At 40.5% G+C, this 144,179-nt stretch overlaps 7 protein-coding genes across 8 annotated transcripts in view; 4 read left to right on the top strand and 3 right to left on the bottom strand.

The window, feature by feature from the left end:
• Positions 1 to 8,019, top strand: part of glra2 (glycine receptor, alpha 2) — a 10,281-nt gene extending 2,262 nt beyond the window's left edge. The window contains exons 3-9 of one of the 2 annotated variants that reach the window (XM_085375210.1): positions 697 to 764; positions 1,942 to 2,165; positions 3,282 to 3,364; positions 3,458 to 3,595; positions 3,690 to 3,904; positions 5,833 to 5,982; positions 7,738 to 8,019. In XM_085375210.1, the coding sequence (XP_085231336.1) occupies positions 697 to 764; positions 1,942 to 2,165; positions 3,282 to 3,364; positions 3,458 to 3,595; positions 3,690 to 3,904; positions 5,833 to 5,982; positions 7,738 to 8,019 (1,160 nt within the window). Of the gene's footprint in view, positions 1 to 553; positions 622 to 696; positions 765 to 1,941; positions 2,166 to 3,281; positions 3,365 to 3,457; positions 3,596 to 3,689; positions 3,905 to 5,832; positions 5,983 to 7,737 lie in introns of both variants that reach the window. The other variant, XM_085375211.1, reaches the window with a different exon arrangement.
• Positions 8,020 to 19,186: 11,167 nt separating this feature from the next.
• On the bottom strand, positions 19,187 to 26,060 carry fancb (FA complementation group B). The gene is made up of 8 exons (XM_085374888.1): positions 25,149 to 26,060; positions 24,902 to 25,048; positions 24,552 to 24,641; positions 22,631 to 22,759; positions 21,846 to 22,018; positions 20,610 to 21,040; positions 20,290 to 20,530; positions 19,187 to 19,622 (listed from the first exon to the last, which is right to left on the bottom strand). Exons 1-8 carry the CDS (start codon positions 26,058 to 26,060, stop codon positions 19,187 to 19,189), a joined length of 2,559 nt encoding a protein of 852 aa, XP_085231014.1.
• A 360-nt stretch (positions 26,061 to 26,420) lies between these two features.
• On the top strand, positions 26,421 to 42,609 carry mospd2 (motile sperm domain containing 2). Its single transcript, XM_085374160.1, has 15 exons — positions 26,421 to 26,605; positions 26,722 to 26,779; positions 27,165 to 27,320; positions 28,189 to 28,275; positions 28,426 to 28,580; positions 29,844 to 29,904; positions 29,991 to 30,029; positions 30,119 to 30,243; positions 30,898 to 31,071; positions 34,903 to 35,021; positions 39,794 to 39,887; positions 40,044 to 40,140; positions 40,728 to 40,848; positions 41,397 to 41,499; positions 42,136 to 42,609. The coding sequence occupies exons 1-15, from the start codon at positions 26,573 to 26,575 to the stop codon at positions 42,286 to 42,288; spliced, it is 1,575 nt and encodes a 524-aa protein (XP_085230286.1). The 5' UTR covers positions 26,421 to 26,572; the 3' UTR covers positions 42,289 to 42,609.
• Positions 42,610 to 45,852: 3,243 nt separating this feature from the next.
• Positions 45,853 to 51,483, bottom strand: LOC146616134 (ankyrin repeat and SOCS box protein 9-like). The gene is made up of 7 exons (XM_085374627.1): positions 51,346 to 51,483; positions 51,123 to 51,202; positions 50,805 to 50,912; positions 50,204 to 50,354; positions 49,923 to 50,057; positions 46,144 to 46,335; positions 45,853 to 46,043 (listed from the first exon to the last, which is right to left on the bottom strand). Exons 1-7 carry the CDS (start codon positions 51,425 to 51,427, stop codon positions 45,853 to 45,855), a joined length of 939 nt encoding a protein of 312 aa, XP_085230753.1. The 5' UTR covers positions 51,428 to 51,483.
• Positions 51,484 to 54,892: 3,409 nt separating this feature from the next.
• Positions 54,893 to 63,964, top strand: gpr143 (G protein-coupled receptor 143). The gene is made up of 9 exons (XM_085374745.1): positions 54,893 to 55,148; positions 57,356 to 57,465; positions 57,774 to 57,868; positions 58,269 to 58,361; positions 58,689 to 58,798; positions 58,893 to 59,001; positions 60,730 to 60,847; positions 60,934 to 61,189; positions 63,861 to 63,964. The coding sequence occupies exons 1-9, from the start codon at positions 54,893 to 54,895 to the stop codon at positions 63,962 to 63,964; spliced, it is 1,251 nt and encodes a 416-aa protein (XP_085230871.1).
• Positions 63,965 to 64,562: 598 nt separating this feature from the next.
• On the bottom strand, positions 64,563 to 86,869 carry tbl1x (transducin beta like 1 X-linked). Its single transcript, XM_085374072.1, has 15 exons — positions 86,549 to 86,869; positions 71,179 to 71,283; positions 70,601 to 70,746; positions 70,081 to 70,300; positions 69,389 to 69,521; positions 69,082 to 69,223; positions 68,915 to 68,978; positions 68,669 to 68,766; positions 68,168 to 68,228; positions 67,931 to 68,052; positions 67,771 to 67,845; positions 67,549 to 67,676; positions 66,955 to 67,120; positions 66,770 to 66,871; positions 64,563 to 66,616 (listed from the first exon to the last, which is right to left on the bottom strand). The coding sequence occupies exons 2-15, from the start codon at positions 71,234 to 71,236 to the stop codon at positions 66,590 to 66,592; spliced, it is 1,542 nt and encodes a 513-aa protein (XP_085230198.1). The 5' UTR covers positions 71,237 to 71,283; positions 86,549 to 86,869; the 3' UTR covers positions 64,563 to 66,589.
• Positions 86,870 to 98,035: 11,166 nt separating this feature from the next.
• anos1 (anosmin 1) lies at positions 98,036 to 137,395 on the top strand. The gene is made up of 14 exons (XM_085374483.1): positions 98,036 to 98,227; positions 103,740 to 103,787; positions 119,050 to 119,112; positions 119,411 to 119,633; positions 124,773 to 124,957; positions 125,270 to 125,399; positions 127,425 to 127,630; positions 129,004 to 129,148; positions 131,005 to 131,151; positions 133,572 to 133,660; positions 134,771 to 134,942; positions 135,215 to 135,435; positions 136,065 to 136,206; positions 137,337 to 137,395. Exons 1-14 carry the CDS (start codon positions 98,036 to 98,038, stop codon positions 137,393 to 137,395), a joined length of 2,022 nt encoding a protein of 673 aa, XP_085230609.1.
• Positions 137,396 to 144,179: the final 6,784 nt, after the last annotated feature.

Raw genomic sequence — 144,179 nt, 5'->3', positions numbered from 1 at the left:
AGTAAAAAGAAAGGGAATATCAGTGACAATCCCAGCTTCATCATCCAAATCAAAATTCGTCACATAAAATAATCACATTTCTGAAGCCAAAACCAGTTATTTTGCGATTTTGTTTATACTGAAACAACTCTTAGTTAATAGAGTACTTAACATTACATTTTGTGGGGATTTCTAATTGATTATTCAGCCAAAGGTACTTTTGTGTTTGTGTGCATGCTCCTATCTGCATGTGCATGTCTCCTCTTGTGTTGTGTAAACACAAGAAAAATGTGTTTACAGCACGACAACCTTGAAAGATTGCCTACATTATCCTACAAGACATCACTGCATCATTATAACATTAAGCTGACACAGTGATGCCTTTACTAATTAATAGATTTTTCCTGCCCCGAAGCTCCCTCAAAAACAAAAGTTCAAAACACCGTTTGTTCTGTGAATGCATATTTTCCGTTTTCCTGTCAAAATATCTTCCCCACCTGAAACCCAGTCATCCTTTATAATACGTATGGTTTAAGGCTTTTTCCTGTCATGTCATTGTCATTCCATTTCACAGGTCCCCCTGTAAACGTTACATGCAATATTTTTATCAACAGTTTCGGCTCTGTCACAGAGACAACTATGGTGAGTTCCTCTGGTATTTGGTTGATTTTTGTCCTGTACAATGTGTCAATATGTTATCTATTCCTCAACCTGCAGGTCCACCAGTTAATGTTACCTGCAACATATTTATCAACAGCTTTGGTTCTATAGCAGAAACTACAATGGTGAGTTGAGCGTTGTGTTTGGACATGTTTTAAAGCCCTGACCTCTCCTATGGAGATACGACTGAATCATCCTGTTTTTACTTAGCCTTGCTGACCTTTTTTAAAACATCCTTCCATGCCATGTCTTCCTATTCATTAAATAAGATTTAGTTCTTTGCCATCAAAAAGTTTATTGGCGGGCTATCCAGTCAAATATTGGTTTCTGCTCCCATGAGTCTGGTTTTACTATTTCATACAACAAATCCTGACAAGTCACTTAAGCAGAGCCAATAATTAACAGTGGGGGGCTGGGGCTTTCAAACAAACTGATGTGCAATGCATGAGGTGTGAAGGCATCCAGCCCCTGAAGGGTAAAAATATAAAACCTGCAGGGTTGCACTGAAACTAATCAGGATCAAATCGTAATGAGTGATAATAACTACTTAGATCATAAATGGAAAATGATAATTTGTGCAGGAGGTGGAACATGTACGGTTGCCAGGAAATTACACAGTATTAAGACGGGCATGCAGATATTTGGAACCGCCAATATGCTGATAAAATGTCAAGCAACATAAGGGCTTCTCATCATCGTGACATATCAATTACATTGAGCTGTGTGACACTCAGTCTACTGCTAACTGTGCTGTCAGATGCCTCCTCTTCAGGCTCTGCATCTGATAAACACCTCATTTAGCTTCTCTTGCATAATTTTGAATAAGAAAGGTTATGGTGAGGTCAGTGGCTTGTGAATGCAGCTTGCAACAATACGTAGTCATGAAAGTTGCCATGAGAACAAATGTATGATAATTAAGATTAATTTTGATGGTATTGCTGAATGATATAAATTTTGCACATTTGTCACTCATTTTCCTTTTATTACTTTTCATGGATTATTACTGATGTTACAGGATTGCTTTCGATCCTTCTGCATTGCAATAAAAGTTTTAAAAAATGATCATCAAAACACACTGGAAGCACCAAAAACATTCATTACTGTCTGGTCTAAAGATGCATTTCATTTATGATTTGTGTATTAGAAAATAAATACAAAATTTCCTGTATTTACCTTGTCAAAAAGAAGGTTATGTAATATTAAAAACTGATACCAGTGATTGACATTTTTCCATCAGCATGCATTCTCATAACCCGAATCGCTGCGCTGCAAAATATGCAAAGCCGCCTGTCATCTCCGCAGGATTACAGAGTGAACATCTTCCTGCGGCAGAAGTGGAATGACCCTCGGCTGGCGTACAGTAAATACCCAGATTCCTCCCTTGACCTGGACCCATCTATGCTGGACTCCATATGGAAGCCTGACCTCTTCTTCGCCAACGAGAAAGGAGCCAACTTCCATGATGTCACCACAGACAACAAGCTGCTGAGGATCTTCAAGGATGGGACTGTCCTCTACAGCATCAGGTGTAGTACTTCACAGGTTTTTAAAGACAATTTTAAAAGGCTGAAGAACTGCACTAGAGCATCATTATTTGAAAATGTTTTAATAATTATTATTTTTTTGATATTGGGACAAAAAAGTTTCTGGACATTTTTTCACCACCAATGTTCTCTAAAGGGACAAAATGAGGAAAATAACTGGTAGATTAGGAAGCGGCAATAATAACTTGCCTTTTACACAGTTTGATATTAGTGTAGCTGAAGCAGAAATCTCTGCTGAATGCTCAGATTACCGCAGGACATGTTCACTTACTGCCTTTCTTACACTTTCTCTTAAACATCAAAGACTGTCAATCTGCAGCATGCAATTTGAAACAGATTTTTATCTCACTGTGATCATTTCTTTGAAACTGTATAATTTTCTGAACCGCAGCACATTCCCATGTGCAATACGACTGCAAGAGGACAAGTAAATCTCAGGGGCGCTGGTGAAAATCTAAAGTAAAGCCCAAACTTAGAGCTGAGAAGGAAGGGGGTATTTTTCTCCATGCTGGTCTTCTATTAAATATGAAAAGATGTTTGAAAACTTAGGATCCATACCACCACAAGTACAGGCCAAAAAGGGGAAAAAAAACTTGTAAAATGTGTTGCATTTTATTACAATACAAAAGCCACATGCAACATCCAATTTTCTCTGCAGCGATGCGATATAAAGCAGATCAATTCTGAGTCCATTTAGAAAGCGGCTCAACTCTGAGTGGTGCTCAGGTGTTAAGGTATCGCGGGCCAAGAAGAAAAATGAAAGGTGGTTAGCTGCAGTCTCCATTCATGAGAGAAATGACAGAGTGAGCAGACTGTGGACCACGATGCATCACAGAAACAATAAGTTGCAGTAATGAAAGTGTAATAGGAACCTGCTGAAGGGTATCCTACATGATATGTTGGAGGTTATGACACAGGAGAAAGAGCAGCCAATACCTGATACAACTAAAAAAAAGTACCAACTGTAATCTAATTTTTCAAGATTTTTTTCAATACGCATGTCGAGCTGCTAGTTTGAGTGTTAATAAGCCTTCTTTTGACATCAAATAACACTGTTGTTTGTTACATTTTACATTGTGACCTTGTGTCATGTTACAGGTTGACTCTCATTCTATCGTGCCCGATGGATCTGAAGAACTTTCCAATGGACGTCCAAACTTGTACGATGCAACTGGAAAGTTGTAAGTGCTGATCTTTTTATATTCCAGATTTTTGCTACACTTTCTAAAATGAGAATCTACTTACTAAATTCACCCGTTCTTCTCTGGCTCTAGTTGGATACACCATGAATGACTTGGTGTTTGAGTGGCTGGAGAACGGTGCAGTACAGGTGTCGGAGGGACTCACCCTGCCTCAGTTTATCATGAGGGATGAGAAGGAGTTGGGCTACTGTACCAAACACTACAACACCGGTCAGCATTTATGTCTATGTTTCAAACAGCTGACATTTCTCCCAGGTTGATGGCTGAATTGCATTTTTAAATATGTTTTCTTGTTGATGAACAGGGAAGTTTACCTGTATTGAAGTTAAATTCCACCTGGAGCGCCAAATGGGCTACTACCTGATCCAGATGTACATTCCTTCTCTCCTCATTGTCATCCTCTCATGGGTGTCTTTTTGGATTAATATGGATGCTGCTCCAGCCAGAGTGGCGCTGGGAATCACCACTGTGCTTACCATGACCACCCAAAGCTCTGGGTCCAGGGCTTCTCTTCCAAAGGTAAAACCTTTGTTTGTTTTCCTCCAGCAGATAAGCACAAGCCTTGTATGTGGCAAAAACATATGAAGCTTGAGTCCTAGGTTTTGTTAGATATTTCTCATAAGCGTCTCACGTTGAACCATGTTCCCACAGATGTCTTTGCTGTTTATAGTAATTTGTACAACTCACCTGATCTGGTCTGAAAAGACTTGTGATTAGCCAAAGTGTTTCATGTCATATCACAGGGTAAATTTTCTAAAGCAAGAACGGAGAGCACACAGGAAGTAACCTAAGAGATTAATATTTCTTTTAAAAGTGAAAGTTTGTTATGGATATGCAAGTTAAATATATGTCTGCTGGCAAGATTGTCTCCAGGTGCTCCGACTTTTTCCCACAGTCCAAAGACATGCTTGTTAAGTTAATTGGATGTATGTCTCTCTGGGTGAGCCCTGTGATAGACTCGAGGCCCTCCCTCTGACTCTATGACAGCCTGGACAGGTTTCAGCCGCTCAGCTAGGAGAGCGGAGGATGGACAATGCAGTCAGTATGAAGTCAAATAGCAGTTTAAATATTAAATATCAAATGTTGTTATTTAAGACTGATCGCTGGTACATAAATCCACTTCTGAGTTTTTACATTTTTTGTATGTTTACATCCATTATGTAATTATATTGTTTGAGTGGTTGTCATAAATATTTATCATTTGAATTAATGCAATCAAGGAAAAAATAGATTTTATAACCATAACTGTAATTGGCATTTGAATAAATTCTGTCTGACACTGCTAGAAAGCATTCATGGTTTATTAAAAAGATAGTAGGTCCCTGCAGTTTTAATGTAGCTGTAGGCACCTAGAATCCCAGCTGTACCTTGAAACAAAAGCAACCAGTGGATCAAACAGATTTTACTATTTCTTCTTTAGGCAGTCAGTGCAATGAGCTGAAAATGGGTGCTGCTCCTTTAGTGTGAGACTCAGGCATCAACATTTCACACAGAGGATGGATTTATAACTCAAAAATAAACACTGAACCAATTGAGAGAACAAACAAAGCAAATCAAAGCGTTCTCCACAGTGGACTGTTTAAACTACAGCTCAGAGCTGTTGTGAAAGCCACTGTAATACATCAGAGAATAAGATACTCTATTTTTGTGTTTTTGTAGAAGCACAGCTGGGCCTGATACAGTTCACAATATGTAACATTTTTGTCATAAACTGTGGTCATTTCAAGGCGTAACAAAAAAAATTGTATCAAGTGTTAAAGGTACTGCAGAAACAACACGAGTCAGATAATGATCAGTCACACATCAGTCTGCACATGAGCACTAAAAGGCCTCAGCCCTGTCAGAGATTCTCATATGAAAGACACGTATGCTGATGAATATTTAAAGGCAAGCCTTTGACAGCCTCAGTGCACGGACAACAATTCAATATGCCTTAAGGGCCCTCTAGAACCAAAGATGTTTCTCCACATGCTAATCAGCTGTCATGAAAGGATGGGGTCACACTGATGAGCAGAAAAAGGTTTCAGCCTCATCTTCACTTTCTCAAAAGAACCAGATCAAAGTCAGGGAACTACAGGTACAAAGTAATGCCACAGTTCTCTTTCTTTTAGCGGTTGAGACATTAATTATTTGCTACTGTTAAAGCCACGCAATCACTGACACTGCTGGCAGCTCTGACACACTTGTTAGCAAACATTATCTGTAATTACAGCTATTTATAGGTCACAATTAACTGAAGGAGCAAAATAAAAGGAAAAACACAGAAAGTGGCTGTGGAACAACTGATAGACAACAACACATAGGACTCAAGTTTAATATTAATAAAAGAGAAATACAAAAATTAAATAGCGTTCTCAGCTAAAGGCTACATTCACACTTTATTTTAACTGTTAGCCAATGCTGTCAGCTTGAAGAATCTAACAAAAAACATCTGTTTTCTCTCCCAGGTCTCCTATGTGAAAGCCATTGATATCTGGATGGCTGTGTGTCTGCTCTTTGTATTTGCTGCATTGCTCGAATATGCTGGGGTTAATTTTGTCTCCAGGCAACAGAAAGAGTTCCTTCGCCTGAGGCGAAGACAAAGAAGGAATCACAAGGTAGGCTTTCGAAGTCTTCACATGGTTGCTCTTCAAACTTTTTAGCCACATTAGCAGCTTGTCTCTGGGAACCCAGTGACAGGTGGGGCCCACAAGCCATTGAACTCCTAGTGCCGTTCCCAAGATGGGATAAATAGGAAGGGTTGTGTTAGGAAAGGCATCTGATGTAAAACCTTTGCCAAATCAAACATGCTGATTATCATAGCTAAGATGGTTTGGACGTGGGCAGAGGAGGGATAGTGGATATATTGGGCAAAAGGTGTTGAATATGGGGCTGTCAGGCAGGAGGAAAAAATGATGACTACAGGGAAGACTGATGGATGTAGTGGTGTGAGAGGTGCCAGTGATATGGTGAGATGAAGGCGGATGATCTGCTGTGGCAACCCCTAAAGGAAGAAACCAGAACAAGAACAAGAAGATGAAGAAGAAGTAGTGTGTCTCTGAGGATGAGCATCAATAATACCTCTTTGGTCTGAAACAAAATTTCTCATTAACTATTGGATGGATTGCTTTAAATTTTGTAAAACATTTGTATGGCTCAGAGCATGAATCACAGTAGATCAGGTATGTAAAGTCTCACGCCCTTTTTTTGTTTAAGATGCCAAAAGTCAAAATTTTCACTCATATTTCAAAATTTACCAAGTGAATTACTTTAGAATTTGGTATAAAGCTCATGAGTCCAGAAAGATGCAGCCTAACTATAATGTGCTCGAACCAAGGGCAGACTCCAATGCAGGAATCGGACAGCGCTCTGGATAAAAGTCTATAAATCTTGTTTTAATGGGCAGAGCAGGGGTCATACACAGGCAGACTGTCCATGAGAAAGGGGGCAGGCAGTAGGCTCAGTCGGAAAAATAGTCCCAGAATAAAATCAGCCAAACTCCAGGGATTTAACACTCATGGTGATCGGCAGGCAGGAAGCATGAGGTCATATAAAGTCAGTCAATAAAACACTGGTTTTATTTGGACTGTATGACAAAAAGGGAAAAAACTTCAAAAGGAAAGGAGAAATGATATTTCAGAGTCTATGTAGGTCATCATACTGTTGACTGTGGCCACCGTGATACTGGCCTTTGTGATTTCAGATGTGATGGATGAATTTCTACCAAATTTTGTCCAAAGAGCTGGATGAATTGTCAGTGTGAGTCAGTTTAGTTTTACATCACAAAAAGCACATATTCTAACTACAAGTATGTGGCAATTACCATCTTTCAGCTGTTGATTTGAATGACAATCTTTTAAATGGAGAAAAAGGAAGTCTCATGTGCAACCCAGGAGGAACTGCTATAGTTCCTCCAGAATAAAAGAATACAACATAATAATAATGGTCTTGTTTTGTTATCCCAGTACCTGCAAAACTGCTGACTTCCTATTAGCTCTAACTCTATTTGCTATCATAGCCATAGAAACTTGTCAGGGGCGCTGAACACATGCACCTTTATTGCTGTTTGTCTGAATTAAGATTCACCCCCCTGTGACCCTGTATTGAATAAGCAGAAGGAAATAAATGGATGGATGGATTAAGATTCATCTCCCGAAGCAATCTCTGTAAATGTTTTTTCGCCACTGTGCATCAGGTTATCTTGGGAGTTTATTTTAAATTAATTTGAAAGTGCAATATCTCATGATTAATGTTCATGTTCATGTGGGTTTGTTGAAAAACCTTCAGTCATTACAAAGTAAAGCCTAACATCTGAGCTGCAGGCTTTTAAAAAGCTCTAGCAAACTCATCCACATGTGCATGTCACTTTTCAGGATGACGATCTGCGTGAAGGCCGCTTTAATTTTGCCGGCTACAACATGAGCCAATGTCTGCCAACAAAGGATGGCTCAGCTGTTAAAAATGCTGTTCCAGCTCCCAACCCTCAACAATCAGCCTCAAAGGACATAGACACCATGAGGAAAAAGTTTGTGGACAGAGCCAAGAGGATCGACACGATCTCACGGGCCGCTTTTCCTCTGGCTTTCCTCATCTTCAATGTCTTCTACTGGGTTACCTACAAGATCATCCGGCATGAGGACATCCATAAAAAGTAAAGACTTTGCCGTCGGCTGAGAACATATATTTTACATTTCTCAGATTGAGAAATGCTTAGAAAGCACAGGGAGATGAGAGGGTAAACTGTGCATTGAGAGGCACCATTGTGGTAATGGTGGTGTTCTTTCAGGGATAACGTACAATATTTATGAATCGTACAGTAATGTTCATGATTTGATAATGTGAACAGTTGTTCAGACACAGATGCTTTATTTGTTCTTGTACTGCTGCAAAATATTTTCTGAAGATTATAGAGAAAAGGTCTTAGCTCAAGACTCACTAACATGCTGGAGAAGATGGACCAAAATGATTTTGAATTGATTCAGCCTTGAGGTCTACAACCAAGAAACAGAGGAACATTCCATGAATCCGTAACTCTAAGGTAACTCTAAGGTAGCTCTGTCAAGCCCTCAAGACGTTTTGCAAATTTTCTTACCGAGGTAGCATAGGACTGTTTTATAATGGACTTCTGTCATAGAACTTCCACCCTATTTATACAAAACATAGCTCTCACATAGCATTACATAACTTTTGGGGCCAGGGACCTCTAAAAAATATGTTTCAAGAAGCCCTTAACAATCATAACACCACATTAGCTGATGTGGTAGAATCGCTGGATGATGTTGAATAACTCAGTTTCTTAATGCTTGTCTGCTACTTAGATGGCTAACAAGCCAAGCTAAACAGCACCCCGTCCTTTTTTTACACAGTTGTCACACTTACATGTTTCAGATCAATATTATTAGACAAAGACAATATGAATAAATACACAATGTATTTTTCAAATGCTGATTTCATTTATTAAGGAAAAATAGCTACTCAAAACTTTGCGATGATAGCCAAAACCTGATGACTGGTTGTTCCAGCCTTGGCAGTAAGAACTACAGTCAAGAGTTTGAGATAATTATTTGAGCCATTCAGATTTTAGACATGCTGGTGTGTTTCAAATCATTGTTCTGCTGCATAACCTGCTGAAAATGATGGCTGGGCATTCTCCTTTAGGATATTCTGGTACAGAATTCATGGTTCCATTAATTACAATGAGTCATCCAGATCCTAAAACAGCAAAGGAGCCTCAGACCATGACACTACCACCACCATGCTTGACCGTGGGGATAATGTTGTTTTTATGAAATGCTGTGTTAATTTTATGTCAATATGTAACACAACAAAAAACCCTTCAATGAGTAAATAACTTGGTTTTTTGTTGTGTTACATATTGACATAAAACTAACACAGCATTTCATAAAAACAACATTATCCCAACAGTCAAGCATGGTGGTGGTAGTGTCATGGTCTGAGGCTCCTTTGCTGTTTTAGGATCTGGATGACTCATTGTAATTAATGGAACCATGAATTGGTTTCTCATCCGTTTCTTTATATTGTGGCATGAGTGTCAAGTAGTCAACTTCACCTGGTCAGGCGAAGTTGACTAGTTAATGGGATTTATTGATTCTGCAGGTCTCACAGTAATTAGGCCTGAGTGTAGCCAACTAAACTGAACTTCAGTCATTACATCTCTTATATTAGTCCATGTTTTATCCTTTGAATCCCCTCTTGGATTTGCCATTAAATTGGAAAAGGAGACACAACAGTGTCAGAATGAGGCTCTCTGTGTTGTTTTCCAAAAATATGTGGTTAATCACAGTTAATTCATGATTTAACATGGGGGACAATTACTTTTTCACACAGGGATAAGTACGTTTGGTGAGCTTTTTTTCCCTTAACAAATGAAATAATCATTTAAAAATAAAATTTTGTGTTTTCTCAGGTTATTTTTTTCTAACACTAACATTTTATTTGATGATCTGAAATATTCAAGTGTGACAAATATGCAAATAAAGAAATAAATAAGGAGTAAGAAATCAGAAAGGGGACTTTCTCACAGCACTGTAAGTGGTTTCACATAAGATTGATATCATCTGTCATAATCATTCCAGAGTTTCTATTGGCCCAAATATAACATGGGGTGCACCCAATTTAGTGCTGCAAATGATTCCAATCCCTTTTAAATGATAGAAAACAATCTGTCTTTAGCTCATAATTTCGCCCTTGTGGATCCCCTGGCTTTACTTTGAGAACCACTGTTTCGAACTATACGAGCAGAGCACCAAACTAAGCAGCAGTAAATGTCTCAGGCATAGGTATGAATAAATCAGATGAAAATCTGGAATCGGGAATTGGGTTCTGCATTTTTACTAAATCCTGAGGCCTTAGATGTCAACAATTTGGTCGGATAAAGTGCTACGCTTCTCTGTTTTCCCCTTTTGGGCGGTCTATCACAGCTGAACGCAGCCTTTGAGCTTTTCTACCAGTGGCCAGACATCCAAAGGTACTTAACAATGTTTCCTTTTTCTCTAAGTGAATTATAAATATTCGGAAATGATGTCACCTTTTTGTTGATGTCTTTAACTTTGCTTTTCATTCTTGTGCAGTTTATTTAGCAAAATATCATATATCTCACATGAAAAAGGTATAATGGCTTATTTTGAGCAAGTGTATAGGTAAGCCCACAAACTGTGAACATGCACTATGTTGCTAAATGTTATCACACGCCCGTATTCACGTGAATTATTTTAAATTCCAGGGTTAATACCCCCAGGTATGTAAGGTATAGTTTTAGAATTTGAGCTATGTTTTTGTAGATTTAGACAAATAAAATATTTATTGTAATGGGAAAAAGTTATGTTTGTTATAAAATAATATCTTTCTGTATACTTCCGCTGTGGACTGTTTCCCTTCACTTGTTTGTTGCTGGCTGATGATATTTGTTTGTAGATGGACTGAAAAGTGAAGGACAGATCTGCATAACAGTAATGGTACAAAGCAGCTAATGACCCTTGCACTCCTTATATACTGTGGTGACAAACTCTTTTCTTGAATGCTATTCATGAAAAAAGGTTATTTATTGGTCTGTACATCAATAAAATTGACCGTGCACCATATTTACTTTATTTCTGCGTCTCCTGTCATTTATAAATAAGTGACCAGTCCTCTGAATTGACATTTTCATCCATTTGTTGATGAGAGTATAGTTTGCATTGCTTTCTTCTACAACAATAAAAGATGGATGCCTTAAAAAAAAAACGGCACAAACACGCAAAAATACTTTTTTGTGCTCGGTTGCAGATCTAAGAAAATGAAAACACTGCCACTTCTCTTTGCCAAGCTGATAAGTCAGGGTGATGACACATGGCATGGATCACTGGGTGGCCTGAGGTGACATAGATATGATCTGACAGTAGGTTTCCATTAATGCATGATAATGGACTTCACACTGTAATACAGAGATTCCATCAGCTGGTGCGTGCCTACTAGCTGAAGGGAAAATACTGGCACGGCTCCAGAGGCATAAAACGGCAATTATATACCTAAATGTATTTATTGTTTACAAACAAATATGTCCGTTAGATGGTTTACACCTGTTGTTACAGCATTTGTGCTCAAACAAATGCAACCACTACCCTAGTCCTATATGTACAGATGGATATACAGTCGTGAAGGTTTTGTGTATCAGGACAAAAAAAAATGAAAAAAACCCAACTATCTTGTATTTCCCAGGTTTAAGATTATTAAAACACCACCTCAGATAAGCACTGCGATTATTTATTTTAAAAAAACTGAGAGAAAATGGAGAAGCACTGGGGTTCAGGAGGTTATAGAACCCTTTTCAGCAGCAACTCGAAGTATTAATTTGGGGAAATTTTGGTTTACTCTTTTTTACAAAATTGCTTCAGTTCATTGAGGTTTGTGGCCACTAAATTATGCACTACGCTCTTAATGTGCTGCCACAGCATTTCAATCATGTTGAGGTCTGGGCTTAGACTGGGCCATTGTGGCACATTGATTCTTTTTCATTTAGGCATTCTTTTGTTGGTTTGCCGCCATGCTCAGGATTATTCTCCTATTGTATGACGCAGCTTCAGCCAAGCTGTACCTGTCAAACAGATGGCCTCATTTTGACTCTAGAATACTTTGCTACATAGAGGAGTTCATAGTGGACACACTGATCCAGGTGCTGTGGCTGTAAACCAGCCGAAATTAGCACTTTTCCACCACTGTGCTTTACAGCTGGTATGAGGTGTTTCTGCTGATATGCTGTGTTTGGTTATCGCCAAACTTGGCACTGTGCATTATTGTCTGAGATGCAGCTCTTGTGTTTGTTGCAATCTCTCTCTCATTGTATGATCTGACCTTGCAGTTAGCTGGGATGTCCACTCCTGCGATGATTGGCAACTTTCCACTTTCGCGCAATAGAATAACAGACAGAATAACAGACATAAATTGCCTAGAAAATGTTTCATAAACCTCCTCCGATTGATGGGCAGCATCAACTCTTTCTCTAGGTTCATTGCTCGTGTTCCTCCTCATTGGCATTGGTATCTTTCTTCCATGTTAACACACATCTAAATGTTCCAGACCAGCAAACTGCCAAAAAATCTGCTTTTATAGATGTGCTCACACTTACTGATGATCAGTCTGCTACTTACCCTCTTAAATTAAATGGAACAGTAAGCATGTACTGTAATTTTTCACACAGTTTCTGGATTTTGTCTTAAGTTTTATTAAATAAAAAAAGACAGTATGATATGACATGTTGTTATTCATCTGATGTTGTGGTTACTGTGGTTATTTAAAAAATATGCTCTGTTATGCAAAACTTTACAAGTAAAAATGTGTGCACACTCTTTTTCACAAGAGCATACTAATATATTAGGTGTCCAATAATGTTAGTAATTGCCATTCTGTTGACAGCGCTAGCATCCATTCAACCCTGTTTTTTATTTAGTGCAGAATACATGGGCTGTGGTGGGTTTATTGAGAAGGTCACATGAATCATCCAACTGCTTTTTAGTGCTTAAAACACAGGGATTATAAACTAATCAGCGATACTAATCCGCACTTGGAAACACCAGCCATTACACTGCCAGAGCTCTACACCACTGCCCAGTGTTACTGCTGTTTGAATATGCAAGGATGAAACAGCCCTCGTGCGATCAAGTTCAGTAGAACGATTTATGAAAGAAAAATTATTTGAAGCTTATAATTTATAAGAGGAAAGAACTTTCCATCATCCGCAAGGTTTACTGAGGCTGGTTTGTGAGGTCTGAGAGGCATTACATGAAGGTTGCCATAGTAACTGCACCGGTGTTGATATGGCCACTTAGAGGAAAGCAGGAAATTAATGAACTTAAGAACACTTGTGCCTGGTTTCACCAATGGTGCCTCTTAAGCCTGGATATAAATACTGCATTAAATCACAAACACAATTTCTACTATATTCTGGTAAGGCGGAATGAGTTTCAGGGTTTCTTCAGAGGATTATGCTTACATGATGCTCAGATTACACTTAAACTACAAACAGGGATGGTTTTGTGAAGACTTTGTTGCATATGCGGTGTCCACTATTTTAAATGCGAAATTGGATCAATGGGAGATGTGACAAACTGCTATTGATCTGTAGTCTTTTCTCTCCAGTGTGTATGAACTGACACTGCAAACTGTTTCTATAAAAAAATAATAACATGACATCAACTATATTCCTTTCAATTGCTTATCTTAGGGAAACATAGTATTGAACAAAAAGCTAACAAAAAGTGGCCAGATGATGTTCACATGATATAAATTCAGTATTATTCCTCTCTTTAGCATCATTTAATGTTTTTATGCAGAAAGAGATATAAGAAAGAGACGAAAAGGAAAATCTACAGCATTGTGACTATGTTTATTTAATCAGTTTTATTACTGTAAACTGGCCATGATAGTCACCCCTGGTGGACCATTCTAAAGCATGAAAACCCTATAAAGACTGTAATATTAGGCCTAAGGGCTTAACAACAATGGGCCTGCTATGTCAGCAATTTGTATGCAAAAGGTGCAACCTCAACAAATACTGTTAACTGCAACTGGTTTTAGAAATCTCTAATTATCTGTGGTGAGATGTTCCAAAAAAAGACTGTTTGTAGGTTAAATATTTTAAATATGGAAACAATAAATGCAAATGTTGCTAACTCATGAGAATTCTCCCTCTTTGAAATTGAGTGTCATTTCACATGGGAGCTCACTGGATACAGAATGATATAGCCTGTCTGTGTGTGTGTGTGTGTGTGCACGATGCATTATGTTGTAGATAATCAATGCCCTTCCATACCGTTTGGCTGATCAAGTGAGTTCCAGAATCTACCAGAGAAAAAGCCCTGTGACCCCGGATCAATAAGTCGACTGCAAACATAAAATCAGTGCCTTCGACGGACCAATCGGAGTCTGCGCTGCGGGACTGTTTTGATCACGCGGACTGGGAAATGTTTCACGTGGCCGCCAGAGACATTGATGAATACACAGACTCAGTCTGTGGATTTATCAGGAAATGCGTGGAAGATGTCGTCCCATCCAGAACAGTCAAATCCTTCCCAAATCAAAAACCCTGGATTAACGGAGATGTTCGCGCGGCACTCGCGGCACGGAACACCGCCTTTGCCTCCGCGAACACATCGGACTACAAACACGCACATTACCAACTCCGGAAGACGATCAAAGCAGCCAAACGTGAGTACAGGGACAGGGTGGAGCAACAGTTTGACAACCCTCGGAGTATGTGGCAGGGACTAAACACGATCACAGACTTTAGAGGGAAAACCAGCACACCGCAGACCACGGCCTCTCTGTGTGAGGATCTAAACGTATTCTACGCTAGATTCGACACAGCGAACACCATGAGACCGGACAGTGTGCGCACCGCGGATGACGTCAGTGCGCACACTGTGTCTGAGGAGGATGTGCGGAAGTGCTTCAGGAAGGTGAACGCACGCAAAGCTACTGGTCCGGACGGGATTCCCGGCCGCGTCCTCAGGTCATGCGCGGCTCAGCTGGCTGGAGTGTTCACGCACATCTTCAACCTTTCCCTCTCTCTGTCTGTAGTCCCAGCCTGCTTCAAAATGGCCACCATCGTCCCTGTACCCAAATCCTCCACCATCTCCTCATTGAACGACTGGCGACCTGTAGCCCTGACCCCCATCGTAAGCAAATGCTTCGAGAAGCTGGTCAGGGACTTCATCTGCTCTGCACTACCCGACTCACTGGACCCTCTACAGTTTGCATACCGCCACAACAGGTCCACTGATGATGCCATAGCCCTGACACTACACACTGCCCTGTCACACCTGGAGAAGAGAGACACGTATGTGAGGATGCTGTTTGTAGATTACAGCTCAGCATTCAATACCATCGTTCCCTCGAAGCTGGACAGGAAACTGCAGGATCTAGGACTGAGCAGCTCCCTCTGCAGCTGGATCCTTAGCTTCCTGTCTGACAGACGCCAGGTGGTCAGACTGGGCAGCATCACCTCATCCCCCATCACACTGAACACTGGTGCTCCACAGGGGTGTGTACTGAGCCCTCTCCTGTACTCACTCTACACCTACGACTGCACAGCCACTAACAGCTCCAACATCATTGTGAAGTTTGCGGACGACACTACAGTGGTGGGTCTTATCACCAACGGTGATGAGACGGCTTACAGGGAGGAGGTCAGCGCCCTGACCCACTGGTGTCAAGACAACCATCTCACCCTCAACGTCGCAAAGACAAAGGAGTTGATAGTGGACTTCCGGAGGTGCAGAGAAGTACACACCCCCATCACCATCAACGGCGCTGCTGTGGAGAGAGTGAGCAGCTTCCGGTTCCTTGGTGTACATCTGGCTGAGGATCTTACGTGGTCAGTACACACAAACAAAACAGTGAAGAAGGCGCAGCAGCGCCTCTTCTTTCTCAGGAGACTGAAAAGATTCGGCATGAGCCCCCGCATCCTCAGGACCTTCTATCACTGTGCCATTGAGAGCATCCTCACTGGATGCATCACCACCTGGTATGGCAACAGCACCGCCTACAACTGCAAAGCTCTCCAGCGAGTAGTGCGGTGCTCTGAACGGATAATTGGAGGTGAGCTTCCCTCCCTCCAAGACATCTACAGGAAGCGCTGCCTGAGGAAAGCGGGGAGGATCATCAAGGACTCCAGTCACCCCAGCCATAAACTGTTCAGACTGCTTCCATCAGGAAGGAGGTTCTGCAGCATCCGGTCCCGTACCAGCAGACTGAGAGACAGCTTTTTCCATCAGGCCATCAGACTGCTGAACACGTCATAGACACCTCAGCTTCACTACTGGAACTTCAACATTATGCACTCCACACTGTATATAAATGCCACTTGTTTTGCACATATTCAACTCTGTATATTTTATATATTTTATTATTATTATTATTATTATTATTTTTTTTTTTTTTACTATTTAATTTGTAAAAATGTGTACACACACACACACACACACACACACACACATCCAGAAATGCATATACTATTATATATTGTACATATATTTATTAGTTTCAGGTTGGCCATTCTTGTATTTTGCTCGTTTGTGTTGTTGTGTTTGCACATCTCTGTTGCTTGTGGGGCTCGCACACAAGAATTTCACTCGCATGTGCTGTGCCAGTGTGCCTGCACATGTGATGTGACAATAAAAGTGATTTGATTTGATTTGATTTGATTTGATTTGATTTCGTCTCAGAGGGCCAGTATAAGCATGGTTAAAAGCATCATTCATCATGGGGATCACGTCAGCTGTAATTCAGATGTAAACAAATGGCATATCCTTATTTGTTATATATAGTTGTGGCAGATATAAACTCACCTGAGCTTAATAATGCTTTCCAGTGCAACGGTATCTTTATGTTATTGCTTATTATTATCCACAAAAATACTTTCAAAATTCAGATTTTAAAAAAATGTGCTGACTTTGAGCGCAGAGTGTAAAACATTTAAATAGGATTACAAAGATTAGATATGGAATCAAGCATGAAAATTATTCTAATTAGATAGCAAAATGATGGCATTTCAATTCCAAGTAACGTTCAAAAAAAAAAAAAAAAAAAAAAGAAAGAAAAAGGTTAATTTTCTTAATTAATTTTGGTAGAAACTGGCTTCCACGCTAAAATCGCTGTAGGTGGGAGGCGTCGGCACAGGTGTCAGATAATGTAGGAATCTGTTCGTTATCAATTTGTCTGCAAATTGCCTCAAGATGGGTCGCATACATTTTGTTTTCCCCTTGCCTGATAAGTTTGATAACAGCAGAAAATTTTCTGATTAAGGTGAGGAGGAGGAGGAGGAGGAGGCCAGAAACCCTGCAGAGGTCCTGTACCACTCACAGTAAATAGAATTTAACAGGAAATAATAGGACGACAAACCATGTTTTTTATTTGTGTGGCAGCACTCAGGGCTCTAAGGGAATACCAAAACAATTGAATTTTCCTTTCCACATGTGGATCCGTTTCCCTCCAGCCATTTACTGGTGTTATTTACTGTAGAGGATTCAAAGTTTTTCTTCGGGGCTAGAAGTGACAGAGGTGTTTATATCACAGACAAAAGGGGATGGGCTTCCTTCTGTATGTGAGAGACTACGTGCCGGTGTGTATGATCAGCCTGCATAGCAGCTGAAGTTCAAGGATTATTTTGTACCATAAAATAACAAAATAAAGGATTTTCAATTAACAATTCATTAGCTCACAGCAGTCTTACCATCAAATGGTAGGACATAAAGAATCCCTCATAATCTGAATCTTTTAAATGTGATACATTATGCTTGTCCTTATTTTCTGTATACTGTGCTTACAGTGGTTAAACCTTTTTAAAAAGCTAAACGCTCAGACTCTTTTCTCTCTCTCTCTGTATGATGTTAAAGATAGAGGGAAGCTCTTAATATTATAATTTAAGGCACAAGCTCACATAATGGCTTGAAGGGGAGAGTTGCCTTATAAAGAAATGTCCAGTATAAGACAGTTTAACTCCTCTCTGGAGGGGAGAGGGAGGGGAAACAGGAAACAGGAGGACAAAGGAGGGGGGAACAACTAAGCTGTAGTGCCTCTTCACCTCACTGTACAATACCTTGTGCAATACTTTTTGTAAATAGTCAACAGTGCAATAGACTCAATACTTGAAATGTGCAATTCACTTGTATTTTTATTTTTTATTCCTATTTATTCTATTTATCCCCTTTGTATATTTTATTTATAATTGTCTCTGTATTTATATATATGTGTGTGTGTGTGTGTGTGTGTGTGTGTGTGTGTGTGTGTGTGTGTGTGTGTGTGTGTGTGTATATATATATATATAACAATTCTGTAACTGTAACTTCGGTCGTTGCTGTGCTTTTTTTTGGAAGTCGAATTTCCCAGAGGAACCCACCCGAGGGATTAATAAAGTTCTATCTTATCTTATCTTATCTTATCTTATCTTAAACAAGCATTATTGCGAACTGTGAATCCTGCCAATCTCGTCTGGTTACAAAAATGTTCACAATAGGCCCACTTTAAGTAATTATGTTCCCATTCTGTGACAATGAATCCTGCGGTAGCATTTAACGCGATGAAGCAGAGAAAATAAAGGTGTAAAAAAAAAAAAAAAGTACTACATACAGATGGAGTAGCTCCCAGAACAAACTAAATTAAATTCCACTGGGAGGAAATAACCTCTTGCCCTCCCTTTTAGCCAACGCTACTATTCAAGCTGTCACAAGCCTTAAGTATCGAGCCGTTTTGAGTACGATTTGATGTTTACTTGAATGAATGGCATCGTAACTACAGCACTGACAGGCTGTGCAGCATCGCAGCAGAAACATCTTCCAAGGACTTCTTTTTCTTTACATCCTTACGCATCAAAAATAACCGAACCATGAGGGGAAAGTACCACTAAAAGCTTTCAGTCAACTATGTGAGGAGAAACAGTGAGGAGAAGCATAAAGCGTCGCAAAACCATCATGTGGTGTCTTTATTCATAACACAAACTGTTTCTGACTCCTGGATGAAAGTGATCTCTGTCTAGCATGTGGCTGCAGGCAGCAACAGACATAAAAGGGCATTTTTGAACACATTAGTCTAAAAGGACATAAATAGAAAAATAAATTAAACAGAGGGCTGCATCATAAAGGTGTCATTTTAAGAATCCCACATGGTCCAATTGAAATGGGCTGAGGCTTTTATCAATAGACACTAGAAAGGCATAAATACAAAGAGGCTGTGCAGAGCGGCTAGGTTCTCATTTGTGGTAAAATGTATCTTTTTAGTCATTACACCAGACACAATAAAGAAATAAAGAGCTACTTAGAGGTGGGATTTTTAACCATGAAAACCACTGCAGCACATTAGTGGAGAAAACTGAATGTCTAAGAGTGCTGCCAAATCCCCATTAAGTTGGATTTTCGACATGCTTTGGATCAGCCTACGATACTGCCCCACATCCACCAGGGGGCTCAACTTCATATTGCTCCTCTCCAAGTCCCTCTGGCACATCGCTCTACACTTCTGGAGCCCCTCTACAGAACCTGCATCAGGGGTTTCTTTATATCCAAAGCACTTCTCCTTTAGCTTCTCTTCATCTTCTTCGCAGAGTAGTAATGAGGCATACTCTCTGAGAGACACCAGCTCTTTTTCCAGCGCTAAGGCAAACATTTTAGATGCACCCTTACCTCCAGCACCTTTGAGAGGCTGGATGGAACAGGACTCGGGGAGGTACGCCAGCAGAGAGTCCAAGAACTGGAACATCTGTAACTGGCTGCATGTGAACAAAAAAAAAAAAGGTGACATTTCACAAGTTATTACATAATTCATGTCACAATACATTTAAAGAAGTTAAGTTTGTTGAAATCTTTTTTTGTCATTTGTCAGCTGATTCACAACCAGCTGCTAGTTCAGAGTTTATTTTGGGGATTTGTAATTTTAAGTGCTCTGCTCTCCAGAGAATCTTAATCTCTTTGATATTCAGTGGTATATCATGCTGACATACATCTTAGTCAACTTCAAAGCTATTTCAGCTTTGAATCTGTTAATATAAATTGAGCAGTGGAGGCTTCTACTCGTAGAACTATGCTTTCTTTTTCTTTAAATAAAATTTAATACATCACGACAATCCCTAGTAGAAGTGGCTCAGTGCACTGAGCAGTGATATTACAGGTTGTAATATCTAGCTTTGGATAACTAGAAAAGAAAATATAAGGAATAGCAGAATAGAAAGACTAAATGTAATAGCATAGGACAGATCCTTGTGGGTAACAGATGTTCTTTCTTCTTGTTTGTTTATTTGGTCCATGCGGTACCCTTAAATTCTAAGATTTACAAGAAATACTCCTTTCAATCTCCAAATTGATAATTCAATTGTAACTATACATCTCAGAAGTCAGAAATACAGCCTTACTGGTATCAGCCATCAGAAACTTATTTACCTGGAATGGACATGCAGCTCTCCCTGGAAAGGGGTTATCTGATGCCAGTTCAGCAGCATGAGAGCAGATGGTCCTGAAGAATTTAATAGTAGATACTGAGGGCTCACTTCTATCTTCTTACAACCCACTCTTTTTTGAATCCAGCCATTTATGTCACCTAAGCTGTATTCAGGAGAGTCTATATGGAAGACCCAGTGATCCAGCACAGTTAAAAGACTCAGGAAGTCCTCTCTAACCTCATCTGGAGAAAATAACAAAACAATTGTTAACATCTACATGTCAGGAGTAAAATCACAAGTCGCACACCTTTGTGCTTTTACCTGCTATGAGTTGGGGAGTTTTAAGCAGCTCGGTGTGCAAATTGTTCTGAATGTCTAAAGCAACTTGGCCACAGTGCAACACAACTGGTCTTTGGTTGCTCATGAAGGAAAAAGCATCTGGTGTCTGAATGTAATGGAGCATGACATGGCACTTGACACGGCCAGAGTTCAACAGAGGTGTCAGCTTGGTCACCGCAGTCACAGCCACTCTGCATGCGTTGAGATCATTGGTGCTGATGGCGTTGTGCTGCTTGCTTTTTTTGGCTGGGGGCTCTGGGAATGTGGAGGCAGAGAAGGAAGAGGAGGAGGATGATGATGGCGAGGAGCAGGCCGCAGGGAGCCAGAACACTTGGCTCTGGGTCTGGATGACTGCGGGCCTTGAGCACTGGCCCGTGTCTGTCAGGATGGATAAGCTCACATTGGTCACTGGTCTGGAACAAAAATAGCACATCACTAACAATCAGATATCACACAGATAGTGGCTATTCAGAGTGGAAATTGATATAACAGTAAAGACGATGTGTGCGTGTGTCTGTGAATTGAATGTGCGACTGCTTGTGAATTGATTATTTCCAGGCAGTGAAATTACATCAGCTGTACAAGTACACCAATCAAAACAGCAATGTGTGGGACTTAAATGGCACCTGAGACCGTCATGAAAGTAGCTTTCCTTCACATGTTCTCAAATGAAAAATCGGTAACAGGTGGATGGAGGAATCTGATAGCTTTTTGTTCCCACATAAGGAGGTTGGAAAGATATTAAAAACTTGTTGCCATGGTGACCACCTAGTCACCCTGTATCTGCCTTGTAGTGAGGGGCAATCAAAGAGGCAAAAAAAGGATCTCTATCCAGTTAGTGCTGATTATGTTTAGAGTTTCTTACTGATTTAATCGAGCGCAAAGTAATGTGATTTATTCCACATTATTTCACAGCAAACAGCAACTGTTTAAGTTCAGATAAATCTAATCAGACAGCAATGATACCGTCTGACAGCTGGACTGTGGTTCTTGTCACTTGATTAAAGCACAGAATGCCATGTTGTTTGTTGTTGCCTCTGTCTTCACCCTACACTCATGGATCCACTCAACCACACGAACAGATTATGAGTGACAAGGTATCAAGCAGATTAAGATTTCAGAGGCGTCACTACTAAATGTTTAGATAATGCGTTTCAGAACCTTGGACCTTTGTCCATCAAATAATTTTTAAAAATGTAACAAAGAAATCATGTTTACGCTGATCTGTCAGTAGTTAGTATCACTCCCACAACCATTCGGCCCTCAGTGGTGCGATGCCACAGCTTGTCAATTCGAGGTTTTGAAGACACCGCTGGGATGTCGTGAATCTTGTCATCCAAGGCCTCGTTCTTTGACTCATCATCAGAGTCCCACAGAGCAATAAGCCCTTCCTAGACGGAAAGTGCAAAGACTATAATCAGCAATGACAAGTGTGTGACAGCACTGACAGCAATAGCACTTTATGTCAGACGTTTCAATTTGAACAACAGGCATTTAGGCACAGACACAGTGGACTTTATGAATGTTATTTAAAAAGCAGACTTCAGATGCAATGATGCAGGTAAAAGAAAAAAAAAAGGATGTAAAGTATTTGAAAATTTTCTTTGAAAAACATTTATTTTGGGGAATACACTGCATTTGTTGTGGGTGTTTGTTCGATTTAAGAGGCCAACAGTTTGTTCACTTCAACTTCCTGGAGATCATATTAAAAGAGAGGGGGAGAGAGAGGGAGAGAAAGGGAGAGCGAGAGACAGATTTTGTGTTATAAGCTTCATGTTATGGACGCACAGTGTGAGCACTCAGGTCGCATCGGGCCGTATAATGTGAGACCCTGCATCGTGACTTACAAACTTCTAACCCCTGCGATTTAATCGTACAGTTTGAGCAGGAGCTGAATAACGTGACTGAAAAAAATTGCACAGTGTATGCCGAGCTTAAGTTTAACAATTTACTCTCTCAATACACTTCAACAAAGCATGCATGATGTGTTGTTACTGTAGTACCTGCTCATGCTGTGTGAGAACAGGCTCTCTTTCTGAGACCACATCAGTAAGGGCTTTGACCGACTGCCGTAGAACGCTTTCCTTCACTGTCACTTCTCTCTGAAGCTCTTGAAGCACAGTCAATCCACTCTAAATTACAAATCATATCTGATTGACAGGGCACATTATAAATTTAACACACAGTGAGTAACTTAAATTAGGTTCACGAGGGGTCAACATCTCATACAAATACCATCATCAGGTCTTTAATTATGCAGCAAATGTGACTGCCAGTATGGATTAAATCAAATTAGCATCACAATAAACTGTGTGTAAAAAATATTTTTCCAATTTTGATATAAAAGGACGACAAATTAAAGGAAAACCCTGAACCCTTGACCCCTACAGTGACGAGATCTTGCTGCTCTGTTTTGCTATAAGGGCATTTTGCTGACACAGCTTGAGTCCAATAGTCCCTTTGGAGGGAAAGACTGCTGAAAATCAATACAATCAGTACAAAGTGGGAGTGGTCACTTCCAGGGTGACAAGACCTCCATCCACAGGGCCTGAGGGTTCACTGAACAGTTCATTAATAATGAAAAATGATCTGAATCATATGACATGGCTCTTGCAAACACAGTGGGATTAGCATGTGAAATAGCACTCTGAACCGCCATTATGAAAGTCACCAATACATTTTTAAAGAATGGTATGTATATGCCTTCAGTAAAGTTTCAGAGAATTGAAGAATCAATGCATTGGTGCAATGCAGCTGTTCTGATGGCAGATGAACCTAACCCCTTATTAAGAGGCTTTATGTTGATTTTTTTCCTTTAATTTGTCACTGCTACTTTGCTAGATAACAAATGCATATAGAAATACATCCAAGTGTTACAAACCATTAGACAACATTGACTTATCACACAACACATCAGAAGTAACTCAGATGAAAAAAAATAAAAAAAATAATGCTGTAACCATCATTTTCGTATGGTTAAACTAAAACATAAAGTCTTCCATTCATCAATTTGCTCATTTTCTTAAACAGTTATCCAATTCAGAGTTATGTATTGCTGGAGCCTATCCCAACTGTCACTGGGTGTGAAGACAGATAGATCAGCAGTCCATCACAGGGCTAACACATGATAGAGACAGACAACCATTCTCACTAGGATTCACACAAACATCTAATTTAGAATCACCAATTGACCTACAATGCATGTCACTGGCCTTGAGAGGACCCATGCAGGCACAGTGAGAACAAGCAGACTCTATACATAAAGGCGGGAGCCAGCAACTGGTTTCAAACCCAGGATTTTCTTGCTGTGAAGCGCCATTGTTAGTCACTGCACCACTGTGTGACCCCTGAAGGCAATCTATTACATACATAAACCATATGGAAAAAAGTACTGGGCCATCTACACATTACACCTACAGGAGCTGCTCGGTCTTTGAAACCCATGCCATGAAGCTCCCGGTGCACAGCGTTTATACTGGTGTTAATGCCAGAGGAGGTGTAGAGCTCTGAAGTTTTTGAGTCAGCAAATTTTAGCAATAGGCGACCCCACTAAATGTTTCCACGTTGCAATACATTTTGCAATACAGTTAGCTCTTATAGCTTATTGTAGAATATCTACTAGGGAAGAGATTTCACAAATTGACCTATTGCAATGGTGGCATCCTATAACAGTACCCTGCTCACATTCTATGAGGCCTTTAGAACCACCCCTTATTCACCCACATGTTTGTAAAGGGAGACTGCATGGCTGAGTTCTTGATTTCATACACAAGTGAAATCAGTTGCAATGAAAAACCCTGAATTCAAAAATTAAGAGGCCAATTTGACCCAATACTTTGGACCATATAATGTATGACCATTAGCCCAAAAAATATTACTGCAGTGCTTCTACACCTACTCTATTAATGTGTTATAAAGACTCACCTGCAGTCTTGATTCCAAAGCTTTAAGTGTAAGGAGATAGTTCTCTGGTGGAGGAGGGGATGTCTTTGGTGCTTCAGTGTCCTGGCCATGCTGAAACATGTATTTTCAGTTAGACATACTTAAAAAAAATCCTAAAACTCCTAAACTAAAAACTCCTGTAAACTAAAACATTAAGTCTTCCATTCATTCATTACATTTTTTAAACGCTTATCCAATCAAAAGTTGTGTGTTGCTGGTGCCTATCCATCACAGATAGATCGGCTTGTCACATTTGCCCCCCACGCCCCCGAAAGGGAAATTGGTGGAAATAGGAAGAAGAACATCACTCATAAGAAGAAAAATATGCTTACAGAAAATGAAACACCACAAAGGTCAGTGATGAGGAATTCTTCCAATGCTATAACTCGATCCTTAAAAACCAGCAGCATCTGGTCTGTTCCACACCCCAGGAAGTCATCCACATGGATGGAGGTGACACTTGACCAGAGGGCAGCTATCTGGAGAAGATGGTTTAACAAAGTAGACTTTATTAAAACTTTTAAAGCACAATGAGGGGTAGACAAGAGACTTGGACTGTAAAAAGATCATGAAACCTACCTGAAAAGTTTCCTTCCATATGGTGCAAACATGCCCCTCACAAAAGGATACAGCAAACAGAGAACCATATCTTCCTGTGTTAACTACCTGAATATTTTCAGGTTGCTCAAAGGGTAACTGACAAACATCTTTTACTACTCCATTCTCAAAATAAACAAGTTGCCGATTAGATGTTGCTGCAACTACATCACATTTAAGCACACCATCCACTCTGTCAGCCGCAACCACCAAGATGCACTGTGTGATGCTAATGTATAGATGAGGTAAAATCACACTGCCATCAAACACTTGTCCATCTTCAACAAAATAGCCAAGGGTTTGGCTAGTGGACTCTTCTGGAAGCTTTTGCAGTCCGAGAACAAACACCTGTCCTTTATGGAGAGGGAGTTCACCTACAACACAGTGGGAGAAATGAATGGGAACCTGTCTCACTCCTTCTGCCTGCGGGGATGTATAAAGGACACCACCTTCATGCCTCCACAACACAGTTGGACCCTGGAGAATATACACAGCCCCCTTCATTTGATAAGGGAGTTTAAACTCCACACAGGGCTCCAGTCGGTTTGAAGAGCTCAGTGTGAGAAGACTGTACTGAAAACTGCTTCTTTTCTCACTCTTCTTTATCACTAAAACACATGGCGCCGTGGCTCTCTTCTGAGCGTCCGTGACGCTTTTACATTTCACAATATCCACATGAGCTAATCTTTTCCTGCTGATGACAGCCGCTCCGTCAGCTGCCTTCAGAAACGTGTTCCCTTCCCGTTCAAATGAAAGACTGCAGAATATTAACTCGCTTCCTTCGTTGTCATTTGTGCCCGGAGCCCGTTTGCAGTTAAATGAGATAGTCTTTCCACAGTGGGAGAGCCGATGGGGATTTCGATACAAATCTTCCGAGAGCACACTCTCCATCATGCAGCAGAGAAGGGTCCGTTTCCGCCTTCTGAGACCTTTAGTCTACGTTAATGTAAACTTCGAAACTGTCACTTTCATTACGGTGGTGTTACAAGTTTAAATACACGCTAATTTTACTTGTGTCAACTTTTGTTTACACCGAGGTCACACTCGAAGTAGCGCGCCAACGGTCTCTGAACGCTTCCTGTCAGACGAAATGCATTGTGGGTGAGAGTTGTAAGCGAAACAGCCATGCACCGACACGGAAGTTGAAATGTGTCGCTACCTGGAACATTTATCTAAACAGACTTGTTGTAGGAGTAGTTAGGCTTTTAACAGGTCTTAGACACAATTCAACACTCCCTCGGTTACGAACAAAGAGCCACGCGAAGAGGTGTGGCTAAACCGGTAGAGCCAACATGGCAACGACAGGGCGTCAGTTTCCCAGTTAGTTCGCACTGATTCATACAAACAACAGTCAGCTAACTCGCTTTCAGTACACGGAACTGCCAAAGACCAGTGGACAGCTCAACATGGCTGAAGTTGAGCCACACGAAGGAGAGCAGGTATCGCTGATAACCGTTATTTATTTATTTATTTATTTTTGATCACTTATTGTCATAAATGACTATACGATTAAAGCCAAAGACGACTCTAACCTGAACCAACTCTGTTTTGACAGGACCTTGAAAAGAAAATCGAAGAGACAAGGCAGAGATTCAACAATGAGTTGCTCCAAGGTAGCACAGTTATTGCGGGCAAGCTGGCAATAACATATCTTGCTTTTGAATGCATTTTGGTTGCTGTCATCTAGCTTGCATACATTCAGATATTGTACATTAAATAGTTAACTGTTACTTTACGCCCTGTTGCTTAAACGTTGACCCGAATACCCAGAGCCCAGATAAGCGTTAGCTCTTTACTGCCCCGAGTAGCAGTTTAGTTTTTAGACTAATTTTAGGCTAAGCCGTCACACCATGGCCTCCTGGGGGCTTTATTTGAGTTTGCGGCACAATGTGGACATTGTGGGTCTATGAGAATTTTAAATGGGAAAGTTTAAGTCTTTGAAATTGAAACCGATTTTGAAGTTGTCATGTGATTCAGTCTGCGTGTAAATGTTTGCAGATTCAACAGAGAAGTATGACCCCAGGGACGTGGAAAGGCTTCAGACAGATGACAGTCTGGTGGAGGGCTACCTGACATGGAGGATCTATAATGTTGATGATGCCTTGAAAATGATTGATGAAAGTCTTCATTGGAGAAAAGAGTATGGGGTAAATGGTAAGGTGCTGATATGATATGCAATATGTCACAGTATAACAATGTAACCTCACTGTTGTTAATGCTTACAATTTATAGTTTCAATACTAGGAAAATATTCGATTCCCAGTGCTACATGCATATTATATTTGAGCCCCAAAAATCATAAGCCCTTCCTAAAAGTGAAAATATTGACATTACCATTTTGAGATGTCTATAAGCCCGCAGTACAAACCGCTGCTTGTCTTTGTGCTTCCCTGGCATTAGTTCAGACAGAACATCATTGTTTGGGAAACGCCAGTTTCTCCACACACCCAAGAACAATCCCCACTGTTTCTTGTGAGGAACTTTTCAGAGTAACTGTCTGTTTTTTAAATAGCAAATTCTATTTGTCAACAGTTGTTTTTAGAAAGTTTCCTTCAGTAAAGTCTACAAGGTATTCAAGGACTTCGCCTTTTTTTTTTTTTTTTAAGGGGGGGCTGGGGTGAATTTATATCCATTAACAGAAAATTTGCTATTTTCCATCAATTTTGGAAGTTTTAGAAAGACCTACTTTTGGGAATCTAGGTCCCTTAATAGCAAGACTTCATAATACTCTTAAAATGTGGCAAATTAGTGACCTTCTTTAAAGGACCATGCAGTGATTCAGAAATTTAGCACAGTATATTTCATACACTTTATGCTGTTTTATTTGTTAATAACTAGGGTAACACAAAATAATCAAATTAAAGATTTTCTGCACCTTGAGGCAAAGAAATTAAAGGCAGCAGTAGTCTAAAAGATACAAGACAGATTCTTCCCTTTGCCTAAAATGTCATGTTGCATATTGTGATTCTTTGAATGAGAGCACTGGATAACAATGTAATGAGTGTCCTCATGTGTGTTTCAGACATTAATGAGAGCACTATTCCCAGATGGATGTTCGAAACTGGGGCTGTCTACCTCCATGGCTACGACAAAGAGGGCAACAAACTCTGTATGCACTTGCTCTATTAAAAGAGATTCTTCAGCTCAGCCTTTATTTGTTAGAAACTTTATCTTTCCCACTAAAAATGTTTGATCCCAATTTGAGAGAAAAAAATACAAATGAAATATGATAACTTAAAATTTGTTTCCTGTGTTTTAGTCTGGTTTAAGGTAAAGCTGCATGTCAAGGATGCAAAGACTGTCATAGACAAGAAAAAGTATGTTGCCTTTTGGCTGGAGAGGTATGCAAAGAAGGAACCTGGGATGCCTCTAACCGTTGTGTTTGACATGACGGACTCTGGCCTCAGCAATGTAGTAAGTCCATAAAGTTATTTTTAAGAGGAAGTCTTTTGTGTTTAAATAATTTACAGTTCGTGCTCTAGTCTAATCCAGGTCTTCAAAACTCACATTATGTTTTCAGTCTTTTCCTCTAAGGTATAAGTCTGTTGCTTTCCTGTTACTGTCACTGCAATGTTGTTTACCTTCCTCATACTTCTTGCTTCTTGAGCTGTGGACTTGCAGGGGCTGATACTCCTCAATGGTATTACACGTTAGAGATTAAAGTAACCTTTAAATCCTGATGGTCAGCTCGAGCGGGCCGTCTAATCCTTAGGCTCGCTGTGTCACAGGCATTGGCTCCTTGATGGAGGGCTCTGTCAGCGAGTTTATTTCATTGGCTTGGCTCTCTCCTAGAAAAATTGCTCAATTAAAGACGAATAAACCAACACAAACAAGGCAAAAAGAATATATAGCTATGCAGCTCCTGTATAAAATGAGTAGATTAGATGATCAGTTTGGAAAGCAGCTTTATTGAGGCCCGTTGAACCACAGTATGAGCCAGCGCAAAGCTAGCCAGTATGATCTCATTATGGGTTGGGAGTGAATTTCCTGCATAGCAATGAGGCTTCTAGCCAATTGTAAAGCTGAGCCGCGATATAGGGGTTATTACTATTGACGTATTTGCTGTTTGTCTGATAATTTAAATTATCATAAAACAATGAGGTTAAGATTTTTCATATTTATCTAAAATTGTTTAAAACGTGACTGAACATTTGACTTGGAGATTAAAATTTGTGCCTGTCTAAGGGGCTTTAATCAGAAGCCCTTTTATTATTTATGTTGAGAAAATGCACTGTAATCTGAGCCATTTGGGAGCTCTTTTTACGTAACTTGATTTTAGCAGGATTGCAGGATTGTGTAATTAAGGCATTGTGTAATGATAAAAGTTGAGGGTTAAATGTGCGTGTTACCATTAAGTAATGGCAAAATGGCATAAAAAAGCTAGATGGAAAAGATTCAATTTTTGTGAAAAAAAATATTGCCGTTCAGAAATGGAGAAAAAACGTGCTTAAGACTTTCTCTGACAATGGTTGACAGAGGCTGAGCAGGGGATCACTCAGAAGGGGAGCATGCAATGAATTTCCATATAATATTAAGTGGGTCGCTTCAGATGTAGAGGCTGTTAAGAGAGGGAAAAAAAATTTCCCCAGCAAAAGGGGTTTGTTGATGCATATTTTATTTTTTAAGCCTTTTGTGTGGTATTAATCACAAATTTCTTTCTTCCACTTTGTGTTTCAGGACATGGAGTTTGTGAAGTACATCATTAATTGCTTCAAAGTATATTATCCAAAGTTTTTATGTAAGTTACAAAAGTCATGTAAGTCATCTGGATCTTTTGAAACATTATTCTTACTAACTTGTTCCTTTTTTTTTTAATCATTTCAGCCAAAATGATAATAGTGGATATGCCTTGGATTCTGAATGGTAAGACTGTGGCTTCCAAATTTCAAGCAGTCCTTACTAGTTTTTACGATTCTGACGTCTCAACAATAAAACATTTGTGTCTGCTACAGCTGCGTGGAAGATTGTGAAGTCGTGGTTGGGTCCAGAGGCAATCAGCAAACTTAGGTTTGCATCCAAATCTGAGGTCCAGACATACATAGGCCCCGAGTACTTGCCACCTCACATGGGTGGAACGGTATGTTATGGCTTTTTAAAATGGTTTTAAATTATGCGTTAATTAGTTTAACAAAAGATGCATTAGCAATGGAATGGTCAATACTCCAGTGGGATTATAGTGTGATAAATATTAAAAACTGGGGTAGGCCACATGGTTTGGGTGTGATTTAGCAAAAGAAAATCCATAATAATCTTTCAGCAGGTTGTAATTCAAGTCGTCTGAGAGGGAATTAGAGTCTTCTACCCCCTCTGGGCTCTGATTTTAGGCTTTAGAAAATCTAACATGTGATGGGAAACTTCACGAGTCACAAGTCCTTTTCAGAGCAGATCAGGTGAATGCTACCATTTTGTATAGAATCTAAAAAGACCTATTAGAAAGTAACAGTGGAACATGTTAAGTGGACCATGATGTAGAAGATTAGGATTCAAATGCAGTGTGAAGTGTTAAGGTCAACACTGGGTTAAATGTTGTTGTTTTTCCCTTCTGTATCTGCATTAGTTTTCTTGCCAGTGATGAAGAAATCTAACTTTTTTAAATATTAAACACAAGTTTAGTTACTTTGCTTCTTTGTTTACATAACCAAAATCATATTTACTGATTAATCTGTTAGAAAAAGTGTTACTCTTTAATAACCATGCATGTGGTGACCTAACCTATTTGGCTATGTTCTAGGATTCCTTCAAGTATAGTTACCCACCTCTTCCTGACGATGACTTCCAAACACCCATCTGTGACAACGGGCCCATTGTTAGTGATGATGACAGGGAGAGCAAAGAAGGTGACTTGGATGTTAAAGATGCCCTTGAGTCCAGCTTCACTTCAGATGTTGTAGTAAAGCCCAAAAAGGTACATTTTCTTTTCATTTTAGTTATTAATATACTTTTTTTAACAAAGGAAAAAAAATAGTGGATAAAAATAATTTCAACTTTGTACACAATTTAATTACACAACAGTATAAAGTAAAACTGCTCCCTGGGTGTTGTGCAAGTCTGTACTTTGGCACTCAACACTTAGTATATGTGTAGTTAGTTTGATCGCATCTGATTGCCTATAAATAAATGTGATCTTTAATGCTGATGCTAATATAATTGGCAGGATTAGTGTTTCTGTTGTTATTAGAGTAGCTGCTCTCAAGTTCAATTCAATTGAATTTTATTTACAGTGCCAAATCCCAACAACAGTCGCCTCAAGGTGCTTTATATTGTAAGATAGCCCCTACAATAATACGTACGCGATGTCAGCTGAGACTGAGTTCTGAACATTTTTTAGATTTGGGTAGTGAAGCATTCTGCTTCTAGGGAGATTAGGTGAGGTTTGGTCACTGATTATTTCATCCTGTGCCTTCTTTCACTCAGTTTCTTTAAACTGCACACAAGGTAACAACATGTAATTGGGTTCCTTTCCAGCAGGTAATGGTTCTGATTTTTGTAAACATTGAGCTGCTACCTATTGCCTCTGTGAAGGTGACTTGTAATGTAATTGGCAGCAGGCATATCCAAAGCTCTTGCATCACAGATGGACCACTCAAACTCAAACTCAGCAGTCTTTGTCAACCACACAAGGAACTAAAAGATTGTTGAGTTTGTTGCTTAAGCCACTCCATGCTGGAACTGGATTCCTTCTCCCTGGCAGGATGGAGCACCATCGCTGAAATGCCCCAAAGACTGAATGTGTTGGAGCCCTCATCACCTCCCTCTCCCTCTTGTACAGCACCTTTTGCAAATGAGTGTTAAGTCCACCCTTCCAAGTCAACCTTGCTTATTTTCAAGTGAGCAGCATGCAAAAAGTGCCTGGCTGGAAGAAGATGGGATGTTATCAAAGGGATTACTTTAGCATATACTCATTATCTGAAAGCGCCTGTTAAAGAAAGTTGCACTTACATTGTATTAGTGTGTTTTAATAAATACCACACTGGTTTAGATTTTCAGAGCTGGGATATACACATCAGACAGTCATTTCCAGTCACAAGTTTGATGCTTTTTAATGTCCTTAGTGTAACAAGTGAGATCACCTCAAACTCTCAGCCATTGTTTTGACTAGAGATGCCTAAACTTCACATAATCAAAACGTGCACAGATCCCATGAATTGCGTAATGTTATTTCCCAAACGTTGGTATTGTACTGCAGGCCTCTGAGGTGGCCGGTTTCATATCAAAACATTTGCGTCAGCTCTGTGGAAAAGTTGAAGATATTTTTGAGGCTTGCCTGACAAAGTAAAGTTACACAATCACTCTGAGATGACACTTTACACACACAGAGGAAATATCTGAATATGGCTTCTTAGGTGTTGTGAATATTCAGGGTGAGAGAGTAGTGGTTCCACTTTGACAGGTAATTTGTTGTAATGGTAATTAAAAATTCATGTAAGCTGTTGTTAAGCATAATTTTGACACTCGCCTAAGGTTGCAGACCCCATTAGAAATTAAGTCTGCAAACGTTATTCACCATCACTCCCTTTTGAGCCTCGGGCATCTTTATTCAAGGTTTGCATATTATCCACAGCACCTGCATAATAACCACTTAGCACTTATTTTTGTGTTGCTTTATTATCCTGTTGGAAAAAGACCAAATTGGGTAGATAAAGGAAGCACAATAGAATAAAAGCAAAGCACTTGAATGGGATCAGAAGTGGACAATGTTAAGATGAGAGCTTGTGCATCAGCAGGTTGCTCAGTAGGGTTCATCATGTTTTCAATTCTGCTACACCTGATTTCTGGTAGTCCATACTATGAGTGAATCACTGTGTTTTTACAGTTGGAAACTCTTGGAATTTCAAGCCCGTCTGAGCGCATTCCTTAGTGCTTGTGCAGACGTTTCTGCTCCTCAACCATCTTGTGTCACTATACAAGACTGTTCCTCCATCAGCACCATGCACCTCAACCTGCATTCTTCTGGATACCAGTAATCACTAGCACAACTTTTTGGCCTCAGAAAGCTAATTGAGTTTCTTTCTGTTTTGAAACAAGGGCTGGATGTGGTAAGGAAGTGTAGGATTTCGCCTACACAAGGAGCTCAATGTCCGGAAGATTTCTGCAGGCTGGAAAGGCAGGTGTACTCACGTGGGTCGAATTATTGTGAGTGCACCTCCCTCACAGTCTCCTGATGTCATCACCACCCCTGGACATGTTCATCCCTTGACCTGTCCTGGACCTTACATTTCGATTTGACCCTCCGTTTGAAAGCATAACATTTCTGACCTTGTTATCAAGGCATGTCAGCTTAATAATGAGAAGCTTATCATTTGCACTATGTCCTGTAAACGCCGAACCAAGTGGGACAGTCATTTCACAGTTTAATTAGCTGTGGAGAAAGCGTAGCACACTCACTGCTGATCATTAGCAGTTTCACATTATTTGTATCTTCTCAGTTGAAAAAACTGCCAAGGTAATTACTGTTATATTACAGTAGACCAACTTATTAACCCATAGCACTAAATCTTTAATCCTGCCTGCCTTTGAGGCAGCTTTTCACAAAAGCCGTCTGTGTCTTGTCCTCTAACACTATCTCTTTTTAAGTTTGTTATTTAGCATTGCTAATCACACAGAGAATCTTATTTTGTGCCTTGATATGAACTGTTTCACCAAAAAACACTCCGATCAGCTCTTACTTTATTATATTTGTCAGTCCCTTCTGTGCCTTACAAAATGTGTAGAAATCACATATTTCTGTAATTTTAGTTTAATTCCTTGTACCCAGCTATGGCAGTGTATTCCTTTTAAATGTAATTTTCAAAATTAATTACCTTTTGTTTCTTTTTAACAAGTAATGAGATTTTGTATGAGTATGGATCTAGTAGAAATAATGCCAATGATATTATCACTAAAATAACTGTTAAACACTATCTGTATGAGACAGTAAAACATTTCACTTTTTAATTCAAACTTGATTATGTTTTACATTTTTCTACTCGCATTTCATTTTGTTAAGCTTGCTCTTTAAATGGATAAATAAATTGAGACATTTCATCAGCGGTTGATGTCTTCATTCTGGCAGTTGCATGATGGTCAGCCATGAAATTAAGCTCCCTTCCTCTCTGAGTCACAGAAAATACTGTCACGTGTAGAGTCTGCTCACTTTTGCCCCTGCCCACCTTCCTTTCCCCCCTCGATTCCTCACCTGCTGTGCTTGCTGCACAAACTGTTTTACACACCATGAAACATCCATTTCCCGAACTGACCTACTTTAAAATAACTACCATTTATGCAGCCATTTTGAAACGTCTATCCTGTCAGCTGGTGTGTGGTCTTGAGATTTGTGTGAATAATTTGGGTCGAAGTTTAAGCAATTTGCTGACGTTATGAGCTGTATATGAGTCATCTTGTGACTCCTCAGTTACTTTGGTTTGTTTTGTTTTGTCAGAAGTCACAAGTTTGTGGATCACTTTTGGTTCCTCATCTTCATGGACATGCTAATTGTGGTTGTGTGTTCCCTCTGGAGGCTAAGTGGAACGACGGTCAGGGATCATCATAGGAATTTCCCATGCAAAATTATATTAAGTTGCGTTATCTGAGCATTTAAAAAAAACTATTCATCAATGCCAGTACATGAATCCAATGACGGCTTTCTCTGTATGAATGCCAAAGGTCACACATTTCATTTTTAGGGGAAAAAAAACAGATAATGGTCACATGACAAAAATTGTGTGTCTCTCTAATCAAATGCTTTTTGTTCTTTCAGGTAAATTTTCTGGAACAAAGTTTGAGGTCAGAGGACAACGATAAAGGAGATGCAAGCGCCAGGACCAAAGGTGCCAGGAAGCCGCTGACCACCTTCAAAGGTTCTCTGTTAGATGTTAGGTAGGTTATAGCTCATCAAGATTGCATTAGTTTGGACACCTAAATTTAAGGTGGTGGTGGTCAGAGGGCCCGGTGGCGCCAGTGTCCGGCAGCCTCGCCTCTGTCAGTGCGCCCCAGGGCAGCTGTGGCTACAATGTAGCTTGCCATCGCCAGTGTGTGAATGTGTGTGTGAATCGGTGAATGACTGAATGTAGTGTAAAGCGCTTTGGGGTCCTTAGGGACTAGAAAAGCGTTATACAAATGCAGGCCATTTACCATTTAAGAGTTCCCATAACTTTGTCACAGGCAGGCGACATCTGCTGTTTTTTCCCTTTGTATTCTAATACTACACTGTTCAAGACCATACAACATGTGAGATAAAACCCCAACAAGACGACCCCTTATGAGCAGCCACTTGGCTTTTGCGCTTATACTACAACTGCCATGCTCTGCTGCTGCTTTTCGTCCCTCACTCTCCCTCTGCGTGATGCGCACATGATCACTGGTGCGCTCATTTGGGTGCGCTTGGTTCTTGCCTCTAGACATCCTGAGGCCGAGTCAGCAGGGAATTTGCACAACGCCCATCTCTCTTTGCGAAGAACCAACAGAAGTCACCCATCATGCTTGTATTCAGGTTTCCATGATATTGTTCGTTCAAAATGTTTTCACACGCTCAAAGCCAAATTTGGTAGAAAAAAGTCGATATGAACATGTAGAAAGTGTATTTTCAGTGGCAATATAGCACCTGCTTTCAGATTAGGAATCACCAAATAAAATTCGTTAAAATACAGGTAACAGAATCCCAGTAGCTAAGTGCTTGCTGAGCAGTGTAATAGTAATGACAGAACAATTGCAGCCATTTAGTTGTAGATCATTTCATGTTCAAACTAGCTTTTTGCAAACACACCTTAAGGGAGTAACCATGAAGTCTTGCAGACTGACAAGTAACTGATGGGTTGGAAAGCTTTTTGAATGTCACTCTGCATCATCAGTGTTGTGGACTACATGGCGAGATCATATTCAGGGAACAGCCATCGGGTCATGCAGCACTGTAATGCTTTTTATGTGTTTACATTTACTGAATGTATCACACAAAGCTCATGGGAAAAACCTAACATAGAACTAATATTCTATGTTCTAATATTTTTATTAAAAAATGATGTGCCTCAGCAGCTCCTCCTTTCTTTGGTACCCTAATGAAGATCACCTGTCAGACAGGCCTTTAGAGCCCTGCAGCGCTTCCTTTTTCTCTTTTGATGAATAATACCATAATTATTGGTATTATGTCTTGGAGGGGGTTACTACTATGGGAATTCCACTATCAGCTACTTTTAAATGGACCTAATGAACTACTAAATTTCATTGAGTAGGATACTGTCCAGCAATGGAGCATCCCCACATTCATGTGCTAATAGGCATTCCTGTTTCCATGGTTAACATTTCTGCAGAAATACAGTCCCGATCAAAAGTTTAAGACCACTTGAAAAATGGCAAGAAATCATGTTTTGCATGGTTGGATCTTAAGTAGCGCTTCAAAATGCAACAACAGTGTTGTCCTGTTGAAAAACCCAGTTGTTACCACACAGATGAGGGCCCTCAGTCATGAGGGATGCTCTCTGCAAAATCTGTGCATAGCCAGCGGCCGTTTGACGCCCCTGCACCTCCTGAAGCTCTATCCATTATGGCGTCCACTCCACTGTGGCACGCAGAAAAAAATCTCAGGTGGGATCTGCTGATCAGTAACTGCTGATCAGTAACGTTGGAAGCCATCAGGACCATCAAGGTACATTATTGCCAATTGGGTCCTCCGGCTCAGTCCTAGTGAAATTTTTTGGGGTCTTCCTGACTTTTTTTGTTCCATAACTCTCAGGATCATTAAAGAAATTCCAAATGACTGTTTTACTGCATCCCACCTCAGCAGCGGTGGCGCACTGCGAGAGACCCTGCTTATGCAGTTCAGCAGCCCGACCTGTTCAAAAAGGGAATGAGTTTTTGCTTTTGCCATCAGAACGTCATGACAGTGTGACTCCCCGACAGAAAATGACAATGAATCCACATTTTTGCACAGATTTGGCCTTTTAAAGGCATGTGGTCCTAAACTTAAGTGTTGTTTTCAATAAATTGGATGCTCAAAAAATGTTTTGTCTCACTCATATTTCTTCTGGTTGCATGTTGAAGCTCTACTTGGAACCTTGTTCAGATCCAACCATGCAAAATAGCATTTTTTTTGTCATTTTTCAAGTGGTCTTAAACTTGATCAGGACTATATATATACATATACATATATTGCTTTTGCAGATTCCTTCCCTTTGTTACGGTAATACTAGATATATTTTTTGTAATTTTGTAAATCATGCTAAATTCCCACCTCTGCTATCACAAACTCCACACCACACCAGAGTATACCAATATGGACCAATATTAATTCTATTTGTTTACTCTGGACCACGATTCAATTGCAGTTTCACACAAGCTAAACTAAAAATATACTAGCTTTAGAAATGAACCTCACCCTAAACAAACACGTAAAACATTCTTGGGGTCTGATCTGCACCTAGCATACTCTGCTTCTCTGCAGGTGCACCCAGCCTAGTTGTTTAAGCTGCTTCAGAATTTGCTTGGCCTTCTTCCCTGCAGCCTGAAAAAAAAACTGCACTAACCGGGCAAACATGCCAGAATCAGTTTTAACTGCAAACAGCAAAGGTTGGCTGTGAATGCATCAGTCTAGCTGATGTGGACCTGGGTTGAATACACAGACCAGCCAGCTTCTTTGTTCTGCAACGACAACTCTATTGTGTTTGGGAGACCTAAAGCCAGAAGTGTTATCTGGTCACCAAAAGGTAACTGGTTTGATGTTCTACACAGTTTACATGGGTTCATCTATGAGTCTGTCCCATGTTTCCAATATTTCTGCCAATTCCCTTTGGGTAAGACATGCCAAAGCTTGTTCAGGACCCTTACATCAAGGAAGATTTGCTGTAATATACGTGTAACTAGGTATAACCAGTTGACTCGCACGTCTATGTCTTGAAGAGCCATATGCAAAAAGATTAACTGCATCTGAAGTCATTATTGATGTTTTGTACCTTTATAGCTCAACTGATCTGTTCAAACAGAGGCAGGAATTAAGGATGCTGACAGTCAATTGCTCATTGACTAGAGATGAATTGGTGTTATGCTAATTAGTAAGAAACACTGGCAAATGATCAATTATCTTCAAGAAAGGTGTGCTAGTCCCCCTCCTACACATTGTCAAACAGAACATATATTTTAATTGAACCTTCATTAAATTGCAAATTGATTGCTGAGTTCAGAAGATATGCATTTCAGTATGGAGTACAACAATCCCATAATGATCTGGTTGTTTCGTGGGTAAATATTTTGCGTATATAATGTGTACTCTTCATGTACTCTTCATTTTCATGAATAATGTCTGTTGATTTCTGTGTTTACAAAGCTAAAGCTTTGATGTGAGGATTTTGACAGCTCTGGGCTGTGAATTATACTGATAAACAGATTAAAATGAGCCTTAAATGCAATTATGTTTGGGAGTTGTGTTAGCCTTCATTCGAGACTGGGGGCTTTAGGAGAGAGTAGGGGTCTTTGATCTTGTGTTTGCCAGAGGTTTGCAGAGCCCAAAGACTCACTTTGAGATCAAGCATGCTTTACTCTTTTTTTTTTTTCTCTTTTTTTTTTCTTTTTCCCTACCATAAGGGACATGGAAAAGGAAAAAAAGGGAAAAAAATCTTTGTTCTTAGCGGTCTTAGTTCATAAAACAGCCAAGCTGCATCATTGAGAAGCTTTATACATGCATAGCAGATAATATGATCCCGCTGTAATAAGTATGCAATGTGCACCAAGGCCAAATTCATCAAATCGCATGCTGCATGTATATATATATATCACCAAGTTAGACTGTGTGAGCTAACGACAAGCAAAGCATACGTGACCCCTTACAGGTTTCCTATGGCTCGTTCCTTCCTTTGCAACGTTATACAAATCTCACTAAATCAAATGCTAGAAGGGATTCATTTTATTTCATATTTTTTAATCCAAGTCATAATATCAGGAGGTCTCCCTCTAGTAAGATGGACAGCTTGATTCCGGATACTAAGTTAGATTGCTTTATTTTAAATATATTTTCCTGTAGCAGTAACATCAGTGTTCTTGATTTTGTAGCTTGCCATCACCAGTGTGTGAATGTGTGTGTGAATGGGTGGATGACAGGTTGTGTAAAGCGCTTTGGGGTCCTTAGGGACTAGAAAAAAGCGCTATACAAATACAGGCCATTTACCATTTGATATTCTGGTACACAACAGACTTTGGAAAAACAACCCATGCTGAAGTCTCCTCCTTATAACTTACAAAACAGCCGGATTTTGCCCTGCAGCTAAGCTTGTTGAACAAGTCATAAAACTTTCAAAAGGGCTGTAGCAGAGCGCCGGTAACATAACTTGTTTAGGTTGGCTAAAGAGGACAGTAAACAAGTAAAGGTTGGTTTAGATGTACCATGCTCGTTCAGTACCACAGTGTTCTGTTATTATGTTTCCTTTTTTAATTCAATGATAAAATTGTTAACAATTAATTACAGTGAATTAAAGAAGCAGATTCTTCATTCAGTTAAATAAAATCCTGGAAAAGGTAATTTGTTAGAGGTTTCCATTGTCAAAACATTTGGCTACATTTTTAATAAAAAAGAATAAAATTGTGTCTCAGGTTTCCACCTATGTAGCAGTCTAATGTAGTTCCTGCTACACTCTGAGGTTTTTTTTACTCTTTATCTCTCTGTTCAGCCCTGCAGAGGAGCTCAGCTTTGGTTCTGGAGAGACTGAAAAGAAAAGCTTAATTATCCTGAACAATGTGGTCAAAAATCAGGTGGCCTTTAAGGTGAGTCTGAAAGCGTGTGGCACTTGCTACAGTTAATTCATGCACCAGTTCCCTTTGATCTCACAGTTCACAGACTAACTATTGCGTTTATGTATTCAATAAATTGAGGAGACAGAAAAAAAAGCATTGTTAAATGTTCCTCTAATGTCTTCACAGGTGCGGACCACGGCGCCCGACAAGTATAGAGTGAAGCCGAGCAGCAGCTGCTGTGAGCCAGGAGCTTCAGTAGACATAGTTGTGTCACTGCATGGAGGTATTGCACTTAAGCTCTGCACTCTTCTCACAGCAGATGTTTCTAAATGCTGAACCTCAGAATAATCAAGAGGTTCAGTGTATTACCTTCCTAAAGTGCAGGAAGCCACTTTCTCCTGCCTGACATGCATATTTCAAGACTGATAAAAGAATCATCTCTACAAAACAAACCATCAGACAACTGACAGTGCTGCGTGAGTTGAAACAGCTTGTGCCCTTCAAGCACCGAAATGTCAGCTGTAGGTTATGATGTGCTGAACATAGCTCGCTCAGAGGAACCAGTGCAGCTTATTTTGGGTTACTTTTTTTCCCAGCTTTTATGCTGTGGTGGGGGGGGGGGGGTTTTCTTCTCCCCAAAACTGTCACATCTAACACTGGCTTCTGTGAACATAGTCCTTCTGTTTCTGTGTCTGAACCAAATCAGTCAGCTGCACTAGTTTTGTTGTTGATTTTAAGAGCAATTTAAAAAAAATTTTTGCATTTTCTGAAACAAAAATCGAATTATTCAGTTTTCAACAGCTGTCTCGGTGAGTTGTGCTTACGTTAATGTTTTTGTTTTTTTGTTTTTCTCTGCCTGATTTTGTGCAGGTTCTCAGGCCTCTCCACAGGACAGGTTTCTGATTATGGCTGCAGAGATGGAAAATGCTGGATCACAAGATCTTTCACAGTTCTGGAAAGAAGTACCGAAAACCAAAATCATGGAACACAGGTCTGCAGTGACGTGTTGGCCACACATAATGCCAAGCTTTTACTTTGGCATGCCTCCCAAGTATATTTGGCAGCTTATTTTAGATTCTGTGCTCGTTTAATTCGCTGAGAGAAAGAAGAAATCCTTGTCTGACTTATTTTTTTCTAGTTAATTCACAACTAACCTGCTAGTCCCAGCCCTTCCTGTCTCATTTTCACTACCAGCTGTTTCACTTGCCAGTTTGCTAATGTAACAGCCTCAATATCATTCAGCTGCTTCCCTAAAGTGGATCCTATCCCAAAGGTGGTGGAAGTGGAACTCCACCTACTTACACTGCAGCTGGATATCAGCTTTGAGCTGTAGGGCCAGTTAAGTTGAAAACTAGTTTGTGTGCTATTGTGACGAGCTCAAAAAGGGTATAGCGCAGAACAAGGATTACAGCTGCTAACTGAAGTCTAAAATGATGGAAATAAATGAAGATGGACTATGTTTCTGCCACACAGTACTCCTGTGGACCAATGATTGCATCCTCCTGATATCCTACACTAATTAGATTGTCTTTCCTACAGATTGCGCTGTCATGTTCTGGAGAGTGCTAAACCAGCAATTAAATCTTTTAAGGATAACCCAATGGAGACAATGCCAATCGAGCAGCAGGAGTTAAATATAGCGGTGAGTTTTGGTGTAAAAAATAAATAAATACAGAAATCTTGGTCAGTTTTTAGACTTTTCAGACTCTGGCTCCATTGGTAACCATCTAATGAATATACATCCCTGTCACATGGCAATCAACAGTATCTTTCAAGTTTAACGTGGGAAAATGTTAACTGTTAGTTTGCTAACAGTGCCTGTATTTTGTTGGCATTTCTTGGTCTTTGGTCGCCACATGTCTACCTGTGTGTACACCACTTAAGCAACAGACACTCATCCATCCATCCATTTATTCAGTTCAGCACAGACTGGAGTAGGATGAAAAGTTGGGTAAATCCACTACAGGTCTCCAGTTCATCACACAAATGACTAACACAGAGAGACAGACAACTATTCATGCTACATTCATACCTACAGCAAATTTAGAATCACCCTTAACATGCATGCTCTTGGACTATGGGAGGAAGTTGGAATCCCCACGCAGACACATGGAGAACATGCTGACTTCATTTTCTAAAATTTTTCTGTCAGCAAAGAGAGGTTCTTACCGTAACAGTTAGCTGTTCCTGTTTTCCCTGCACACATGTTTCCACGACCTGTTTGAAAAACACTTTAGAAGCATAAACGAGGTCATTCAACCAGTTTTTGTCTCACCAGCTAATGCGAGTCACAGCCTGCACCTCACGGCTGGAGCAGAAGCTGGACAACACCCTGTGGTTGCAGAAGGTTCTCATTGTGTTGGTGGTAGTCCTCGTGATGCTAAACCTGCTGTGTCTCCACCTGCTGGGAACAGCTCAGCAGCCATCTTGATGTGCAACGGCACCCCATCAGCTGTTTCTGTAAATTCCTGATACACAGTTCCAGCGGGGCCGCGTTTGAACTTCCTGATTGGCGGTCATCTGATGTTTTCCCGCCCTTTCCACAAGCTGCTATCATGGAGAGTCAGCAGGGCTGACTTTAGGACATGTGAGTTGTTGTGGAGTAAGACTAAATGAAGAGATTCTCTTTTTCTGACACAGTCAGATTCAATGATGTGACATCAGTTCCTTGGTGTTTTTTTGTTGGTTTTTTTTGTTTTTGCTTTTTAATATTGCTCATGGAAAAATGTAATTTACTCAAATTAATTGCAACAGTCACAATATGTAGAAAGTATTAGTTATTTTTTCAAACACGTTGTATAATTTTTTACATGATATAAATATAAACAAAATAAACACCTTTGGTCACCTTATCTAATTTCATTTGACATCAAAAGGCTTTTGTCTTTGTGATCAGTTCAGGTAAAAATAAGAGGAAAAAAATGAACTTGTGGAGTTCAAAACGCCAGCATTTGATCAAATATAGATGTTTTGGCTACTTAGCAGCCTTGTTTTGCATAAATATTCAAGCTCCCGAGCACCCTCATTAGTACAGAGGTGCTTAATTGAAAACATCGCAACATATGACCTCACTAAACTTCTCCACACTCCGAGCAAGGAGCCACAAGAGATCTCTGTCTACACTATCTCCTCAATTTGTTTTAATTACCCCAACACTGAACTAAACTAAAATTACCAAAGCAATTACTGGCGAGTGCAAGGACACGGCACAAACCACTTGTAGCTTAGTGGGAAGCGCTGATATCTATAACAAGATCCAGCTCGGAGCAATCAGGATGTGAGCCGCGGCGCGAGGAGTGATCGCGGTTTGCTTATTAGATGTGTGCACATAAGGGCTGCCTGGCTTTAAAAACTTGCAGTTTGTTCACAGTCAGTGGTAGCTGCTTACATTTTAGGGGTGATTAGAATTCTTCATGCATTAATGAGTAAACTAATCCTGCTTTCATTATGAACACTGGGCAGCTTTCACATGCCACAAAATATTTATTTATTTATTTTGTTTCCCTGCACATGGCATCGTGTTTTGTCATCTCTAGCTTTTAATATTTTAGAGGTAACTCTAAATATGCTGTCTTTCTTTAAGTGAAAGCTTCGTGTATGCGCTTTCTAGAAGGTATAGGATAGCTTTAAGTGAATGTGCATTGGATGTAAAACTTGCATCCTTGCTAGGAAGTGCATTCTGCACTATTTGGGTAAAAAGTGCCAATGCACTTTAAAAAAAAATGGATAAAGGTTAATGGAGTGTGTGCCTCTAGAGGGGAAAAAAGTAAAAGCTTTGGTATCACACATAGCTTGGTTGATTTTTGGAGTGCATCTGAGTGCCATGCAGCACGTGACTGAACTCTGAAATATTTCAGAAGAATAGCAGAGAGTCCAAAAACAGCCAGGATGACTGGAGTGGGAAATTATTCAAGTGGTCATATGACGGTGATTCCCAGACAGACTTGCCTCATCTGATTTTCGAGATATCACTAATTGCAAGCTGTGGATATTGTACGTCTTTTTTTTCCAGCAGCTGCAGAAGACAGAAACTCCTCCGTAGCATTGATTTCACATTAAAGATCAGGTAAATCGAAACTCGGTGTGCGTGCGTGTGTTCCTGGCCCCGGGCGCTAATGCAGTGTTTGAGGGGGTGACGATTTAGTTCAGGCGCCGTATTGGAACAGAGGGATCAATGGGGAGTTAACGAGTGCCGCATTCAACAAGAAGGCTGTGGGTGAATTGAATAAAATCATGTTGATGTCCAGAGGTGAAGGAGCAGCACATTCTGCTCCTTCATCATCTGTAAATGACCTGTTGAAATCAATGATTTTGATACAGTGGCATTACTCATTTCCAATAAAAATGACAGATGCATAAAATGCATCCATATCCCAGTCATATTGTCTGCTTTAGTCATTTCTTGCTTTTTACTTCTAGTATAAGCCTCTTTTCTGCTCTGGCTCCTGTTCTGTTGTATGTATTGATTAAATATGGGTCAAGGGTCAGTGAGTGCTTACTTGGTAGGTTGTTGACAAGCTTACAGGCTGCTAGGACTAAGCATTACAAAGTAATGCCTTGCTCAAAGTTCCTGGTTATAGGACATTCTTGAATAAAACTATGGGCGTTTCTGCATTGGAACAAATGTTTACTGTGAAACCAGCAGCTTATTGTCAATACTGGATTTGGGGAATGGAGATAAGTTCATCTTCTTTTTTTCCTTCTTTCAGTTCCTCCCTTTAGGGGTCTCCACAGCAGGTCATTTGCCTCCATCTCACCCTATCTTCCCCCGTCACACCAACTCTGCATGTCTTCTCTCACCACATCTATGAATCTTCTTTATGCTGTTTTTTCCCCTCCTGCCTTCCAGCTCCATCTTCAGCACCCTTTTTTCAGTATATCTATTTCCCCTCCTGTCTAATTCCAAACTGAGCTGTTCCTTTGATATAACCCTGTCCCTCTGGGTTACTCCCAATCAAAATCTTCAGCTCTGCTACCTCCTGTCTTTTTGTCAGCACCACTATCTCCAAACCATACATCATAGCAGGTCTCACTACCATCTTGTAAATGTTCACTTTCACTCTTGCTGCTTCCTTTCTGTCACAAATCACCCTTGACACTCGTCTCCACCCTCCCTGCAGTCTCTTTTTCACCACACTCGTGCACTGTCGGTTATTTTGAAAGGTTGACCCCAGGTATTTAAACTCGTCTACCTCCACTGCCTCTACTCATTGCATCTTAAGGGAATAGCCATAAGTGGTGACCTTTAAGAAAAAGTCATTGCATTGTGTACAGTGTTGTTCTATCTTGATGCTCTTGTTCCCTCATAGAGCAACACAAGAAAAACAGAATCTTGCATCTTTACTATAGCATCTATAAAGGGCCCAGTTTTTTAGTCAGGTACAAAGAAGAGTATTGATTGTGTTTATGTAAAAATAGGCTTTACTGAAATGATGACATAAGATTAATTCACATGATAAACAGAGGAAGTTCACTTTTTTCTGGGCTCGGGTATTTTAGTTTTATCCATTGTGCTTCTAATTATGTTGTTTTTCTGTTCAAATGTACTCTTTAAGAGTGCAACAGCTTTTTCAGTAAGTCATTAGTAAGATATCTTAACACTAGAATATTTGTCTTAAACTTGAGTAATAAAAAAGGTATGAACAGGAATCATTGCATTCAGTAGTGCGTTTTTATTTGCCTTACTATTAAGAGCAACACATTTCTAAGTGAAACATAAAATATCTATGAACAAAAACTTAAAGGAGTAAAAAACAAAGAGTTTTTTTAGTAGCCTAACGTCTGGTAGCTTGTGCGCATCATCCACCTGTATTAAACATCAAGACTAATTGATGTCTTTCCCATCCAGCCTCCCTTCCTGAGGGAAGCAACAAAGATATAGGATATCTTTCACTGAAAGTAATTCCGACATTGTGGTTCATCATCAACCAGGAGCACGGACGTTGTTGCCACCATGTAAGATTATACAAGTCTGCCCCCTATTGACCAAAAACTTTTAAGACTCAAAATCTGAGGTTGCAGGGTTGAGGAATTTCAGCGCATTAAGATCTCCCCTTGGGTCTGATTGGTAGAGCAGATACTCTATCAGTTCTGTGGGTAACTGAAGGTCACAAATCGCACCCAGCCTCTTGTTGCCCACAGCTTTCCTGATGTGTAGTCGGCACAGCTGCATTAGAGGAGACACTCCTGGGGACACTCAGGGGAGAAGCATGAGCCGTTATAGATGGTTAGTTTCTTGCTGCGCCACCAGCCCAGTGCAAAGTCTTGAGTGCAAAGTCTCGACTACCTCCTGCTTGTTTCAGAAGTCTCTCTGTAAGGCTGTTGGGCGGAGCGAGGTCCAGTGGCTGCCTGCCCTCTGAGTTCCTAAGGAAGAGATCCGCCCCATGTTCAAGCAGGACGGATGTCAACTCAGGGCTGGACTGACGGGCGGCCATGTGCAGAGGCGAGTCCCCAGACACGCTGCTGTTCACATTTGCACCTGAAGAAAAGAAAAGGCCAAATATGATGTCCCCACATTACATGAAATAAAGCTTTTGTTGTGGTTCAGGTAAAGGTTTTCTTTGTTAGAACAGTTGAACAACCCAAGTCAGGAAAAAACTGCTGTATTTTAATTTACAAGAATAAGGACAAGGAGTCCTGCAAAAGATGCTAAGAGTCTCCAAGCCTGGGATTACATGAAAAAACACAAAACCTGAAGCCACAAGAGGACTGTGGTTTCTTAGCGCAACATGCAAGGTAGCTTGTGAAAGTACATGCAAATATACAGAGTAGATCTACTGTCTTAAAAGCCATGTTGGTACAAGAAATATTGATATGATTTGGGTTTGTTTACCGCACACTGAGGTTTGAAGTACTGATGATATTTTTGCAAGACATCTTCACTTTAGTGCCTGAAACCTTTGCGCAGCACCATAGCATGGCACATATTTCCATGTTATATACCTTTCTTGTTATTAAAATCCAGCCTCTACATTACCTGTACTGCTATTGTGTGTAATGTTTATGATATTACAAGAGTTTCTAAAGTAGCCCCTGCAGCTAGCCTCCACCAAACAGGTCTAATAAGATAATTAATTCTCTGCTCTATAAACCCAATCTTCAACCCCTACTAATGCTGGCTCATGTGATGTTGTGTGTAGGGGTTTATCTAATTTTCCACAGCTCTGTCTGCAGCCACAAAGGGTTTTATACGCAAGTTTTTGTACGCTTCTCTCAATAAAATATTGAACACTAGACTTGCACTCTGAATATCGCACAATGGAGCACCACTGTTGATTTTGACTGTGTAATTATTGCTGGGGATTTTAACATTCATGTGGACAACCCTCAGGACAAAGGGACTAAAGACCTGAGTAACACTCTGGGCAACTTTGGGCTGACTCAGCATGTAACAGAGGCCACACATAATAGAGGACACACTCTTGACCTACTGATCTCCAAAGGCCTGAGCATTTCAAAGGTTACTGTGTCTGATGTGGGCCTGTCTGATCATTACTGTGTTTTCTTTGAAAGTAAAATCTCAGCCCACACAAATATATCAACAACAGTGATCACAAAACGGTGTATAACTGAACACAGTAGTGCAATTTTTAACCAGGTCTTCCCATTAACACCTGACCTGCCCAGAGGGTCAGTCAATGAGCTCGTCAATAGCTTCAATGCTAACATGTTAAATGTAATGGACACTATTGCTCCCATTAAGGTGAAGGTTATCTCTGGAAGGAAAAAGTCTCCATGGAGAAACTCCACACTGGTGAAAAATGAAAAAAGAGAGTGTAGGAAAGCTGAGCGCAGATGGAGAAAAACAAACCTCCAGGTTCATTATGACATTTATAAAGAGAAACTTCACAATTATAATTTACAACTGAGGAATGCAAGGAGGTCCTACTTCTCTGACATCATCACTAAAAACAGCCATAATGCTCGGGTCTTATTTTCTACAGTTGACAGGCTAACAAACCCTCCTCTGTCAGTGGCAGCTGAACTTCATTCGACCATGGCCTGCAATGACTTTGCCAAATTCTTCACTGAAAAAATCCAAAAAATTAGACAAGCAATTGGTACATCAACAGCAGATCCAGGATATGTACTGTGTCCACCAAAAAACTGTTTAAACACCATGAAACAGTTTCAACCTATTAACAGCAAAGACCTGGAGGACATCTTAGGTCAACTGAACTCCTCCTCCTGCTGTTTAGATGTCCTGCCAACAAGTTTTTTCAAAAAGGTCTCAAAGACTTTAGAGTCAGACCTGTTACAGATCGTCAACTTTTCTTTATTATCAGGTGTGTTTCCAGAATCACTAAAAACTGCTGTAATCAAACCTATACTGAAAAAGGACAATCTTGACAAGACACAAATGAACAACTACAGGCCGATCTCAAATCTCCCGTTTTTAAGTAAGATCATTGAAAAAGCAGTTTCCCAACAGCTCAGTTACTTCTTAAAACAGAATAATTGCTACGATGCCTTCCAGTCAGGTTTTAGACAGAACCACAGCACTGAAACCGCTCTGACCAAAGTGTTTAATGACATATGTCTGAATACAGACAGTGGAAAAATGTCAGTCCTAGTTTTACTGGATCTCAGTGCAGCATTTGATACAGTTGACCACAACATATTACTCAAACGACTGGAGAACTGGACAGGTCTTTCAGGAACTGTACTAAACTGGTTCAAAACATACGTAGAAAACAGGAAATACTTTGTATCAATAGGTAACTTCACATCTGAGCAGACAAGTATCACATGTGGAGTTCCCCAAGGTTCCATCTTGGGACCCCTTCTGTTTAACATCTACATGCTCCCACTGGCACAGATTATAAACAACAACAAAATAAACTATCACAGCTATGCAGATGACACACAAATATATATCACAATGTCACCAGGAGACCGAGGCCCTGTACAGGCTCTTGGTAAATGCATTGAGGAAATCAATGACTGGTTGTGCCACAATTTTCTCCAGCTAAACAAAAACAAAACTGAGGTAATAGTCTTTGGCGCCAAAGAAAAACGATTACAGGTCACCAGAGAACTTCAATCTATACATCTAAAAACCACAAACCAGGCGAGAAATTTGGGTGTAGTGATGGATGCAGACCTAAACTTAGAAAAACACATTAAGACAATAACAAAGTCAGCTTACTATCACCTCAAGAATATATCAAGGATAAAAGATCTGATGTCTCAACAGGACCTGGAAAAACTAGTCCATGCATTCATCTTTAGTAGGCTTGATTACTGTAACAGCATCTTTACAGGTCTACCTAAAAAATCAGTCAGACAACTACAGCTCATTCAGAACTCTGCTGCTCGAGTCCTCACTAAGACCAAAAAAGTGGACCACATCAGTCCAGCTCTGAGGTCCTTACACTGGCTGCCTGTCCGTCAGAGGATAGACTTTAAAGTTCTGATGCTGGCCTATAAAGCTCTGAATGGTTTAGGACCAAAATACATCAATGACCTCCTGACCCAGTATGAACCATCCAGATCCCTCAGGTCATCTGGATCCGGTCTTTTATCAGTTCCCAGAGTCAGAACCAGACACGGAGAAGCTGCATTCAGCTTTTATGCTCCTTATATCTGGAACAAACTCCCAGAAAGCCTCAGATCAGCTGAAACACTCAGTTTATTTAAATCCAGGTTGAAGACTCACCTGTTCTCAGCTGCATTTGAATAAAGCACCAAATCCACACTTTAAGCTTAAATTTCAAAACTTACATTTAACTACTGATTTTATCTACTGTTCTGATTTTATCTGTTTTGATTTTATATACTGTTGTTTGTTTGTTTGTTTGTTAATTAGTTAGTTAGTTTATTTGCTTGTTTTATTCAATTTTAAATCATGCTTTTTATTTGTTCTTGTTTCTAATGTCTCTGTAAAGCACTTTGAATCACCTTGTTGTTGAATTGTGCTATACAAATAAACTTGCCTTGCCTTGCCTTGCCTTGCCACTCTCTTTTTGCCATTGAAAAGGTCTCAAAGTCTTCCACCAACTGATAAGATATTGGAAGAATGGATATTCTTTTAGCAATAAAAGTTCAAATGAGAAGCTTTCTTACCCAGCTGCAATAGTTTCCTCACGGTGCTCAGATGCTGATTGGAGCAGGCAATCTGGAGAGGGGTTCCTAACTCGTCAACATGCTGATCCACATCTGCTCCGTACTGAACAAGAGGTTCAATGCACTCAGGATGACCTAGGGAGAGGAAACAGAAATCACCACAATGATAAGAAATGTTCTTGAAAGGTTCTGCTGTAAAAATCTGCTTTTGCCTGCCATTCAAGAGATTTTGGGACTTCTGCCAGGATAGATTTTTCACATATCTGAGTCTGACCTCGAACCTTTTGTTGCAGCTATATGAATTGGAGAACTGGACTGGCTGGTCCCCAGGGAAGCAGCTCCATGTTGAAGAAGCAGCGATACACAGGTCACGTGCCCCTGAGCACATGCTTCTGTCAGGGCAGTTTTTCCATCCACAGTTGAGCTGTTTACCTGATGCATGGCGATATAGCAATAAGGTTAACAATGAATAAAAAAAATCACTAAAAATATTTACACATGTTTTGGTTTGTTTAGTTACGTATTCTTACTGTCTTAGAAGGACTGTGACTACATAATTTCTTCAGGGATCATTAAAAATTTCTGACTCTGATTCTCATTCTGATAACGGTGGTTGGACAAATTTGGCTTTATATCAGCTGATGTTTGTTTGTTAATGAGTTATTGTCCATGCACGACCGTGGCTGTGTATTCGGTTAAAATCTTACTGCAGTCTCCCATCAATAAGTTAATATTGGCAATAATTGACATGGTTGTTTTGGGAACGAACTGTGAGTCTCTTTCAAGCAAAAACTGACAGCATACCGTCTTAAATTTGAGATTCTCATGAATTCAGCCAAAAACCACAAATAAACCAACACCACATGATGATGCTTTACTGACATTTGCACCGTTTTCCATCAGAAGCTTGGCACAAGCCGTGTGACCTTGTGTACACGCCCCATGAAGGGGTGAGGCCATATCCAGAGTGTTCAGATTTACACATGCACCCTGTGAACAAAACACAGCACATGTAGAGTCATTGAGGTAGATGCACATGGCAACTTTTGGAAAGCAAGCTGCCATATGAGGACACAGTCGCCTTATTAAAGGTTTCACATCATAGTGAGAAACACATGGTTATTTAACATCTAATATTATGGGAAGGCAACTTTTTTTTCCCCTTTTAGCACAACTTACAATATTCAGTTAAAACTCTACCTGATCAATGAGCTTTTGCAGGGTGAGGAGACGTCCGTTAAAGGCTGCTTCGTGAATTGGAGACCAGTCTGATTCAACATCTTTGTGCAGACAAATAAAATAGTTATTTAACTTAGAAACCTACCTGCATAGGTACATGAATACATTAGAAGACCGGATGAAAGTCTCTGCATAAAGCAGTAAATAGAGCCCAGCTGCAGTGTGAGCTTGCACTGTTACTCACCACTCATCAAAGGGTTTGAGAAACAAACAGTTCCACTTTGACATGTAGGGTCTCGCGGAGTGTTTTTCTGTCCAGCAGACATAACTCACAGTGTGGGTTCAAAAGCTCCTCTGTGGCCCGGTTGTCTTTCGCCACAGCCTTTGGAACCTAAACTGAACTGTGTCCAACTAGGAGTTAAATATATTTTGTCCTCATTTGTTTTTGTTTTGATCTTTTTCAGTAGATATGTGACTGACCTTGGTTCTGTCAGTGTTATTTCCTGTCACACAAAGTGTTTGCCATTCAGGAAGCAGGCTAGTTTCAAGCAGCAGTTTTAGTCTCAGCCAATGGAGGTGCAGAAAACGAGAGAAAGACGCCTGTTGAGCAGGTCTGTAGTTTGTGTGTAATATGACACTGTACCTCCACACCCATCCTCTCCAGCAGGAAACATGGGCGGCGCTGGGGGAGGGGGTTTCTGGCGTTTTAACTTTAATAAAGGGAAATTAATATTCGGTGTTTATTATAAAGTTGTGCCCCCCTCAGAAAAATATTATGCATCATTGGTTTAAAAACTTGGAGGCAAGAGTGACTTTCTACATTTAAAGAATTTGATCTTCATGCAGTATATTGTTTCCAGTTATCGGATATAATAAGCTCTTTAAAATTATGCCCAGATTTTATGACTTTGGTTACATTTTCTTGAAAATTGTTACTTGACATAAAGCGCTCACTTTGTTGCAACTGGTTTGTTAAAAGTAGCTCTAATCATTTTGAAAGTTTTCTTCAGCAATAACGCTTCATGCCATGGTATATTATTGGATTTTCTGAGGTCCTTTGATATTTGTGGGATATTTGTGGGATGATGCTGTGGCTGCTTTATGAGTCTGCGGTGACCAGTGCCATCTGCTGCGCTGTGGTATGCTGAGGCAGCAGACTGAGAGTAACAAGCATCAGACAGACTCAACAAACTGATCCACAAAGCCCAGTAATGTTGTGGGTGTGGAGCTTGACTTTTTGATGGTGGTGTTAGAAAGGAGGATGTTGTCCCGGTTTGCTTACCACATAACATCACAGGAAATCATTCCTACCTGTGGCCATCAGTCTTTACAACTTCACCCTGTGACACAGTTTTTTTATTCTATATAGTATTTTTACGAAATAATTACAGTCATTGCACATGTGACATGAGACACAGAGAGCAAAGGAAAGCAGCAAAATGGTACCAAAGACTTTCATACACTCTGCAATCTCATTTTTATTTCTGGGGATGGCCAACAGTTTCAGAGGAAGGAAGTCACGTGGCGAGAAGCTCAAAATATAATACACACACAGACTTTCCTGCTAAGGATTTCATTCCTCCACTGTGGCTTTATACAGCTGACTGTTGGTTGTTGATGTTTTAATGGTTCAGACCTCGTGCATTAGAACCTTTGACTTGGCAAAACTTTGTTTGACATGAGTCGGTGTCCTGCTGACCTTTCCTTTAATTTAGCACACCCACGGGTCCATTTTCCATTCTAGAGTTGCCTCTACTGTTCATGTATAAATTGCTTAACACCTTTTCTTACCCAAAAGCAACCTTCTTTTTAAAATTTCTTACCTAATATTATTTACATTACAGCTGAAAAGTAAATGCATTTGGACCTGGACACAGTAAATGTGCTGCTTAATTATTACTGGTCTGTGTCCTGTGTGAATTACAGAAAATAAAATCTGTAATCAATCATGGTAGCAGCTAATTCATTTAAAATATTTATTAAAATGTATTTTGCATAATGTAAGAATTGCATATTACATCAGCTCAATTCTTTAGAGCTATAGAATATATGCAGACCAGCAGAGGGCAGTCACAGAGAGCAGATGTTCAAAGCAAATCAATACTGTAATTGTATTCCTATGGGAGCTGTTAATCTCTGGCAAAAGGCTACACACTCGCTGTACAATTGACTTTGTGCCTTGTCAGGGAAAGGTGCATATGGATTAGAAAAGCTCTTTACAAACTGAATGAATGCCTTCTCTGTATTTCAGAATAATGAAGGCCCTTGATGCTTTGTTCCCCAAATAAATCTGCTTCAAATGTCCACCAGTTTTCTCAGATCTCAGGCCAGGCAAGCAGATCCAGCAGCTATGACCTCTCCTGTATTTGGACTTCATACAAGACTCAGCTAACCCATGCAAGCACAGTGCACCACATGTCAGCTTTTCTGTCTGGAGTCTAAGAAATGGGTTGAAACCATTTAGACCCAAGCTTTCCGTGCTCGTGGATCACGTTTAAACAGGGCATAGTGCAGATACGACTCGATTTGACCAGGAAAAATGTAAACAAATAGATAAACTCAAAGCACGTAGGTTTAGTTGTTTACTGATCACTTGGTACAGCTCACCAGAGGACCATTCACAGCTCACCAAAAGGTGGAGGAGTCCCAGTTTATGCATGCAGACATGAAGGGGTTTGCATCACCTCCAGGAGGAGGGCATAGATCTTCTGCCTTTACAGAGAACACTTCTTAATCACGTGTTGTGCCAAAAAGCAACTAACAACAAGTGGTTTCCTGTATTTGCCTAAAAACTGATGTAAGTGACTTGTTGGTCAAACATATCTATGATGAATGATATCAAGTCATTCTGAGCCAGAAAGAGAATTCAAGTCACAAGGTAGAAGCTGCAGTCGGTTTTTCGGCAAAGAGACTTTTATATATCCTTTATTCATCTGGGTAAAAACTGTCATTAACATTAAAAATGTCTTTTTCAAAAGAGCTCTGGCTGAGAGGGCAGCAGAAAGATCAACAAATACAACATCACGGTTTTATGAAGATATTTTAAATGGCCATAGAGGCCTGAATTGATTATAATGCGGGTACAATAACGCAGAGCCATAAAGATATTTACAAATGGGACATTTCTTTGTTAACACTGTTTAAAAATTCAATGGACTACAGTCCGTTTAACAAAATAAGCAAATATATTACACATAAAAACGCACAGAAACATCAGAAATCACTTTTTGGCACAACACCTGTCCGGCTTGAAACCTTCAGCTGTCCAAGAGACTGACAGAGATTAAATGTTTGGGGATGTCTGTGTGGTATTTCACGTCCTGTGTAAAAAAGTACTATTTCTCTAATGAACGGAATTAGTCATGCAAAGGGGTTAACAGCAGAAATGGGGACTAATTGGTTGATTTACATATATTTTTATACACTAATGTAAATATAATATAATAAGATCATAATATTGTGATGTTTTGTGCATTTGCGGGCTTTTCTGTAAATCGTTTAAACTGATACATAAATACACAGAGTACTGTGATGAAGCCACCCCTTTTAAGACCTTTTAAGACCTTTTCAAACAACGGCGCTTTGTCGGATTCTTGCTTTGTGTGACACAGTTAAGCTACAACTGCAGGGATTAAATGGAAGCACATGATGATTCAACCCCGTGATTTCTCAGTTGGGTCATGGACTCAGTCATTTCCTCTCGTTTTCTTTTCTTTGTCTTCTTTCTTCTGGCACGGTAGTTCATTTTCTTCCTTTCTCTTTCTCCGCGCTGCTTTTTCCTTCAGTCCATCATGGCATCTCCGCGGATGGAGACTTTCTGCTGCCCGAACCGAGACGCGGCGACAGAGTTTGTGGTCACTTTTCAGCCCGTCTTATTCGGCGCTTTAAGTCTGGGAAGCGCGGCTTTAAGCCTCTTATTCGCTATTTTACAAATTCTACCAAAACGCAAAGGATACAGAAGACTCGGGCAGTATCCTCTGCCAAGGCCTGCGTCCTCCTCGCGGATATTGTTCATCATCAGTATATGTGACATATTGGGATGCACAGGTAGAGAAGAAACTGCTGGCATTGACCTACTTTTTCTCTTCATAGTTGAGGCAAAGAGCGAGTTAGTTTTCGCAGCGTGGTTTTGCTTGCTGGATCTAATTACGCACGCACATACTTTCCTTTTAACCCCTTTGTTGCACTGCATTGCATAGGTGCAACTATGAGAAATGTGTCTGTTAAAAGAAAAGTGTGAGATTTAATCTGCAATAGTCGATGCTACATATATTTTTACAAGATAAAATGTGTGCCCAGGGTCATGAATTCAATTAAAATCAAAAGAACGAATCGGGATCCTCTCATGTGAGTGATGAAATAACTCAGAAGATGCTGCACTTTTACTTGGCCTAGATTGATTGGAATGCGGCGGATTTCTCAAAGTCATACAGGGATGACACGATAATCTTTCCAAATACAAATGTAAAAAAAATTAAATGTAAATAAAAACAGTATTTAGTATGATTGTTTAGATTATTTCATATGTATTTTTGTTGAAATCCTTATCTGTGAGAAAGCAATTATTGGATTTTGAAAATTGTTTAGATTTTGAATTTGATGCCAGCACTTTTTTTTTTAGATGAGTGACAGCGGGCCAGTTTCCTTCACATACTCGTTCACCAAATATTATTTACTGATGTTTGAGAAAATGCAGGGTTTGGTTTGACATTGTCTTGCTGAAATAAGTAAGGCCTTATAAGGTCTTTCCAGTGCCTGCATGTGAATCTTTCATCACTAAATAGGCCTTCACAGAACGGTTAGTAGAGCATGATTGCATGGTATGCAACAGTGAGTTTTCCACTTCACCTATGCCCATCTTAAGTGAGCGTGACCCAGAGTTGGCACCAGTGTTTCTGGATCTTGTATGTATTTTTCCCCCTTTGCATTGTAGAGGTTCAGCTCACATTTGTGAATGCAGCAATAAACTGTGCTGTTGGCCAGTGGTTAAAGTTAGTGTTAATGTCCAAGTCACTATTTAGTTCTTTGAAAGCTTGTTTTTGACATTCATAAATTGAAATTTTGTGCTATGATCTCAAATTGTTGACTTAGTAACTCAAAATGTAGACTTGTGGTTGGCTCTTTTTTATGGCTAAAATAAGCTTCCACAGTTTCTTGGGATTTCAACTATTCAGTATAGTTTTTGACTTTGTTGAATCGAGTAGTCTGCATCTTCTGAATCTTTGATGCTATTGCATACTGTAAAGAATGCAACCATATTCTTTGAATTTTTATATTGAGAAATGTTATTCTTGTAGGCAGTCTATCAAAGAGTGGCAAACCCCTCCTGAGATGCTCTCTGAGTACTTATGATGTTGCTAATTAATAGAGTGAGCAGATATCAACAAAGTAAATGTGGGCCAAACACTGTTTGTCTGGAACAAAGTGGGACTCATTAACAATGCTGGAAAGTGGTCAAGTGTATTATATTTTAACATTTCAAACTCACTGGTATTTGAGCTGCTGTTGAGTCTGGTAACAGTCTTTGGGTTTCAGAAGGAGTGCAAACAAAGAGAAAAACTTTATATCTCAGTATTGTTTTATTCTCTTTTCCATCATATTTGCCAACATCTGCAAAACCTGTGATTTTCTGGTGACTTGTAACTTTCACTGATGGCATGTCCATTCAAATCCAGAATGGACATGTCATTAAAGCTTTAACGTTTAACCTTTTCATTTAAACAAAGGTTTTAAATGTTTTAAATTGTATACATTAATTTCTTTAACTTAAATTGTACACAGCATCCCAACCTCTTTTTTTTTCTAAATGGGTTGATTTCTGTGTACTTGGTGCCCATGGAGATTCATGCACCGCTGCAGGGTAGCAGCTTGAAACCCGCTGATGACACAGATTAAAATGAAATACAGAACAGTAATAAAGATTCTGGGAGTGCTTCCATTGTTCCATTCGGCAGTGAAGCTAGGAAGTTTCATGGAGGAAATGGAAACACCCTTATAAAACACACCTGGTGGGCGTTAATATTTCCACATTGTAAAATAACTCTTGAAAGGACGCTGCCACTTAAATCTAATTAGTCAAAGCACTTAATAATAAAAGCTGAAAATAATAAATCTGTGGTGTTTTAAAAGTAATGAAACCCACACCAAGTTTACATCTCCTGGTAATGTTTTCGCCTTAATTATATTTGCTTGCAAAGCGGGATTTCCTCCTCAGCAGCTACAATTAAATATCATGCACTGTTTCCTTCTTGCAGGTGTCATTGTAAGATCATCTGTGTGGCTAGGTCTGCCAAACATCGTCGACCACATCTCAGTAGTCAACAACACTGATGTCTGGCCAGAAGTCTTCTGCGTAGGCAGCGCAGTATGTATTTTTTTGCAATAGTGAGATAGACTTATATATGCCTTGATAACACAGATGTTGAAAGCAGAGATGTGTAGTTATTAAGACAAAAGGATAGCAATAACTTTTACATTAGAAAAATTATTATAGAAAAATACACTTAGATTTGTTCGTTCCAATAATATTCACTTCACGCACAGAAGAGGTCATTTTGTTTAATGCATCATCACACATGACACAAATAGCTGATAAGCCAAGTAAACAACACATCTTTATCAGTTATTATGATCTGTAAAATAAGTGTAAGGCATGCAATTTATGTGTTGCAGATGTGGATCCAGTTGTTTTTTAGCGCTTCTTTCTGGTGGACCTTTTGTTATGCGGTTGACGTCTTCCTGGTGGTGAAAACATCTGCGGGAATCAGGTTCCCCCCACCTCACCTTCCATTCGCAATTCATTATCACCTTAGCTTCTCCTCTGATAGGATGCAAGTTGAAGCAGTATATTTTTACCAAGCAGAGTGTGAAACATTTTTCTCTCACAATGCTCAACTGCCACCTGTATTTTTATATTTTGGTTTTCACAAGATAAAACTGGTTTGAATCAACTCTTTTATTCTAAACTAAAGGTGCAGGATTCCATGCTGTCTATTGTTGCTATAGTCTGAGTTTTACAAGCCTCTCGTACTTCTCTCCCCACTCAGTCTTATTCAATTGCATTTTGTACAACAAATAAATGGGGGAAAAATATCCTCAAGATAAAGAATGACAACACGTAGTGTGAGCTTGGTCTCATGACTTTGGTTTTTTCTTCTCCCCCAACAGCACCATTATACTCTACCACATGATTACATGGGGCCTGGCTGTGCTGCTGTGTGTTGAAGGAGTGGCCATGCTGTACTATCCATCTATTTCTGAGTAAGATACCACTGACTGCTGTCCTGCTGACAGGCACATTTAAGCATCCGTTGGTGGAAAAATAGAAAATTAACATTTTCGTGTTCACATATTAACAGCCACAATAACATAACAGCAGAGAACTTATCAAACATATCAGTGGTTCTAACCATGTCTTAAAAAACGTCATTATTTCCATAGAAAAAGTCTGCTGTTGTATGGCTTTTATTAAGTGTTAAGTACAGCATTTTCTGACGTAGAGAAATATTACAATAATTCTGTTAACTATCACAAAGTTGATTTTTGATGCTGAATGAACTATTTCTCATGTTTTTTTTCTTCTCCCAGCTGTGAGCAGGGCCTCCAACATGCTATTCCTCACTATGTCACCACATACGCACCGATGCTGCTCGTTCTCATAGCCAACCCTGTGTTTTTTAATCGGACCGTATCTACTGGTGAGTTCCTCGCTCTCGAATTTCTCTGACAAATGCAACTTCTTACACATGTAAATGAGGGGAAATAAGATGCTTTCTCATCTCTCTCGCCTAGTGACATCTTTGCTGAAAGGACGACAAGGAATCTATACGGAAAATGAGAGGCGGCTGGCGAATGAGATAAAAATACGCTTCTTTAAAATTATGCTGGTGTTCTTTATTTGGTAAGTTAAGAACTAGTTTTGGGAAGGAAATAAGTGCTTCTTGCTATGTAGTAAATATAAATCTAGTGCTACGAGCCGGCAGCCTGTTAACATAGACAGAAAATGCACTGATAAGATGAAACAAAATGAATCTATCCACATGTTAAATCACCTTTGTTTGACCCATGAACCGCACCGTATAATACAGAAAAATCTCACTTGATTTCTGAGCTGAGTGAACACTTTGCTAAAGAGTTTCTGGTCTCGTTTGCTTTTTTCATGTCTCTTTTAACACAAAATAGCATCATTTTATAAAATCATGGTACTGTTTGGATTAAAAATGGACAATTATAGAGTGCAGCTGCCAAGTGGTTTAGAAGTTGTTACCATATCAGTGTGACGTGTCCTCAATTTCTCATTCAGCTCCACCTCTCAAACCTAACCCAGTTTCATGGTGACTATGTACAAAACAAAATGGCAAAGAGTCCACTGAACTTTAAGAACAACCTGAGTGTTTCCACTGTTAATTCAGTTCAATTCAATGTTATTATGCAGCATCAAATCACTAACAACAGCTGTTTCAAAGTAAAGATCCTACAATAATTGGGAGAAAGCCCCAACTCTCGAACGACACCCTGTGAATAACCTGTGAAGTTTATTCTGTGAAGTTTTGGTAGCTTGCTGGGCTGAAGCATCCAGGTGTGTGTAAACAATGCCACAATTCCCCAATAAATTCAAAATACAGACCCAATGCAATGCTCAGATTAATTGCAAACAACCCATTAGCTAGATATCGGACTCTACAGGCCTCATTTAGCATGGCAAATGTTCATGAACTCCTCTAAATATCATAATATTAAAATGTCTGTGAAATGAGTGAAATGTAAGGCCATCTGTCATACTGAAGTTTGGCTGAAAAAAATCTAAAACAGAACAGTTAAAAAAGAAAAGTGTTGTGATGGCCCGGTCAAATTCCAGACGTCAGTGCTGAAATGCTGTGGCAACACATTAAGAGAGCTGTGCATAAACAAATGCCTACAAACCTCAATGAATTGAAGCAATGATGTAAAGAAGATGGGGTTGAAATTCCTCCACACTGATGTGAGAGACTGCAAAGGTCATACAGAAAACAATTACTTCAAGTTATTGTTGCTAAAGGTGTTTCTACAAGCTATTGAATCGTGGGGTGCACTTATTTTTCCACAGGACTGCATAAAATAATGAGAAACCTTTTTCCCATGACTGTATGCCTGTCTTTTATATACTGCCTAAGGTTTAACCGGTTTAAAAACCAGAATGTAAAAAACGTTGTAGTTTTATGGATGGGTGATCCAGACTAATTCTTTCCACTGACAGCAAATTATCAGTCTTGGCAAGTTTTTTGGCAACTTCACACTGTAAGAAAGGCCAGGTTATATTTCGGAGGCTAGGTCGAGAAGTTATTAATCCAGTATTCTTTTAATAACTTAAATTTAACTGCATTAAATTTTGTGTTTATGAGGATGAACCTGAGGGCAAATTGATTTTTAAAACTCACACAGTCACAGAAACTAAAGCCAAGCCTGCTTAAAGATTTCAATATTTCAATTTCAGTAAACAGGCCAAAACATGCAAAACAATTATTTGTGATTTCAAACTTTTTATACCTAACCATTAGGTCTTTTCAATGATTTGTAAATAAGAAACATCATTAACATTTTAATGTTCTTGTAATAAGATGTGGGGGTTTTTTCTTCTCCGATGTTTTAGCTGGGTTCCCAACATCATTAATGAGAGCCTCCTCTTCTACCTGGAGATGCAGATAGACATCAGTGACAATAGTTTGAGGAATATCAGGAACACAGCGCTCATCACATGGTTTATCATGGTGGGTTTTAACAGGAAACCAGCGTACAGCACGCTACTTTAACCTGCATGCAATCCCTTGAAAACCTTTATATTCCACTCTTTCAGGGTATACTGAACCCCATGCAGGCTTTCCTTAACACCCTGGCCTTTCATGGCTGGACAGGCTTTGACATTAACTTCAGCCTGCAGCAGAGGAGGGAGCTGGTCTGGGACTCTGTCTCTACTTCAGCAGCTAACATGACTTCCCATAACCCTGTGGTGGGAACTACTCTGCTTTACCAGAGTCACGTCCAGGAATCACAGAAGAACATGATGGGAAACGGGCAACACCACTCTGATGCCATCAGCGTCCTCTCAGAAGGTAAACGGCATGTCAATGGTGGTAGCAGCTCGCCAGTATATCAGGGCTGGTGATGCTAAAAAGATATCAGCATCATATACTGTATGGGCTACCTCCCCTTAATATGAAGCACGGTTTAGTATTTTCTTTGAGATCTGAATACTGTTATGTTTTGTTTTGTCTTTTTTTAAAATAAATGAGCTTTATCAAGGTGTTGCAATGGCCTAGTCACAGTAGAGAGCCACTAAAGCAAACATAAAGCTCGCTGTGATTCATTTTAAATAGAATTTTATATTGTACTGCTGTACTGTAGCTGACGCTTACTGGGTGGAACCATGAATCATGTTGTGACGTTACGCAACACCCTCCACAATTGTCTTCATTTCTTCTTTTTGATTTGTACTGAATGCAACAGCAATGGGAAACTGCAGAGCACAGGAAGTTAAAAGATTTTCTGTGGAGAATGAACTAAAGTGATTAGAACTTTGCTGCTATCGCTCTGAATGTGTTGCTTTATTTATAGATGACTGACATGCTGTGTAATTTCATCAGCTGCAGTTTTTCAAGGTGCTACTCTGGTGCCAAGCTATCACACAGCGCATTAAGTGCAGATAATAAACAGAGAGCAGTGGAAGCCAATAAGAAAGAAAAACAGGTAGAATACATCACTCTGTCTGATACTGACTTTTAGCCAGGAAAAATAAGGAGATTAGATTCTGCATATATACTTTCAACAGCCACTTTATTAGGTACGCCTGTTTAACTGCTTGATGTAAATATCGAATCAACCAATCACATGACAGAAAATCAATACATTTAGGCATCCAGACATTATTAAGATGATATGCTGAAGTTCAAGCATCAGAATGGGGAAGAAAGGTGATTTAAGTAACTCTGAACACGGCATTATTGTAGGAGCCAAAGGGGTTGGTCTGAGTATTTCAGAAACTGCTGACCTTCTGGCATTTTCCCACACAACCATCTCTAGGGTTTAATGTCCAAAAGAGAGAAAATATTCAGTAAGCAGCACTTCTCTGTATGAAAATGCCTTCTTAATGCCAGCAGTCATAGAAGAGTGACTCCTTCAAGCTGATAGGGAGGGAACAGTAACTCAAAATAACTATGGCAGAAGAGAACACATCAAACCTGGAAGCAGAGGGGCTACCACAGCAGAAGAATATAGACTTTGGTGCCACTCCTGTCAACTAAGAACAGGAAAGTGAGGCTACAGTTTGCAGAGGCTCACCACAATAGAAGATGTATTTTTAAATTTAAAAATAATGAAGTTGCCTGGTCTGATGATTCAGAAAAGCTGGGATTTGGCATGAACAACATGAAAGCATGGATCAATCCTAACTTGTATCAAAGCTCAGGTGATGTAATGGTGTGTGGCATATTTTTTTGTCACATTTTGCCCCCCTTATTATTCGCTAAGCGTTTAAATGCCACAGCCTGCCCGAGTATTGTTGCTGACAATGTTCATCTGATCATGACCACAGTGTACCCATCTTCTCACGGTTGCCTCCATCCCCACGCTTCCTGTCAAGACTCAGATTTCTCAAACTGATTTCTCGAACACGACAAGGAGTTCACTGTACTCAAATGGCCTCCACAGTCACCAGATCTTAATCCAATAGAGCACCTTTGGGATCTGGTGGAACAGATTTGCATTATGGATGTGGAGCTAACAAATCTGCTGCAACTGTGCGATGCTATCATGGCAATATGAAGCAGAATCTGAGCGATGTTTCCAGCACCTTGTTGATTCCTTGCATGAAGAATTAAGGCAGCTCTGAAGGCAAGAGAGGGTCCAACCCCGTACAAGTGAGGCGTACCTAAAGCGTTCGATGTAGTATGCAGATTACATCGAAAAAAGAAAATGACGAGTTCATTCTTTGACTTTCCAGCAATGTATTTCACAAACACGTTTGCAACTTACTGTGACGCACTGCTTCACATCTGCTCTGTGATTCATTCTCTGCCACATGCGCTAAAAAAAGGATGTGAAAACTGCAAAAAGGAATTGAAGCTGCTCTGCTGGACAAGCTGTGATAACACAATTTTCAATTTATGCTAAGCATCCATTAAGCTGCACCAGCTTATTAAAAAAAAATATATAAATTGTATCAAGTACAGCAACACAAATTGGTCTATAATTTGACATCAGTGCATAATATAGCAGCAATTCTAACTTATAATTTGAAGAGATTATAACGCTATAGTCCCTCAAAAGCTGTTTTAAAGTTCAGCTAATTTTTCATTGTGAATATTCAAACTTTATATGCTGAGTCCTTTTGAATATCGTGGAAACAACTCCCAGTTATATCTATATGTACTGTAGCTCAACACTTATGTGCATTTGCAGCATATTCATGTTAATTTTATCCCTGAGTGACAATTGTGCACCGTACACCTCATGGACAAAATCCTTTCAGTGCTTTGTACCACCAGTGTCCCTGACATGTTAAGTATATTAAAAAATAAAGTTAATCTTTGAAAGAATATGTTTTTTCCCCCCATTCTTGTTTATAGACCATGTTTTTTTTAATGCATTTAAAAACCACAAATCATCATTTCCACATTAAAAGCTGCATGGAAAGATATATGTTAACACAAATACGCAGTTTTGATAAGCTGAGTTGGTGTAATGCGCAGAAGCACCAAGTAATCTACCCCTATTTTGTCTTGCTAGGTTCAGAGTCTAGTACAGTTGAAATCCACATTTCCAGCGAGCTACAAGACTATGAGGATGTAGACGCAGACGGAGAATCCTTGGAGAACTCTGTGAGGCACTAACTGGGGTCGTCCACAAACCACCTTCCTCCACTTTGCTGCACCGCATTGCTTTTGTGGTCACTTTTTTTGTAGATGGTCTCCCATTAAGCCTTTGTTTTCCTGCTGAGATTTGAACTGGTCATGAGTTTCATTATTTGGTATGACAGACTAAGCCTCATTCCTGAGTCCAATCCTTTTTTTTTTTTTTTAAATCCCTTTCCATAAAAAGAAAAAAACAAAAGTGCTACGTTTCAGACCCATCAACTCAACAGTCCCAGAATGAACACGGCTGACCTTTAAAAGTACTTTAAGTGCTTGAAGAAGCATTTCTTCAAATTCTTTAAATTGCATACACTGATTTTGTGACAAGAATCATTTTCATTAAGCTGTAAAAGCCCCACAAAATGAAATAAGCTAAATAACTAATCTTAAAACAAAGTTATTGTATTGCCAGGTGTCCATGTTGTATTTTTACACACATGTATTTCATGCTATATTAAATATCTTTTACACTTTTGACTCAAAAACCTTTCAATTTTTCCCCAAATCTACAATATGTTAATGAGCTCAAGAAAAAAGGGGGAAAACACACAATTCAAGACAAAGGCTTGAGTTCTGTTATCAAAATAGAGTAATTTATTTGAGACACTGAATGACTTCAATGTTTTTTTTTCTTGGAAACAGGTGACAGACCCTGGATCAGGGTGAAAAAGATAGTAGCCGTCACAGCGCTTATTCCATATTGGGCTCCTTAGCATGCCAAGAATGGCCACTGACCTACAGCCCAATGCTCAGTCTGACACAGACAATAATGGCTCTTAGCAAATTTTAAAAAAAAAAGTAGTCAAAAAAAAATTAAACACCCATTAGTATCCAATTGTGACATTAAAAAAAAACAAAAAAATAAAAACAAATAGTTGGACCTTGACTTTCAGCAAAATGTGATTTTTTTTCTGAGCCCACCGATACAAAAGTGCACTTCATGTTGCTCCTGCTGAAGCTGACAAAAAGTGAGACAAAAACAAATAAAATCAAACAATAAAATGAAATTTAAAAAAATATTAAAAGCTAAAAAGGCAAATCAAAGTGGTAGCAGGTTCGCTTGAAGATACTTTTACTTTACATCCAAGCAGGCAGACATACTGCTCACAACACATTTCAAGCTCAGCACACCTGAAAAAAAATTTAAACAACAGCAAGGCTTTTGCATAAAATCCACCTCCTGGTCAAATGATCAGAATTTTCAGTAGGCTGATCAGAGGAAAAGTGCCAGAGAGGAACCATCCATGCTAATAATAAAACAAGCTGCAGAAACTTTCCTTGCTTGTCTGCTTGGCAGTTACAGGTTTGTGAGTCCCGTGATGACTTGTTTTACACACAAAACAGAAATAAAAGCAGCAGGCTAAGTAGGATAGTGATGACTGCTAAAATCTTTAACAAGAGAACTTCCCAAATGCAGATGATGCGGTGTACATTTCCTCCATGGCTTTTAGTGATCAGCAGAGAAGAACAACAATGCTCAAGCCATTTTCCTTGATGTTTTTTCTGTGATTCACTTAACGAAAAGTAAGCTCGATCAAATGGATACGACTGGCAGATTTCAGAAAGGCTGCAACATAAGAAGCTCATGAGATATGCACTTCATTTAAAGAGTGGTCTTGTCTTGAATTATCAGCAAAGATCTGATAGCTCTAGCCATTAAAAAGCCCCTACAGGATTGCAATAAAGTGTGCTGTATATAAACATATACACAGTATATAAGTCTGTGTATGAATCTAATTTACATCTTTACATTCTTTAAATTTACATCTAGAGTGGCAGATAATTCTCTGTATAAAGCACACTTTTCACATCTTGTCCACAGAATGACGTTTTCTGACGACTGAATCGAACAGGTCATTTTTGGAAGTTAGGACAATTTCTTGGCAGGCCTTTCCTTTTGTGTTGTTGAACCTGATGTTAAAAAGGAGCTAAGAACTACCTCATAGCGGCACATTCAGTTTGATTTTCAAAAATCCATCTGTGGAAAATAGATACAAAAAAAGAAAAGACGGAGGAACAAAGGAAAAAAGAAAAGAAAAGGAAGAATTACTCTTGAAACAAACGTTTCTCCACTGGGGAGAAATTAAGCACTGTGTCAACAGACAGCAGCAGTGCTTCAGTTTTCAGTATCAGCTACTTTCGTTGTGTTACTTCATTACGACATGAAGTTCCTCGCAATTTGTTTCCTCTCACAGCCAAACACCAGTGTCTCAATAACACTTTTGTCTTTATATATCTCGGCTCATCCGTGTTTCTACCCTCACAACCCGAAAACGGTGGACCAGTGGCCCGTGGGGATCGCAGCACTTCATCATAAGGAACCATTTTAATACATGGATGCACCCAGCGAGTTGTGTCCAGTCTAGGGGAATCTCTTAGCCAGCTTCCGCTATGTCTCAAACAGGCTTCTCATAAAATACACACATCGACTGGAGGGTGCGCTGAATTCAGTTGGAGTTAAAACCGCTGCAGTGATCTGGTTTTATTCCGGTGAGAGTTTTCATTCAGTTCACCTTTACAGCCTTTCTTGAGCAATGAGTGTGTGTTTGCTGATGGCAGAAGAAGGCATTTTTCTCCACAATCCAGGATTAATCATCAAGTGGGCTATTTTCGGAGATCGAGAACACAAACCTAGAATGTCAAAATAAATAAATAAAAATTAGATAGCTTTAATATTACATTTCAAGTCTGCATTTTTACTCGCTGTTCTTCAAATATTGGTCGTGAGAGCTTTCTGACATTTTTGTTTTATTTGAAATTAAAACTAAAATCAAAACAGCTTACCGAGCCGTCTGAGGCACTGGCACCAACTTTGTCTCCGGTGCTGTTCCAGCACACCTCGAAGATGCCGCCAGTACCCCTGTAGCTGTGCACCAAGGCTCCAGTCTGAAACAAAGCCACAAACAAATGACAATTAATTGTCTCTTCTCTGTCGTTTGGCACAGTATAAATTCCAGTCCGGCTCTTACCGTAGTATTCCAAATGTGGACACATTTATCAAAGGAGCCGCTGGCTAGGTGTTTGCCATCAGGGCTGAAGGCCACGCTGTAGACCGGTTCCTGGTGCCTGGTCAGTGTATGAATACAAACTCCTCGTTCAACATCCCACAGTCGCACTGTAGAGTCAAAAGAAGCGCTGTGTGGAGAACAGAGGATAGGAATCAGATGGTTAAGCAGCATCAAAGCATCCTAATAATCAGTTTCTTCAATAAATGCTAGTTTTTATTTCCACTGCTTTATATTGCAGAGGAAGACACGGGAAAAAAAAATTCCATTATTGAAAGCTACCCATTTGCATCATTTCAGTTTTTAAAGGCCATGTCCTAACCTATTTCACATTGCCTGTTATATCAAACTCTAAATTTACTGAAGACTAAAGTAAATGCAGAATGAGACATAGTTTCTTATCATCAAGAAGCATCGGGGCTTGTGGCCTTCGCAAACACATCTATAAAAGGTTCAACATACACACAGCTCATAGTGAACACAACAAGCCAGGACTTCATTAAAAGTTGACCCGTGTGATCGGTATTGAATGAGAGTTATATATAGTCAATCTCCTACCTGGCAAGCATGATGTTGGCGTTGGGGTTATTTGTGCTGGGGCCTGTGGGGCTCCACTTGATAGTGTAGATTTCTTTACTGTGAGCCTGGAGGTCATGGACACATGACTCCTGCTTCATACTCCAAATCTGCACGTGAGGGGAATGGCAAGAGCAAAGTATGTATGAATACAAATCAATGTGTTTGTTTTCTTTAACCTCCAAGACCGGAGACTGGTCTTACCTTTAAGGTCATGTCATCCGAGCAGGAGGCAAGCAGCATACCTGATGGGTCCCACTTAATGGCATTAACTTCATTCTGCAAAACAACGCTCATTAGCATGTATGTTGAGGTAGAACTAAAGTTAGTGTGAGAGAGAGATGGGGTCAGAAAAGCTGCTCACCGTGTGGCCCTGGAAAGTCTTGAGGGGGCGGTCGCTGCCAAGTCGACATACGTGGATGCACATGTCTGTGCTGCAAGAGGCAAACGTGGTGTTGTTCTGCCAGTCAACATCCAGTGCTGGGGCTGTGCACAAATCCATACTCATTAGGGTTGCACGATCGCAACTGAGCAGCAGTCACTTTGTATCATATTCATTATCTATAACAGTCATTTATCTGGATACATGAATTCGCTTTACCTGAGTGGAAAGGGAACTGCTGTTTGGCTTCTCCTGTGTGTGCGTCCCAAATGATTGTCGTCTGGAAAAGTTACAATTGCATTTTAAAACACAAGCTCAACTTTTCTGCACAAATGCACATGCCTCATCTGTCGTTCGATGGTCCATAAACCCATCTGCAGTTAATGTCACCGACTCAGTTTGCTTAACCTTTCTTGGTAAAGTTTTACTCCATTCCATTTGATTAAATGTCTGTTGTGCTATAAAAAAGACAAATTAATCGTAAAAGACAGATAAGAAAATTTAATGTGGGAGCCAAAAATTTCAGGCTTCTTTCCCTGTTTTTAATACTGTTAAGAATTTTAGGCTATGGATATGAGAAAATGATATGTCAGAGATTTAGTCTTTGTCTGATGAGCAAAAAAAGGCTGGTTTGAAACAAAAAAAGCAAACAAAACCCCCCAAAACACAAGGATATTATTAGTGAAAGACAAATCCACGCCTGGGGATCTTTAGGAGTACCTTATCTACACCAGCGCTGAGAATACAGTTCCCCTTCTTGTTCCACTTGAGTGCAAATATGGGCCCTTTATGTTGACCCAATGTGCTTGCCAGATTTCCTAATGGATAAGAGTAATATCAGTTTCTCTTAGAAAAGATCCCTCACAAAATTGTCACGAAGGTTACATTTTTCACATCAACAATGTCAAAAAATAAAAATCTAATGGCAAAAGAAACAACAATGTGTGACAATGATGGAGGACATACCATCCTTTGTCCATATCCTGGCAAATCCATCATACGAGCCTGTTGCCAGGAGAGTCCCATCGCTCTGTTGGACGACAACATAACAGAACTGTTACCTGACGGCACTGCCTGTTTACCAGATGGTAAAGGTACGAGAGGAAAGATGTGATGTATGATCTGAAACCTACATTCCAGTCTAGGGAGGTGACATCTTTGTTGCTGGGGACATCCTGGCCACCTTCTCGGATACAGTGGCGCAGCACCAGCTGGGTGGAGATCGAGTTATTATTCTCGTTCAGGTTCCAGATCCTGGCAGTGGAGTCCCCCGAACTGAACCAACCAACATAACAGGAGGCGGTCAAATGATTGTGGAAATACAACCTATCAGCAGTGTTTTTTTATAAAGCTAGATGTCTTACACCACAGTGTAAATACAATACAGTACGATTCATGCAGGATGAATTAAGATGTGTTTCAGCACAGACAGAGACTGACCCTGAGGCCAACAGATCGCTGACAGGGTTCCAGGCGCAGATGAAAACTTCAGACTCGTGGCCTCTGAGTACTGTAGCTTTACTGGCTGGTATCTCAACATCCACATCCATCTCCATAGGCTCACTGTGGTTATCTGAGGAGTGGACAGATACATATTTTATGTACATTAACATACACGCAAAACACAGATTTGCCTACAATTCTCAGCAAGTTTTAAGCATTGTGTAGATTTACCATTAATGTTTACAGTATTTAGTTTAGACAATTGTCAAAGGAGGTGAATATATTACTTTTCAAGCAACAGGGGGCCAACAAAGAAAATCAGTAATCTATTCAAAAAAGTCAACTAAAGTATATATTGATGTGCTTCAACTACTATGACATCTCTAATTTTAAAAGCAACTCTCAAGCTGTTATATTCCAGTAAGAAGACTCTGACCTATGCATCATATATTACTTCACACATGTTGGGCAATGGAAAATGGCTATCACTGCTACAGACATAACTGAATATACAGTAACTGACTGTGAGCTTGACACACATCTGTAACACAATGAGGTCACATTAACAGATCTCAGAAATGTATTACATGAGTCACCATTTCTGTCATGACTCAGATATTTGGGTTAAAGTTAAGAGACAAAATGTAGTGACTGTAAGCTGCGACCAACGATATTAATGTTCAACTTACTCATGTTGTGAGTACCATTCTCCTCGCCATTGACAGTGGCTTCTCCATTTTTTGGCGCATTGGACGGGATTCCAGAGGTTGAAGCTGTTATGGTACAGGTGGTCTGCTGCTGGGCTAGTCTGTCGCGGAAGGCCTGCTGCCGCGTCTGCACCACATCTGGCATCACCGCGTCAATGAGCGACAGTGACTCAATCGGTCGACCGTCAAAGACCGTGCCGTCCTGTCATCACAAGAGGAGTTAAGAACGCATGGTGGAGGGGTGTGGTTTTTAATTAGTGACTCGTCTCGTTTCCCTGATAATCGTCAATTACAAAGGTGAAGAGTGCTTCCTAATTGGCAGCCTAATACAAACACACTTCAGGGCTTCTTCCAGTACAAGACGACGTAAATGTGTGGGGGGGGGGGAATAAGCACTTGCAGTTACCCTAGCGAGTCGGCATCAAGATCAAAGTCTGTCTTTGTATCATTAAGCAACAGAAGACATCTGTGGGAGTCAGTAACAGCAGGTCCCAGCCCTCACCTCATTAATGCTGATTTCTGCCTCCACATACTGGAGTCCTTTCTGCAGGATAGAGATGAGAGCAGCAGGGGGCACTAGTGTTCCATTGATGTTGGATTGGCTGATGTGGCTCTCAATGCCAAAGGTGAATGCTGAGTGGGAGAAACCTGAAAACAAAACACCATTCACATTCATTAACAGCAGAGTGCCAAGCACAAGATGTGCACAAACACAACACAAATATTCAAAGAAAAGTCTTGTCTGATCCAATCAAAGCTAAGAGTAATTGAATACAACAACAAAATGGAATAACAAGCATGACATTTGAGAGTACAATAAGGCATGCCAATTTTCAGTGTTGACCTCTCAGAGCTGCTAGTAGCTTGTACACTGCCAGATGGCTTCAGACAGTCTCAATAAACAGTAATAAAAGACAACAGCTAGGGTTTCGGGACTGATCCAGATCCTTTAAATTCAGATCCCTGAGTATAATAGCATGCTGATATATCAAGAGCAATGCAACACTGTGTTTTCACATGGTGCTTACATCCTAAATTTACAAAGAAGAAAAAAAAAAAAAAGACATTTGAGAGGCAAACCTGACTCTTGGAGATATCTGTAGACCAAGAAGTTCACTTCGTCGCTGGTAATACTCATCTTAGCCCAGTGAAAGGAGGCGGTATGTTGGAAGGCTGAGCTCACTCCTGAGAAGAGATCAAGATTGGGATCTGAGATTAATATTTAGGTCTGTGCTCTGGCATGTGACATTTACAAATCCATAGTTTTATTGACCCGAATGCCATTTGGCATCTCCTACTGGTAAAAATAGTTACACAATGTGTCTTTGCATAGTGATACAGCTATGCGCAGACAAACAAACACACGCACGGGAAAGCCCTCACTTCCACTTCCTGTTAGTTCATTCACACTCTGGTCTTAACCACTGCTGCATGACTCGATCCTCTGATGTTGATAAGCGCTGGATTAGTTCCTCCCAAAAATCTACATTCAGAACAAAAAGCAAGTAGATGGAATAAGCTTTGATTTTAGGATATCAAGCATGACTCTACTGCCCATCTAGTGACTTAAAATTAATCATAGCAGCCCACCTAACCTTCCAGTTTAAACAAATACAAGTATTTAATAACAGTACTTACGTTAACAATTAAATCAAAATGGAGTAACATTGTTAATTCTAACAATTTTTGGTTGCTGTACTGTTCATAATCTCCCACATGCTTTACAAGAACAGAGTAAATGAAGCTGGAAAAAAACCTTGTATATACACCCACAGAAACAATGTAAACACACACAAATTTATAGTAAACACCACAAGAACGAAAATGTCAGAGCAGCAGACAACAAAGCAAAGGAACCAAATTAAACCTGGGAATGCACAAAGACACACATCTAACCATTTCCTGCTCTCCCAATAAGAAGTAAACAGATGGACATTTCACCATAAAGAGACATAAAGGGATGCTGTCAGCTATGAAGACTGCATGGCTGTCCAACTTTCATTCCATACACTATCCAGGCCCACTCAAGATTCCCTTCGGTAGCATAGCAACAAGAGAGATCGAGCAAAATAGACAGAGCGGTGTTGTCCCAATTACCAGTGGGCATAAAGCCAGAGGGCTTGAACATTTTACTCAACATGAATTATTCACTCTTTCACCTTGGTATATTCTTTCAAATTGGGTCTACCTTTGTTGTAGCCCCATAGAGATGCCGAGGACTGGAATAATAGCTACCTCTAACTAGTGCAGCAAGCTTCTTTTATATTTTTGAACATAAAAGACTATGTCATTATACTCGGAGCAAAGACGCTCGCAACTGCAAAACATACACCTGAATGTCAGAAGCATTACATGGACAACAGTTTTATTCTCATTTCATCGATTGCTGAAGCATATGATAATGACAGACACATTTCACTCAAGGTAAGAGTTCTTTTACCCTCTTCTTCCAAAGAATAAACAATGCTAAGCTTGTCTACCTTCATCGATGTACCCAGTTCTGGCCCACAGCCCTCATGTTTCCCCTTTAGCTAATTAGCTTACATATGGGACTAAGACAGACTAGCTACATCAAAGCGTTCAGCCACTGCTCCCAGGGCCTCTATAGCTACATACCAAACAACTGGAAACATCATCAAAAGGGAGTCTAGAGAGAGAGATGCTGGTCTCATCAGCAGCACCAATAAAGCCTCTATCAGATGGGCACATGATGCAACCGTCCATTACACAACACGCTGTGCATTCAAGACTCCTTTGACTAAACACTGGGCCTAACCAGAGAAGATGCCAACCTCTGTCCTGCAAAGGTTTATCAGTTCAGATGAACTCAGATAAGCACAGAAGAAAAACATGAGACATCCAAACTGATTGTACGCTTACAGGATCGTAGGATTTGTAGGACTTATTAGAGGGCTGTCTAATGTGCTTAGCAACATGCAAATAAAATCAAACACATTGTTGATCGTAAACCACACGGCTCAGTTTGAAATAGAAATCTGATTCATGTCACTTATTGCACAGGTAAGAGAAAAATACTCAACAATGAAACACGTAACCCTACTTTGTGAAATGCTTTCAGTCTCTCAGCTGGCAGATTTGATTAATGTCCTGTCAATCAACGGAAACAAAGCAGCAAATTGCACTCCAGCAAAACCAGTCTTCATGTGGCAAATACACATACGAGAAATCAGATGACGCATCTGAAATACAAATCAGCGTGTGAGCAACAGTTACAGAAATACCCATCTGTTTTCTATATTAAGCTACCATTATCATCTTAAGAGTTTCCTGTCTTCACTTCGTCTTAGAGACTGTATTAAAAACGGACAAAAAAAATAAAACCTCATCACAACGAACATGCCTGCATGGTGATATTGACACCATTTACAGGCGGAAGAAAAATATAGCTCTACAATCGTATCAACTCTGTCAAATGGAAAACATGTGACTGCAAAGCAAAAAATAAAAATAAAAATGGAAATTGCTAGAGTTGATAAAAATCACCTAATGGGTCAATTATGAGCATCCCTGCTGAGGACATCAGGCTCACTGCAGCCACTCTCACTATACTGCCTCTAAGACGACACCCTCATAATCCACCTTTGACCATCACACTAAACCAAACAAAGCCTGCTTAATGCCTCCTTAGTGTTCACATTAGAGATGGCACGATACCACTTTTTTTATGTCCGATACCGATACCGATATCATAAATTTGGATATCTGCCGATACCGATATGAATCCGATATAGTGTTTTTTAATCAACAAAACTGTTTTTTAAATATCTTGCTGCATTTTGTATAAGTTCATACTCAAGTTTAAAACAACAACTACACTAAAGCTATTCTGTTATACCTGTATGCAAAAAAAATGTTTCATAGTTCAGCAATACTGATCAATCTAATAAACTTAAACCTACACCATCCTCCCTATTCTGGTATTTTAAAGAGTACTTAGCATAAATATTAAGCAACCTAACTAATAGGGTTCCAACTCCCAGCAACAACAAAAATAAATAAATAAAAAATAGGGAACCACCCCTCACGCTCCACCTCATGATGCTTAATCGACGTAATCAACCTTAATTTGATGCAGTGTGAAAAAAATGCACAGAAATCAATTATTTTTCAAGAAATATTAAATAGATTCAACATCTTTCTTCAACAAAATTGCAGACTGCACAGATGGTACCTTCCCAAAGGAAAAAGTACTATAGCTTACTAGGGTATATATATATATATATATTAGACTTAATAGTTACTATATACAGTAATGGACTTCTATTCATTTTGCATCAAATTAAAACTTTGGGTGTCAGATAATTATTTATTAAAAGCTTGACATTTTAAATGAGAATAAGAAAGAAAAGTATGTCTTTGTGCCCCCTTTTCCCAGTTAATGCCCTATCGGCCCCCCTGGCTAAACTTTGCTAGATCCGCCCCTGCACAGTTACCAGCGTCAGCTACGTAGAAAAGATCCTCGAGTAGAAAGTAATATTAAATAAATTCTAACAACAGCTGATCAAGCTTAAACGTGCTTCTGTTGTTCAGCCGCTGGTTTCCTCTTTCTGGTGCAAAGTGGGCCAAAAGCAAACTAGAGACACAGACTCACGACAGAAAAGCTGATCAGCTGATCGTTAAGCAGTTTCATGATTGAAGTAGCAGCAGGAGAGGCAGTCGCTCCATATATCGTTTGTTAAGCTTAACGCAGGAATGCTTTACAAACATTCAGAGATGGACTTACACACTTGCTTTACTTCTCTCGGGGATAACTTTGTCGGAGATGAAATGCCGGGTTGCTAGCAAAGCTCCAAATGCTATCTAGACCACCACAGGTCCCGCATGCCACAGCCGCTCTATCACGTGATGCATACTGCTCCGACTGCTAACGTTCTGAGGTGAGTTACGGCGTGTTGCAAGTTTTGTGAGGTGCTTTCGTGATATTTAATGGATCGGATTACATTTTTTATTTTTCTCCGATATCCGATCCAGTAATTTAGGTCAGTATCGGACCGATACCGATACGTAATATCGGATCGGTCCATCTCTAGTTCACATAGCATGTTATTGTTTCTGAATTCATGATATGTTAATGCGAAGCGATGTGCTAATCTGAATTCATGTGCATATCCCTGTATACCAGCACACTATGACCCAGACCTCAATTCAGCTCTGATTTCTGCTCAATTTATGGTCGTGCGTGGATGTCGAGTGTAGCTCTACGGCTACACAGATAACATAATTACTGGATTGAAACCAACGCAGATGCTGGAGTGCAGTCCTTCAGAAAGCCAACAGTATGTTGCCTGACTGATGACATTACAAGATTACAGCAGGTTTAAAGCCAACTGGTTGAAAAGCTGATTAAAATAGGAAAGTGTGAGTGGTGAGTGTGCACCACAAAGAAGAAGAATCACAAAATTACAAATGAATACATAAATAAGAAGCACACATTAAAAACATAAACAATGGCTGCAGAGAACAGTCTATACGTTTAAATTATAAATTGTGTCTTCTCTGCAACAGAGCGAAAGCCAGAGAACCAACAAGAGCCAAAACTGAACAAAGTAGCACACATTACTGGCTGTTCCACATATCTGACAGTGTCCCCAAGTGACACAGTGGCAACATGTAGACACGGGTCTGGTTAGCTCTGTGCAGCAACAGCACAATACTAAAGCAATATTGTGCCAGGACTGTGCCTCTGCTGCTGGCTAAAAAACGTGACAACAATGCCCAGCAATGCTGTGGCTGAATGCTTCGAGATATTTTCAGTGTTGAAATAGACAACTTAGACTTTTGCCAGTATGTTTTTCTGCCCAGTTACTGCATAGTTGATTTATTTATCCAGGTACTACAGCTTTGGATTTGATCTTATCATAGCAGATAATGTGAATGTAGAAATAGCAGGTACTAGCTGATACTCAAAGACTCACAAGAAATATGAAACTGGATGTCAGATATAAGGACAGATGTCTCTTTTCTTTTCCTTTTTATTCTTTTTGCAGAAAGACCAAGGATAGTCAGCACCTAACACTTCCCTCTACAGACGCTCTGTCGATAAATTAGTACATTCCTAAGAAACAGACATGACTAACATATGATGCAATTCACAGAAGGTGGCAGTGTTGGGGGAGGGGGAACTCAAATTGTCATGCTATGCTGTTACAGCGTTTTTCCAACTTCCTTGTTTTGAGCTTCACATTTTGAACTGTGACCACAGAGGGATATCAGATGAAAGACTGGAGAGTAGTATGAAAGCTGGTCAAATCTTAATTTGTATGAAGTCAAATTTCAAATTAGAGACTTTTTTTTGGAAAAGGGGTGGTTATAAAGCTCAGAAACCTGCTTCAATACATAAACCAAGAGTTTTAAATATCAAGCTGCTCTAAACTGTGCAAAAACAGATCAACAACAAAATATTGATATTCCCCTTAAGGAAAATGAAAGGATTACATATGAAACCGTTTAAATGCAACTATTTGAGCATTTAAAACAGCATGTGTTGATTTAAATGTGCATAGATAGAAACAAAAATTCACAGCAAATTGAATAATACCTTGTGCAGAAATCTTAGATCTTTTCCTGTGAAAACCTCACTAAAAATCCAATCAAATGCTTTCTGAACATCAACATTTGGCTGTAAAAAAAAAAATAATAATAATAATAATAATAATAATACAGCAAAGAAAAACACACAGGCATCTCCTACACATGCAGGCTGGAATAGAACGATGTTAAAAAAAAAACCCTGCATACCACGGACCCCATTTTCTCCTGAACAGTCAACTCCTGACAGATGTGCAAACAAGACCTGGAAACAGCAGCCATTTTCTCTTGAACTGCTCTGCTGAGTAAAACCCGCCTTTGAAGCTTCTGGTTTGGGCTGCAGTCTGGGGTGTGTGTGTGGGGGGGGGGGGGGCAAAGGGGACAGTGGAGGGGTGCATTGTGATAATGATCCCCACACAGGTAATCACAACAACAACAACCATTTGTGCATTGTCCTTTGCCTTTCTCAGTGACTCACTAAATGACAGTCAATGTAGGTCGGCAAATGATGGGGGATGGTAGCCTTCGGTCTCTAGGGGAAACACTTCTCCCATGCTTGCTATGGGTGGAAACACTTAATGTTTACCAGGGGTGGCCAGCCAAGTGCAATGGAAGTCTGCAGGTTTTTCATTCCAACCAGTGACTACACCCACACATTACAACACCTTTGGATGAGTGCATCTTACACGTGAAATTACCTGTTACAGTAATGAGTTGCGGAAAAGAAAAAAAAAAAATCTTTAGGCTCTCCAAGCCATGGTTGGCCATGCTTGGAACTACAAGGACTGGGCTACTAGATCTTTCAGCATGATGAGTCATGAGGCTGAAGCAGCTGGCATAGTTGTGTGACCACTGCAGCTTCTGTCTGCCTTTTTTTTTTTTTTTCCTTTTTGAAGTCTACATGCAAGCATGTCTGCATAGGTTGTATACCCATACACCTTCACTCTGTGTAACCAAATACCTTTGCAAATGGACACAAACATGATACCATGAATCCCACATAACACATTAATGAGCGCATTCAGTCCCACTAGAGCTTCATCAAACACACCCAATCCTATGATCCTCGCAAATTACAAGTCAAATTTGAACTCCTTATTAGACACAGCAATATGAGTGAATTTGCACTCGCAAGAGAGACACTGGAAAAGAGGGTTTCTCCCTGGGAAATGATTGGAAAATGGCAACAGACTAAGGATCACTGATGGAGCCACCATAATTGTTTCCATTCAGGACCCAAGATCCACCCTCATGCAAAACTCGTCAACATCAAATAAAAATGTCATCTCTCACTTGCATACGGGTGACATTTAGTTTTCTCAGTTGAAACCAAACTAGTATTATAGTGTTCAAAGAAGGAAATTCCCAGGTGTCTTCTCTATTAGCGCAGACCCTACATTTGTAACCATAAGAGAGCAAAACATCAATTATTTTAATAAACAGAGCATATGACTCAAAAGAAGATGAATCTGTATTTTCATCATCAAAGAGTACACTCTAAAACTGCTTTAATTTTATAACAGAAGAGGGCTAAAATGACTGATTATTTCTAGTAAAAACATCTAAATGAGATCATCCATCCATCTCTCTCACACGTTACAAAATTATTAACTACTGTTAAGTCAAAATGTAGCATATTTATTCCTTAAAAATAAAAAGTGCTATATTACTCTAATCATTCTTAACAGCTTTTTATCCACTACATGAAACAACCTGCCCACACCTAGGCACATTCTTGCCTAAATGATTTTGGTCATTTTGGCTGATGACAGATGCATCATTTTGTCATGCAAGTACAACAAATTATTGCATATATTAAAATGTTACAATATCGGATTAGTTTAAAAGCATACAGCATGGAACTGGAAATAAATCTGATTACTGACAAGCTACACTGAAGACAAAATAACCAGGTTACTGGTAAGCTATTAATTTGGCGTCTCCAGATAAGCTTCTTTCATACATACAATCACACAAGCGTATCGAGAACTAGTCACTGTGGGGCATGCCTGTGTATATGGCTTTGTGGGGGTGGGTGGCGAATAAGTACATTGTGTGGAGAAGATTCTGGGACACAAAGCTTTTTTTTTTTTTCCCTTCATGCTGAAGGCAGCACACAAACAACATAAAAATCCACCTTTCCCATTGCTCAGTTAGAACTTCACAAATTTATGTGGTTTTACATCTAGGCCAGTGCATACCAAGCGAAGCGGAGAGTGAATTATCTGCACGTCTGATAATAAACGCCTAAATGAATAATGAATAGAGCATTTGGAAGTGTTTTGGCTGTGTTGACATTACGCAAATGCAGCCATTGTCTACACCACTGACAGGAACTGAAAGTATTACATCTCTATGGGAGTGTACAGTATGTCTTAACAAGCTTTTGCATAAACACTATTTCACTACCCGAAAAAAAAAAGTAACCATTATAGCTTTTGTGTATTTATTCAATAGTAATAAAGAATCCTTAACAAGTTAGTAGTCATTTCAGAGGCCTCTGCAAGGCATTTCTTTTTCTTCATCAAAATGAGGATAGCACAAATGAGCTGTAAACACCGAGACACACCAGTGTAGGCAATACAAGTGTTGCTATGGTGACCAAAGGCTCTTGCTTCTCTGTCAACAGCTGCTCATGCCACCCTAAATACCCCCACTCTCCTTGAGCTTTCCTTCCATCTGACATCAGGGTCAAGCAAACAAGTCAGACAAGCGTGCTGAAAAACTGATCTTCATTCTAAGCCATCTCACGGCTGCTTCTTTAGCCAGCATTTACACCGTGTAACACTAACAGCAACACACCAAAGATTTCCCTTTGTCTTTGTCCTCCACACAGCATCTTCCATGCTGAACAACTGACTGCACACGAGCAATAAAAGTTTGGGACATTTTAGGGTTTCCTCTTGCAACCGCATGAGTATATGGGTCATGGAAATACAATTATAGACAGTCACAGAATACTACTACCACATTTTACAGAAGTACATTCATTTTTGCTTCTTGGCCAAAACTATGAAATTGTCTTATTGCGATATCCTGTTGCAATTTTAAGCATAAACGAAGAAAACAAAAAACTAAACACTGCTATTGCTGTGTAATAAAAACTGATCTTAAATACTGCTGCATATACATCCAGCTGCTGCATGATGCACTTAGCCTCACCTCAACTCTATTCTGTTTTTTTGAATGCCTTTATTAAGGCTTTCAGTTGGCGTGCATTTAAATGTCAGAGTTGCATGCATTAACTTTCTGCCTTCTACCATCTGTAGTTTGTGCTTCTTTGTTCCTCTACATGTCCTCTCTCATTGTGTCTTTCTGCAGGGATCTCTGGACTCAGAGCTGCACGCTCCTGGTCTTCAGATACAAGCCCTCTGAGCTCAGTGTTTGTCGTTTCCCTGTAGTCTTCTTTTCTATCTTCGCTTCTAGTGTCAAGCTTCAAGTGAAAGCTTTTTTCCCCCCCTCCATCCCCGCTGTCACCACATGCTTGCTCAAAGAAAATCACTGGGTTTCTCTCTATGATATTGTAATTAGGACATATCATACCGTTCACGGTAATACCGGTATAATGTTGGGCAATGACAAGAAAATGAAATATCGCGATAGAATATGGGTAAAATGCGCATGCGCAGTGCCTTTGTTTTCATACGCACATGGCGAAAAAGGCACGGCGGCGACAGAGAATGACAAGGGCGAAAGCGGATCGTTGAATGAAACGGATGAACCAGAATTGGTTTGTAAAAATGCTGCAACTTCAGTGGTGTGGAACTGGTTTAGCTTTCGTCTGTCAGATACATAACAAAGCACTATTTTTGGTGGAGCATGCTAGCGGACCGTCATTATTACCGTTTTTTTTTTTTGGAAAATACGGCACACTTAAAAATCAATCATTTGATTTTTCTGAAAATCGACAGTGCCCCTTATAATCCCGTGTGCCTTATGTTTGAATTCTGGTTGTGTTTACTGACCTCGAAACGATTTTATGTGGTACACGGTGCTCGAAAATCTGTCAAATGTTTTAGTACGACTTTGCTAAGCTACAAACCCGCACCACTTGATGGATTGTTGGAGCATTACAGCTATCGTAGGCAGGAGCCTCCGGAGGGATACGTACAGTGCTTCAACATAATATTACCGTATTGCATGTGTATAAGCTCTTTTTAAGTTTTGTGGATATTATACTTCGTTATGCTGAGGATATGTCGGCCAATTTCCACTGGAAATGCCTTTAGGTTAAACTGTCAGCAAGGAATTTGCATTTGTACTGTTACATTTTTATATAACTTTAATGCAAAAAACAGCTGCTTGTTTAAGTGAAAATACATTGATGGGTTTTTTTTTGCACTAATAAAATTGTGGAGTTGTAAAGTATTTTGTCTAGTGTCAATTATCGTCAGTTATATCGTTATCGCAAATTTTCAGATCTATATCGTGATAAATATTTTTGGTCATATCGCCCTGCTCTAATTGTAATGGCATTAAAATGGCACTGGTGTGATGCTCGAGCCATACTGCCTGCCTCAATCTCTGCATATAGCTACCTCACTGAACAGCTGTTGTCCACAAAGACAGTGCTGCTGTTGCAGCACTACTATTGCCAGCCCACAGAGAGAGCAAGAGAGATACCTTTCACCTTAATGCAAGTTTCCAACATTGTGGTACATGGCTGACAGCCCACCTGGCCCAAGCACCTACACACCACCTCCACAAATAAAATGGAAATCACTTATTATGAGGTGGATGTTGGCTAGTTGAATGAACTAACCTACATAACATGAGGCTGTCAACAAGTACTCTAAATTGGATTATATAATCAATATAATCTAACTATAAAATACATACAAATAAATAATATTCTTTGGAAAAACAAAAACGACAAGCAACACTGTTATGCCATTTGTCTTATCTTGCAAGCCACACATAATGCAATGCAGAGTTTCTACCAGTAAAGTTTTTAGACCCAGCAGCTGGGAACAGGACTGTTAATGTGGAAATATTTACCCACAATGTTGCACAGTGGCAGAGTGGAAACAGCAGAGCTGCTTGCTGCTTCAGATTTCAGACACACAGCTGCTGGTGCAAGGAAATACAGGGAGCAAACAATTAAGCCTACCACAATAAGGTAAATCTTAATGTGTTAAGTCACAACATTTCCCTGATTATTTTAATTTAGTTTTTCAAACTTCTTTATAGCTCTAACTACTAGAGGCTAAATTCAGTCATCAGGATCCTTACATTTTGCACTACACCAGCAGACAACCTAAAAGCATGGACAGAAGTTACAGCTTGTCACTATCAGTGACTGAAAATGAAATGTAAGTCCAGGGTCTGACAAGAGTGAATAATTCTGTAACAACCATGTGGTTTTGATGGCATGGAGTTCACAGCTGAGCTCAAGTGTGATTTGCACTCAAATCAATCTAAAAATAAACAACGTTAAATAAAATAACTATGTAAGACATGTCTCATTGTAGTGGTATGCCTGCTTGCAGACATGCTGCAGATACATCTAATATGCAATAATGGTTTGAACCTGAGTGGATTTTGATAAAGGAATAACGAAATGTCTTTTTTGGCCAATTCTAACAGCCCTAACATCATCCAGTCCTTTTGAGAACTGTGGACTTTCAGTGTTACTGACAAAACCCAAGCATGCACACATATACTGCAGGGTTTCCACCAGCATACTGCAAACCCAGAAGCCCAAGCAACTGCAAAGTTTGAATTACAGCCTTTCAAGTGACTGGAATTATAAAGAGATTTTAAAAAACAAACAAACCAAAAACATACAGATGCTGATTTTTTTAAATAAATAAAATATAATTCAGAAACAACTGTGAATCCATCATAAGCAGGGGATTCTCTCACATATCAAATCGCAATATTCAATCAATATTTAAGCCCAGTTTCCAAAAGGTGCACAAGTCTTTGTTAAATGATGTAGCACGGAGTGGCTAAGATGATGATGACATACTTTGCATGCATAACTACACTGATTGCTCCACAAAAGATAAGATAAGCTTACGTGGCTGACTCAGGATGAAGATTAAGACGTAGGCAAAAAACACAATATGACCATCAGTAAAGAACTTTCCCACTCTGGCAAGTATGTGCTTGCACAACTTCCTGAAAAGTCATCCACCAACTATTTCTTCATTCATCCTTCTAAAAAGTAACAAAAAAAAAACCAAGAAAAAAAAAATCAAGCAAGTCACACTTAAGAGATGTGATCATCTGCCTACAATTGAAAAGCGCTAAACATTAATACTTAAATTTTTAACAGATGCCTAAAGGGATATATACTTGCTCTACTTTTATTCTAAGTAGGGACAGAGGGAAGACACCATAGGCTGTAGCTCACACAATGATAAACAGCACCACCCTAACACCAAATGATGTCCAAATAAATAACTACAGCCTTCAACTAGTCAGTACTTGTATGGCAGTTATTTTAGAGTAACCACCAGTGCACCAGTTGGCTGGTCGCCACTGAACACTGCATGTCTCTTTTGAAGGGAGAGAATGGCCCACCTTCCCCCATGGTCTATCATAAATAAATACTGCTACAGAAATATTTGGACAGCCCAGTGAAGAGATTTGCAGCACCACAAGGCTGACACACAGGACTTCCTTGCCCTACTTATGAAGAGGGAATACATTTCTGTTTTTAATACAGTCTCATTGCACTGTGGATCTGATGTTTTCTTACAGTAGTTAGATATAAATAAGTTAAAAAAATAAAATAATAATTGAACTATTATGTTTCATAGACTGTAGGCCATGAGATGGTTTTTTTTCTTCTTTTAAAACACAAGACCAGGTATTGCATGGAAGGTAAAAAGAACACCTTTCATCTCAGATCCTGTCACGAAGCAGCCTAACAATGTTATTTGGCTATGCCCCCTGAGGATTCAGTACAAATGGTAATTGTGTCAATTTATTGGAACGCCAAATAAAAAGACAGATAAATCCACTAAGAAAAGGATTTAAAGTCTATATCATTACTCATACTTTATAGAGTATTAATTCTAATGCTGAACATTAGAGATTAATACAGGCAAAACACTGAAACTAAATCCTGGTGTTCTTTTACCAGGTGGCACTGAACCTGTAACTTTTGTAACTACTGTAATTAGAGTTCAACACAACTCATACAACAAAGGACAGGTTTTCACCACACGGTAAGCAGTCTAGATTGGGTTATGGAGAAATTATTTTACATAGCGTGAATGATGTTATTAAATTTGGCTGGAGTAGCATTTTAATTCAGCCTCAATAAAGTCACGGACAATCTCAGCAACAGCTTGCAAGTTTATTTACTTGAAGTCCAGCATTTGGGGTGTTCTGAATTCACTTTGCTTCTATTGCTCATCTCTCTTCCTGCACTGACTCAGTGACCCCAATTCTAAAGCAGTAAATCACATTAAACTGCAGCAAGACTTGAATCTCCTACATGTTCGCTGTTGTTGCAGTGTTGCCCACCCCTTACTTTATATTGAGTCATCACAGTTGTCTTCTACATTCCCACCAACTACTGGACTGAAGTGGAGCAGCTGGTTGCAAAAACTGTTTAAGACACTCGTCACACCAGATCTTTAGAAAACAACACAGCGCAAGAAAGTGCATTTAAACAACTCAATCTAAAAGAATATCCTGCTTGACACTCAAACATTTTACACACCAGTCATACATGAGACCTTTTCTTTTTTCCCTTACTCTTTGTAAGTGACATTACATAAACAATTAATGATAATTTGGCATTACTATCCAGTGTGCACACACTCCATATGTATGGTAAATTTGCAAGGTAAACTATTAAGCACATAAAATAAACTATTCACAGTACAGGCTGGAAATGAGATTATAAGTGTTCGTTGTAGACGTGCCCCTCCTTATAAATTAGGTCATCAATGAGGATTGGGAAGCTACTAAACTGTAGCCTCAAAAAAAGTCTAGTTAAAAAAAGAAGGAAGAAAAAAAAAAAAACAGACTTCTTCGTGTGAACTATGCCTCAAATTTCACAGGACCTTGGAAAAACCATTATAGAAATGGAAAATGCAAGAAAAGGAAGGAAAGCATTTTTATAGACCTGGGTGTTCAGCAAATTCAAAATCATAAAAAATGTCTCTAAGTAAAAGTAGACATTCCTGCTGCTATAAATAAAAAACCAGCAGAAACTCCTTGGTTTGAAGAAAAAAAAATTCACTGGATGACACTAAGACCAACTGTGAAGTATGGTGGAGGTAGTATTATGGATTGGGACATTTTTACTTCAAAGGCCACAATTAAGGCCCAACTGTGACATTTACTCTTACTGCTAGCAGTTCAAAAAGTGATAAACAAAACTGAGTTTAGCCTTCCATAACACTCCTAGTTTCTCATGTGGCCTCTTGGGAAAATTAATTGGCCACCCCGCCTTACAGTGCTTGAAGTAACAATGAAATTGACACAGTAATAAGAAAATTTACAAGAGAATGGCATGATTGAGATCAACGACCTCAAGCTTAGGAGAGGTTGGTTTATGACACAAGATAATCACCCAACGCCAAAAAAAAAAAAAAAAAAAAAAAAAAAATTATGAACCAACAATGGAGAGGTTAAAACAGAAGAAAATTCCTGTTGTAGGGTGGCTGTGTTGGAGTCCTGCCCTAAAGGGAACTGACATGCTGTGGCATGGCTGTTCAGCAAAAAAATCCCAGAAAATATGTAACTCGTATTGAGATCAAATAACATTCAAATACTGCCACTAGGTCAACAAGAAATGGGAGCATCACATTGACATTACTTATGTGGGCCACTGAAGTAGAATCAGGTTACAGAATTTAAATAGCAGGGGTTTTAGCCAGTCCTGGCATCTGAATCTTTTTTATATAGCAACATTAACATTTTTGTTTCTCTTCTTGGTGAACCGGTACAAAAGCATGACTGGTCCACATGGCATAGAGCCTATCCTCTTAATTAAAAGAAGTCAATGTTTATCCTTGTTTTTAATTATCTTGGATATATTCAACTGGGAGAAGGCCAAAACTTGGAATAACCTGGATTAAGATGCACTTTGATTCTCTTAAAGCAGACAAGACTGTTGAAGCTGTATCCCATCATTCCAGGCACTATTTAGAGTCGTAAAAGGCAGGTCAAACCACGTTTCTCAATCTCTCATTTCTCTCCTAATGTAGTCTGTGCTTGTTGAGTGTTATGTAGACATGCATTATCACAATTTATATTCCTTCCTACACAGCAGAGTTTCTCTAAAAGCGTCTGCCTGTGCTGTGCTGCATGGTAGAAGGTCATAAGCTTAACAGTAACAATTTAAAACTGGAGTTATACAAGAGCATGAACTGGCCCTTGAAACTGGTGGCACTGTCTAGTACAGTTGAATTTCTCTCCCCTCCCCCACACATGCGCTTCCTAAGTCTGCATGACAATATAAATATGTATCATTCATGCTTTAGCTCAAACAAAATGACCTAAAGTGCAGCTTAATGTTGTTTGACTTCAGTAGCACATTTCCACCAAAGTAGACAAACTAATCAGTCACCACAATGGGACAACCTTGAACCTCTAAAACTTAAGTCTGTTTAGTAAAAGTAGTCCACAGGTCGGCTACATAAGGTTAAGCATGAGTATGTTTCTTTAAGAAAAACAACAATGTAGCAGAAAAGTAGGCTGTTTGAAAAATCATGAACAAAAGAGGCTAAATTAAAAGGCGCAAACGGGAATTTCAACACACGTGTGGAGTCAATGGGTGACTAAGCTTTGTGCCGGCAAGTATCCTCCTAATCAACGCCGTAATCACCAATTTCTCAAAGTCATTATCCTCTTTGCTTTTAACCCACATAAACACACAAGCAGCCTGAATGCAGTGCTGCCCAAAACAGTGCCACTCGACCTTTACTTAGCTTACCTTTTATTGTGAGTGAACTCGTGGTGTCCGCCGCCACCTCTTCCTTCTTCTTCCACAAGGAGAACCTCCAACTTCAGCGAGCTAGCTACGACTTTCCTCCCATTTTGATTACCGTCACATTTCAAGTTCCGACCGCGGGTGTGAGTGTGTGTGTGACTCACTGCCGGCTAAATTTGCTGTGCTAACAAAGCGTGTTCACCCAGACACGCACACATGCACGCGCACACACACGCACAACTGGCGGTAAAGTTGGAATAAACCCGAGTTTCTGTGGCTGAGGCTGCAGGCTACTCTCTGTAGAGTTTCACCCTCACCGTTCACTGAGAACAGGAGCAGAAAGAGACAGCAGCGAGCGCTAAACGGCAGGGAGAGAGAGACTTACACAGAGAATAGGAGAGAGAGAGAGAGAGAGGACGGGGGCGGGGGGTTGAAGGCTAAACTGTCTTTAATAAACCTGACTATTATAAACACGATCTATTCTGGGGTTAATAATCCAGGGACTGTTTTATCTCATTTGTATCTGATTGGCCTAATTAGCCAAATCAGCAGCCAAAGTGTCAATTTGTTAACACCTTATGGAAAATATACAGATACACGTGCTGTCTGGAACCTATGTGTGCCATTAACGCATAACTACTGTACACTTTGTATATTTGCGCACGTGTGGATTGAGCAGAGCGTGTATTAAATTTGACCCCCCTCCTCCCCCCATATAGATTAGGCGGGATAATTAATACCATTAAAACATGGCTCTCGAGCTTAAGTGCACTATGATATCTTGTTTCAGTTTAAGGACAGTGCGCTGAGACTACAGTGTAGCATGTTGTTGCCTATCTGGCCTCTCGGGGGCTCTTCCCATCCCCCCACACACCGCTATTTTTCGCCTGCCTGGTCACACAGCGGTTGATTAATTCTCCTTTCGCCTTGCTCAGTCATTCAGATTTGGAAAGTAAATAACAAGTTGACATCAGTGTGACACATTCCTTTGGTTACCGTATGTATATCAATACTTGCGCATCACATATTCCATACAAACGCTACAACTGCTCCAGCCTCAAACGAAATGGTGGTGTATTACGAGCTTTTAGTTGGTTGGCCTGCAAGCATACACGTGCACTTTGATATATTGAGAGATAGGTTAGAGAGAGAGGTTTGAAGGCCTCGTAATGCACAATAGTAGTGCAAAATAACCTTTTACATATACAACAGTGATAAAGAAAAATAATAAAATAAAATAAAAATAAGACTGGTGGTGTACAAAGATTTGGTGCAAATATCACTAATAAATATTATGTACACTATAACTCTAAGAAACAGCAATAAGAAGGTCTGATATTGAAATGCGTGTGGGGTTTTGGCAGGTGTGTTCACCTGTCACGAAGATGGAAGCTGTTGTACAGTTTCACATAGGCCAGTAGGAATGATATTCTGAAGTGTCCTTTATGGCAGCGAGGTTGAATAAGTCTGAGAGAGAATAAGCTCTGCTGCCTCTGTAGTATAGAATGGAGCGGGTGCAGTGGGTGGTCCATGACGGAGAGAGCAGTTTGCTGGCATCTCTGGCACTAATGCAAGCCCTCAGCAGATAACAGCAAAGTAAATGATCATACTATCACAGATTTCCATCATCAAACACGCCAACATGTTAAAGGATCTTAGCTTCCTCGCAAAGTAGATTCTGCATTCATATCATGTACTTTTGTTGTTTGTGCAGGAGAAAAAGGCCAACCCCCAGTAATACTTCATTTCTACCAATGTCCCTACAGATTAATCCAGCCAACATATTTTTACATATTCCATGTCTGAAGAAGCAGCTACTTTTGGCTGCTCCATTATTCACAAGGAGTCACCACAGCAGGTACCTCCGCATGTTTTATTTGGATGTTTTTACACCGGCTCCCCCTCCAAAGGACTTTGTATCTGCTCCCAGAATCGAACTGGCGATCACTGCACTGTGGAACCACTTACATATACAATGTCTAAAAAAGCTGTAATTACTGTGACAGATGTATGACTAAAACTAACATCCCAGCCTGGGACAATCAATCAGTCCAGAGAAGACAAGGCTATGTGTGGCATCAGCTACGCCTTTAGTGCTGTAAACCTTTCTGTGCTATACCAACACAACTTACACAATATATAAGATACCACTTATGAGCACGTCAGTTATCCATTTAATCAGGGTCATGGCTGAGGCTGCTTATTGTTTACAGACAATGTGTGCTACACATGAAAAGGTATATCCACAAATTCTTTACTTCTATACTGAAGAGACCAAAACCAACAACTAGTCTGTCTCAGTGTTTCTATCCTGTGTGTGCCTCAAGCCTTTTTCATTCCAGCTGTGAATACATGCTCTAAATGCAAATCCGTACAGTTTGTATGTCTGTGCATGTTTTGGTTATTATTTGATTACAAAGTTATTTTTGGACCTTAAAAACGATCTTGTGAGTATTTGTGGTCCCTGGAGGATCTATATGGGACTGACCTCAAATAAACTACACAACCCATGTTTATTGTAATGAAGGAACATGTCAGCCACTGTAATGGTTTGGCTCATTGATTTCCTATTGATTGACTAACAATAGAGGTCTGGAGGCTTAGAATGGGCTATATTTGGCTTGACTGCACAGACAGCACCAGTGGTACAAAATCATTAATGGTTTTGATGTTTTTTTATGGAATGTGGCAACAGCGAGACACATATGCAGAGTTCTGCCAGCTTTCCATTTCCTGCATGTAATATTTAACCTTTTGTCAAATGTCAGTGCACCTTATGGTTTTGACTACCACAAGAGATTGTTGTCATGGTGTTTTTTCCTGTGTACTCTTTTAGAACATGATTATCACAAGAAACAGAGACAGTTACATTTATTAATGCTCACTAGCTGTTACACTACAAAAAAAAAGACAGTGATAATAAACACACACAGTTGCGGAGGACGTGTAAATGTCCATCTGATATGCATCTTGCTGTACCAACAGCTTCATCTGATTAGCTGATTAGTTATTTAGAGCATTACATATCTGATAAAAGCTCTCCTATCTGCCAAATAACAAAGTCATGGCCTTTAATACCAGTAAGTTTTTAGTAAGATTTCAGCGTGGAAAGGAGGAATGTTATTTCCAGAAACTGAAAAATTTGAAATTTGACCCATTTACACACTCAGCTTGGGTATATTGTATAGCAAAGGTCCCTGAGATGATGTGGTTACTTTAAGTACTGATATTATTGCTCTCTGAAAAGCCCTGCAAGGGGCACTGAAAATTATTTTCTGTGATGTGGTACGCTGTGGGAGTTGCAGTTTCGCTATGGGTGATTTGCAAGGTACAAAAGTCTCACACTGACTGAACAATATTTTATTATAGAAGTGAAGTGAAAGACTGGAACTTACATGTTTAAATTCAGCATTTCTACTTTAAAGTGGTGAGGCACAATGCAATTTCAAGTGTTTATCTGACCCTATAAGGATGCTTTGAATTTATGTCTCATAAGCAGTTCTGCAGTGTTTGCACCTAGTAATTCTTGAAGTCATGGCTATTGTCAGATTGAAAGTCAGATATACAAAATGAGTAAATAACGGTTAAACAGTTGTAGGCCTGCTTTCAGGGAAGTCTTATTGTTTGCCAAATGAATCATGAAACTCTACAAGCAAATCAATTCAACTTTATAACATACAAGCTGACATCGAGGTGAATCACCTCAGACAACTTTCCGAAAACAGCACTTGTGACTGGGCTTTAGTATTTGACAGTACAGTGTTTCAGCGTAATGTGGTGTAGCTCTATGGAGTTTGAAAGATGCACGCTAAGCAGTAAACTAAAAGCTTTGCTTTGTAGATAACTTTTCGGTTAAACATTGCACTACAGATTCTGTTTTACTGCATCTGATCCCACCACCTGGATTTGCCATCATTCAAGAATGAGACCTTATTCTTACATTCCTTCACTTAATACATCTACTCCACCTCGACCCTGTGGAACATTCCTCTTTCCCTCCCCCCCACAAACAACTATCCCTTGGGATTTTGTGCCGATCCTTAAACCAATCTTGTCACACTCTGCTGCAAACTGCCTGAAGCTACAGTCTGATGAAGCTAGAAGGGCAATTTTCTCTGTAAATTGTGTAGAAATTCGGATGAATTTCTGTGCATATTGTAGCATGAAGGGATACAATGCCTCCATATTTATTTATTTTTTTTGCATCTTACTTATGTAGCCAAATCCTCCCTTACCCTCTCTAATTGTTTAGTTGTCTATCTCTTCCAACGTATGTGATTTCATTGTTTATTTCTTATACAAAAATACTATTAAAAATATAAGACTCCTGTCATAAAAAAAGTTCAGTCTATTAAATTTTTAAACCACTGGAGCTGCTTTTGACAAGCGCATCTTAGTACTTAAAACTGTTGCCTTGTGTACGTGTTCTCCTCTGCACAAATGGTCAAACACACTTCTCAGTAGCTTCGCTGCCTTTTGCCCCTTGCACCTCTTTTACATGGTTTACGGTAGGAGCGTTTCCTGCCATAGAGCTGGGGCTGACCTCCTAACAAAGAACAGGTTCAATCTGCCTCCCCTCCCCCAACGCAGGAAGCTGATGAGGGTCACATGACCTTTCTAGACAGCACTGAGGAGCAATGGTAATATGTAAGGGTGGGGGAAGGGAGCAGCTAGTCACACCAGTCTTGTGTTGTTATTAGGCTGGAGAAGTGTGGGGAAAGCCTAGTCAGTTGCAGGGGAATATCCAGTCGAGTATCTATTTCTCATCGTGCTCTGGTGTCTATTTACATACTGGATTTAGTTCCCTAAACCCTCCTGCTTTATTCACACTATAAAAGGAACACGAGCATTGGACCCAGTCTGGAAGAAAGGGCTCCCTTATTTATGATTTTTGTGTCTATATGTTGATGAATAGACAAACGTACAAGCTTGGGAAATTCAATAGTGGCAAAACAAAAGAAAACAAACAACAACAAAAAACCTTGTGTATGTGAATACACTGTAATACACCTCCTCCACTGTCTCCCTCCCCTCCCCCAACCATCCACACCAGCTAGAGAGAAGGCTTTTTGTGGTGCACTGTTATGTCATAACCTACAGACCTATTTTTCAGACAAAGCAAAACAGACTGCGGGAACAAACATCTCTATTTGCAGCTGAAACACTTTGGTTTCCCTTAAGAAAAACAGATGTAACAGTTGACAGAGCGGCGCTCCGATCAGCCATTCCGTTTGAGATCTGCTCCAAACACGCTGCTTAAATATGCCACTTGCTCACTCAGCCGTAATCATTTTCACAAGAAAAACTGACTGTTTAAAAAAGAAAAATATTTGTGTTACTTTGGGAAGCCACATTCCTACACTCCTCAAAAATGAATTCAGGGAGGGGGGAGGCAGAGAAGGCGGGAAAGCAGACAGATATCAGAGATTCATGGATCGAGGACAAAGGTCAAGGGTTGCTGACCTGCGACCAACAGACTTGCCTTGCCTTTCCTCCCCCTCTAGCACAATAGCAGTCAATGGCTTTACAACGTTTTGTTCTTACAGTGGCATTTAAGCCTTTTTAAAAGAATTTCCCCCTTAAGCTCCTCAGACCATAATGGTTATGTTGTACCTTAGTTTCAATCTAGTTTTACATTTTAGACATATTAAAGTCTACATTTTAATAAAACTCGTACAAATTAAAAATATATATTTTACATTACATAACAATTATACAGTCACAGACACAAGACTCAACTACAGTCTTAAGTCTAAGACTTAGAATTAAGAGAACCATTTGTTCTCTTAACTGCCATTGCAGCAATTTGTGCGTTCTATGTTCACAGGATATACCAGCCTCCTTACCTTCTTTAAGGCCACTGATGAGATGACCAGACATAATGAACACAGCATCCTTAAGGTATAAATATTCTTGTAAATATGTCCCCAATATACACAGTTTGATATCAAAACACAGCTTAATAATTTATAGCAATTTTATGGGGGGCACTGGCTATTGGTCATGGACCCTTTGGGGTCCTGAGACCTCCATTTGAGAACCAATGAGCTGTACTACTTTTTTGTGTTTGTTATGTTAACCGACTAAAAATGTCAATAGCTAAAATATAATGTTATGTTATTTGATTAGCCATGCTTTTTCTTGTTTTATTTATCCCCTCCTGCTTTTTATCATTACTATTTAAGTTAGTCTAAATAAAATCTATGGAAACCAGGCTAGAAAGCCCAGCATATATCTGAACTCTTGCCAGGAGGTTCTCAGATGAGCTGTGTCTATCTATTCACTGTATTGTTAGCTTAGAAGCTTGTGGATGGGGATGTCTGATGTGTAGTGTTTTGCTGGTTTCAGCCTCTTGCTTTGTCATGGCAACATAATGGCGTGTAATGAGCTACCACTCGCTTAGACACCCAATACAGCATTGTGACTTGTCATGCTACATAATTACTCTTCTGACCCACGGATTTCAGAGATGATGGCTGTTGCAGTTGTCTCTGCAGTTGATGTCGCCTCTTGTGATGATCTGCGCGAGACGAAGAGCAATTTAAAGAGTGATTGAATTGTATTTCAGACAGGAAAGGGTTTCACCCGTCACAATAAAAGTCATTCATGTGAAGCTGATATGCAAAATCATAACTGAGTGCATCCCTAGCACCTCTCTACCAAATTAGGTTATAAAACTTTGATAAATCCTGTAGCATTTTGCGATAGTTAGGTACATAAAAAAAAGCATTTCAACATTTTAGCGCGTGTGCATACATGCATGTGTGACACAGACACAGAAAGATTACATTGAGTTTTGAAAATGTGTTCTATTTTTCATCATATCTGATAATTGTTTGCCTCAGACAAGAGAACAAAATCCCCCCTGATAAATTCTCCATTGTTGGATATTAAGGCAGGATCATCTCCTGGAAAATATTGTGAGAAAAAGATAGATAGAGAGAGAAAGAGGTTGGGCGGGGGAGTGGGTAAGAGAGAGAGGTCTCAAAGGCTTGTCTAGACCTCAAAACTTGCCTGTGGTAACATTGCCATCTAGTGGTACCAAAAAACCCTCCCACAAATTACAGATATTGAGATGTCCCTGTTTGGTTAACATGGGTTAAACACACAGGTTTCCTGAATGTGTCCTCCTTATGTCCTCTTAGTCTATTTATTGTATCCAGTCTGAAAATAAACACCACCCTATGTGGTTATTATCATCCAACCTGCTAACAGCCGCAGAGGGATGGTCAGCTGTCAGTCAACCATCACCGTCTAAACTGAGACCAAAATGTAACTTCAGCTCTGAGTGGGTGGTTTATATGTGAATAACAGTTTTTGCTGGACTATCACCCCCTAGTGATTGCACAATGCTGCATTGTTTTGGGATGTGGCGAAAGAAGGAAAATATATCATGTGGACTTGTGTTCAGAAGTCCTGCACGCCAAGCTGGTTTTTCCAACCTCATATACAAGACAAATATTTTCACTGGGAATGTTAGAAAGTCTTGTGAACGCACCAATGAATAGACTCGATATTATGAACAGACAAAAGGGTGGCTGTAAGGCCAATGGGTGTATTTGTTTTTATCAATGAGACGGACTATATTTATTACTTTAAAAACATAACCATTTACTCGTGATTCACCAGAAAGAATGTCTTTGTGCATGTGTATCATGGGGAGATACTCGGGGCCAGAGACAATGCATAGATTTCACGTCCAAATTGTGAATCAATATTCGCCCCCTTTTTTTAATCTGCAAGAAGAAAACATGACATGACCTCTTTTGCATGTCATATCAGTATTTGGTGAATAAGAAATTGAATAATTCACATTCCTTTAATGCTGGGTAACCAGCTGCAGTTATCACAAGTAATATGACAGATCCTGAATTAATATACAGTGTGATAGTGATATTGTGCTGTGCTAACATCTTATTTGGCTTGTTACAATTAAATTAGAAAGGTGAATGTTTTTCTCTCCTCTGCTGCTTCTAGATTTATGATTTCTTTGCCTAACTTTGTAATGAAAGATCTTTTTTAATCAAAGGCTGGGTGAGTCTTACAGATAATAGCCCTTGCACTGATGTCATTGTTGTAGCTTGCTCTTACAGATAGCCAATGTCTTTTTGATGAAATGTAGCAGCTGGTTTCCCTGGAGACTCGCTATCAGTTAGAAATTTGATTTATATTCATTTAAAGCAGATTAATCAGAAATCATATTAATTGGGGAACAAATGCAGACTCAGTATCAGCTAATATTACATAATCAAACTCCTCTATTATTCTATCTATTATGTCTCATACGCTCATTTATTCCATGTGCCCTTTTTAACATACATTGCAATACATTGAGCATTCCCCTGATTAACAATGCTTTTAGATGATCAAGGACAATTTACTGTTTAATCACAAGTACCCAGGCAACACTGATTCAAATGCCTGCCGACATCTACAGCATTACTCCACTTCCATGTTCACATGCTCCCTTAAGCTTAACTAATCTCCATCTCATTTGTTTGCTAGTGATCACAACAAAAGCCGGTGGTCCCCTCTGATCCGAGTGCCTCCCCACCACCACCATCAAAAGCGTGAACCCTGAGTCCACCTGCCCCTTTACTCATCAAAGATAGGCAAGTGTTTGATCGCCGTGCACCTTCTTTGTCAGTGAGTTTGCAGGCTGAAAACTGACACTGGTGTGTTGTCTTCTGAGATGTTTTTGTGAGCTCATGTTACAGAAACCCTTTTTTTCCCCCTCTTTGCTTCGAGACTGCACCCGGTCCCTCGCCACACCGGCATATCCAGTCATCTCTCAGAACAATGACTTAAAAAGAGAGCAAAAAGGCTACATTGTTACCAAGGGTGTTCTTGAACAAAAGGCCCCACTGTGAAGAGAAAAGTCATTTTATATAATAATTCTATGTGAAGGTGAGGTTATTGATTGGCTGTTCAGCACATAATGACCCTTGAGGGTAGAGTACAAAGATGAGAGGACTCTTTTATTAAAGGCAGTGTTAGGGTTGATGAAATGCTATTTACTTTAAGTTTTATCCTCTAAGCCAAGCATGACCTCATTAAGACTATGAGCCCTGAGTGTTATGTTGTATATGACTCATGAACAATTATATACCTTGAAGTCTATTTGCGGAGGTAAGCACATGTTGCTAGTGGAGACCCATTGTAAACATGGGTGTGTAAAACAATTGTGTGATATGTGTCAGAGATAAAATCCAGTCAGACAACCATGGCCTCTTTTAGATAGCTTTATGGTCTTAGTATGCAATTAGAAGAGGCTTTTCCCAGTCAATGAAAGCAGTGAGTTGGAGGAAGATGTGTCCCACAGGCTGCAGGAGACATCAGGACCGCACACAGACAGTGTGTTTCCTTCACCGCTCACTATAAACTCCCCCCCCAATTCATCACACATGGCTGTAATAAGCCAACAAATTAAGCCATTATACTGTTTTTAAGGTACACAGACATCCGCGTTTAAATGTTTTAAGAGTAGCAAGGGATATCTCACCCCAAGTTCCATTGTATGTCTGAGACCACCAGGGAAATGAATGCACAACCATCTTATCATTAGAGAACTGTGGGATGATTTTTATGATTACAAAGACATATTTTTAGCATGACAGGCCAGAGCACTCGATGCTGCAGCCTGCTTACTCTCACTGAACAGATTGTTGACTTTTTTATCATTGTCAAGGGACCTTTTTTTGAATGGGAAGAGATATTTTTTTCTTTACTGCGTTTTCATGATCCCCATCACTGCTCTATGTGCAGTGCCTGCTATTTAAGATGTGTAAATATGGGCATATTACTTTTTCAGTGGCGAAACGGGTCAAACTATTTGGCATGTATAACTGGCCCAAAGCAAGACAGTGATTTAAGCCAAAACTAATGATGGTGTGCGAGTGCGTGTTCACTCCCACTCTGCATACAGTTTAAGAGCAACAGCTATAAAAGTTCATTATGCTGTTGCTGTAATGGGGTTCAGGAAAGTACTCCAGGAGCTGACAAAAGCTGGAGTGTCTTGTAAACCCTTGAGGGAACTTTCTAATTAAATACTCACTCCTTAACTTCAATAAATAGCAAAGATTTCAAGCTTTTCCTACATGTCATACTTTCTCCATACCTGGGGCGAAGAAATGATGCCAGAAGTCGGGAGTCCATATTGAGGAATTTAGTCAGGATGGTTTTAATAGTTTTCCATGTAGAATTGTTTTTCCAAGCTACTGTGAAGCATGTAGGTGAGAGCTGGAGGGGTATGGGCTTCCCTGGGATGTTGGCAAGCGTGTCCAAGCCCATATGTGGTGGTTTAATACAGAAGACCATCTATGAAACAGTCAGATGAGTTGTATCATCAGTAAGTTTAACTCTTCTACATAATGTAGCGTAAACAGATTTATATGTGCACACGAGCTGATATGCTGCCAAAAAGGATTTCATAAATGAATTTATAATGGCAATCCAGACCTGGGGTTGGATGGATGAATGGATGGATTGTTTGTATGGATGGATGGACAGATTGTTTACTTGTCACCGAGAGCTTCCAGGCAAGAGGAAAAGACCACAGAGAAGATTCATTGATGTGGTAAAGAAGGATTTGCAGAGGGTTTAGTGCAACGGAGGAGGACGCGAGGGACAGGTTGAGATGGAGGCAGATGATCCGCTGTGGCGACCCCTAAAAGGAGCAGCCAAAAGAAGAAGACAGAGTATATCTTGTAGCCTTTTTAAAGTTGATGTCAAATGAGGTTATCTCTAAGACTGCTAAATTAAAACAGAAACCCTGCATTTCAAACTGGAGCTTTAAAGACTTGGATGTCTAATGAACATTCAATGATTCTGGGAGATTAAGTCAAGATATCCTGGCCTCAAGCTTGAGTCTTGATCATTTTCCTTTTAATATGTCTCTTATCCAGTGTAGCGATAGATCTAAAACCGCTTAAATACTTTAATTAATTGTGTTTGGCTTTAAAACTTGTAGATTTGTTCTTATTATACAAAAAATATAATCAGATCAGCTGTCGTACACTTCGACTACTGGTCAGAACTACAGATAGAATATAGATCTGTCATAGACTAGGAATCCAAAGCTATGTCCAGTACAAAAATACTTAGGTAGATGGAAGGCGGTGGATTATGCTGATTAAATAGACAACAGTTTCCATAACATCTCTTGTCTGTTGTTTATTTATTGATTGCTCTGCGCATTCCAAGTTTTGATTGCAGAGTATGACTTCTACTCAAGCCCTTCCTCCTCCTTTGCAGGCCTGCTCCCTAAAACAAACAGCCTTTGCTTTGGACAGAGTGAAGGACTATGCAGCAGTCTACCTGTTTTAACGCTCCTCGTGCCTGTCAGTCACCGCGGGATCCTCCAATAGCAGGGCTCGTGAGCCGTTGACTCCTCCCCAGTGTATAATTGAAGTTTCCTTAGTTTCTTCGCCGGAGCCTGCACGCAGTGTTGTCCGATCCGCGGAGGGGATTAAATGCAGAGCAGCAGGGACAATGTTTTCCAGGAGCCTGAACGTGTGTGTGACCCTGTGTTTGTGGATTACGGCGCTAACGAGCCCGGGGAGTGTGTCTGCGAGGAAGCAGGACGACTCTTTCTTCACTGCCAGTATTTATCGAGCAAGATGCGCCTCGAGATGCCTCAGTCTGCACATCACTCGCATCTCTGCGTTTTTCAAGCACTCCCAGGTATGAGCATGTGTTCACGGGAACTCCTGACAATATGCGGGGAATCAGAAGCGAATGCGATGCCGTGCCGCTGCATGAATGGGAAGATGTGCCGGTCGATGATTTCCACACAGCCTAAGTCAAACCTGTTTATCCTGAGCCCATTGTGAGAAGGCTGGAGCAGGTCACTAATGAAGCCCGTGTAGTTCATTAGTTTGGTGCTCTGTTAGGAACAATCACTGTCACCAAACAACCCTGTCACAAATTTGGAGATTGAGCTTCACATTAATTATGACAGCTTTGCTTCCTTACAAAGTTGCTATATACAGAGTGTGGCTGTCTGTGTGTATGTGTGTGAACGTGTGGAGTGGGAGGCTTTAAGCTATATCAAGCCTAATTAACCCATCTCAGTGTTTTGAGACAGAGACATTATGAATGCCTCTCAGTTGAGCCAGCTTCCATTCATTACTTGCTAATTACTGGAAAACGAGATACCTCTCACTCATTTGAAATGTACTTGCTGCTGTTTCTTTATGTAGTGGGTAACTTTTCTCTTACCTTGCGTTTGGAGACTTTTGACATTGATTGTCCCACCAGCAAGCGTGCTGTGACCCCGAGAGCGTTTGAAGCTCCTATATAAAATAGATGTATGCTTTGGATGATTTGGCATGTGGTGTCAGAAGTTGTTTTTCACCCTCCACCGGACACACTGTTCTCTCCCAGGACTCCAGAGAAAAGAGCTGGTCACTGATCCCTCTCCCCTCTGCTCCTTTTCACCAGCTATCTGTCTGCTGACGGCCTTTATATTCACTTCATTTGCATTTGCAAGGCATGTCTTTCTCAAGGTGCATTAATGAATCCCTGATTGTCAGGAAACATTCTGGGGCGAGGTAAATTTGTAATTAGGTCTAATGACTCAGCAAAGCCCATTGCTTTATTTCTTTGGTACCAATTACTTTTACACTGAAAGCACTTATTGATTTGGTGTAGTAATGCAGGTCCGTGGGACACAGACCTTCTGCAGTTAATTCAAAGGAATTGTATTAAGGGATAACAAGGCTGATGGATGAAGTGTCTTTATTCCAATGAAAAATCCCACGCGGATGGAAAGTAGGAGACCCAGTTTGTATTTCTTAAAGTGCAACTTGGCAAATAGTGTCAGGGATTAATTTAGAGAATATACAGTGTGTTGCAGCCCTAGGTTGCAAAGTTGGGGGGATTAAATTAGTGACCAGCCAGGAGGCCAAATAACTGATGGAGTCTCACCTCTAATGATCAGCTAACAGTCAGTATAATTGACTGCAGAGCCTCAGAGTCTGGGGCGCTCTTCAGTGAGGGGAAGATGAGAGGAAGGTGTTTGTCTAAAGAGAGGGCCGTTTTGTGGTTGGTGATAAGCAAGGGTGCTGGAGCAAGCTTGTGGGTCTAAGAATAGACGGCAATTGTTGATAATTTGCACGAACTGTCTTATGCACTGTTTTCTCAACAGTCCTTTTATGTGAGGATGGGGGGTCTGGTCAGCTGCAAAAACATGCCCTGCCAATCCCCATCCCCCACCCCCAACCTCTACCCTCCTGGCCCTGCCAATAAATGCCAGCATCACACCTCATAGGCATGCAGAGGATATATACATCGGGCTACCAAGTGCTGCTCCAAGGAGGTCACCTTCCTGCTAAATGCTGGTGCCCAATTGTGCTAAATGTGATAAGCTCTAATGTAATGTTGCCACAACAGTGGGGCATGCTCAGTCAGCACAACCCACAGGTGGATCTGCTTCCTCTGCCAGATCTTATTACAGCAACGGCAGCTTGGAGCTCCACTCCAAGGATCGACACGACAGACCTATTAATTCATCTCGGACATCCTTCAGGGGTCATTTAATACTCAGTGGGGAAAACCAAGACATGCAAGCCTTTCCATTTTAATGGAAATGAAAGACCTTGGCTGCATGTCAAACGTTTGCCTCCTGTTTCTTAATATTTTACTGTGTCTTCTCAATATCTGGTAATCTATATGGGCTGCTTATTTTGGTTAAGGTACAAGATACAAATTTTCCTCTTAACACATTTTGCAGCTGGAATTTAAGACTGGAATGATACTTGGAGAATTTAGATGTTATTACAGATGTTATGAACACCCACGCGTCTTTCCTTTCTTTATGTGGCTGAATCAGAATGCAAATCAGAGACTTTGTTTTAATTGCCCCAGTTCTGAATTAGTGTGAAATGGAAACAAGCATAGAGTTGCTGAGTTAGGAAACCCATGGGTTGTCAGATTTATAGCATCACTAGATTTATTGATGCAATAGTATTTCCAAATAGAGATTTATCGGCATTTTACTCCACTTTTGGGGAACTTGTCACCCTAGTACAATAGACAGAGGGGAACACCCAACCATAAATATTAGCCTCGGACACTTTAAAATATTAAGAGCGAGCTGGGAGCCCCGTGCAATAATGTATTCTGAAAGCATCAGCCTTGTAGTGGATTATTTATGTGGGGACCTGTGAAGCCAAAAACAAGGTGTGTCCATGAGGTCTTGTTATTACATTCGGAGCAATAAAAATCTAACATCTTAAATTCAGTCATTCATCGCTTGTGTGCTGCATAGTAAAGTCTAAGCATCTTGCCTGAGAGGTTTGTGTTTTAAGTGAAGGCAAGAAAAAACATTGGCGAGTGGTTTTTCCATGTCCCCTTGTTTTCGCCTTTGATATTAAATAACCTGCGGTGGAATCAAACCTCAGCCAGTGCTCGTCTCATGTGTGGAGTTTTTCATTAGTGAAGACAGCGGATGAATAAGGGGTCTATGTAGCTTGGCCTCACCTCTCTCCATAAATGCTTTTAAACCATGACAGTCATGTCTGTAAATCTCAGCCCAGAGTGCTGCTACACCCTGAGCTACCTCATTTGACAAATAAGCCTCATTCCTAAGTGGAGACAACTTTACACTAGTGTTGCTTTACCTTTCTGAAACACCCTTTAATGTTAACACTGAACACACACTGAACGCATTAGCTCACTTTCAGAGTGTCTGACAAATTATTCATATAATGTGAATAATTAATGGGCAGAATGACCACAGCCCTCACACCCACTCGAGTCGAAGCCTAAATCTCAGGCTCCTATATTTTGCTGCTGCGTATGTTCCCTTAAGGAGAAGTTATTTTGGTGATGCTTGACGACTCCTGAGATGTCAAAGGACACAGAGAGAGATCGTGGTCTGTCCTTTGAAGTCCAGTCTCCAGTTGAGATGGCTTGAAAAGTACGGGGACCTGTAGACCAGCTGGATTAAATGCAATTTGAAAATGTGATTAGTGGGAACCGCAATGCTTTTAATCCAAATCAGACGCCCATAGGAGACAAAGATTTCCAGTTTCAAAAGCTGGATTGGACTTATCAAAGATCAAAAGGCCTTTGTACATGTTCGTCTCAGTTTGTCTAGACAATGCAACACGCCCTTGCCCACCTGCTTTAATTCTCAACTGACAATGCCCATAGTGTATCTTTGTGATAAATACCCTGTTTACATGCCTCATCTAGTCACTCCGCTGTCATCAACAAAGCATGGTTCACCTTCGTGCGTTTGTGCGCCACTGTCTGGTCTTCTCACACAGGAGAATATCTGGAAAGAATTCATTCACTTGAGTCCTTGACAGTCCTCAGGACTGCATAATGTTCAGACTGCAGAGGAATGTCATGGTGAGTCAGAGGGATGAAGTCCTGACCTATAATTATTCCCCCGTTGGTCCCTGAAATGGTGGGGTCAGGCCTGGACAGCTGGGGCAACATCCTGCTGAGCCTCTCTGCTACGGGGATGCTGTCACAAAGCAAAATTAGCTCCTATGTGGATCTGGCTCTGTCTCCATTGATGGATGGGTAAAGAAAGGTGTCAAAAACAGGATTGATGATTTAGGACATGGCCTTGAGTTGTGACAAACTGTATAAATTATCTGGAGGCATTGCCTGCCAGTGTAAATGTCAAAAGTTTTATTGATGTGGTGACACTGACGGGGTTTGTTTGCTGGGATTGATGTTTAAAAACCACGTCAAAGTCTTCAGAAAACCTGCTGGTGCACACTAAATTTGAGCCAATTAACTCCCATTTTTTTACTTCACATGGTAACAAAATTAAACTATTCCAAGTGTCCTTAGTACTTTTTCATCCTTATCTGAATAGTTTTTTTCAAGAGATTCTCTGAAGACATGACTGTCCAATCATGGCCTCCTTTGAAGCCTTTTCAACCATTATCCTTGACACAAAAAGCAAAGCACCTACTGGTACTGGATGTCAAATTAAAGCCTTTAATGATAAGTTCTCAATGTCTCATGGGAAATTTCTTCTGGATTACATTGTGAGAAAATGCTTTGAACTTGACATTGAACTTAAGCAGACCTTTTGCCTGCAGACCCCTAAAGTTTGGCTTTATCTAACCGCTTCATTTCTTCCACAGGGATGCAAAGGGAACATCCAAAACTCAAGGCCAGATTTAAGTCAATGACTACACATTCCAGAAATGTAACTCTATAAACAGAGTCTCCACTGAGAATACTCTCACGATAATCTGTCATTGATCTTAAGTCTAGGAAATAATCAATGGTCAGATGATTATTTATAATGTCACAGGTGATTAAGCCAACTGATGTTGCAGTTCCCGTGTGTGCTACACAACTTTACAGCTTCTTCGAGTTGAGCTGTAAGGGAGTTACGGTTACGAACCAACCAAAAACGTAAATCCAGATGAATACGTCATTTGCATCTGCTGAATGTGGAAATGTATGAAACATTGTCATGTCAGTTTATAAGGCGAGGACATGTCAATGTTGCTTTGCAAGTGTGCAGAAAATCAGCTGTTGCTGATCTGTCTTTCGCCATAATCACCAGGTCATTTATGCTAAAGCTCGAGCCTTCCTCTTGGTATCCAACCAAAATAATGTTCGCAGAGAAAAACAGCATAATTCCCAGTCCTTGTGGAATAAGGGAAATGGCTTGAAAAAGTCATTTACCTCCACTAGTCCTCCACTTGATAGTCCTCTGCATTCACACATCGAAGCTTTACAAAAACACGGCTCTATTAGGACCAAATGTTTACCTTGTCGGAGTGCCGAAGGTGGCACTTCGACCGCAATTAGAGCAAATTGGCTATATCTGCGGTCTGTGCAGGAGTGCTGACATTAGTTCCTCCTTCCGTGACCTCTGAGATGTCTGTTGAGAGATCAAACAAATTCACAGAAAAGCTGGGGTCACCATGCTCTGCTGAAACTGACCAGAGGTTTGCCCTCACCTTAGTGTGGTGACCCTGCTTTCCTGCTTGGGCTGCATGCACTCAGCACACAAAGCTGACTCGCAGTCAGCCTTTCAGATTTCTGTGCTGTTAACATTATTGTTAATCAAAAAGGCCTTGGCCACCGCGGACGTATATTGTGAGAGGGAGAAGAAAGGGTCAAAGTTGCACATTGACTTGATGAATTGGTTATTATAAATGTTCTTTCAGCAGTATGTCTGATGACTGATGATGTTTTTCCTTCTTTTCAACAGAATAATGGATCCTTGGTGTGGTGCCAGAATCACAAGCAGTGCTCCAAGGTAACACCGTTTCATTTCTTCCATGAGTGAGACGCATGCTACATACATGCCTCGTTATCAAAGAATAATACAACATAAAGTGTGCGAGTCACGACAGGACTAGTTTTGTCATGCCTGCGGGATTCACAAGCTGTTGACATAGACTGTCATGAGATAAAAACCATAGTTGATTGCTCCTGCTTTCATAGATACCCATTTGCTCTTGTAATTGGAATACAATTAAAGAAGATCTGAAGAGATTAAAGGTGTGTCAATTTATGAAAGCAGAGCGTGATTGTTTTTTTCTTTCTGCTGTCATTTGGAGTTTCACTCGGATGCATTAAAGTATGTCTCCCGCAGGGCTTGTTTGAGTTCTGTGCCCTGTCCCAAAGAAGGTTGATACAAAGCCTGTGTTGACAGCTCCTCTGAAAAGATGGTGCTGACATATTCTATCAGACTCTCCTGGAGATGTTGACAAGGTCCTCAGAGATGCGCTGTATAGACTGTGGACAGAGAACATGATGGGGCTGAACTAAGGAGGATGTGCTAGCGGAGGTCCAAGTAGAAATGCTTGGAAATGCTTTTGGTATCTGTCAAATGCTCTCATTTCCCGCGCGCAGGCATTGAAACCAAGATCCAGCAATGTTAGACCTCTTTGAATCAAAATAGGGCATACACAACACGCATATTTGCAAGACGACAGGTTTTCCTTTCATGAAGCATCAGATGTTTCTTTTTTTTCTCTTTTTCTTCACTTATATGTCCGCCTTATGTCAAGGTAGCTTGGTGAGGACAAATTCGATAACTTTTCCTCGCATGCCTTTATCAGTCTGCAGTTAAAGAGGAATGCATGCTGAGAATTTGTGTAAAACGCATTATTACAATGACTGTGATTAATTGAAAACTCATTATAATACAGAGCGGCGGCGGTTATTTGTGCTTACTTAATGTGGCTTCATGTGGAGTACTTATTAATCCCAATCAGTGTCTAGTATCAACAGCCTTGCAAAGTGAAATTCCCTTTTTTGAATTTCAAATCGTTTCTCGAGCAATTTGAATTTGTCTTGGATAAAGCCGAGCTATTGCAACAGTGCTTTGTCATGTGTTCTGTACGGGTTGTTTCACTTGTCCTATTTATCACGCACTTAAAGCACATTCTTCTTCACTGTTAACACCACTAAATCTGTACTAATTTGGGGGTGAAATGTCATTGTATAGTGCTCCCCCAGTTCCAACACAGGCACGGCCTTTCTGTTTGGAGTTTGCATGGTCTCCCGAGAGCTCAGGTTTCTCCTGCCATCGAAAACACGCCAGGTTAATGCTGCTCTGACTGTCCTTTCCTGCAAAAAGTCGCACATCCTCTTTGAATAAAGTAGTCAAATTACATTAGTTATATTAGTGAGTACAGTCTGAAGCTTGTGTGTGATCCAAGTTCGTTCTAAAATGTAATGTGTGATTAAGAAAATATGTCATTTATTTTATTTTAAAACTTTGGTGACATTTTGCTTCAGTCCAGCAGGCGAATCTTCTTTGTTTTCACCATAATGCTGTGAAACTTGTTCCTCTCCTTTCCACTGCGATAGTCAACAACAGCTCTTGGCACCAGCCATCCCTCAGTAATTCAGAGTTTTATGTTTGGGAAAAAAAAAAAGAAAAGAAAAGAAATAAAAAAGCTTTTGCTGGCTGCAAGTCTAAGACAGCATACTGTTTTCATAATCAACCAGCCAACATTGCTGAAACTCTGCAAATATCCCAAAAAACTCTGTAATGAACTTCTTGGTCTCCCCGCTGTAACAAACATGCCAGTTAGCACTTCTTTATCCTACTTGTAGACTGTAAATACACGAGGCTGGATTTGATGTAAGCCCTTAAAAATAATGATATGTTTGTGTTGCTGTTCTACAGCTGTGATGCTCTGCTACTTTCAGGTTCAAGGGCTCTCCAAATCGAATTAATTTAATTCTAGGCTTCAATTCAGCCGTTCAGGGTGCGGGCCAGGGCATGGTGCTTAAGTTTAATTTGCACCAAGAAGTCAATATTTTGGTAGCAAACATCACCACACTTCACATCCACATCAATGGCTCGAGTGTGCTCTCAGGGCCTGTGTTTAGCGTGTCAAAACAGAGAGCTATTGTGGCCACTCTGACAATTGCACCAAATGGGCCCATGCTGTACAGTGGTTCCCCGTGAATAGCTCTACAGCCGCTGATTAGCCTCTTCACTTCATGAACAGCTCACAGTCAAACAGAGAAGACAAAGGCAACAGCTTCGGGGGGAGTGCGTTAGGGCAGAAGGCCTGTCCACCCTGGAGAACGGTTAAAGAGCCACTGAGAGCTCCCTGCCTGTGAAGGAAATGCAAGGAAGGGCTGCCTAATAGTTTAGACAAAGATGCTGTGACCCTGTCCATCTGTCTGCGTTTTAGGAAATCAAAGCCTCCTGTTTCCATTTGTGATGAGAAAGTCATCCCGGTCATCTCGTATGCAGTGTCCAGAGTTGGCCCTGCTCTCAGTTTCCCCCATTGTAATGGTAATTAACCTGCTTGCCCTCTCTTCAGAGCCGAGCGAGGTGGCATTTGAAGAGCTGGGGAGTCATTATCATGCCACAACAGTGGGCCAGCAGACAAAGTCTATTCAGCAGGGGAATGCCAGGGAAGTAGACGGCAAGCAGTTGTAGGAGCTATTGTCATTTTGTTTCCCTACTGTTAGAGCTCACCTCTTGAGAAGTTTGGCTGTATTCCCTAAAAGTTTAAAAAAAAGAAAAAAAAACACTCCAGGGTGTTCTCTCTTTTTTTTCTTCTTCTGGTGGGGCAAAGAAAATATATTTTGTGTGCCCACAGCATGGGAGAGCATGCAGAAGAAGCCAAGAAGCTTTCCATGTTCAGAGCGTAGCTGATATTTGCAGGGTGTGCTTCCCTGTGGGTGTGATCCAGGCTCCACATCAAATGCTAGGATAGACTTAAGGCAACTAAATGTCTGCAAGAAAGCTGTGCGCTTCATTACTCAAACTTCTATCAGGGAAGGATGAGAAGAAAGGGCATACTCTATATGCCTAGATAGGTTGGCCTGCAGTAATTCACTGAAAGGCGCCAATCAGAATAACTCCTCAGGAGGAAAGTGGGCTATTTTTCCCTTTTCCCTCCATTTAGGATGATATTTAAATTCCATCTTTAAAAATTCCATCCTTTATCGGGGAGATGTTGACTCAGTCCTGCATTTTTCTGTGAGCCAATCATAGCCCCATATTTACTTATCAAGCATTTGCAGGGAGAAAAATCTTTAGAGAGCAGCATTGTCTGGCTGCCATTCGACGCCAATGAGTCGTGCATGTCTTTCATAGATGCCTTGCGTGTACCAGGTGGCTCCTTTGAGTGATCTTTCCTATCACTCACACCCTAAGCTTCAAATTCCAGAGCAAGAATAAGAAGTGTTTACTCTTTTGGATTACACTCGCCTTCGTCTTCACATGTTGGAAGCTTTGGAGCGGTTTTCCTGAATAACAATCGCTGGAATGCTACTATGTCACATTCAAAAGTGTCTTTCAAAGACACTATCAACCACAACCCCCCCTTCTACCAACCCACACATTTTCTCACGCCAAAATAAAACGATCACACTTCCTCATCACTTGTTCTTTTTTTTTTTTTTTCCAGAGTGAAATGAACCTATAAAATAGATCCCAAAGTCTCACCTTATTATTGTTTCCTGGTTCCAGTTCATCTTAATTGAAGCACTAAATGCATATTCATCAGAAAAGTGTCACTTTCACTTGAAGCTTTTCTTGGTGGTTAGGACATTTTGAGGTGCACTGAAATGATGTAATACAATGGGTAAGGGTTAGCAGTTTTACAGCTGGGCATGGCTGGACATGGCTGGGATTGTTAGGTGCTTAAACAGACTTCAAAGCACCTTTTGGTCATGTTGAGGCCAGACATTCATCGCACTTCCCCGTGTTAGTCACATTACCAGCACCGACACCTCAAAGCAAGCCAGGCTAGAAATCAATCTGTCAAGTAGACTGTGTCTGGATTGCCCGCCAGCGTACGTGTAAGCAGAGTGTAATTTTTTTTCCCGAAACAGCCCTAGCCACTCTGACTTAATTCACTTTCCCATTTCACGTAGTCATATGTGACCCGAGTGTTCAATTTTGAGAGATCATGTAAAAAGACAGCCATGTATTTTGCCTTTTTCCCCCCCCCCTTGTATTTTATGTAGTTTGAGGCAGTGTGAGTGTCTGTGTGTGGGTGGTAGAGGAGTGTGAAGCAAGGCTGGTCAGTCCCAGCAGGAAGGACCTGATCTGGACATGGTTGTTAAGTTTCATTGGTTAACGGGGGGGTCGCTTCATTGGCTGCTATCTGTGGAGCTCATTATTCACATGGTGGGTGGCAGGGAATGAAAACCCCCACAGAAAAAAAAAAGAAACACCAAAGACGTGGCCACAGGAGAGGAGGCAAAGAGGCTGCGAGGCTTGCAGTTGAGACTTTTTCAGCAGTGAAAGCTCAATCCAGAGCTCGTCTTTGCAATCCTGTCTGCTCAGCATCTGAGTGATGAGTGCGCCAGGAAATACTTCAGGAAAAAAATATGCTCGCTATCTTATACCTGTCTATTTTTATTGATCCCGCAGAGCATAAGGGGCCTTTTTATTTATTTTTCCTAAAGATAATCAAAGTTTCACAGATAGCCTGATTTCCCATGTTCTCCCTGTCAGAAAGGATTTAATTCTCTTGAAGGATTAATGTAATCAAAGCTGCAGTGAAATCCTCTTTTAGCAATAATGACCAGTCACACTGAGACAATCTGCCATCATCCAAGTGTGTATTTTCAATCTGAGGACGTATTGGCTGAACATCACAGATTACAGCGTACTTATCACATTAACTTTGCCATCATTTCCTTTCCTAAGATCACGTGTTAAGAGGTGCTGTAGCAAGAATTAATTCGGTGGTTGTTGTTTGTATTTTCGTTTCCAGACCGATCGTGCCAACAGTCGCCTTGGTGAAAGAAAGATTAGAATTTAAGAATCTTTAAGCTGATGTACTTAGTAGATGGGGGCTTATCAATTTATGCAGCTGCACTCAAAGCTGCTACATCCCGCAGATAAACCCCACACTGAGTGCTGTGTGTGATGGTTTCAGAACGATTGAAAAGCAGGGCCTCGATGACCGATGTATCTCTTAACCTTCTGACTTGGAGATGACTACTTCAGCAAAGTAGATTATACTTCAGCTTTTCCAGTCTGAACTTGCATCAGAGATGAAGAGAAAGTCAATTTTTTTTTTTTTTGTCTTTTGTTTGCTCTCCACAGCTGTATACTTTATCTTATGTACTCAACATGCCCAGGTTTGCCCTCTGTTTGTGAAGTCTTTGCACTGCTTTTTGAATTGCATGTAAAAGAAAATTCAGTCATCACATCAAGCAAAGAGAATGCATTATATCACTACTTTTTTTTTTTTTTTTTTTTGTCTGCATGTTATTTCTCAATCTGGATGTGTTGCAATTCAAAGATGCCGATAATGCTGAGGGGCTGTTTAGTGAACACTAGAGAGGGCAAGTAGGATTAGTGAATTTAAAGTGTGTCTGAAACTCAAATAAACAACTGGAGATAGTGGTGGAATGTGACTGGAGCATGGGATTAAGACGGCTTTCCTCCCCTCTATGGCATGTTGTGTTTTACATGTTGTTGGCCTACATTGGCACAGAATCTCCAGGTCTGGTCTCATTTGATTTGAGATGAAGCAGGAAGGGATTAAGACTGCTTGAGTGGTCATTTTATGAAACAACCCAGCAGAGCTAATGCCTTTTGACTTGTTTACCATGTCCTCGGTCTACAATGGCAGAAATTCATTTTTCATCCCATGCATGGTAAGCAGGAGTTCACTGTTGCCGCCATAAATCAACCGTGTGAACAGTCTGAATAAATGGCTTTGCCGATGAGGAAGTGTTTTTATCGTGCGATCCCGCTTTCAACTCTGCTTCTATACGTCTGTCATCAACACATTATGCATGATTGTTTGGGTGTAAGTACAGTATATCATGCATTGGGCAGATCTGACATGCTTTTCAGAAAACCGTGGAGAGGGTTTGGCTTTCCCATGCCATGTCACAGCAAAAGCTCATGGCGGCCTCTTTATCACCAATCTGACCCCACATGATGGATACATCCTGTTGAGTCTAATTGTCATGAAATGTAAACTGAGCTCAGAAGTAGGTGATAACTGAAGGTCTGGTTACAGCCACTGTAATTTTGACTCCTGTCACTGCAGAACATAACGTGAGACGCCCGTGGACCCGTAAGAAAAGGAGCCCTTTAAAGGGCAGTGGGGCATTGGTGTGTTTGTGTGTCTGGGTGAAACTTCAGAGTCATTAAGTATTAAGTGAACTCCTATTGCATTCCACAGTAGACAAAGCACAATTCTGGCAAAGCTGTGCGGGCTTTATTTGCTCATAAATAAGGCAGGCACCTCTGATTGTGGGGTAAATGTATAATTCATGCATTGCCCCCCCTTCCCAACTCCTCCTCTTTTCCTTCTCACTTTCTGCCAAGCTATTGCTATTCAGCTCTTTGTTGTCTGCGCCCTCAACTGCATTTAAATTAATAATTAAAGTGATCCTCAAAGAATGTCTGTGACACCACCTGCTAGCTCACTCAACGTCTCTGAGCCTGGTTTGACAAACAAAATAGAAAGTCTCAAATCGCATAAATTCAGTTTCACCCCACTGGACCTGGAAAACAACATTGTTTTAGTTGGTTGTATTGAAGAGGGGAATTATGACACTTTAAATGCTCGCAGAATATGTCCCGCACAAGGCTGAAAAACACACGGACAGTTGGAAAATATGTCATTATTTGTTTAAGAGAAATTTGAAGAAGCCTTTGCAAATCCTAGTCTCAATCACTTAATAGAGTTGTCACATCGTATACTTATGACTGATGGTTTGTTGTGATAGTGGAAAATACCACATTTCCATGTGGTATGGATGCGCCTGAAGATAGATGGAGGAGGGCAGACAGCTACCAGTTTGTTGGAATCATAGATTACCTGGTTTGGAACAAATGAAGTGCAGAAGCACTAAACATGCCATCATTTTTGTCTTTCCTGACTATAGTAATTCTCCAAGGACACTGCTAGCCCTGTGGGTTTCCTGTTAGTTTGCAGAGGTTTATGTAATCGTGGAACAAAACACCTCACAGTAACTGCTACAGCATAGTTTTCTTTCTTTCTTTCTTTCCCCAAAAATAACAGGCCAAAACTTCATATGAATAAAAAATGCACTTCCATCCCAGCAAATAGCTTTTCTGTTGCCTCCGAAACAATAAAACCAACATAAATCTTACAGCCCTAAATAGAATTAGTGGCATTTACGTAAGCAAGCTCCTGCTTATGGGGGAAAAAGAAAATTGTGAGGCTGTATAGAGTTGCAATCTCACATCTCAAGTCAGCACACTGAATCTTTTTGATCTACACGATCCACCCACTGTCTGCGCAGCACACACCTGTGCTAATTTACGGCGGTGCAGAAATTAAATACGCGATATCTCATGGACTATAAGGTCACATTAGGTTGAGGAAATGGCGTGTCTAGACTTCATAACAGCTCAGGACGAGGATATCTTCTTCCTGATTTACTCGCTGTATTTTTACAGTCGCTTTGAAACATAATGGCACGTCAGAGATATATTGGAAGGCTTTACTAGTGTATTATTTTACAGTCCATCAGATCACAGCTCGTGCGCTTGATGAAATATGTTTTAACCTGGTTAACGTGTAATGTGAATCTCGCTGTTGCTCTCTCTCTGTCTCGCTTACTGTTATTTTTTTAATTTTTATTTTTATAGATTTTGGATTAGACTGAAGCTCATTTTTAAAGCAGTTTAACGGAGGGTCAATGTTAGAGAAAACAGGAAAACCCTTAAGAGTAATGGTCTTTACTGTGAGAAATAGTGATGCTCAGACAGAGTATGCCAAGTCATGCTTGCTGTCATGTAGAGACATTTGAAAATATTTATATGTTAAGATTTTTCTTCTTGGAAAGAGGTTTTGAGGTTTGTTAGCTTCAGCAGGCCACATGTGAACATTTTGAAGCACTATTTTGTAATTTTGAGCAAACTAAAAATCTTTTTGGTTTAGAAGGTTTGGACTAGAACACCAAATACAGTTAACTATGCAGAAATATTATGACACCACAAACACAGTCTAGTTCAGTAACTTACGTTCAGTAACAAACTTCAGTTGCTAAAGTTAAATGTGCATTCCCCGACTGGTTGGCGAGTGCTGGAGGCTTCTGGCTGACACTAGATGAAATCAGTTGCCAAGATCTAGCTGCACCAAAAACCTCCTATTTATCGGTTTTGTCACTAGCAGATTGCAACCAACACCTGTAGTTTGCATGGAAAATGCTAACTTGTCTGCAAATACTGGCCAATATGCTGTGTATATCTCCTGATGTGGTGACACAAACTGTAAATGGAGGATCTTTTCCTGCAAATTGCATGTTTAAAAGGCACGATTCTGTTTCCAGGTTGTGTCGAACTTTTTAAGGTTTCACTTCTGCTCAGCAAGTAGTTTGCAGTCATGTTGTCGTCTTTCATGCAAACTGCGAGTAGCCATTGCAATCTCTCCCTCACCAAAGCAATTCCAAGGAGCTTCTCAGTGCAGCACCACACACCTCTTTACACCTAGTCAGTGCCAGCAGCCTCTGGCAACCAGTTGCCAACCAGTCTGGGAATACATGTTTCCCTAGTGAGTGCTAGTTTCATGTTGGTTGCTGACCAGTCTCTAGGCCTGTGTGACTGGGACCTTAGCTCAGGTGAAGCCTAGCAGAGAGCTAACGTCTGTAACTATCTGTGTCAACATAGAGCTGTCACTCAGAGTGGCCACTTCCTTAAATGTGAGACTTAGAAATATATTTAAATGGATGAAAAAATCACATAGTTATGTAGGGGGAAATCTGCAACAGAGATTATTTTGTTGTTGTTATTGTTGTACCAGGCTCTAATGCTTTTTATTTCTCCTTTAAAGCTGATCATGTTAAAATGGGAGTCGGTGAGGATTGACTCACTTTTGAAGCCAGCTTCAAGTGGCCGTTTGAAGAACTGCAGGCTTCAGCACTTTTGTGTTGTCTGTATTTTTTAGCGCTGGAGGCTGCCACTCAGCTTCGCCCTTCCTCCAACTTGATTAAAATAGTTTTTTTATAGATCTAGAGAAGAATTTTCAGCCGTATACCAAGATTGTATAAAAAGTAAGAATGTGATCCAAGCTGCATAATGTCACTTGAGGCCTGCTCTTTTTGTCTCTTGATTGACATTTGTTTAATGACTTTTTTTTCCGTATCGGTGCAGTTGCCTTAGAGCTGGCACAAAAAGTGTCAGTTACACTGTGCTTGGTTACAAACACTGCTAGGAAAACACACAAAGATGAACCCAGACAAAAGCTGGAGGCAAGTAAAAGTTCAGTGGCCATGTTTGCATAAGATATCTTACATAATTTAAAAAAAAGCTAATTCTTTGTCAACACTGCAGTGCGAGTGTCATGTTTTCTCATGTTTCTACTTTGGAGAGATTTTTGGAAAACATTGATGTGAACATTGTGGCTTAGTTCAGATGGATGGCCAAAAATGAGTTTTCGAATTTATCAGGTCTTACCTGGCCCTTAGAGTGAGAGGGAGAGAATGAAAAGCTGAGAAAGAGAATTGAGAGGAGATATAACAATTTAGGAGAATCTGAGCAAGTTGGGGGGGGGGGACAGCTGAATAAAAGTGAAATAGAGTGAGTGAAGAGATGGAGTACGTGCCTGTTTCGCTAGAGGAGAGAGCAAACCCAGCAACTTACTCCTGGATGGGTCGATAGATATGAGCCGGGAGCTGCTGGAATAATTGAATACAGTCATTGGGAGTGTGAAAAGCACCAGGGCAGCAAAAAATAGCCATAACTCAATGAGATTGGAGGTGAGATTTACAGTGTGTGTGTGTGTGATCAACAACAAAGATTCCACCATATCTGAGTCAACCAGAGCAGGTAAAAAAAAAGCTGTGGCTTCATCCCAAGGAGCAGCAAAGGCACCTTGTAAATATTTGTTGGCAGCACTCAAGCTATGACACTCACCATCAGTGCCTGGATCAATACCTTCATCTCCCAGATGTCATCTCTAAGCTTTTGGGATAGCGGTGGGAAAAAAATCTACAGGGACCCGTGTAATAGCAGGTTGATTGGAGGGAAAGCACAGGTACCCACATAAATTTGTGTCTGCTGAATTTTCATTTACAAAATGACAGAATCAGTCATAGCTGTCTCACACAGCTCCACGTGACTGTACAAATATGTTCGAGCAATATGGGAAAATGTCATCCGCATCAGTTTGAATTATGGCTCCTGTTTTGTGTACACTGTGTATTGTTAAGCCTGGGGTTACCTTGACTGGTAGCAGTTCATGCTTCATTAACTAAAACAATACACTTGTGTGACATTTTCCGTATGCACTTTTCATAGTTTATGTTATTCCAGTCACTCACTTGGGGCAATAAGCATTTTACAATGGGTGGAGATAACCATACGATGACTAAGAAAGGCAGTTCCATGCACAGCAGACCCCCCTCCCTCGCTCTCTCCCTTCCCTCCTCAGTCCCTGTGTCGCCCCCCTCCCAGCCTCGTCTCAGGCATGAAAAAGTGAAGATGGGCTGTGGCATTGGCTGCCATTCAGCCCGACTCTCTCATCGGCCCCACAGAATGCCTTTCAGGGTCCCCCAGAGTAACAACTGCTGCGTTTTATTACAGCGTGAAATGGGGAGTGAAAGAGCGCTCTGGATGTTCCTACTTAACCATGCAGAATGTGTCACCATTGGGCAGGAAGATAAGAGGACAAAGGGGAAATCAGCCGCCCAAATGCTTTTGTTAAGGCTAACAGCTCAAGTCCATAGAAACAACCCCATGCTCTTGTTTACATCTCTGAGAAAAGGAAAGCATTTGTGTTTTTTGGGGGGTGAAATTTGTCCTGAAATATGTTAACCTTCCATAGAATAATTACATGCAATTTTTGTGATGCTAAAACAGATGGTAGCTCCGATGCCAGCCTGAGAAATTTGCTCGAGGGAGCCCCGATGCTGGCACCCAGAACCAGCACATACACTACGCCCAGGTCAATTATGTTCTCCACTCTAGTTCAGTGGTGTAGCTTTTCCAGTTTATGTTTCGGAAGTTAAACATGAGCTGCTGGTGGTGCAAGAAATGTAAATGTTTGAGTACTTCAAATCTCCAGAGGATCCACTGATACTCACCGGAAGATCATGCCGTGGTGCTATTCATTTAGGAACTTTTACACAAGTTCTAGATATAGATAGACTGTCCCTACAAACCACAAACCACTGTGATGGCACCCACTCATTTATGATGTCCCCGATTTTAATATTTGCTTGGCACCGCTTTGGTGCTTGGAGTCATAAGCGGCTATTTCTGCATCAGTTAGCATTCATAAACTGTACAGGTGCAAGTGCATCTCAAAGACACAGATACCAGCTAATGAGGGGTGAGTAACATACAAATAGAAAAAAATGTGTTGGATGACCCCCCCCCCGACACACACACACACACACACACACACACACACACACACACACTAATGTGACCTAGTGTTTTGAAGCATTGCACATGGACTTTGCTTCCAGGATAGAAAATTAAAGCCATAAAGCATTCTATCAGAAGGCCACCAGATGGCGATAGCAATGGTTGCATAAAGACTCTCAATCCTATAGAAGTCTATAGAAATATGGCTTTCTGCCTTTACTTCTGTACGTGCTTTCCTGCTAAATTTATCGGTGTAGTTACTCATTTTGGGGTCATAATGAATAGAAAATGTAATTTATTTTGTAAGTTTTAGTCATATTATTTTTCAAAATGAAGGTAATGTTTGAATCACAACTCACTGGCAAATGAGTGTGCAGTTTGCACGGTTTTAGTTTAGCAAAAAGTGTCTTTGCACCTAATAATGCATACTTTTCAGGATCCAATACAGTTTTCACACAGGGGGAAGTAAGACCACATAATTTTTTTGTATCAGGCGGTGAACATGTTTATTCCTGCATCCAAGTTTGCATTTCTAACCTGGAAGCTGCAACTGATTGCTTTTTTAAAATTTTTTATTTTTTTTTAACATTGGCGTCATTTTCCAGCCCTAGACATTTCCATTTGTTAGTTGAGTTGGGATTTTTTGTTTGCTGTATTTAATATTTAGTTTAAGAATGCCCATTGACTAAAGGTCAGCAAAACAACATTTTTAAAAATCAATGCATTTAAAAATGAAGCTACTTTCATTTTTCTTATTCACAAAAGGTCACCATAGCCAGTAGCTCTAGAGGATTGATTTGGCAGACTTTTACACTGGACACCCTTTCTGAAGCAACCCTAAAAGCAATTGTGTCTCCTTCTGGGCTTTTAACTGGGGCTCTGGTGCTTGTTAGTCGAATGTAGAAAAACAGAAGAACTGTTTCAATAAGGTGAGTGTGTGTGTACCAGCCTGGGATGGGGTGGAGGTGGCACACCCTTAAGAAATTACACAAGAGTTTATAGAAAATAAGTCTTGGCCCATCCAAAGGATTAGTCTGGCATCATCAGTAACATGGTTTAGATTGAGCACCAAACTGTGTAAATAGGAATCAGGTCTTTGATTGATGAGCGCACCTTTGTAATTATATCCAGGCATCCTATTTGCTTTGGCAAGACATCTGTCGTCGGTCCTCATCTTCCCTCCTTAAATGTCAGGTTGGGAGGTGTGGCTGTGGAGAAATGCTGACAGACTGTCAGTTTTCAGCACACCTGCAGGGAGCCCTGCCTCAACACAGATGCTTATCTTTGTGTCGTTTATGATGCAGCCACTTGTACAGCAAAAACAAGTTCCCGATAGAACTGTGCAGCTTTTTGCTAGTTAAGAACTTTTGCCCCGAAGAGTTACATTTAAAAAAAAAAAGGAAAGAAAAAAGACTGTGAGGGTGAGACAACACTAAACCCACAGCCAGCATTCTGATCTGTGTTGCAATATCCACAGTACACAATGTGCTGTGTTAATTCATGCTGCTTGGCATGCTGCTCTGAGCATCTCGGGGTAACGATGATTCTATTTTCACTCAGTGCAGTTGTGATTGTGGTGAACCAGAGAGGGTTTCATCCTCAAGAAAAGTCAATGGAATGCATTCTGGCCATGCACACAAGATCGTTCAGTGAGTAAAATGAGCTTGATCCCCAGGCTTATGTGTGTATGTTCAGTGATTTGTAGAAGGGATTTTGGGGGCTTTAACATGTGCGTCTACTGGCAGAATATCCTTTAGACACCGGTGAAGCACACAGTTATTGCCTCAACACCTCATTGGTGCAGCGTGGGGCTCGTATATGAGCCTGGGATGCTGAGGTTTGCTGCTGCTGCGCCACAGCCTCTGCTCCCGCAGGACACAATTGAGAACAGAATTAATGATATAAGGTCACCATATTATGAATAGCAGATGATTTTAAAACGGCATAGAATGAGGCATGACTTGGACAGCGCAGCTAAGCTCGTATGTCATCTTAAGTCTCCGAGGTGTTACAGCGGTTTCACCTGATCAGCTCTGTAGAAACCACATTAGTTTCTCTTGGAGCTCTCTGCTGTCATAACCCGACAGGGTGTCCAATTTTTTCCTCTTGGCACTTTATATTTTATATTGCTGGAGTGATATCTATATTGCTATGAAGTAATTAAGAAAATACCTTCCCTCCCAGCCTTCTCCTCCCCTGGGAAATGGCCTGTTTAGCACTCAACACACTGTCCACACAGAGGTTGTCAGCTGCTTGAGACAGGGTTGGGTAAAGGAGAGACCCGGCAGAGAAGCAGAGTGCTGGCAGACGTGCGCACGGTCCTGATTGCAGCTTGCTCCTCCAGAAGCAAGGTTTATGTTTCATCATGCGCCCGTCCACCACACTCCATAAAAAGCAAATAAACTGTTCTCTGGCAATGGCATAATAATGACAGAGCCGGCTAATGAGTGAATTAAAGAGTAATAACTAAAACTCTGGCTCCCAGCCTGAGATGAAAAAATTCTTACCTCAGCTCCAGTGTTTAATGCAGTCACTACAGTAGGTGCCCTGATTTAATCATTCTATGTGCCTTACTCTTTGTGTTCTTCTCATAATCTGTATCCAGGGGTCTCCTTTTCTAACAGAAAGTGGACTTTTGCTAATGGCAGGTATCCATGTTATATTTGCCTCTATTACTTGCCGGCATATTGAACTGTCCTGGATGATGAATGTAGGAGAAAGCGTTGAAAATGTACTGTTGTGCCTACTTTAGCTGCACTGTAGCTGGTGAAGGAGTCTAAATTAAACAGGGTTGAATGAGTGGCTTTGGCAGGTCGTTGGTGTGGTTTGGGCTGCTCCCAGTGCAGTACAGAAGCAGCCTGGCAGCGGTTTGACTGAGCTCGCTCTTCTTTTTCACACCAGCTCTCAGCGGCCAGGAGCAAGAGCACATAAGACCCTAGCTTTTCTCAAACCCAATCCGAACATATTCCTTTTTCTGCAGCGGGATCTGCCTGATTCTATCGGACACGCATGGACCTTTTTGTTATATTACATTCACCTTTATTGAATTTGATTCGTTCGGGGTGAGCAGCTGAGTATAAAAGAAAAAAGGAGTATGGACTGGAATCCTGAACTTTAATTTTAAACGTTATCTTCCCAAATTATGTTTGGCAAAACGACTTAGAGCTACACTTTACGCTGAAGTTTTTCTTTTATCCCGCGCCGATTTCAAGCATTCAGTAAATTTGTTCCGCATTTTAAAAAAGGGAATCCCAGGAACATTAAACCAAGTGTATCATTTATTAAATGCTCTCTGTTCAGCATGGTAACAAGTAGGGAGCTTAGTGCCAGTGCCAAAGTGTATCAAGCCCAGACATGTACAGGGGAAGTGGCAGGACGAGAAGGAGGCGTAGACAGCATGGGAGGCTACTAGTGTTAAGGCGTGAAGAGAGAATCTGTCAAGGCCTACACCAAGCAAAACCCAAGCAAGAGCAGAGTTTTTAAGAGACAGCCTGCACCTGACAGACAAACTTTCTCCCATATCTGCTTTTGTAGAGGACTGTTTGCGCCCTTTGATGGTTTGGCCATTATCCGTAGCAAAAAGTGGTGTGTTTGGTTGCTGCAAAGGTGGTAGGGGAAGTGCCTAAGCGAGGTGCCTGTCAGCCCACCACAAGTAGGCACCATCTCCATAGCACTAACACTTTGATGTGGCTGGTTCTTTGAAGAACTGACACCCTTCTCCTTTTCACAGTGCCTGGAGCCCTGCAAGGAATCCTGGGACCTGAAGGAAAACCAGTGCCAAGATTTATGTGAGGTATGTCACTGCCACAAATGCTGCGGTTGCCTCAGATTTTGAGCTTTTGAGGGGGGTTTTTCAGGCCCAGTGGGAAGATTTAGTAAGAGGAAAGTTTGAAAAGGGGTGTGAAGCAACTGGTTTTGCACTGTAATGACACCCTCTGTGAGCCTAAGCTGTTTAATGTACTCGCCGCTCCAGTGAGTCATGAGCAGAAATGTAAACAGGAGAATCACTGTTAGCTCACAGCCCTGCCTTAAAAAAGTAGTCTGACTTATATATTTTTTTTCTCCCCTTCTCCTTCCCTCTTCTTCCTCAGCCCCTCTTTCCCAAGAAACACTACGAGTGTCTCACTAGCTGCGAGTTCCTAAAGTCTGTGGAGGGAGTGAAGCAGGGTGACTGCCCTGCCCCGGAGAAGGCCAGCGGCTTCGCAGCTGCCTGTGTGGAGAGCTGCGAGGAGGATGGAGAGTGTTCAGCTGTCAAAAAGTGCTGCTCCAATGGCTGTGGCCACACCTGCCAGCTGCCAAAGAATCTCTACAAAGGTGATGCTGAAGGCAGATAAAATCAAACATTATTTTATCGTATTCTGCAACAGTACATCGCCGTGTAAATCCTTAAGAAGTCATATATGGTTCATTTGGCAGCCCCTGGTTGTTTAATGAATACAACAGCAAACACTCCTTGAGCTGCTGCTTTGTTAAACCTCTAACCGGGGTGTCGGTTTACAGTAAAAGCAGCCATTTCGAAACAAGTCATTTTGTTTGACCTGGCTTCGTCCCGGCCACGACACAAGCAGTTTTCCAACCACAGCAAGGCACATTAAACAAAACCAAATCAGTCAAGCCTGATTAAATGTAGAGCATCGCTGGAATAACTAGACCTCCCACCAACAATCAAAGCGACTGCATCAGAGAAATCATTCCTGAATGTAAATAAACTGACAGCCTAATGCTGACAAATGTTGTCCACAGATATAAACAAGGTTTGTCAGAAATGGCAGTCTTAAGGATCGTAACTTCCACATTCCTAAATTGCCGCATTAATAGCAGTTTATAATAAGTCAGAACATAAGTATTAAAAGGTTACATACTGTGTATTGTAAACAACTCTGTCTGTGATTTCCTTATATATCAGCACCTTTATTTGCTTGTTTCAGGCTTGCAATTAACTGCGGTTCTGACTACACACATTAAACTCTAGACATCCAAGTCCCCAATTTAGTTTCCTTTTAAGTGGTATTTTGTATCAGCTTGTTCCAGCTGCTCGTTGAAGCCATGTCATGCTCACATTGAATTAAACATCGCACCTAAGACTTAATGTTTTTCTGTTCCATTTCAACTGATTAATTCTTTTCCAGATGTCTTGTGTACATTTTTATAAATATCTCTGTAAAATCCAGTGAATTTGAAAGCTGTTTGATTGCGCAGCATTGGTTTAATTAGTTGCCGGCAGAACATTTGAGATCAATGAACAGAGAGAGGGAAACGTTTAGATAAAATGCTCAGTTAAAATGCTCTGTGACAAATGAGAAAGCTCTAAAAATAGTTATTTAATAAACATCGTTCTTTATTTAATACTTAATTATTGACAGGGTAATAGTCAGCAAGGTTGACAGACCTTAAGGGACAGTGTCTAAACATCAGGTTGTAAGCACAGATTAGCTAACTGTCAGTCACTTGGCACACAGTACTATGGAAATGCTCGAGCTATCCCTCATTTCTTTCTATTTTGCTACAAAAATGTGAAATAAATGCAACGATTTCTTGAAACTTGCAAACTTGAATGGAATTAGAATATATTAGGCAAAAGCAAATTTTGTTTAATTCTAACAAGCTTGAAGGTGCATATATGAAAAAATTCAAATTTGGATTCAAAACTCCATAAAACCTGTAGCAACAGGTTTTATGGAGTTTCCAGCTCAGTTCTTGTATAATCTGGCATACCTCAGCCTCTTCTCCCTGTTTCTCTTCCTTAAGAATGGCTTCTTGACATCTCTCAGGTCCCGATTTTTAAAAAGTTTCAGATATTATTCACCTGCTTTAGATAGCGTTTGTTATTATCATTATTATTATTAATCGATTTTTTTTAGGCCTATTTGCACCTCCATGTGTCCTGTTTGTTTCAAGGACACACTCCACACCATGATGGGAGAATCACCTTTTTGTGTCTGTCAAATTGTGATTTTTGTAGATTCGACTAAAGAAGGAAAAAAAGTGTTTTTGTGACAGTCTGCTAGTAACAAAGACACAACACTAGTTCTTCCCTTGAGTTAGGGGCCTTTTTAAATAATGGAATCATTCATAGCCACAAACAAACTGTAAATATGGAATGGAGAAAAACTTTGCAAGAAGTATTGCAAGAAAGTCTCCTTGGAAGCAAAATATAAAGAAATGAGAAGTGGCTCAAAACTTTTGCACAGTGCCGTCTTTATTTATTTAATTATTTATAAGAATTGCTGAGTATGGCTTATAAGAAGGACTAGATTACATAACACAGTTCGTCAGCCTAATCTTGCATACGCTGCTTTTCGACTTTTCCTGTTCGTTATGTGGAGTCTCGTATCTGGTACCGGTTCAATGCAGCCGTCGTGTTTTTTAATATGATTAACTGCTTCAGGTTGCATAATTTTCATAAATACCGTTGAACCAATTAATCCCTGCCTGTTAAACATTATTGTAAATCTCAGTGACGCAAACACAGATAATCTTGCAGGGTTTTTGACAATTGCAGTAAGAACCTGAAAATCTTTATTTCATCTCTTTGCATTGTGCTTCACCCACACATCCCTCATGCCATTTCAGCTGTAAATGGGAATGGATATTCAGCATTGAATTTGCAGGATAAGCTTGAGGGTTTCATAGACACAGATGTACCCAAGAATCTTTGCTCCAGTAAAATGGTTTAATAGTGCTGCCCAAGGCGACTTGATGTACCGCGGGTGCTGAGTCGTTATGTGAGAGAACCCAGGGCCCTTGAACTCAGAAGATTGGAGCTGGAACTGCATTATATACGCTGTCAGCACACAATTGCTGGCACCCTGAGGCCATAACAAAGTTCAGGAGATGAAGCGGTGGTAGGAGAGTCTAAATTAAGCTTTGAACCGCTCCACTGATAGACCGTAGTGCATGCTTTGAATCACACTTTAAGCATGGTTTACTGTGTAGCACACTTACTATTGCATGGCAGGAGCATGTGATATGTCAGTTTGAGCTTGTGCACACAGTAGAACATGGAAGCATTTATATTTGATTTGATCTTGAGGGACGTCATGGTGGATGTCATGCACTAAAAGGTGTACAGCACCCTAATCTGGGAAAGATGAAAGCTGGCGTGACCTTGAGAATTTCTGTACACTGACCGAGTCAATGAAAACCATTCACGGCACGGCGAGACCTTCATATCGAGCAGCCTTCCCGCTGATTTAGCCCAAACACTGAGCTCATGATGGGTCGCCTTCAGCGCTGCATTTACACTGAATTACACCAAGTATTCTGGTGAAAGTCTGGATGGAATTCCTGTCCCGGTCCTCAGTGTTAAAGGTCTAATTAGATGCTCATGCCTTCAAGAGTGTAATTGTTTCTGTGTGTGCGCAAGTGTGCATGCAGTCTTCACCATGATGAGCCTTGATGCTGGAAGCCATTAGCAAACATAAGCGGGGAGAAATGGAGCGTTTCCCCCCACTGAGATCACTCTCAGATGTGTGTGTTTGTGTGTGTGTTTGTGTTCAGGCTAGGGTCCCCAGTTAATGTCAAAGTCCCTGAGATAGACCCCCCCCCCCAAAAAAAAAATAAAAAGAAAAGAAAAAACTTAAGTCTTGAAGACACTGAACCCCCTGATGTTTAACAAACTTTCTTCTTCTTCTTCCATTTTTTTATTTTTTTGCACCAATAAGTTCCACATCATCCACTGCTCTCCAGCGTTGCCTTAGTTTTATTTGTGGAGAAGTTCCTCATATAAAATATGCAGTGCGTATAGAAATAGAAATAACTAGCTTATTAGACAGTCTCTCCTTTTATACTTCTTTCATTTTCATATTGTTCTCTCTAGTTTTTCTCATTCCTGGGAAGAATTGGCTCGACATGCGACACAAGCCTGCACGTTTTGCATGTTTTCTATTTCTGAGACGAAAAAAAAGAAGAGAGAGAGAATGTCAGAATTTAATTAAATGTAGCCATAGTCACGCTGTCACAACAAGTCAGTCAGTCCACAAGCCCCCCTCGCATTACTGTAAATCATTGTGCTACACGGAGTATTTACACTGTTTTCCTCACCCCCTGTAATTAGAGCAGTCATTATGACAGTATGTGCGTGAGTATTGAGAATTATATTCCTGGAGTGTAATTGTTGGCATGATTAAGACATGAATGAACGCTGTACCCGTGATCGTGCTTCAGCAACAGTTGCATCATGATTTGGAGTAAGTGTGTGGCAAGGAGAAGAAAAAGAATGAAGCGTGATTTTTCTATTTATTTATTTATTTATTTGGACCAAACCTGTCTCGAAGGTTATCTCACGGAAAAGCATTAATTGTCCTCCTACGTATTGTCAAAGAGACGTGTGTGCGTCTTTGTATTTTCGTGTGTAGCTTTGCGAGCACTTGTGTGACTTTGTGGGAAGATGAGCGAAGACAGAAGGGGAAGAGGAATGCTGCGGTTACCTCGGTGTTGATTATTGCGCAGGAAATATGACACGTTTGTTCGCGCACGCTCTGCTGTGGAGCTGTGAAACCACAGCACAATGACCCCCAGCTGTTAGTATGAAGAAAGCTGTTATCAATGGGACAAAACAAAGTACTGAGTCCTTATGCATATGACTCAAGGGGTCCTCCTTCCATGATTCTTGCGCATCAGTCACTTTTTCATGCTCTGCAAGGGGGCTGAATAGACATATAAGCTTATCAGATGCTCTGAATGCAAATTGCACTCTTATGTTGTTTACCGACATATTAGCCTTGAGCGTGGAGTGATGCCGATCATAAATGCGAAGCAGCAGTAAGCCGTTCGGCAGCGACGGGGGTCCAACATAATGTTCTGAAGTGCTAGGTGATTTATGGAGAACTGTTGGACGTGTTGGGTCTTCTCCTGTAGTTCCAAACTTGCTTTTCCAATCTCCATCTCATTATCACCGTGCCCGACGCTCAATCAACAACTCACTACGTGTCCAGTGCAATAAATTTACTTGAGAGAGTCAGTCTGACTTGGCAGAATGTTTGGCCGGTCCCGCACTTAATAAATCTCTAATTTATTGCACATGGCCGCACTGACTTTGACTGAAAGGCTGAATGTGAAGTTCAGTGATGCAAATTAACGCTGCATGCATGTGCGCGGATGCTTGTACTGGATTATTTTGCGTCTGCGAGCGAGAGAAAGAGAGCATACCTAAATGCAAACTGCGTGTATCATCACTAAGAAACGCAGCTACTAAAACACAGGAAATCTCCCAATCTGCCACAGTAGAAAGATGACGTTGTTGACCCGCAGCATGTATTTAATCTTTTGCGATGAGATCATGTCTCATTTTGAAATCTGTATCTGTCCAATTCAGAGTCATTCATATTTCCAACCTACATTAGTCAGGAGAGGAAAACAAGACATATCACGTATAATTTCTCCAACAATGTTCCACACAAGTGGTGATATTAATCCTTGTCAGTGTTTCAACATCCTTTCTTGTACTTTTAGGAGTCCCTCTGAAGCCGAGGAAGGAGCTGGTGTTCTTGGAGCACCCGTCCGGTCAGCTGGAGATCCGCTGGTCCTCCAAGTTCAACATATCCGTGGAGCCTGTGCTGTATGTGGTGCAACGACGCTGGAACTACGGTATTCATCCCAGTGAGGATGATGCCACGGAGTGGCAGACAGTCGCACAGGTAGAAACCGATACACCACACAGATAAAATACTGGAGAATCCCATAAATGCATGAAGTCTGTCGTGCGAGGACTCCTTCTCGTCACATTTGTATCCGAATGAATTTACAGTTTCACGTGTCCCAGCATGCCACAGCTGCGAAACTGCTGCTCTGCACTGCAGCATGCGGTTGCACGTTCCTCACGGTGTCTTTGATAGTTTGGCAATGAGAAACACAGATGAATGATGTGGCAGCACACTCACATGGGGCTGTGACCCTGTGTAAACCCTGACCCCTGTGGTTTGCTCCCCCCACCCCCATCTGTCCCTCAGACTGCAGAGGAACGCATCCAACTGGCTGACATCAGAGCTAGCAGATGGTACCAGTTCAGAGTTGCAGCCGTCAATGTCCACGGGACCCGCGGCTTTACTGCACCCAGCAAACACTTCCGCTCCTCCAGAGGTCTGTGTGTTTATCTGCATATCCAAGTGTCTGTGTGTGTGTGTGGCCTTGCCTTGTGTGTCGGTTCCTTCCCTCTATTTGTTATGTTTGAGACCTTGGAACAGGTGAAGCCTCGGGGAAGTGTTTTAAGCAGGTCTATTTGGTAAATATTCCCTCTGAATGTCAGCTTACAAGCCTTCTGTATTACCGACTGAGACATTTTCGGTTTCGTGTATTGTGTGTCCTAAACACTTCAGTTCCCGCAGCTCCATTAGGCAACAGCAAATTGATTATGACTGGTTAAGCCAAACACACATTTATTAAATTTGAATTATAGCTTTAGACTGTTTAAATATGTTTATTTAAAACTAAATTTGGGATTTAAAACCGCTGAATTCTTTCATATACTGCGTTAAACCTGAATTGTAAATAAATGTCTCCCGTCCAAAGTTTCCACACGTTTACCCAGCGAGCTAAACGAAATTCACGCTGATGCCAAGTGGAATTTGAGTAATGAGGAGTGCTTGGGTGCACAGAGCATTCATTTTCTGTATTGCAATGAGATCTTTACTTACATCTTCAAAGCAGGGCTTTCCCCTTTTTACAGTCATATAAAATGTAATAAGTCTGAATTAGTCAGGATGCAGCAGGTTTCAAATGAATGCAAGTGTTGTCTTGCTTCCAGACAAAGTGATGTAACCCAGCCACATTTCAGATCTTTGCCACAGATTAGTGAACTCTGATGGCATCCCGTGTTACTACTGGGACATTTTAAATAGCCGTGTTGTATTGCAGATGGCATTTGTTAAAGTCACGGACAGTTGTTTTGTAGTTCTTCAGGGATTACAGGATTGTGAGTGTAACACTGTGTCTACAGTGCATCTGATTTATATCAGATATTGTTTGTTGGCAAGGCAGCAGGTTTTACGGTTATGCCTTCATTGGCCTTGAGCTAAGTGTCTTTAGATGTATATCGTGAAACATATACAAGGAATAAACTGTTCTCTACTGGAGTACTCGCCATGTTCTGCCAAATCCTAGAAATGGTACAAAGTACAAAACGTATTAGTGTGTTTCCTGGTGTGTTGACCTGTCCTGTCAATCCTTTGTCATGCCGTAGCTCCCCGAGGCATTTTGAAAGGCTTTCAGACCAGGTGGGATTCTGCTGCAGGAATGGAAGCTGACCTCCAATCAGGCCAATCACTGCGAGAATGTTGATAGATTGATGAGAGCTGCCACGGCTTTGATGAAGTCCCGACCATTCTGTCATGCCGCTGTTATTTATATAGTTCGGTCATATCATCTGAATGCAATTTCACACTACTATACTTTGTTAGGGCAATTTGTAAAAGCTGACTGCTTATTTATATTTCATGGCCAGCATCAGCTGGTTTGGAGAACCGATGTGTCCGATTGTGTTTTTTAGAGTGGATTAAATGTGTTTCAGGTGGGAGAGGGCAGGAGAGAGGAAAGCCAACTGGGTTGTGGCATGAATCATTTTCTCATTACAGAAAGACCGTTCCCCTTCTGGTCTGTCATCTGGCATGTAGCCCTGCCTGTCCTCCTGCACCAGGCTGACATCGGCCGACAGCAGTAGGCTGGGTCGCTGCACATACGGACTCATACGGTTCAGATCCAGCTTTACGCTGGACACATGCATATTAGTAGGAGTACTGGCATTCTAAGTGTGGACCGTGCAGCCAGAGTGAGCAGCATGTGTTTGTTAACCCTTGACCTGTACTCTCAGTCCTGCCGAACGCTGTCATAGAAATGACACGACACCTGTCATAACACCTCACGACAGATTGTTAATAGGGGACTAATTACTTTGCACAGTGCCATGCGTGTTCCCCTCCTCAGCTGTGGAGGTGAAAGGTATCTTGGGTTGTAATACTTTTTACCTGAAAAGTGCCTTGGACCAAGATTTGCCATATCCAAGAACTAGAGGTCCAGTTTGTTTCCATCTCTAAGTGTTAACAGATGTATTTAGAATCAACACCAACTCACAGTTTTGTTTCTGTGTCTGCGTTGTTGCTATGTCTTCAGATCCATCTGCCCCTCCCAGCCCGAGCAGTCTGTGTGTCACCAACGTGACTCTGGGCGAGGAAGGCCTGGTGACAGTTCGTCTCAACTGGACATTGCCAGAGGAGCCCGATATCCCCATACATCACTACAAAGTGTTCTGGAGCTGGACCGTGCCCACCAAGTCCATGGTGCCATCCAAGAAGAAAAGGAGAAAGACCACCAATGGGGTAATCTCCTCACTCTGTCTGAGTGATGTGTTCTTTTTCTTTCTTTCCTTTATCCGGTCTCTAAGACTACGAGGGCTCTTCCAAGATTATTTCAGCATCTTTTCTCCCAGTTTCGGTACAACTCTGTAAATATGCTTGGGCCCGCAGTGGGGGAAAAGATAAACATGGAATCGGAATGATATTTATTTATATGTGTAGGGAAGATCACTTATCCTCAGAGTGATACAATAAGTTCTTGATTGTTTTAATTCCTTACGCTGATGAAAGAACCCTTAAACACAGATTTAAGATTTGAGAGAAAGCACATTTAGTGTGATGGATAGCCTTGTTTAAAGCAATAAATCACAATTTCAAGGTGTGTGTATGTGCTTCTTATATCGATGTTTGTACATTTCATTTTCTGCTGCTCATTATTTGATTGTGTAATGTAGTTATTTTAAAAATCTGTTTTCTTACACACGTTTTAGCTGTTAAATCCAGCTGCATTCAAAATTCTTAACTTATTACTTTCTTTTCAATCATTGCAAAGTATATTTAAGACATTCTTTAATAATGACATGAATAGCATATTTAGAACGAATTGTGCTGATCCTCTTTATTAATGCCTTTGTTATTCTTTGGAGCAGTTTATTTTGCATGCTAGAACATTTTGCTCTCAGCTGTTTGTAGCAGCCAGAAACAAGAGTTTCTTTGGCATCTTTTTAAGCGTAGACATTACACATAAATCACATGACCAAGATCACTGGCTGCTCTCAAAAATGGAGTACTTGTTTGAGCTTTTACACAATATATCCATTAGCATCTGACCTGATATGGTATAGATGTGGCTCAGGAGGATGTCATTAAGAGACTCTGCCAAAAGCTCGGATAGTCCAGACCTGCCTTCATAGAGTCTTCTCCTGAATTAATTTTTGAAATGCATACCAGATGTGCCACAAAGGAGATAGAGGTGGTAGACACCGGACACCTATTGACACATGTACTACTGGTTTCCACTTTGGCACCTCAGGGCTTTGAAAGCAGCCTGCTGGCAGAGGAATGTCAAAACACCCACAGTCAATAACAAGAACTCATCAAGTTCATGCTGATGGAGGAATGCTAGAAGCCAAACACAGTGAAGAAGCCCTGGGAGGCTCTGATAACATGGCTCTGTCTTAAGGCCCTAAAGGCTATCTCCTCACCACCATCCCCTTTTTCAGCTCCACATGTGTTCTTAATAAGTAGGGCTTTCCCACAGGCCTGTGTTGTCTGGCATTGAGCTGGGCTGGAGCTGTGGCTGGTACAGTGACTTTAAATATAAGCTCATGTGACAGTGTGGTTACATACAAATGGCAAAAGCCAAGTGGGTTTTTTTTTTGTTGTTGTTTTTACAGGCTCAAAACTGGGTAGATCTGGAGGGACTGGAACAAAACAGCAGTTACACTGTGGAGCTGCAGGCTGTCACATACTGGGGGCAGGTGCGTCTGAAGAGCTCCAAGGCCTCCCTTCACTTCAGTACCAGTCAGAATAATGACTCAGGTAAACATTATTATCCTATTCTTTACCCTTGCTAGACGCGTGGCTTCGGGAATGACAGACAGAATGTCAGTCGGTTGATGAAATTCTGAACAGACATAAGTCACATCGTGAAAATCCAAATAACTGATTCTGCCTTGATTCTCGTGACTCTGTGAGCCTGATTAATTTTGGTGCCTGAATCCCTGTCAAATGTTATCAAGCATTTAATCTGCACCCAACTGATTTTTAAATGCTAAACAGCACATTATTTTTGCACATTTTAGCGCGTAAAGGGGCGTTAACATTTAACTCAAACTACCAGTGTGCCTGAGTGTAGCCCCGCAGATCTGCTAGCATGGTTGGCATAAATCATGAATTCATTTAAAGCACGTTTATGAGATGGTCCTAAAGGAAGAGCAGCTAACAGAGAAAAATGGCTAAATTAAAAACCTGCTGTATATATTAAAAAAAAAAATTGTAACAGATTCACAATTATAGAATTGAAACAACAGAATTCTGCTAATGCACATTTTTCCAAGATTGCACCCAAAAACTACAACCCATGATAGAAGTATAGTTATCAATATGGAAATTTGCACGTGTGCATAAGAAGCAGTTGGTGTGGTGGTAGATATCAGATGGCTCATATGATGCATGAAATCAAATGTGTAGTAATTGGCTTGTGGTGCATGGCATCATAATTGCTTACATAAAATATTTTTTCCCCATAACTTTTGTAATAAATTTACACTGAAAAGAAAAAAGAATCTTACATTATTTGGGGGTCAGCACAGACAGTGAGCACTGTTGCTTCTTAGCAAGAAATTCCTGGGTTTGAATCCACCATCTGGATGGGGACCTTTCTGTGGGGAGTTTGTATGCTCTACCCATTTTTGTCTGGGTTTTCTCCCACAGTCCAGAGACATGTAATTAGTGGGGTTGGGTTAACTGGTGATTCTTAGTTGCCCATAGGTATGAAGGTGAGCTTGAATGGTTTTCTGTCTCTAAGCTGGCGACCTGTCCAGAGTGTACCCTGCCTCTCACCTTATGCTAGTTGGGATAAACTTAAGCCTCCCTGCAACCCTGAATTGGATAAGCAGAAGAGGATGGATGGATGGAAGGGTGGAAGGATATTATTCTGATGCCTTCTGTTGAAAACAATGAAAACTGGAAAAACAAAACATGAAAGTTGCATTTTTGGAATTAAACTCCTGAGAGTCCAATATTAACCAGAAGTTACAGAACTGGAACTTTTATTTTAATCATAATCTTTATGTTTAGCCAAAGCTCCTTTGAAACTGACACAACTGAGGTTAGGCACTCACTGTTGATGCACAAACAGGGCCACCGCTACCTGAAATCAAAAGAAACTTGGATGAAGCTGCAGCTGTCTAATTGCTGAGCCATATGGGATTTGAGAAAACCATTTTAGCTGAATCCAGTTTTCTTTTTTGTTTGTTTGCTTTTCATGATAGCTGAATTTTCCTAATTTGAGGTAAACAATCATCATGAGATTTGCAACGAAAAAAGCTGGAAAAGCTAAGATACACTGACAGCACATCTGCAATCATTTGGAGTTCTTGAACTCTTGGGAAGCGTAGGCCAAGCCTCAAAGGTGTGTGTGTGTGTGTGTGTGTGTGTGTGTGAGTGTTTTTCTTTTTTTCAAATGTACACGAGGTTCTAAAATGAATTGAATTGCCAACCTGCTTCTTTGTGTACAAATCAAGTTACAGCACATTTGTGCATGAAGAACATGTTGTTCACTGGCGTAATCTTACAAAGAAATAATAGTGTTTCTGTTACCATGCTGGACTGTTTTCTGCAACATAGTCACTTTCATGTCTTAGCTAAGAAACATTTCTCATTTCTCATCCCAGCAAAATCTGTGCTCAAGTCAAAGAAGGAGGAGATATCCCCTCTTGGTTCGACCCTGGCCAAACGCCCTTCTGGCCCTCTAGAAGTAGGCACGCCCTTTTACCAGGACGGCCAGCTGCAGGTCCGTGTCTACTGGAAGAAGAGAGGAGGTGAGCTCCCTACTGTAGTGATTTATGGCTTCGTTAGAATCTAATTAGCACCCCATCATGCCCATCAATCACTATGACTCATGTGTACCATAATAAAATGTTATGACTGATTCCCACTTACTCAAACAATCGAAATTTGCTTCTTTTTTTTTATGAATGTGGTATCAGATGGTGTAAATGAAACAATGTGTCTTTGTGAGAGCTGTGTAATGTGAGTGCTGGGCAAAAACCGCACACGGACGGGTAAAGCAGAGCCACCGTTTAGTAAAGAACAATAAACACACAGAGTCAGAGCTGTGCAATGGGATTTATTGACAGCTGTATTTAATAGATTCTTGCCTTCGCATTAGCGTTGAAGCGGTCGATTTTCTTTTTACGAGACTTGATGTCATAGAAAGCGGGCTTGGTGGTGGATTGAAGCACTGTAACGGGTTAAAAAAAACCTATAGGAATGGCTGTCTCTGCGGCATTCACTCCCAAAAACTTTCTGTTAATACCAGAATGAAAATATGGAAACCTTGAAAGCGATGCTCTCAGGGTAACCTGTCAAGTCCCATTCACTGGTCTATGTTATGTTACTAATATATGTCATCGCCCAAGCCAAACTCCACATCTTGGAGTCAAGAATGCAAACCCTGGCTGAAGGAGAGGCCTGGTGAGACACCAACTGCTGAATCAGAATGAGGGGGGGAGGTTATGGAGTTGGCCCAGAGCTGTTAGCAAGGTTGGCCTGGTCTCAGAGAGCTGAGTGATGCTGACGGGATCAAGCATGCCTGGGGAATCACGGTGTTGCAGAGCAGAGCTAATCCCAGTCCAGCTTCTCTTTCTGTGTCTTGTTTCGTGGGTCCCCGTCCGCAGCGTGTGCATCACTGGCACTCATTAGTCTGAGTGATGACCCTGGCTTGGACTCTGACAACGTGCGCTCCACTACCGTAAACACACAGACATACGGATGGCCTCAGGAGGGCTGAAGAGTCTCTGGACATCTGGCTTGTGTGACAGAGAAAGCGACAGGTTAACTGAACCATGATTAAACTCTCATTCATTGTCTCTGTGATTCAAAACAGCCTAGCCTCTGGGTTGTGTCCAGCAGACGAAAGAGAACCATGTTGTACACGAGCTCAGATAATATATCTGTCTGCCTAACACCCAGACAATAGACGGCAGATCAGCTGTGGCGGGACTTCAGAGGCTGGCTTCCAGTCATGATTTATCGAACGCTGCTGCGGTTCCGTTCTCTACCTGATTTCCATGTCCTATTTCTTGTTTTACATACCACTGCCCTCCTTCAGTCAGACCGGGCTAGGCATATCTTGTTTATGTTCTTTCCCCGATTTCCCGGTTCCCTGTAATTCCTCTCTTCTGCTTCCAAAGAGCTCTGGGGCTTTAAGTGCCAGATCTGTGTCTAAGCCTTCAAAGGACCCCTTTTATCTGCAAACTACAACCCAGGCCCCTACTGAGGGGTGAACATAGCACAACTCAATTATTAATCAGAGATATATTTCATATATTCAAGGGACACAGCTGAATGAATAATAAATCCAGTAACATAAGATGAGGTAGATAAATATTGCTGATGAGGTTGTGCGGGGCTACTGTACAGTAATGAAGTGAATGCTGTTTCGCAGAAGCAGGATTTGGACCACGATGAGCTTTTCAGCAGACAAAAGGGCAGATTTAGGAAGCTGAAAAGTTGTAATTGATAATTGCAAAGACAACAAATGGAGTTCACTCTTTTTCATGTTAGGAAAGAGATACCAATAGTATCTGATCCCAAACAAGGAAATCAGTGATTTCAGCCTGTCAGATTTGCTTCTGATGTCAGATAAATGTTTGATGGCTGCAATGCAATCCTAAGTACAGTTGCTTAAATACTAATTTTTAATCCACTGGAATATGTCATATCCACCACTGGGAGTAAATCGAGTGTTTCTCAAGCATGTGGCAAAAAGTTCAAGAACTGAAAAAACATCAAAATCAGCCATGGTTGCATCTGAGCTACAGCCACTTAGTTACTCATGCTCTTACTGTGCTTGTGTGGGTTTCCTTTGGGTACCCTGGCTTCCTCTCACAGTTTAAAGACGTGCATGTTAGGTAATTGGTGATTTTTAAATTGGCCGTGGTTATGAGGTAGATGAAGTGCTCAAAGTGGACAGAATGACACACCGGATGAATATCTGCTTAAATGTGGCTTATGCTCTGAAGCACTTTGAGTGGTCATTAAGCCAGAAAAGTGCTAAATAAATGGCAGTCCATACGTGCTGTAATAATACACCCATAGTTTTTTGTAATGTTTTTTTTAATGCACAACTTCCCTTTCTTTTATATACACATCATAATTAAATTATATTAAAAAAAATAACTGACTACTGAGTAATTTCTCTGTTACATTCTCTATTCTCCTCCTTTCTTTGTTTCAGACTCCTCTGTGAGTCGCTACCATGTCCAGTGGATGCCAGAGTACTGTAGCCACAACGAGACCCAAGGACCACAGAAGTCCGTCACGCAGGTCAGTCCCCAGAAGCTGTTACGCACCACTTCCAGCTGGGGGTCCTTTCTCGTAGGGCAGCGCATTAGAGAAGTGGCGTGGTCAGAAGCTTTGTGCTAAGCAAAGCATGTGCCTTTGTTTGATGCTCAGGAAGAATAGCTCCACTAAGGAAAACAACTGCGCCGAGTGAATCAGGAGCCCTGTTGTGTTAGATTTGCACCAGGCAAACCAGTGGCTGTTGTTTTGAATATTATGAGTCAGTCGTGTGGTCACGCATGCGGTGTGTTGGCCAGTAACTTTTATTTACTTAAACAATGTTTCCCAGAATTCAGCAGCCCCAGCCGTGCGGCTGTGTGGGGCTTTGTTTTAGGATGCAGTGTTGTCTGTGTTGGAGAGCTTGACACAGAGAGGGTTAACTGTTTGTGCTCAGGCTGATACGTGATGGCAGAGGCCTGGTAATCAACGCATTCTTTAGAAACCAGCACCGTGGTTGCTAGGAAATACATTTCCATTTTCTATAGATCACCAGGAAGGGTTGCAGCCTTGTGCTTTTATGTGAGCACAGTGCCTCATTCACTTTTAATCAAAGCTGTTACATATCAGTGAGAATATATATTATATATATATACACACACCCTTTCCCTAAGGGCTGTCTATTAATGGAGGCCCTGTTCTATTACTGAAAGTCTAAATCCACTACTCACCGGGGGTTTTTGTTTCACAGAGAGCTGAGAAAAGCTTTTCTCATTCAGATCAATAGATGATTAAACTTAGAAATTAGTGTCAGTGTTACATGGCTCCAAAGAGCCCATTAACGTGGATTTACAGGCATCTCAAATTAGGCATGAATTCGCTTTGATCGCTGCTTCTTGTTGAGGTTCTTGTGTTTATGCTGTGCCACATTTGGAAGCTATGAAAAAATCATTTCTATTACAGTTTGAATAGGAGAATAGTAGCCTAACCCCTACCATGTGAGAGTTCAAAGTAGTCCTCCAGTACGGTACGTGTTCCTGGGGCCTGAGTGGGAACGTGATCTGCGCTGTGTATTTAATTATCTCCCAAGCTCCATGGGACCTGACCTGGGTGACATGTCAAAGTCATCAGAACTGAGTAATGTGTTTCTTTGCACAGGAGAACTACATCAACCTCCCAGGCCTGCTGTTCTCCTGCAAGTACAAAGTCACTGTTCACATGCTGAAGTCCAAGAGGCGCTCGAAGGACGAGAGCACCACTTTCCTCACCCCATCCTGCGCTACCATCCGGAGCAAGACTCACAAACACATCCCCTGCCCAGGAGAGGGAGGTGAGTAGTCTGCTGTTTGGGGGATTTTAAAACCGACCGCATTAGTGGAGACAATACAAAAACATTTGTTAGAATATCATTATTATTATCATGATGATGAGAAAAATCTCTATAGACTTAAAATATAGGTTTAACACGTTCAGGATAAATAGTTTCTCACATAACCTTTCTTACAAAACCAGAGTAGCTGTATTTCTTTGTTAATTTGTCAGCCTTCACGGATGTTTCCCAAAAATGTTTCTATAATAATGACACCAACTTTGTCCTAACAGCTTCAGGGCTTCCGAAAGTTCTTGCTAAACCTGAGAACCTGACGGCTTCCTTCACGACCAATGAGGGAAACATCACCGGCAATTTCCACTGGCGCGTCTCTAGGTTGGCTCCCCATCAGCGAATCACGGGCTTCCAGGTCACCTGGGCTGAAATCACAACTGAAAGCCGGCAAAACAGCCTGCCCAACAGCATCATCTCCCAGTCCCAGATCCTGCCACCAGTAAGTCTGTTTTTACTGAAGCAGAATTGGAGTTTAGCTAAAGTTTTGAATGTTAATATGGTTTTTATGAAACCACAGGAGATCATGTTGTGACAAGACTATTAGTGTGTGCAACAGGAAAAGAAATGTATCTGTCAGATGTGACCGTGATTTGAGGATAACGCTGTTGTGGCTTCTTTGCATGAATCGTTTGATAAGCGGTAGTATGTAGACAGACACGGGGATAGATCTGGGGAAGTTTTTTGTCCTGCTGGAAGTTCTCCTCCTCTGCGCATTCATCTCCCTTCACGTCTGCCTCTTTCATCCTCTGTGAAAGCTCTGAAAAAGCTGCTCTTTGACATAATCTGTTCCATCAACAACACGTTCCGCCTATCTGCACCTCCCAGCTTCTAGAGCTTGTCTATAAATAAAACCACCCACCGCACACTTTATCAACCTGGCAGTGAAAAGAGAGACAGACAGCCTTATGAAAACAAAGTCTTTGTTTTTGTCTGTGACTTGTGCAAAGACGGCTACACTCCCCTCTTTTGCGGCCCATTCACATTAAAGTCCTGTCAGAATCAAAGGCGTGTTCTGTTGCATTTCATCTGATTGCATGTCGTCTCCTGCTCCCCTCCTTCGTTTTGCAGGATCATAACTTGCTTGTAGTGTCCAACCTGCGGCCGTCCACCTACTACAGACTGGAGGTGCAGGTTATAACAACTGGAGGAGAAGGTCCTGCCACGGTTAAGACCTTTCAGACCCCGAGCATACTGCCTGTCATACAACATCGTAAGTAGCAAGTCACTGTCAGCTTCCATAATTTATGAGCTGCACCTCAATTTGCTCAGTTGAAATGATAATGCCAGCGATTCAACATTTGAAATTCATATTGAGACTCTTTTGTTTGGTGTCTGTTACTGTTCAGTCCTAATAGCATACTGTAGATCTTCTATTTGTAGCTGCTTAAACCATGGCGCTAAACAGTTATGTTTTGTCTTTGCAGTAAATATATGACTATATATGGTATTAATGCCTAATATAATGTGAAGTAATGAATCTACCTATTTTCCTCTGCTGATTGTGTAAATCAGCATGTTTTTGCTGTTACTGAAAGTAAAATGTAAATGTTAAGGTGTTGTGTCAACAGTGGCGTTGTCATAGCTACATGAAAAGCAATGTAGGTGTAATATACACATATACGCATCTCATTATTAGGGCTGTTACAATATCAGGTTTTCCCATCATAAATGCTATGGCCACAAGAGTTTAAGATAATAGTATTATTGAAAAGTCACATTAATCTTCAACTTTTATTTTTTATTGTAGGAATGCCACTATATCAGAAATGTAGTAGTCAGTACCAATATAAGTAAAACTACATGATTCTCAATAATCGGCTTCAATATCAGAACAAAATTATCAATCAGTCAAATCAATTATATAAAAAAGAGCATTTACCGAAAAAAAAGCAAACAAATAAAAAGAAAATTAAGTAAACAACACAATGTTAAACTGTACATATAGGGACGTGCCAGCACAAATCCCTATCTTTCTTAGGGCATGTGCAAGATCAGCCTTTTATGCGCCTCCAATAAACCACCAAGCAGCCAGCAGAGTTACAACCGTCAAAGTAATTCAGAGAGGCACCAAGCCTCAGTGCTCATCTAGGAAAATCAAGGTGGCTAAAGGCTGACCTGCCTAAACATAAAAAAAATTTGAAACTATAGGTGATTAGCAACTGTAATATTACTGAACAGTAATTACATTACATATGTTGCAATAGGGGAAGCTGTAGTTAAACACCAGGTTTCATATAAGTGGCAAAAAGAAGCGCATTGCTACTCCCTGAAAAACCAATTCAAAGTGATTCAATCTGAAGTCGTATCTGACAGTTCTTTGAATCTGTGTGTTTTTTGAAGGACCAAGGCTGCGGCAGCACCACTCTCATCACCAGAAGCCGTCGGTAGAGAGACACTGAGTTTGAAGTCGAGGCAAACCCAGTAGGAAGAAGTACCAGTGGCTCTCTGCTCCTGTCTGTCAAAGAAGGAATGTGTGGAACCAAACAGAAACACAGCGCACCAGACCATGAACTGACCCCCCCTTCTTGTGAAATATGGGTCTATCTCCTCCAGGCTCCACAACACGTCAGCTATTCCTTCATAACCCCTCTCTCTTGACTTCCAAGTAACCGGAAGGGGTTTATCTATAGAGTGAAATTTATATTTTGAGGTCTCATATTCCGCGTTGGTTAGTACACAGCTCCCCAACTTATCCCATAAGGAGTTCATGTAATAAGTAAAACTAGATCCAGGAACCCCAGAATTGGTGATGAAGCAGTCATTGTAGACAACAATGACTGATTTAGATTTGGCTATTACACGGTTGAAATAAACAAAATAATTTGGGAACATGTTTGAAGATGATGGAATATTCGATAGGAAATGCAATAAATGTAAAACAATTAATGAAGAAAGAAAAGTAGAAATTAAAGTATTTATTTTGTGTTATCAGTTAAAGAGGCTCTTTGGCACACAGTCAGTACTGATGGTCAATGTAACTAAAGTCATCGTTGTCTAACCCAGAATATTTCGCGTAGTACGTTGCATGTAGTACATTTGATTTTAGAACTGTAAATGATTTACTTGCTTCAAATTGAAAGCTTGTAATGGTTTTGCATGACAGCCGTTAGCATTCTGTTGGCATGAAATGTCTGTGTTACCTCTTTTCAATATGTTAGCAATATTTCATTAACAGATTAACAAAGAATTATATTGGAAGTAATATGTAATGTTTATTAATGAAATTATAACTTGTGTGGAAATGATGAATTGTACATGTTCTTGGCTGTAGAAATATTTGTCGTGACAGTCAGTGAATGTCTATATTTATTTATGTGTGTATTACAAAGTTTGGTTTGGATGTGTGTGAATGTGTATGTTTTGTGTGTTTTAGCCTCATTTTTTTTTTCTTTTCTTTTTTTTTTTTTTTTGGGAACTGGCAAAAAAAAGAAAAATCTTGTAAAGACATTTTGTAAAAATGGAAATGTAAATACGGTCTTATGTTACATGTTATTTTTCCATGGTAGAAACTGTACAAACTGCTAAGTAATAAAATAATCCTTAACCTGTGCCCTCTTTGCTGTTTGCTTTAATTGAAGCTGCTAAGAGAAGTAAATAGACCTGCTTCCCCTTCCAATACTCGAGTATTTGGCAATTACTGTTGCTTATTTTGGCTGTAAACTCCATCGTGGCAGGCTCTGTGTACAACATATTCACTGATCGGTCCAGGAGCCTGAGACACGTGCTCTCTAAGTCTAAATAAACAGGTCATCTAGCTCAGCAGCTCAGCCTGAGTGAATTTGCCATTGCCGAGGTTGGTCAACATAATACGCTGCTTCTCTGAGCTCTTGTGTGTTTGAAAAGCGTTAAACGCCTCTTCTGCTCAGCAGCCTTTCCACCATCATAAAATGAGAAGTGGGAATGTTTACAAGAAATTAAAGCGTGCGACACAGTTGAGCCTAATGTACTGTACACGCATGGAGGGTGTGATTTCTGTGCGTGTGAAAACCTCATGCTGAGTTATTTGTGTATGTTGGATGAAAGCCTTGTGAATGAATTTTCGATAATCCTAAATGCTAAACGGTGTTTAATAGTTAAAGTGTGTAGAAGTACTTTAAGTTTAAAAAAAAAATGCATTTTATCATATCTTTCCAGGCCTGGAGGCATGCATTGTATTCTACTCAAATTAGTCTCAGTGATTTCTCACTTTTTAAACTTACAATGAACCATTATTGCATTAAGTGCATCTTCACTAGGTAGTGGTTCGGTCTCCTTAATGTCCTTTTCACAGAGACTCAAAACATTCAAACCACAGGATTTGTTTGACATGTAAAATGTGATGGTTTGGAAAAGGGCAACTTCTTATCAGTTATGTTGTTCCCATTATAAAAATCAGAGACTAAAAAAAACCAACCCCCAGAAATGTGTACAAAAAATTAAATGCAGGCTAATTGGACTCTGTATCATGTTCTGTTATTATATTTCTGAAACTCATACAATCTGTTGGAGGGGCAGAGACAGGGTGCATGCTAGACAGTTACAGAGCTAACAGAAAGAGACAGACAGACATTTACAGCTACAGCCAATCCAGAAACACCAATCAACCTAAACGATGTGTGTCTTTGAGAGGAAACTGGAATACCTGCTTAGCACCTCAGAAAGGCTCAACCCTGGATTCAAACCCAGGATCTTCTCCCTTTGAGGTGACAGTACTCGACAATTCAAAGCATTTTAAACACAATTTTCTATTAATATATAAATAGTCCTTTAAGGAAGTATGTGCCCTGTTCTTTAGGACTCTCTCCTTGAAAAAACAATAAAAAAGTGCCTTATTTTAAAAAACGTATTGCGGCTTCATTCATCTTTTATATATACTCAGTGTCGACTGGTAAAACACAACCTTATGAGTTGTGCACGCCTTCAAGGCTGCTACTGGCAGCTTAGATTCCCAAATTTGCTGTTGCAATTAATCAGTGTGATTAATTGTTATCGCAAACGCGAGCTTATTAATGCAAATGTGGCTATTATACACTGGAGAGCTTGTGTCTGTATAAAGAGGTTGCGGTGTTTGCATATTTGTGTTTGCTTGTGCTTGTTTTTCTAAGTGTGGGTTTGTAAAGGGATGATGCCGTCCAGATGTTCAAATCTCTGGATGGAAGTCGATTCTCATCATCATTTTCCACAGCAAACAGCAATTTATTCCGAGCCCTTGTGTTCACACGTTCGGCCTCTTCAGTCAGTCAGTGCTTCACCACTCACTTCTCAGGGATGTTGTTTATGTACAGTTCTATTATGTCGAAGGAGATTAGTTTCTTGGTCTGTGCACACTAATCCCTCTCTCTTTTCTAGGAGCCGGGCCAGTGTTTAGCGAAGGCTCCTTTCTGTGCGAGCCAGCCCAGCCTCTCTCTCTTTCAGCCTGTCACAGTCTCTCTCTACACACACAAAATACCATGGCCCTCAAGTGTGAAAACCTCAAAACAATAGGGCCTCCAGCCTCCTTTGAGGCATGTTGCAAGATGTCCAAGTCTCAGAGGACATAAAAGAAATGGGGAAAAAAAATGCAACAACTAAATAATAGGCCGGTCGTTAGTACCAAAGCTTTGTCTCTGATGGTAAAAGGCCAACGAGGGCTCATACACTTTGCATGACATTGCATCTTTATTGTAAAAATCAGGCAGGGAAAATTTGGGAAATATTGCTTTCAAATGTAAACGCGCAATTATATTTATTTGCCTCTGTGGATAATCCCACGGAGTTAAATATTTGCCCATCTTCTGGTTGACATTAGGGACTTTTTTTTTAAATAGGATTGAGAATATCACAGTGAGTCCTTTCAGAGGAGCACAAAGATAGGCTGTTTCTCCCACACATTTCCTCTGACCTCTCGGCACCCGTTCTGCAGATTAACATTGCAATGAGCCATGCATCGCTATTTATCGATCTAAGCAGCTTTTATGGGTCATTCCACGATACTTGACAGAGCGACTGTAACACTACTCCCTAAAGGATGGATGGAATTTAGTTTTAGATGATAGGTACAATCCTAGCGTGACTTTGAAGTATGAGGCAAAAAAAAATAAAATTGATGGACTTCACTTTCCCTTTTGAGATCACACCGATCGTAACCTGAACAATTTGAAAGCTCCAAATTTCGCTCTCATGCGAGTTTCGGGTCAGTGAGATCATCGAGCAGAGACAAGCGCTCCCTCCAGATTACTTCCACCTGGACTTTTGTGCTGCTACTCCATCAATATGATGAGATGGAATATATTGTCTGTGAGACTGATGAAAAATAACCAGAGTGTTTTCCCCCTCTATTAGGAAAAGCAATGTTGCTTTAATGCTGTGGTATGGTGAGAAATCTGACCTTGCCCTGGGCAGTGGCATGTTTCTGGTTAGGCTCTGGTGAGTGGGACCAGGCAGGGGACACATGAAAGGATCTCTCTGTCAGGCCGCAAAGATGTTCAGTCTGAGTCTAATGAAGACCAGAACACATATCCAGATCGGAGAACATGCATGCCACACACTATACAAACACCAGGGCTACAACACTGTTGACAGCCACGGTCTTCTTTCCCTGTTCTTTAAAGGTGGACAAAGTGAAAAGCATGTCTGTTCTGTGATTAAAAGGCAGCAGGACACTGAAGCAAAACTGCCACATCCAAAGACAGACAGACAATATTTTTCTCCCTCCCTTTTTTTCTTTTCCTCTGCGGCTCTACAGGGAACTTGATTTCCTGGATTCAGTGCCTGGAAAATGCTTCTTCACAGTATATTTTGGATTCAATTTGTTGAGCTGGGGTTGTACAAAGGTGCAGAACTGTTTTTATTGTGAGGTACTTCTGTGCTATCAGTTGTGAAACAATGCAAAAGCTCTCCAATAGCCTCAACAGTGTAATGTTCATATTTGTCGACACTTTGGCAGAAAGATGTTGATTTAGGGTCATTTGGTGGTATTTGCAGCAGAGATACAGTATGTTGGACTGCTAGAAAAAGATTTGTGAACAGATTAAATGACATCACTATCACTGACCTGTTATTTTAATTATGGTAGTAACTACATAATTTAATGTATTCTTCTGGAGGTAGTAAAAGTGATCCACAACAATTTAAGTATAACCCCCGCACACTCTTTCTTAACCCTGATACATTTACTAAATCACAATATGTCCACATACATGTAAGTGTGGACATTGTGACACATACACACACACAGAGACACTACATGTTACAAATACTACTGCACAATATGAGATAGATATACTGAAACAAAAATTATACAACGTTTTTATAAGATGTTATAGGTGCATAAATGTTACATGTTGGTCATTTTAGCCCGTTGCTAGGAGGTTGCTAGGCAACATGATGACGTAATATATGATAAAGACAGCAGCCATCAGGGGCCATCAAAGTATAGCAGTACATCACAATGTATTTTACAATCTGATTATACTACTGATTGAGGTAACACAAGACTACAATATAGAGATATTAAAATATGAAATATAAATCTGAAGTGTGAACCGATGATCCTGACAATAAATTAACACGCCGCATAAATCACATGTCTATCATCTCTATCATCTGTGGGCATAAAATTATGGACACTCAAAAAATCTGGTTCTTTGCAGTTTGGGTCAAAGGTAAGCGAGAGGTCCGATATGTTTGTGTTTACAAAGAAAACCAGAAGAATCGTTATCTAGATGCTTATTTCCAAACCAAACATCATTCTCTGCAGGCGTACAAAGTGAAGAGATCAAGCAAGAGTATCATCCATCTGGGTAAGAGCTGTTTAAAATCCCCCCTGATTAGTGCTAATCCCCTTGATGCGCCTTCCTGAGAATAAACACATACTGACCCAAGTGACCCATTCCTAATTAATGAAGTTAGGAAGTTTGCTATGCAATCATCAATACACTGTGGCCAATCCTGCGCTAAGGGAGCTCGCACTAAAGCTAACTTTGCTATATGATGATATATTTAAAGGTAATAACTCAAATTACAACAGCTGACATTTTAAATTGGGATCAATGGCTGGTGTCAGCTTTTCACCATATAATACACCCCCAGGCATGACTAGCAAAGAGGGGAAACTTTCTGTCTTGTCTTCTTTTCTCCTATGAAGCCTTTGTGTAGGGTCGCCTCAGAGGCGAAGCGCAGTTCACAGGTCAGCCGTACCCAGGAGGATGGACGGCAGTGTGAGGGCAGGACCCAGGCTCGAGGACAAGGAAAGGGTCAGGGGTTGAGTTCAGAGGGAATCCACACAGAGGATGTTGAAACAGATATTGTTGGGGGGCAGAGCTTCCTCCACTTTTCCCACTGGGTTGCCACAAAGACAAGGCGGGCACAGAGAGACACACATACAAACGATCCAAAGGTGTTAATGATAGAGCACATGTGCTCTTCAAAGTGCGTTACAGTAAAAGAAGAAATTATGACAGACATCACTTGTAGTCTAAACACGGCGCTTCAGTGCCTCTGTGTCTTCAATGTCTCAAAATAAACTCGGGTGACAGAACAAAAGAGCAGTGAAAATATGTTTTGAGGGGGTGGTTCACACATTAAAATCAACACATTTCATTTGCCTCTTTTTAGAAAAAATAAAACCAAAATATTGAAAAGCTAAGTAAAATGTAAAGAAAAGGTGAATGAAATGAAAATAACGCAAAGACAATATATAAACTGTTGAAACAGGTATTTATAAATCTATTTACTTCTTTCTTAAGGTCATGATTTTTAGTTTAAGTGTTAAGTTTTTAATGAAACGCATTTCAAAATAGCAAAAAAAGACACAAAACAAAAACCTGGTGGAACATCTCACAGCTAATACGGTTAATTAGCAAAACAACCTGATATATATATAAAAAAAGAGTCCCAGGGAGCAAGAGGTTTTCAGAAGCAAAGATGAGGTCCAAGCCTATTAAATGGTAAATGGCCTGTATTTATATAGCGCTTTACTAGTCCCTAAGGACCCCAAAGCGCTTTACATATCCAGTCATCCACCCATTCACACACACATTCACACACTGGTGATGGCAAGCTACATTGTAGCCACAGCCACCCTGGGGCGCACTGACAGAGGCGAGGCTGCCGGACACTGGCGCCACCGGGCCCTCTGACCACCACCAGTAGGCAACGGGTGAAGTGTCTTGCCCAAGGACACAACGACCGAGACTGTCCAAGCCGGGGCTCGAACCGGCAACC

The sequence above is a fragment of the Diplotaxodon limnothrissa genome, linkage group LG16 (assembly GCF_057381915.1).
Source record: "Diplotaxodon limnothrissa isolate DT_005_m linkage group LG16, D_limnothrissa_male_GT1.1, whole genome shotgun sequence".
Classification (NCBI taxonomy): domain Eukaryota; kingdom Metazoa; phylum Chordata; class Actinopteri; order Cichliformes; family Cichlidae; genus Diplotaxodon; species Diplotaxodon limnothrissa.
This window is presented reverse-complemented; position numbering and strand designations above follow the sequence as displayed.

Coding starts and splice junctions, on each gene's coding strand:
- gpr143 (XM_085374745.1), top strand. CDS start 54,893: ATGGCATCTCCGCGGATGGAGACTTTCTGCTGCCCGAACCGAGACGCG. Junction 58,362..58,688: donor TACTATCCATCTATTTCTGA/GTAAGATACCAC, acceptor TTCTTCTCCCAG/CTGTGAGCAGGGCCTCCAAC. Junction 59,002..60,729: donor ATGCTGGTGTTCTTTATTTG/GTAAGTTAAGAA, acceptor CCGATGTTTTAG/CTGGGTTCCCAACATCATTA.
- LOC146616134 (XM_085374627.1), bottom strand. CDS start 51,427: ATGTCTGCTGGACAGAAAAACACTCCGCGAGACCCTACATGTCAAAGT. Junction 50,355..50,804: donor TGATGGAAAACGGTGCAAAT/GTCAGTAAAGCA, acceptor GCCATGCATCAG/GTAAACAGCTCAACTGTGGA. Junction 50,058..50,203: donor TCATATAGCTGCAACAAAAG/GTTCGAGGTCAG, acceptor TCCTCTCCCTAG/GTCATCCTGAGTGCATTGAA.
- fancb (XM_085374888.1), bottom strand. CDS start 26,060: ATGATGGAGAGTGTGCTCTCGGAAGATTTGTATCGAAATCCCCATCGG. Junction 24,642..24,901: donor TTTGTGGTGTTTCATTTTCT/GTAAGCATATTT, acceptor TACATGTTTCAG/CATGGCCAGGACACTGAAGC. Junction 20,531..20,609: donor AACTCCCCAACTCATAGCAG/GTAAAAGCACAA, acceptor TATTTTCTCCAG/ATGAGGTTAGAGAGGACTTC.
- tbl1x (XM_085374072.1), bottom strand. CDS start 71,236: ATGAGTATTACCAGCGACGAAGTGAACTTCTTGGTCTACAGATATCTC. Junction 68,229..68,668: donor TCAGCGCTGGTGTAGATAAG/GTACTCCTAAAG, acceptor TAACTTTTCCAG/ACGACAATCATTTGGGACGC. Junction 67,677..67,770: donor CGGATGACATGACCTTAAAG/GTAAGACCAGTC, acceptor CCTCACGTGCAG/ATTTGGAGTATGAAGCAGGA.
- anos1 (XM_085374483.1), top strand. CDS start 98,036: ATGTTTTCCAGGAGCCTGAACGTGTGTGTGACCCTGTGTTTGTGGATT. Junction 98,228..103,739: donor CGTTTTTCAAGCACTCCCAG/GTATGAGCATGT, acceptor TCTTTTCAACAG/AATAATGGATCCTTGGTGTG. Junction 135,436..136,064: donor AGTCCCAGATCCTGCCACCA/GTAAGTCTGTTT, acceptor TTCGTTTTGCAG/GATCATAACTTGCTTGTAGT.
- mospd2 (XM_085374160.1), top strand. CDS start 26,573: ATGGCTGAAGTTGAGCCACACGAAGGAGAGCAG. Junction 30,030..30,118: donor TATGCCTTGGATTCTGAATG/GTAAGACTGTGG, acceptor TGTCTGCTACAG/CTGCGTGGAAGATTGTGAAG. Junction 31,072..34,902: donor TTGTAGTAAAGCCCAAAAAG/GTACATTTTCTT, acceptor TTGTTCTTTCAG/GTAAATTTTCTGGAACAAAG.